Source organism: Callorhinchus milii, unplaced genomic scaffold (genome assembly GCF_018977255.1).
Source record: "Callorhinchus milii isolate IMCB2004 unplaced genomic scaffold, IMCB_Cmil_1.0 Scaffold2, whole genome shotgun sequence".
Lineage (NCBI taxonomy): Eukaryota > Metazoa > Chordata > Chondrichthyes > Chimaeriformes > Callorhinchidae > Callorhinchus > Callorhinchus milii.
The window spans coordinates 112,415,275-112,559,453 of NW_024704743.1; the positions used below are offsets into that span (position 1 = coordinate 112,415,275).

The 144,179-nt window shown below is 41.3% G+C and overlaps 2 protein-coding genes and 1 non-coding gene across 4 annotated transcripts; all 3 read right to left on the reverse strand.

Moving 5' to 3' along the window:
* Nucleotides 1-3,409: 3,409 nt before the first annotated feature.
* Nucleotides 3,410-3,481, reverse strand: trnaa-agc. Its single transcript has one exon. It is a non-coding gene; the product is annotated as a tRNA-Ala (tRNA).
* Nucleotides 3,482-19,632: 16,151 nt separating this feature from the next.
* On the reverse strand, nt 19,633-57,044 carry LOC103174580 (cysteine-rich secretory protein LCCL domain-containing 1). 2 transcript variants are annotated; one of them, XM_007887006.2, is made up of 15 exons: nt 56,921-57,044; nt 55,692-56,109; nt 43,727-43,845; nt 43,503-43,635; nt 42,211-42,326; nt 41,766-41,866; nt 39,759-39,917; nt 39,387-39,447; nt 38,731-38,797; nt 37,543-37,673; nt 36,478-36,521; nt 36,308-36,380; nt 32,515-32,590; nt 23,933-24,066; nt 19,633-21,211 (listed from the first exon to the last, which is right to left on the reverse strand). In XM_007887006.2, the coding sequence occupies exons 2-15, from the start codon at nt 56,043-56,045 to the stop codon at nt 21,160-21,162; spliced, it is 1,620 nt and encodes a 539-aa protein (XP_007885197.1). In that variant the 5' UTR covers nt 56,046-56,109; nt 56,921-57,044; the 3' UTR covers nt 19,633-21,159. The 2 variants fall into 2 exon arrangements, with proteins under 2 accessions (XP_007885197.1, XP_007885198.1); XM_007887007.2 differs by lacking the exon at nt 56,921-57,044 and adding an exon at nt 56,725-56,753.
* A 20,544-nt stretch (nt 57,045-77,588) lies between these two features.
* On the reverse strand, nt 77,589-88,793 carry LOC103174578 (peptidase inhibitor 15). Its single transcript, XM_007887005.2, has 6 exons — nt 88,763-88,793; nt 88,101-88,409; nt 80,039-80,157; nt 78,956-79,088; nt 78,756-78,871; nt 77,589-77,861 (listed from the first exon to the last, which is right to left on the reverse strand). Exons 1-6 carry the CDS (start codon nt 88,769-88,771, stop codon nt 77,726-77,728), a joined length of 822 nt encoding a protein of 273 aa, XP_007885196.1. The 5' UTR covers nt 88,772-88,793; the 3' UTR covers nt 77,589-77,725.
* Between the last annotated feature and the right edge of the window lie 55,386 nt (nt 88,794-144,179).

Here is a 144,179-nt window from a genome sequence, read left to right on the forward strand (position 1 = left end):
GTACCGGCCTTTGGTCTGACCCATCGGGATATTGGGGAATAACGAACGAATAATAATAAAACAGTCTGATATCTGGTTAAAGGAATTAGCGTTATTTCCTTACAGATTTGGCTGATTTTATTTTCTAACAAGTCCACAGCGAAAAGGAACAAGTAGAATAGTAAAAACCCTTATACTTGATACACCTTTTGTGTTACGAGGATGTCTCAAAGTGCTTCACAGGATATACTGTGGAGTGACTGTATATTTTGTAGATGAATGACACACTGCACTGTCCAACCAATCAAAGACTTGCCTCTTTTCTGGAGAATATTCCTCTTATTCAACACAAAGATCTTTTGGAATGTATTTTTGCATGTCATACAATTGGACAAAGTCAGATTTAGACTGTGTGCAAATTGGCTGTTGCGTTTGCCTCCAAAATACAGTCAACTCACTTTACAGTAAATCCTGTGAAGCATTTTGAGACGTTGGCCTAACATGACAGGCGCTGTGTCAAAGGGGAGATTTATTATAGCTTAATTAGTATTCCTACAGGTTCATCAATCCATTTCTGGCATCAGAAACACATGATAGAGACTACTAAGCTTTATCTCCAAATGATAAATATGTCAAACCATGTGAATGAACTTTCTGTCACTCAGAATCTTCCTTTCAGTAACTATCCCCTTTGTATATGAAAAGTATGATGAAGAGTCCTAAAATATAGGATCCATGTGATAGTTGTGATCTCTGGTGATACATATTTCCATCATTGATTTACATGTGGGACCACACCATTGGCCCTCCATTCATGCCTTGCACATTGTGGTTCATCCACAGTTACTATTAGATTTTCCTCCTTGTTTCTCACACTCTCTCAGTAATAATCCCTCCAAAACCAAAACCAATAATAAATTGGTCATTTTCAATCTACGACTGTTTGTGGGACATTGCTGTGCGCAATTGGCTGCCGTGTTCGCCCACAAATATACAGTCAATTCACTTTACAGTGTGTTCTGTGAAGCGCTTTGGGACGTCCTCCCGACGTGAAAAGCGCTACATCAAATGCAAGGATTATTATTATTATTATTAATAATAATGTTGTTTGTTGTTCTGCTTCCCCATCCAAGGTACCTTTTCCTGTAAGCTGGTATTTGAAAATAACTGAAGTGAATCTGTCCATATTGTTCTAAAACCTGGTGACAAAGCACCACCGTAGAACTTTACACTTTCTCAATAAAGAGGGCATTCTGCATAAAATGGCAATTCCCAGGCTGTCTATAACCAGCAGTTTAAAGGCATAAAAACAGGAACAATATCAGGCACTGGAATCTAAAATGTATCATTCATAAACTGGAAATCGTGCGCTAACTAGGGCTTCCAATTGAAATTTCAGGATTCGCTAATGAATTGGCTTAAAACAAACAGCAAAAAAAATTGCGGTCCTCAACTCTGACCTAGACTGTTGTGCAATCAGCATTCGACTTTCTCTGACTTTTCAGGCTTTTACTGGGACAGGAAATGTCTCGAAAGCAAATCCCTGACCGCTATCTCAAAGTCATGGGCATTGTAATAATAATAAATAATAATCCTTGCATTTGATATAGTGCCTCTCACATTGGGAGGTCATCTCAAAACGCTTCACAGGATTTACTGTAAAGTGTAGTGACTGTGTATTTTGCAGGCGAACATTATGGTTTTTAGGATATTTGGTTTCTTCATTGAAATGCAGCAACAAATAGAAGTTAGAGCTGTTCCTGAAATCTTTAGTGCTTTTTTGTCTTTCACGTCCAATGACTTGGAATCATGCTTTGTCCTTAAGTTAAGATAGCTGTGAGGAGCTGAAAAATGCCAAAATAAAGCAATAATCAGGACCAGCTGTGAACTGTGTTTTTTTTATTTCATTAGGGATTTTTAAATGAGAATCTCTAACGTAATTTATTCTGGATAATACACATCAACAAAATGCTAGCAATACTGAGTCAATGCCTGCTCGTACAAGGAATGCTCTTGTGGTAAAGGCATACAGAAATCTCTATGATTGCTTGCACAACTGATATGTTTCCAGGTATCCTGTGTCTGCTATCTCTTCATATTTTTCCTTTATAACCCAACACAGGTCATGGTTGTTAGGCAGAGTAAGACATAATCCAAAGGAAGAGATTCCAGGCTGAATCCAGATGTGCAAATTGATTTGAATCTTTCTGAAGTCTTCCTTCCTCTAATTATCCAATTTTCTTCTAAGTCTTTATCGTTATTCTAGCAGTCAATCTGCTGTTTAATAGCTTGATATGATGGTTTTCATTTGCATGGTAACCACTGTCCACCCTTTGTTGATGCCAAGTCCATCTCCTGATACATTTTTCTTACTTCCTTTTTATAAAGCTCTTTTCAAGTTGCAGATTCCAATTCTGTGCACAATTGGTTGCAGTATTTCCCCCATAAAATATAATCCTTGTAATAATCCTTGCATTTGACATAGCGCCTTAACACATCTTTGAGACGTCTCAAAGTGCTTCATTGTAAAGTGAATTGACTGCATATTTGTGGGCGAAACGCGGCAGCCAATTGTGCACAGCAGTGTCCCACAAACAGTCGTGGATTGAAGTGACCAATTTATTATTGCTTTTTTTCTTGAGGGATTATTAGGAGGCGTGTGGAGTAAGGAAACTTGCCCAAGGTTTCGCCCTGCCTGGAATTGAACCCAGGTGGGAATTGAATCCAGGTCTCTCGCTTGCATGGCGAGTGCTCTAACCACTGAGCTACAGGACTCTTCAGGATTTCTTGCTTTCAAATATATTGTCTGGCTTTTTTTCGTAAATGTGCTTTTGAGTGCAATGTATGAAGCGCTCCGGGATGCTGCCCCTTGTGAAGTGCGCTATATAAATGTTTTACAACATCTATATCATCATGTTAAGTATCAGCCTGGCTCTACCTCACCTCTGAGTCACAAGATTGTGTGTTAAAGCCCATCTCGGGAATTTGTGATCATAGACAACTCTGGACACTCCAATCCTGGGGGAGCGATGCAATGTTATAGGTCCATCCTTAAAAATGAATCGTTAAACTGAGATTCTGCTGCCTGTTCGAGTGGATGTTAAGGATCCCATGGCACTATTCGAAAAGAGTTTGAGACTATTTGATGACCTGATAAGGTACAATGTCGAATGGAAGGATGCAAAATAATAATAGTAAATAATCCTTGCATTTGATGTAGCACTTTTTACGTCTTCAAGACATCTCAAAGCGCTTTGCAGAATATATTGTAAAGCGGATTGATTGTATATTTTGTGGGCGAAACATGGCAGCCAATTGTACTCAGCAGTGTCCCACAAGCAGTCATGGATTGAGTGACCAAATTATTATTGTTTTTTTCTCTTGAGGAATTACTATCAGGCATATGGAGTAAGAAAATTTGCCCAAGGTTTCTCCCTGCTGGGAATCGAACCCAAGTCTCTCGCTTGCTAGGTGAGTGCTCTAACCACTGAGCTACAGGACTCCACTCTTGCAAACTCTTTAAGTGGAAGAGCTTCAAAGAGGCAAACTCTTTGAGTGGAATGTAATAGTGTTACCGCCACTTGATAATAATGATAAATCATGTCCTTTAGCACCTTTCACTTCATATACTGTAAAGTGTGAATCACTGACAGAAAGACATTATTAGCTGACACAAGTTATACTTTTGGAACCATGTGTGACTTTAATGTATGTAATTTTTGAATATTCTCAGTGATTATTTATTTGAAAAGAGCATCACCTTGCCATCTATCAACGTCTTTCATTTTGCTCTGTTGCTCTTTGTGGTTCATTTTTGGCATAAAAGGCTGGACATTTCTAATCTGTGCTACGAGTGATTGAAATGAATCTCAACACAACCTGCCAGAGACAGGAAGGAGCCTGCCAATATAATTAAGGTCAAAACAAGCCTTTCAGTGTATTCTGATCTGTTGCCCTTGACGTTTATCATTTTCTTTCCAAGCTGTTCATTGAAATTGTATAATCGTGTACATCATGTGCCAGAACAAACGATCTCCCCACTGTTATCGATGTGGCTTTCTTTTCTTCTGAAAGCCATGTTATGTTCTCCTTGCCAGAGGAATCAAGTTCATAAGGAGCAGTTTTTGCCATCTCAGCTCCTTACAATTTTAAAATGAGGAATAGGCTTTGTTATATAAATTGTTGACAACATTTGCTGGATAATCAGGATAAAACTCAAGACATATAGAAAGGAGAGCAATAGCCATTCACTGCTTGGTGATCATTTTTACCATAGTCTTATCAGCAATGATCTGTCAATAAACTTCAGTTATTTAACTTGCTGTACAGGGAGTAATGAATCTCGACATGGAAAAACACTGAACTTCACTGCTGCTCACAGATATCACTACTGAACTCGACATGGAAAATCACTGAACTTCACTACTTCCATCTATCTTGCCCTCACTATTTAATCCTTTCCTCCTTTGCCTTCATATTGCCTCATGCCTTATGAGCATCTCGAGAGCTTTGATTAGTCACTGTAATACTGAGGCTACATTGGCTTTCAGCCAGCAAGATTTTCCTCTCTATATTGCTATAATAATCATAATCTTTACATTTGATATAGCGCCCTTCATGTTGTGAGGACATTTTAAAGTGCTTCACAGGATATAGGATATAGTGTAAAGTGGATTGACTATGTTTTGTGGGCGAATCATTGTAAATATGCAAATTATATCATATTTTCCTACAAAACTGTAGGTGAATCCTGTTCCACTACAAAAATACAGTCACTTTAAAGTGAATCCTGTGAAGAACTTTGAGACGTCCTTCCGATGCGAAAAGCACCACATCAAACGCAAGGATTATTACAACTGAGGAGTGAAAATAATGGGACAGTGCTTTAATATATTTGTATTCTCTGCCTGTTATTGCAGTATATATACATTTTATACGCTTTTAAATTGCAATCTTAAACTCAAAGTTTATTTGTTTCACCCCAAACCGCTGAGACCCTCATCCACATACTCATCACATCCAGGCTCGACTACACAATTCCCTCCTTGTCAGCCTCTCCAACTCCTCCCTCCACAGGCTGCAAATCATCCAGAACTCTGTAGCCTGTGTGCTCTCCTGCACCAGGCTCCGCGACCCCATTACCCCCACCCAGCTAAACTGGCTCCCCATCACTCAGAGGATACAGTTCAAGATCCTGGTCCTCACCTTCAAAGCCGTCCACGACTTCACTCCTCCCTACCTCTGTGGCCTCCTATACCCTTACCAACTTGTCCATTCCCTCTGCTCAGCGGACTCTGGCCTGCTTCATGTCCGTTGCCTTGTCCATTCCACCATTGGTGGGTGGGCCTTCAGCTTCTCTGCCCCCATCCTCTGGAACTCCATCCCACAGACCCTCTGCCTCACCCCCTCCCTTGCCTCCTTCAAGATCCGTCTCAAGACCCTCCTCTCCACCATGCCTTCGATCACCCTCCTATCCCTACCCTCCCTGCCCTCCACCCCTCCTGATCCCAACCACCAACTCGGGTGCGAATCCCTGACTGTCCAGCACCTTGGGACATCCTCCTGACATGAAAGGCGCTGTACAAATGTAATCTTATTATCTGATTGAGTTTTACTGGTAAAGTTGTGTATGGCTGGCAGTTGTCCTTAACTGTGACTGCATTCTTGAGTACTGTGGTCTGACATCTGGTAAGATCACTGTGGTGAAACTGTATTGTTGTTGTCAAAGGCAAGGATTATACTGTTCAACAGATCCATCATATGCACACTCCAAAATAAAAAGCTGTTGCTTATTCAATTAGTTCTCATTCTGAAGCATAAACGTATTGTTTGTATTACTGTGACAGTCAGGTTAGATAAGAATCAGTGACTCTGCATAAAGGAAATGGGAGAGCAGCCAGTATAAGGCAATAGCTGCCTTTACTAACAGAATGCTGAGTTTACAGTACTTCACAGATCAGGAAATAAAACCGCCTGTTAACAATTTACCTCCATTTTCTTTGGCCGTATTTTAACTTTTAGCTTTTCGTGATCCATAACTTTCATTGGTTTAATATTTCCGTTTGGCATTGCTTTTCCCGATTGCAGTATCTGGTTTTTTTACCCCGCTTTTGTTTTCTTCTCTCGTAAATTCTGGGCTGTGGACATTCTTCCTCAATAAAACTCCTAGGCTCGAGAGTGTGGATAAATAAAAGCACAGAGTTATTTAAAGAGTTAATAAAGTAAACTGGAAAGTGCACATCATGTTACTACCATGGTACACAAATGTTACAGTGTGCTGAAGGATTACAGCCATTAATTGTAAGTTGCGATACTGCTGCGTTTGCACTTCACTTTGGTTTTTAGTTTCGCAAACTGCGGCTATTAACAGGAAAGTGGGTGAAACGTCTCTTGGGTGGATTGCTATTGGCTGGACAATAAACAAACAGAATATTCCTTTTATTTTTGTGGCTGTGTAACTTGAGAGCAAAGGGAAATTCAGTGCAGTATATCCAGCAATATGAAAGAGCAAGCTGGACCTTTGAGGAATACAGTATCTGCCATATCTCTGAGATGGGCTGAATTACTGTACTTTCAGATCACATGTGGTTGAAGGTACCCTGGCAGGACTATATGGTACAAAATATGCTGAAGTGTTCAACAATGACAGCTTTGATAGTGCTTTCGGTCATCTTTCCCTTCCCACCTTCTTCAGCTCCTAACCCTATCTCGGGTGCACAGCCCGCAGTGTGAAACACTTTGAGACGTTCTCCCGATGTTAAAAAGTTCTGTATTTTATTATAATTGTTGTATTTTTATTTCAAAATGTTGATCTTCTCATATAAGGGCACAGAACTCCAATTTGCTTACATTCAGACATAGATAAGAGCATTTTAGAGCTTACAATATCAGCTGTCAGCCTAGCTCAGTTGTTAGCAAGTTTGCCTCTGTGTCAGAAGACTGCGGGTTCATTCTCTGAATTGGAACTGTGAGCTCACGGTCTAGGCTGAAATTCCAGTGCTAGGAGAGCATTGCTTTATCTGGGGTGCCTTCCTTTCAGATGAAACATTAAACAGAGGTCCCACCAGCCTCTTCAAGCAGATATCAGAGATCCCATGGTACTATTCAAAAAGAGAATGAACAATCGCCCAGGTAAAATTCATCACTGTTTGTGGGGCATTGCTGTGCACAAATAAACTCCTGTGTTTGCCTGAAAAAACTTGAAAATACGTTGATCAACTTCCATAAAGTAAAAGTATCATGTTATATTTAGCTAATTAATTGGAAGTTTCCTCTTCCTCCTGCTCTTACTTCAACACATAATGGAGCTGAAGCACTTTGTATCTATGGCAAAGAACGTTTATCATTATGTCAGTGTTGGAAGGATTTGTTTCTTATGGAAAACANTTTTTTGTCACTGAGATGTTTTCAGCAGTTCTCAACTTCCCTTTCAGCAGTTCAAATTGTGTTCACTTTCTGATCTGTCTTAGTCCTTGTGTTATGACTGAACTTGTTCATTCAGGAAACATGTACAACTCGCCACTGGAATCTGGTTGGATTAATCTGTTAAGAATTTTGCTTTTGTGAAATGTACACTCATTGAGGCGAAGTAAAGGAAGACAAGTTCCCATTTTGCACATCCAATGTCAATGACACCCTAAATACAACAGCAAATTACACTTGTATAGCGCACTTCACATCGGAAAGAGGTCCCAGGGCGCTGGACAGTCAGGGGGATTTTGGACCCGAACTGGGAATTGGGGTCAGGAGGAGTGGAGGGCAGGGAGGTGGGGGCGGGAGGGTGGCCGAAGGCATGGGCAAAGAGGAAGGTCTTTAGACGGGACCTGAAGGTTTAGTATTGCATTGGTTCGATCCAGAGGGACAGTTCTAAAAATGTCTTCAACAGGATTTGGTTGACTTTGGAATTTCGAACAAAAACTATGAGAATAAGATGTATACTTAATAATGTATACAAAAACGTTCAAAGCTGAGTAATGAAGTTATTGTTTTAGTTTGTTGTCTTTACTTGACTATATATGTCAGGTTTTGATTCAAGAAGTTCATTATTTCAGCTTTCACTGCTGAATAGTGCACATTGAAAGCAATTATCAGTGCTATTGGAAAGACTTGCATTTAATAGTATGTTGTCAGGGTGTCTCAAAGCGTTTCGCAGGATTGACTGTAAAGAATAGTGAGTAAATTGGAAAAACAAAAGGGTCAAAATGATATTTGTTTGTTTACTTTGAAGCAGAGCTTTCCAGATCCCTTTTTGACATTAATCACCAGAAGAGGTTGCAGCACTTAGTAATTGTACTTCTCCCATCAGAATTAATGTAGGGAAACATTCAATTCTCATTATTAGGCAGTTTTAAAGTTAAATATTGTTCTATTTATGTAGTGTAACATTACATCCTTTGCAAAGTGGATTACCAGCCAATTAATGTGACTATTTAAAGCAGCCGTAATGTAACCCATCTTACTCAGTTAAAAGGTTAAATTGTCAAGTAGAATTTCCATTGCCGCAACGAATTGAAACCTTACTAAACTCAAAATGAAAAAACAGTAATTCATTGCAATTCAAAGTCATCGGCTGACAGCTTACAGAAATATTTATTTTCAATGACAACCCAAGGGAGGTTTGGGCTGTTTGGCCTTCTGGCCACAATTAGACCTCACAATTTAGGCTGATATTCCAATGCAATCCTGGAGAGTTGCTGCATTTCTCACATGAAACATTAATCTGAAGTCTCATCTGGCTGTTGAGGTAGATGTTGAAGATCCTGTGGCACTATTCAAAAAAAGAAGGGAGTACTTCCTGTTATGCTGACCTATAATTTGCCAGATAAAGTTCGTCATTCACTTCATGACTGTTGATGGGACAATACTATATGCAAATTGGCTGCTGGAATCGCCTAACAAAATCCATAGTCACTACACTTTTCAGTAAATCCTGTGAATGGCTGTAATAAGGTGCCATATCAAATGCAAAAGATATTATTATTTGAACTCATCATTCCAAAATACCATATAACATTTGAGTATTATTTTTTTCCTAATTGAGCCCAATTTTACATGTGCCAACCACTCTTTCACAAGATTAGATTGGATGAAGGCCCTTCAGCCCATCTGATCTCATTATTCCAGAATACTCAATTTACCATCTGCCCATTACAGCACCAAGCTGTGTTTTTTTTAAATGAGTTTAGTGTCCTGGCCTCAACCACCCTTTCTGGCATCCTGTTCCAGTCATTAATTACCCATCTGGGTAAAGAAACAACTTACTCAGCGCCGTGGGACGTCCTCCCGACGTGAAAGGCGCTCTATAAATGGAATCTTGTTGTTGTTGTTGTTGTTGTACTGTCATCTGTCCTAAAATTGCCCTTTGTATCTCTAAACCTGTGTCCTCTGTTCTACTGTCTTGCTGCATCCTCATGTATTGTTCTGGGTTTAGTTTTCAAGCCCATTTAATATGTTATATACCTTTATAAGGTCTCCTCTGTTTCTGATTACATGTTCCAGTTGTTAAATATCCTCTGTGTAAAATATACTTTTCATCAGTTTCAAGCTCCACCACTGTTAGCCACTCCAAGACCTACTCCTGAGGAAGGGCGCTATATAAATGCATATTTTGTAACATTTGGCTTGTATCAAATACTGACACAAGATGCCTTGTTTGGGGAATCATGAATGTATGGTTTAACAAGACATGAGGGCTTTGTGAGGGGTTTGCACCTATTCACGACTGTCTTGGGTTTCAGGTTCTCAATGGTTTAAGGAGAGTTGTGCCTCTCCTCCCCCTCCCACAAGCCTACAATTTAGTGTTAAGCGGCTTATTTTCAAATATTTATTTGTGTTTGTGTCCCAAATAGTGTGTTGCAACCATCTCAAGTGCTTCTACTTAAGGGCCTACAGCACTTTCCCTGCTGAGATCTTTTTGATTGCTCCATAACAGCAGTACTGTTGGAGTTAGCCACCACAGCCAAATAGTTACGTGCTGTTTTGGCTGAAAGGCTAATCAGTGTCGTATCCAACCTGTGCAAGTGCTTAACACATTATTAATTCTTACCTCTTATTGGTCTCAGTGGACTGGTTTAAAAACAGCTTGATGCTTTGATGGGGGAACCATAGGGTGGGGTTTAAAGGATTGAGTTCAGATAGGCCAAAGGGCCTTCTTCAGCCAAACTGATCATGTGAGTCTAGCATTAGGTGTGATCAGCTCCTTATAGACATGAATTTAAGAGTCCATCAAATGTTAGGTCTTTGAGTGTCAAAATATGTTTCCATTCTTCACTGACAGTTGCAGTCAAGCTTCCCCAGTGGACAGTTTCCCAGTCTACAACAGGTTGTCTGGGGAGGAAGGGAAATTTGGCTGGAATGGGAATTCCTTTCAACACTATTTCAATGTTTTTCTTGGCAGATTAACCAAAAGTGAGATTTAAGGCATCCATAAACTTGTCTGCAGGCTTGGTGGCCCACCTTTACTGCATGAGAAGAATCATGTGGATGTGGGAAGGTAATTTGGAAGAAAATAACACTTCCACTTTTTTAACATAATACTAGGGTGCCTTGGGACTCTTGCTAGGGTACAATATCAATGACTTCATTCCAATTTTCCACTGTGTAGTGCCTGAAAACAGAGTGCCCAACATATTCCATCTGTAAAAGAGGCCTTTATAAACTGCAATTATTATTTATAAGTTTTCCTCACTCATGAGGTGAAAATGAAGTATGCAATGTGATAGTGATAAATAATGATCCTTGCATTTGTTATTTAATTTCAGAATGTCTAAAAGCACTTCACAGGTAATTGCTGTCAAGCATAGTGACTGTGTATTTATTGATAAGTATTATATAGCGCATGTTTCACTTCGTAAAAGGAAGTGTAAAGAAAGCTTCCAGTTGATGATCACTACCCTGTCCTGTGATGGCACAAAACTCATCAGAGACACATAAGAAAGAGTTCCACAGATCACAGAGTCAACGTGAGCCTTGTGCCTTTGTCCACTTTCTGGTTTGTTGATCCAGTGAGTAATACCAAGACACAAGTTTACATTCAGCACTGTTCGGACCACTATAGAGTTGATTGACTTTATTCATGAGATACTGTGAAGCCTTGACCTTTAATATACAAGTGAAGAATGTCCAGCATGGTCTTCCCAAGATTGGGTTAGGGTAATGTTGCAAAGCTACCCTTACTACTACAATTAATAATAATCTTGCAATTGATGTAGCGCCTTATTACGTCTTAATGGCATGACACAAGATTTTACTGTGCACAATAGTGCGTGTGTAAGCAAACAAGGCAGCCATGAAGTGAATGATCAATGCTATCTGGTGAATTGTTGGCCAGAAACCAGGAGAAACGCCCTTCTCTTTTCAGGTCGTACCATGGGAATTTTAACATCCTCTTGAACAGGCAAATGGGACCTCAGTTTAATGTCTCACCCTACATCAAGGCAGGAAAGGTATAAGTTTTACACTTATTCTTTTTTAGTGCCAAATATAGAAATATTCAGTCTATGTTAGGGAAAATGGTTGGCTTGGTTTAGTTTACTCTACGATTGTAATGTTTGCTTAGTTTGCCCTTTCACAATTGTCTAGCAATCTGTTTTTGGGTGTGTTTAATTACTTAATTAAAATCAAAGTTTATGATTGTTATGGCTATGTAAAGTCTCCAGTAATCAACCATCCTACTGGAAAAAGTTTCACTTCCAGAAATTTTCGCCTCTTTAGCATAATCATTGTCCCCAAGTTAGTGACTTTGCTGATCGGTTGCTCTGTTCGGGATTGTGAATCTTGCCCACTGTTGTGTGTAAGTGATGGTAGAGCAGAGCCTAACTACAGAGAAATAAAACCTTGTGAATTGACTTCACCCAAGCACCTGCCCCGGGAAGTTATACAAGCATACATCTGTTCAACAGATGTTCACTGAACATATATAACTTTATCAGTGTATTTATTTATGGCTATACTCACTGTAGGCTCTTTGTTGAGAAGCCTCTTTTGATACTTTGTTGGTTCCTAACATATGAGCACAGTTGACATAATGCCACATTTGGTTCAATGTTTCCAATGTTTTAATCTGGATATATTTCAGACTCCAATCTGAATCCTTGAATTATTTATGATCTCACTTTTTCTGTTACTGCTCATATGCTCTGTTACCCCATTATAGAGCCCTTAGGTATAGCATGGCCTCTCTTATAACACGGGTTTACTATTATCCTATGTGGCAGCCAGAAACACAGTACACCCGGCTTCCGGTGCTGACTGGGTGGCTCCCTGGGAGAAAAATTGGTCAACTTCTGAGTCATCAGAATGCCACTGATATCACTTCACAAAGTTTCCTACACATGTTCTCAACACACAGGTAGTAACATCAACTCTGACCTGACAACCTGGAAATTGGCCATTTTTATGCTTCGCTTATAATGCCGTTGGCGAGACATTGGACCAAGCCAGCCGCGCTTTAATTAGATTTCCCTGTAGTTTGTGTTATTCTGTGCATAATGTCCAACAAAAAGAATGTGTTTTATCCCTGATGCCACCCCATAAATATTAGCACATTACACTGACTGGAATATTTACTTCCAACACAGCTTTTCCCATTTTCCACTGTGCCCCATTGCCATTCACTGCATAAAATATTCTTATTGCTTTTTCATAAACCAATGTCAGTGTTTGTTGACACAAGTTAAGTGACAATTTGATCAAATGCTATCAGACATTTTCCAAAAGCAACTATCGAAACATAAAACCGATTCGAAAAATATGACAAAGCTAAGATTACCAAAGCCAGAAAAATACTCTTAATTTTGGTACTAAAAAAAATGGTAAAGTTAGTCATGATTGAGCCAACAGACAACCTGTGCACTCTGCCACTGAAACCCGACACCACATTGTCATTCTTATGCAATAGGCCTTTATACAGGATATTTTCCACTTTGATAGAGCTAAGAGCAAAATGTGCATTTAATGTATTAAGATGGGGATGAAGCAGAATGGAAAATATTAAATTGTCACCAGTAATATAATTGTTTGAAATTCAGTCAGTGGTGACTGACTATTTTCTCTTAACTTTGGCCTTAAGGATATTTTTAGCTTTCTATATAGGTCCAGACTCCATTCTCTTGTTCCATGGGATTCATGACATCCTTATCAGTAAAAATAGCAATCTTTATTTATTTGTTTCTAAAATTGTCACTTTTAGCAATCAGAACATGATTGACAACCACCCTCCCTCAAAATCTCTCTTCCTCATAGCGCTGGTTTTCTACAAAGCATACACTTCATTGCAGCACAAATTTGCATACAGAGGATAAGATACTAATAATCATTGCATTAGATATAGTGCCTTATCATGTCTTCGAGATGTCTCAAAGCACTTCACAGAACATACTGTAAAGTGAGTTGACTGTACATTTTGTGGGCGAAACACAGCAGCCAATTGTGCACAACAGTGTCCCAGAAACAATCGTGGATTGAGTGACCAAATTATTATTATTATTATCTTTTTGAAGGGATTATTACCCTTGGAAAAGCAATCAGCCGGCTTCCTACTTACTGCTCGATGAACAGAGTCATGAGGATTAAAGTAACTTGCCCAACTTTCACCCTGCCCAGGAATCAAACCCAGATCCTTTCACTTGCGAGGCAACTGCTCTGAACTCAAAGCTACAGGACTCCACAAGATGTGATATTCTATCCAAACAGAAACAACACTATTATACATTTTCTGTACATTTCACTACTGCACTTTCAGTTTTCTCAGGGTATTCAGATTAATGAAATTAATTTATTCAAAATTTTATGAAATGTGAAAAGAGTTGAAATTTAGCATTGTTTTAACAAACAAAAACAATCAAACATACACTTTGATTTTTGTTACATTTCAATAAGCATTAAGTAAATTTTCATTATTATTAACCCAGAACTTCCATCAATCCTTTTGTTGAAAAGTTATTCCGTTTCCATACGGTTGTGTTTAGCCTATGTTGATCAACGTTCTTGCAACTTGAAAACGTGGACATTTTGAAAATAAAAACTCTGCTTTTGGCAGTGGTGCTGAAATAGTTCATAATAAATCCTTCTATTTCCAGGTTTTGCTGGTCTATACTCATATACGGGGCTAGGTTTATTGCTTGACATAATTCTTCGCTGTAGCTTTTCCAATGGAATATTTGGCTGCTGCAGCCAATAAATATGATTGCCACCCAGTTTTACCTACAACTAGCTTCAAATAGCTGCATTGTAACACAATTTCAAAATGACCTGCAAAGGACTGAGTTGGATAAATCCCATAGTCTTGTGCATAGGATTTGCTCTATTAGATGCAGATTTAATACTGTATTAACTAAATATCACAAGTGTTGATTTGAATATCAAAAATCTGTTTAGCTGCCTTCCATGGTCTGTTGGGCAGACGAGGTGTTCAATTCCTGATCTGTGCCCAGTTAGCTGATCTCAGTTGGAGCAACAGGTACTACAATTCCAGCTGGAAAGGATCTTGAGAAAAGGATCAGGAATCTGGGGCAATATTTTGGTGGCTGCAGTTGGTCTCAGTGTCTCTTGGTTAAGAAGAAGAAAACGGTTGCAGTTCCTGCTCTCGATCACCATCCAGATCCCAACTGGAAGATGCACATGTATGGAAACCAGTAAGGACAGGATCAGCACTGTGCTGCCCTCTTTGGTAGAATAACCAGCCAACCCCCACCACTGTCAAGGCTCGCACATGAACAAGTGCCACAAGAGAGAGGTGTAGGAGTGCACCTGCGTTAACTTATTCAATAAAAGGAAAATACAAGTTAAAATGTCCTCAGGAGAAAATTGCCAGATGCCTCTCATTTATCTAGGGATTACAACAATTTATATTCATAAGGTGCGTTTCATGTCGGGAAAATGTCTTTTCACACAGCTGACTGCTAGCCCGAACCAGGGAAAGCCGGGGCGGAAGATAGTTGTTGCTGAGGAGAAGTGGGGAGCAAAGGTGGCCAAAAATGAAGTTGGAGAGATGGTCTTGAGCTGGGTCTTTAAGGCAGGAAGGGAAGGGGAAAATGCAACTAAATAAGTTACTAGTGGTGACAAACTACCAATTCAGCATTTTCAAGATCAAGGTGTACCCAGATATCCATCAAGGGTGAGAATTTTGTGTATTGGAATATCAACAGAACTAAATTCTGGCAAAGCTGTGTTGTGGAGCCTAGCAGGAGATGCACTTAATGCACTGACTAAAGTTTCTTATGTGTCAGTTGGTAACACTTGCCTTTGGGTCAGAAGATTGGGTGTCAAAGGGATCAATATTCACAGTCATCTGAAACTCCAGGGCAGTTATATGGAAGTGGTACATTGTCATAGCTGCTGTCATTTGGGCAAGTTGTTAAAATGAGATGTTAAAAATGAGCCCCCATTTGTCTGTTCTTCAAGTAGATGTTAAGGATCTCATGACACTATTCTTGGTCATTGATCCTCCAGGTAAAACTGGACATTAACTACATGGTTGTTTGTGGGACATTGATTTGCGCAAAAATTACTGCTATGTTTGCCGCCAAAAACAGTCATTAGATTCTCCAATAAATACGGTAAAGCACTTGGAGATGTTTCGACAAGATTGTTATAAAATACAAGCTTCTCTTTCTTCTTTCAATGGAATAATATCAAAATATAGCCCGCTGAAATGTAAGGCATTAAACTGTTTTAAATTATAGTCCATAAAGATTCTCACTTAGCATAATAATAATAATGCTTGCATTGATAATGTGCCTTTCACACTGGGAGGGTGTCTCAAAGCACTTTGCAGGAATCGCTGTAATTGTATTTTGTAAGTGAACACGGCAGCCAATTTGTTTATAGCAATGTCCCACGAACAGCAACTCACTGTTTGAAAAAATTTCTCCTCACCTCCCCTCTGGTTCTTTTGGCAACTATTTTAAATCTGTGTCCTCTGGTTACCAATCCACCTGCCAATGGAAACAGTTTCTCCCTGTTCACCCTATCAAATCCCCTCATAATTTTGAACACCTCTATTAAATGTTCCCTTAGCCTTTTCTGCTCCAAGGAGAATAATCCTAGCTTCTCTAGCCTCTCCTGATTACTGAAGTCCCTCATACCTGGTACCATTCTGGGAAAAGCAGAATGGTACCAGGAATGTCCAGGATTATAGTCTCTAGAAGTTTCCCCACTACTGACTTTGGGCTGACTGGTCTGTAGTTCCCAGGTTTATCCTTCTCCCCCTTTTTGTACAGGGGAGTAACATTTGCAACCCTCCAGTCCACTGGCACCACCGTGATATCCAAGGAGTATTGAAAGATCGTGGTCAGAGCCTCCACTAGTTCCATCCTTCCTTCCCTCAGTAACCTAGGATGCATCCCGACCGGACCGGGTGACTTATCTACCTTGGGCACCGTCAACCTTTTTGGTAACTCTTCTCGGTTTATTTTTATCCTATCCAATTTCTCTACCCTCTCCTCCGATACTGTGGTATTGGCTGTACCCTCTTATGTGAAGACAAATGCAAAGTACTCATTCAGTACGTCAGCCATACCCTCTGCCTCCACAAGAAGATTTCCTCTTTGGTCCCTAATCGGCCTCACCCTACCTTTGACTAACCTTTTATTCTTTACAAGCTTATGATACTTTAGGGTTCCCTTTTATGTTACCTGCTAATGTTTTTTCATACAATCTCTTTGCCCCTTTTATTTCCTTTTTCAGTTCTCCTCTGTAGTTTCTATATTCTATTTGATTATCTTCTGTATTTTGGACCTGACATTTATTATAAACCTCCTTGTTCTGTTTTATTTTAATCCCAATTTCCTTAGTCATCCAGGGAGCTTTGGATGCTCTACCCTTCTGCTTCGTGGGAATGTATTTGTTCTGTTCCTGAACTATCTCCTCTTTGAAGGCTTCCCATTGCTCATTACCGATTTACCTCCCAATCTTTCTTTCCAGTCCACCTTGGCTAGATCCCTTTCCAATTCACTGAATGTGGAGTAAGGAAATTTGCCTAACATTTCGCCCTGCCGGGAATCAAACCCAGTTTTCTCACTTGTGAGGCGAGTGCTCTAAATACTGATCTACAGGGCCTAGAACAAAGTAAATGAAGTAGCACAGCTGATCTGACAGTAACATCGGTAACCAAAATGGAAATAAATATATTTAGCAACAAGGTGTGACTAACACATAAATATAGATAGTTAGCCTTTTCTTGTGCAATACATCCTTCTTAAATATGTACGGCTTTGCAGTTCCTTATCCAGTCCAATAGAAACGATTGTAAGAGAGCATAGTTCATGCCCAGAAAACAAAACTTGCACCAAGGGTTTTAACAACAAAAGGCTTATTTTGATAAGGAAGCTATCACTTTTCGCAGGCGTCTTCTCCAGACTCTCCCATCTCTTTCTAGTGCCCAGCTATATATTGGTGCTGATTCATTAAGTGGATGCTATTGCCCAATTCACACTTGTGTGCTGAACTTCAAACAATCCTGATTGGAGTCCTCCCCTTGTTAGCTACCTTGATTGAGGCATCTTTTTCTGAACATCTCAAAAAAACACTCTCTTTTACACCTAAGTGGAGCATCACTATCCTTGAAAGCAGGGAGAAGGTTTATTCCCCTGTCACACTGATATTCCCGGAAAGGGCTGTATAAACAGGTCAGGAGCAGCTGTTGTGGTTGTGGTTGCCTCAAGAGAATGCCCAATACCATAAATTCTTTCTTTAGGCACATCATTGGAGCAAAGGGAAATCCAGAGAGTACAGCAAAGAGGGGGGAGGGGATGTATCATGAGGTGTAAGAGAGGTGTCAGCCTGGTTCAGTTGGTCATACATTCACTTCTGAGTAAGAAGGTTTTGAGTTCAAGCTTTATATCAGCACTTTGAATTCATAATCTAGGTTGAACAGTTCAGTGCAGTGCTATGGGCCAGTTACATTGTTGGTGTCATTTGGATGAGATATTACACTGAAGTCCCGTCTGTCCATTCAGGTTAAAGATCCCATGGCACTACTCAAAAAGACAAGGGAGTTTCTCCTGGTGTCATGGTCAACAATCTTCCAGATAAAATTGATCATTAAACCTATTCATGCCTGTTCGTGGGACATTGATGACACAAATTGGCCTCCATTTGCCAGCAAATACAGTCACTCAACTCTCCTTTAAATCCTATTAAGTGTTCTGAGACATTTCAGTAACATGATAAGGTGCTATATTAAATACAAAGATTATTATTACAAATCAAATACAGTGGTATTCTCAAATAACACCAATGTCTGGATGTTTATTTGTTATGTTGACTGACTAGACATTTCTCGTATATAAGTAGAATTTTCTTGATTTACAGAAATTCAACTCTTCACATAAACAGGTTGAAGTGGAAAGGATTCACGTTGATTCACCGTAAAGTGTAGTTACTGTGCATTTTGTGCACTGCATTGGGCTTTTCACCCATAAAATATACAGTCAATTTACTTTATATTCTGTGAAGGATTTTGAAGTGTATCAAAGGTGTGATAAGGCGCTATATCAAATGCAAGAATTATTATTATTTTGTAGGCAAACAAACAATCTATTATTAAGATTACAGGTTACAGATTGTAAGATAGCTGTCTGGATATTGCTCTTATCCGGCAAGTCTGCCTGTCAACAACTTGGTGTATTTTCTTTTCCACTGCTGTCTTATGCCTACAATCACTGCATTTTACAGTATATCCTGTGAAGCGCTTTGAGGCATCCTCAACATGAAAGGATTTTTATTATCATTATTAAGTATCAGATTCAAGCATTTCAAAGGGTACCATTCCTCTGGTAGCATTTATGTGTTGGAAAAACTAACCATAGTAAGGGAGGATGAGACAACAACCAAGATCCAAGGAATGAAACATGCTTCCTGGAACCGCCCACCGTGAGTGCCATTTGGACACATTCCTCGATTCCTGTCACACATATAAAAAGGGCTACAGCTTTATCTGAGAGACCAGGTGTCTTTAATCACCAAGTGATATAAAAATAGGAGGGATATACTTTGATAATTATGCTGCTGTACAGGTAGGATATAATAACAGTAATAATAATAATAATATTCCTTGATTTGATATAGTGCCTTTCAGGGCAGGAGGACATCTCTAAGTGCTTCACAGGATTTATTGTGAAGTGCAGCGACTCTATGTTGTAGGCATATGCAGCAGCCGATTTGAGCACAGCAATGTCCCACAAAGTGAATTATTTGAACAAGTTTGCTGAATTCAGCTGAGCTCTCTCGGGGAAAAGGGGATCTGTGCCTTTCACTAAGAGTTTTCTGTGATCAGCTAGCTGTGCCAAGCAAAGGATATCTCCTGCTCAGCAGCGAGATTTAAAATCAACTCCTACAATACCATTCTTTGTGGATGGAATTGATTCAGATCCAGTCGTTGAAGCAAAGTCTTTGAGCGATTCAGAAAATTAAGTTTATCTCTTCATTCTTTGCTCCACGTCCAACATGCATTGTTTGGAACATGTCTTCAGTTCCATCAGAAACTCAGTATTAGATGATGCGTGTTTTTTTTAAATTGTAAGAAAAAGAATGGCTGAAACAGAGTCATGAATCTGAGAGGGGAAGAAAGCAAGGCATTTGCTTCCAAAGCACGTAACGAAGATACAAACCTCTTCCCAAGAGTAATATGAATAAAAAAAAACAATTTTGCTTTGACATTAATAGGTTGGTCTTTTTTTATTTGAACTGTACAGATTTAGTAGCATACAATAAATATTTTCAGTAAGCTCAACATACTGCTATAGGACTGTGATAAAAATGTTATCAAATGGGGTACAAGATTCAGGCACAACTGGCTAACGTGTTTTTTTCCAAACCATCTATTTCAAAACTACACAGAAAGAAGCACAGCAGGCACATTTGCACAGAAATTCAAACGAGGAATTTGAACCTAACTTCTAGTTACCATCAGACACTGACACACTCCATCAAATGTAGGTGAGATTGTACAGCTGTTATCTGACTGCTACACACAGACACAGTGAGCAGATACAGTAGATGGAGTTCTTTCAGGCTTCATTAAAAGAAAAACAAAGATGGGAAAGAATTGAAGTAGCAGTGAGAATTCTGTAATATCATTTGTCTTTTCGCTGATTTACAATTGATTTTAATTTCAGACGCCATATCCTTCTGTGGGAAAATAACCCTCGCTACTGTACAGTACTAAATCCTGGATCCATTCACACCAACTCATGACAAGTTGAACGGTAACACATTTTGCTTTTTAAAGGTCTTTGACTAACTACAAGAGAGAGAGAAAAGCACTTTTACATTGTAAATAGAAGTCTGTTTGAGCACATATAGTATAACCGAGTATTTGAGGTAGTGAAGATACATATTGGCAGATAAGCATTCTCTGAGAGGCAGATTTCCTAAAATGTTTAAACATTACGAGTACAAAAGGCACCAAAACCATCAGAATAATATAAATAAATGTAATCAGCTTTGCAGTTTAAAAGCACAGCATTTTTCTTTCCATGGAAACAGGTCAACATTCGATCTTTTGTATACCATAGCACACATGATCTAAATATCACACCATACTTTGCTCACCACAGACATACCAACAAATATCTTTTGTAAAACTCTACTTGTGCACAAGCTGCCTTTTATTGTTCTCCAATGGGTTACTTATTTTTAAATAAACACATAGTACTGGTCTGCAAGCTTGAATGATTTAAAAAGAGAGAAAAGCGACTGAGGCGTGACATATATCCTAGGTTTTAAGGTATTGTCTGTACAAGGGAAGCTGGTTATATCTATCTAGATGAGTATGTTACTATAATATAATGTACTTCCTGGCCTGCCAGGTTGTCAAAGCCTTCAGCTCTTACATCAAATCCCATCCAATCTTGGTTTTCAGCTTTGTTTCTATTTTATTTGTGTCGTGGGGTTAGCAGCATTCTGTTAAGTAACAGTAACTTTGAAAGGCAATTTTTTTAAAAAATGTATACAATTTACAAGGGTACATTTACTGGTAATTTACTAAGGGCCTCTCAGCAGTGTTTGGGTGATCAGCAACACTCTTTTGTAATGCAAGATACAGGGTTTGTAATGAGTTGAACACTTTCTGCCAAAAATCACAACGGAGCAAAAAAGTACAGGAAATAGTTTGCACATTCCCTTTCTTTTCTTTCTTCCAAGTGCTGCCTTTATTAGCATGTGCTTTTCTCACCAGAATCAGATGATTGCAAATATTCTGAATGCTTTGCCTCCGGGTGGATTCCTAAGGCTAGAAGAAAGGAGTTAAAAACAAATAAATATTAAAACTATTTTTTCATGGATTGATTCTGAGTTCACAGCACTGCATTCCCTGCAGATAATTCTCATTATATTGTATTTTTGCTCACAAAATACACAGTTAATACACTTTACAATATATTCTGTGAAGCGCTTTGAGACGTCTTATTGTTATTATCCAAAAATTCACTCTATGCATTTGATAAAACGATAAAGATAGTTATGAATGTATCTTTACATCGAGAGGCACTTTTCTGATACAAAGCACCACTTACACTGCCGTATTTTCCGATAAACACACTATTGCCACTGGAGATATTTCCAAAATTAGCAGGATACACTTATAATGGTATTTCCCCAATAGAAACACATATCTAGTTTAGTAATATCCCTAAAAGCACAGATCAACACGCCCCAAAATCAGTGATTTATTGGGACTTTTCAAACTCTGAGGTTTATTCTAATGATCAGTAAATTTACAGGTAGGGTGGTCCTAGCTGAAGAAGCAACAGAAAGCTTGTCAGACAATACTTTCAACGGCAAGCTGTGCAGCTTTAGCTGGACCTACTCCAGCAATACCCCACTGACACTCTGAGGCCCACAAGCCTTTGGCTTCACAGTATATATTGCAAAGCGTATTAACTGTATTTTGTGGGCTAATATAATGAGAATTATCAGCAGGAAATGCAATCTCTACCCAATACTATTCTTGGTAAAGCAGAAGGTGCGTCTCCAAGGAGAGAGTGTGCATTTTAGACAGAGGGAAATTTCCATGTGCAAATAACATATATATGTGGAACTCTCAGTCTTGTCTGGATAATGTTCAGCATTACGATGGGTTTCTACATGTGTCAGACACCCAGCCAACCAAAATAAAAGTAAATTAACAATACTAGAAATAGACCTGTATTATTTTCTATTCATTAAAAGTCCCATTACTAATTCCCCACCCACCACAGTCAATTTGTCTGACCAATTGGAGAATAATGCAAGCTCACACAAAATCAGTACATTCATTGACAAGCAGAGAATAAGCCCCTTTGTGTGTAAAAACTTAAATATAGCACAAGCCTTGCAAGTGCAATATACTAAAATATAGTGGAACTGTACACTGCTTGTTGATCAGACTGTATTTCTCAAGGATTAAACAACATTAAACATCCAGGTTGATGCCATATTCAAGATTAATAACCCTTTTGTACTGTTGGAATCTCAGCAATATCGCTTCCAGTAATAAAGTTATTATGAGAAAGGAGGGGCATTTATGAACTTCCAACTCCTATTCACATTGACCAGAGCTGAGGAGAGGGCTGTACTTGTGCAAGAAAAGGCACCCATGAACTCCAATACTGTATGTTAGATTTTTAAAGTTATTAAAAAGACATCTGTCTCTATTTCATAAGTTGATAATTCATATCCCTGGTTAGTCTCCTCTTCTGCTTAGTTTACTTACATGAATAGTTTGCTTTATTGAATAATTTCCACTGGCCCTCCTGCTTGGCTCCCATAATCATCTCCTTACCTCAGGGGCTGATGGCATCACCCTTCATGGATGCACTCTACACCTCAAGGTGCCAATACGGAACTTGACATCCTGTTCAACCATCAACTGTCCGTAATACCCCGCATCCGTTCCATGACCCGCTCTGCCTTTCCCCACTTCTGCAACATTGCCCGGCTCCGCCACTGTCACTCACCGCAGGCAGCCGAGACCCTCATCCACACTTTCATTACATCGAGGCTCAACTATACAAATTCCCTACTTGTTGGACTCCCCAAGTGCTCCCTCCACAGGCTGCAGATCATCCAGAACTCTGCAGCCCGTGTCCTCTCCCGCACCAAGCTCTGCAACCCCATCACCCCCAGCCTTGCCCAACTCCACTGGCTTCCCATCACACAGAAAATACAGTTCAATATCCTGCTCCTCACCTTTAAAGCCCTCCATGGCCTTGCTACTCCCTACCTCTATGACCTCCTAACCCCCTACCATCCTGTCCACTCCCTCCGCCAGCGGGCTCCAGCCTGCTTCACGTCCTCCACCTCGCCCACCCACCATTGGCAGGTGGATCTTCAGCCTCTCTGCCCCCATCCTCTGGAACTCTATCCCATAGTCCCTCAACCTCGCCCCCTCTCTTGCCTCCTTCAAGACCCGTCTCAAGACCCTCCTCTCCATCATTCCTACCCCTACCCTACCTGCCCTCTACTCCTCCTGATCCCAACCACCAGCTCGGTTGAGGATCCCTGACTATCCAGCACCTTGAAAGGTCCACTTGTCATGAAGGTGCTATACAAAGGTTGTTGTTGAGTATTAAATTAACAAAATTTCATTGTATAACTGGTGCGTAACACAAGCAATGAATTAATGGTGGAAAATTAAAATGACTCCTACAGTATTTGACCTATAAAGTCCAGAGACTTTGTGAACAACTATATGAAAAAATACCTTGCGAAGCAGCATTAGTAAGCCGCTTTTTGGGGATATGTGTTTATCAGCTTACAGGAGCCAGGCAGTTCTGCATACCAAACCCTTTCCACTGACTTCATTAAATACCTCACAGCACATTTGGATCGGATACATTTTTTCCAGCCTGTTCACGTTGCACTCTACCCAATGAGGTGAGCTGTGATTTACCAGCTCGTTTCAACATTACATTTGTTTTAACCATACGTTTGGTTTCCAACTAAGTCTGCTGATTTAGTTTGTTGTTCTGACCTTTCAGAGAAGATTCCGTTCTGGTATGAACCACTGTAATATTTCTTCTTGTCAATCGGCATGATGTCAATGTACCCGCCTAGATGGTTGCGAATGATCCCAGCATGTACGGCTGTCCTGCAAATACTGGACCTCTGCAGAGAGAGAGAAAAAAATACAAACGCATTTTACACAATGAAACAAATCTGTGCAGCACTGCTTGGCTGAACAGCTAACTGAAAGCTATGTAAGAAACGTAGGAACAGGACTAGGCCATTCATGGAGCCCTGTAGCTCAGTGGTTGAGCACTCGCTTTGCAAGTGAGAGACCTGAGTTCAATTCCAGGTCAGGGCGAAACCTTGGGCAAGTTTCCTTACTCCACACACCTGATAATAATCCCTGCAATAAACAAAACAATAATAAATTGGTCATTTTTAATCCACGACTGTTTGTGGGACATTGCTGTGCGCAATTGGCTGCCGCGTTCGCCCACAAATATACAGTCAATTCACTTTACAGTGTGTTCTGTGAAGCGCTTTGGGATGCCCACCCAACATGAAAAGCGCTATATCAAATGCAAGGATTATTATTATTATTCAGCTCCTCAAGCCTGTTCCGCCATTCTATGAGATCTGTACCTGAGCTCCAATTCAAAAATAATTCCCAAAACAAAAACAAAGTACCCAACAACGCCTCACACTTACCTTGTTTACTCAAATCTAAGGCGACCCCAAAAAGTAAAGAAGGGGTTTGGGAATAATGAGGAACTGCAATTCTTAAGATGTGCCGTGACTTTGCAAGTACTTTTGAAGAAGCAAAAAAAAATTACCCTGGGATGTAGATTTGTGTTTCACACAGATAACATTTCAAAGTGTTTAAGTATTGTAAAGGTTAATGATTCAGCTTACTCGTAGGAAGCACGGTTAAATTATAGCTTGCAGCATTGAGGAAACAAAAGAAGGTAATTTAAATTGGCATTGCCGCTCGCTGTTTCAGGTCCTCCCTTTTAAACTTAGGCATGTAAATTATGAAATAACCAATAATGTTCTTAAGTATAAAATACTTCATCATTGGAGAAATTTCTCCATGAAAGTACTTAAAAACTACAAAATGATAACTCAGGTCTGAGTATGTATGGTTGGGACTTCAGTAAACTTTGGATGAGATGTTAAAGCGAGGTGCCATCTGCCTGTTAGGGTGGACATTAAAGATCTCAACGTATTATTGGAAAAAAGAAAGAAGTTTTCTTCCAGTGTCCTGGCCAACAATACTGCCAGACAAAATTAGTCACTCACATCATTGGTGCAAATTGGCTGCCACGTAAGTCTACTAATACAGTCACAATAAAATCCCATAAAACGCTTTGAGCCATCTCGACAACAAGAGGCACTATATCAAATATGAGCATTATTCATTATTATTATTATTATTATCATTATTAGTGTGGTAAGGATTCAATCTCAGGTATACTCACTCTACAATTAACTTACAGTCCCTCTCTTGACCCGACCTACTCTGAATCCTTCCTCCCAAAGAGGGGAGCTGAGGGCACAGGTCAATCCAAGATGGAACTCACACATATGAATCTCAGGGTAAAAGGGTCTGACTCTATTTATTCAATCCACAACTGTTTAAGGGATGCTGCTGTGCACAATTGGCTGCTGCTGCGTTTTGCCCACAAAATAAACAGTCAATTCACATTGCAGTATATTCTGTGAAGCATTTTGAGACGTCTCAAAGACGTGATAAGATGCTATACCTAATGCAAGGATTATTATTCCCGGAGCAATTGGGCCATATACATTTTGGTAAGAATTCATATAACTGAAGCCCTTGGAAAAAACAGACAGCTGCTGCAGCTATTAAAATATTTTATGTGTAGTGCGTCTTCCGACAAGGATTTAAAATCACTCAGTCAAACCTAATCAGGAATGTTTCCCTTTACCCGTTTATCTGGCGTTAGAACCCAAAAGATTTTAAGAGTACCCAAAAGGTTGAGTCAAGACCATGCACGTGTTTGATTTAACTGCTCAGAGTGAATAGTTAAGTATCATAAGGATCAATCTGAGGCTCTTGCTGTGATTCAAATATAATGGAGTAATTTAAATAATATTGACATCTGGTGAACACATTAACATTCTTTACATCTGGCTCACTCTGCTTAACAAAAGTGGTGGTGCTTAGACAGAGCAAATTCTGTATTCTATCAGTCAAATACAGCTATATGCAGTTATTTCCTTGTCTTCCAGTGTCATTCCTCGCATGCACGTGCTATTTAATGCATTGCATAAGCCAATATAAACACTTCATGATGGATTATATAACCACTCTTTATTGCCGCACTGTGAGCACACTTGGACTGAGTTTTGTAGGTCACTGAACCCCGATTATCACTGTGCTCAATTCATCATTCTCCTTTCTACCGCCATTCAGTAACATTCAGGAGACCAGAGACATCTAATCAGACAACTTTTCATTTTGCACAGCTTTAACATAATCTGCACTGTCAAATGCAATGCTAAGCCTTTCTGTTACTGTATCAGAACTCACTGCAAATTGTGTTAGGGCATATTTCAAAATTATATTAAAAAATTACACAAATATTCAAATGATGACCACTTTCAGCTGAAAGTTGAATCAACAGCATTTGTAAGTTTAGCTTATTCAACAAAGCTGGCTGTTGCAACAGTAAAGAAAAACAAATACTGTAAACAGTAGAAGTAACAAAGTACGTACCAGGGTAATTCACATGACAGTAACTTCAAAACCAGTACAGACTCTTGGTTTATTCATTTGATTGGTGTTTCACAATTAAAGTAATTGCTGAAGTTGAAAAAGCAATAAAGTGTTTAAAAAAAACTAATCCTTGCATTTGATTTAGTATCTTTTCATATCATTGAGGCGTCTGAAAGGGCTTCACAGGATATACTGTTATTTAGTGACTGTGAATTTTGTGGGCGATCAAGGCAGCCAATTTGTGCACAGCAATAGCCCATAAACAGCCATGAATGAATAAGTGATTTTATTTGGGGGAATTGTTGGTCAGGATACGAGGAGAAACTCTCTTCTCTTTTTGTATAGTGCCATGGGAACTTTAATGTCCACCAGAAGAGGTGGATGGGACCTTCGTTTAACGCCTCATGCGCTGACATAAATTTACATCAAGTTAACACTTTGTTTTATTCCTATGTTAAAAGACCTTTATAGGACATTCTCAGATCTGCTTTCAAAGCAGAAAATCAGACGTGGGTGGGCAGTGAATGTGAATAAACTTCGACAACACTCAGGCAAAAAATCACACCCTGATGTAGATTTAAATCACTCTAAGGGTTAATACACTAACAGTATTCCGGAACAGGGTGAAAATCAAACTGAAATTGTCTGAACGATCTCAGATTTTTAAGAAAAAACACGGTTAAAGAACAATTACTCCCAAAGGTGAAAAAAAGTATTACTCGAAGCTATCAAAACAAACTATACTGCTTCAAAAAAAGGTCTTTTGTTTGACCTGGGGAAAAGGAAAGGATTGCCGTGGGCCTGCAGGACAGGTTTTAAACAGTTTTGCAAGTGAAGCAGGTGATACCTTCTTATTTAGAGTTAGCCTTGAAATTATTCCCGGCATGATCAGCTTAATAAAGTCAAGGACAGAAGGAAAACATAAAGGACAAAAGGAAAACGTGTGTAGTTGTGGTGGAGCTTCAGTTCCCTAAACGCTTATCTCTTCCCTAATGGTAGATTGGGTTGCATTTAGGAAGGATGCAGTTCAGACGACATCCTGCATTAAGTGCTTCAGCAGTCAGGGCCTCTCTATGACCTTTTCAGATTTTGTTTTGGTCAAAGATTGCCATTCTCCTGTGAACATGAATTGGGTGGACACAAGTGAATGGATTTATTCCAAGAACCTAATAAATCCAATCTGCAGCAATTAACATCACTTTGGTTCTATACCGTGAGGACCATAAGACAGGGGTTCTGACTATTATTGCTGTTATTTTGCTATGCACTCTCTGAACCTGGTGACGAATAATTCTGTTGATAAAGGCAGATTAGTCTCAAATCTAGTCATACTTGAAAAGAAATCGTCCTAAAATACTGTGGCACAGTCGCCATTCCACATGCAGGGGCAGAAAACCGGCCCAAGTTATTTGTTGTGAAGCTGCTGGTAAAGTAGTGAAGCCATTTGAAAATGACACTCACCATTCCAATTCTAAGATAGGAACTACAACAACAACTTGCATTTATATGGGGTCCCTCACACAGGGTAGTATGTCAGAGCTCTTGACAGTGTTGGAGCATGAGACCGAGCCAGGGGAAATTGGGGAGGTGACTCTACGCACGGTCGAAGAGGAAAGTCTTCAGGCATAACCTGAAGATGGGGAAGGAAGTAGGCTATAGCCCGGACCTTGGAATAGAGAGACATCCCTCAAAACTAACATTGTTCCAATGACCAATTATAAACTTGGTTCAACACCTTGGTTTTACTATGAGAGAACAGCAATGTATTGAACAATGAGTTGTGAATAAAGTGCACTTAAACCAGGGTAGACATTGTTCTTCTGAGCTTCTCGTTGGTGTGGCTCGGCACATTATTGCTGTTTAGTTTTGGAATATCCCCATTGTCAGAGAGATGAGTCCTGGGGTAATAGTATTAGGGTGATTTTCCAGGGGTAATAATCCCTCCAAAAATATATATATTAACAATAATTTAGTCACTCAATCCACGACTGTTTGTGAGACATTGCTGTGTGCAATTGGCTGTCTCGTTCCTCTCACTAAACACACAGTCACTACACTTTACAGTATATCCTGTGAAGCTCTTTGAGACACCTCAATTACATGATAAGGTGCTATATCAAATGCAAGGGTTATTATTATTATTATTATTATTACTGCTGTTTCAAATGATGGCATCTGAACACAATCATGTCTCACTGAAGACTTACTGTCGGACACCACCTTCAAATCATCTAGTAAATGATAACAAGCCTCAGCGTCAAAGTAGGAGAGTTAAAGGAACTCATAAGACCAATGTCATCACTTCCAGGGAAGACAATTTAAGTGGTAATGTAATTTCTGGAATGCCTTTGACAAATGCAGTAATTTTAAGAAAGGCAAGCAAAATACTCCATTCTGACACATCAAGGATGGAGACAAATCATATTCCAGAACTTTGTTTCATAAATTAAACATACCACTGTTCTGATATAGATCCCCAGAAAATCTATAGTCTACTAGATTGAACAATAGGAGGTCAAAATAGCTATTGGTCACAATCAAATGGTGTGGGTTCTGGATGCAGATCATCCAGAACTCTGCAGCCCATTTCCTCTCCCGCACCAGGCTCCATGACCCTATCACACCCATCCTCGCCCAACTCCACTGGCTTCCCATCACACAGAGGATACAGTTCAAGATCCTGGTCTTCACCTTCAAAGCCCTCCATGCTCTTGCTCCCCCCTACCTCTCCAGCCTCCTAACCCCCTACCATTCTGCCCACTCCCTCTGTTCAGCAGGCTCCGGCTTGCTTCACATCTCCCATCTCGCCCACCCCACCATTGGTGGGCAGGCCTTCTGCCACTCTGCCCCCACCTTCTGGAACTCCATCCCACAACCCCTCCACTTCGTCCCTTCCCTTACCTCCTTCAAGACCCATTTCAAGACCCTCCTCTTCGACCGTGCTTTCGATCACCCTGCTTCCCCACCTGCTCTCCATTCTCCCCAATCCCGACGCCCCAGCTCGGCTCCGAAACTCTGACTTTCCAGCATCTTGGGTCATCCTCCCGACGTGAAAGGCACTATACAAATGTAATTTTGTTGTTGTTATCCATTACTGATATTGGATAGATAGACTGGTTCCAGTTTGAAAATCCCATACAGCATATGTCTGGCCGGGAGCTTGAGCTGACTCAGGGAGCCCAGCCAAAGACTGTCTTTAAACAGACAGGTTACTCAATTTGTTTTTAAGAGACTGGCAACCAGGCATTGCAACCATGACAGTTGCCCAGTTAGGGACACAAATATTAGGAACTTGGCAAGAAGGCTGGCAGCTCCACTGTGGACCAAACCCAAACTGTTAGTTTTCTTTTCAGCTGGGATGGAACGTTGACCTAAATAACTATTTTTAGCAGTGTAACTGCTGCAACCCAATTCCCAACATTAGTTTAGGTACAATAGAATGATTCATTCAGTCAAACAATTGCTTGCATGAATCGCTCAATGCACAACATATCATTGGTGTCTGTCCTATGTGTCATCCGCTCTAATCTAACCTCAAGAACATCTTCCTTCCTTTAAGTTCCTCCACGGTCTTGCCCCTATCTACCTCTGCAAACCCTCAAACCATGCTGACCCTGTCACACCCTTCACCAAGCTACTTCATGTCCCTCACCCAACTTTTGTGGGGCAGGCATTCAGCCTATTTGCCCTCACTCTCTGGAACTCCATCCAGAAGTCCCTCCGTTAGCACATTCAAGGTCTGTCTCAAGATTTCCTGTAAAAAATGTTTAATATTCTTTTTGAAAATTTCAACAGCATTCTCTCACTGATTGTGGTTATGGGGCTGCCCATTGAATTTTCTATTTCCAGGAAATGTATCAAGAGGTTGAATGAATCCACTATAAAAACAAAGAAATGAAAACAGTTATCTGCACGAAGAACATACCTTCTAGGAATAATAAAAAGGGTTTTTTCATGCCTTTCCTTAAAAAGAAAAGTTTGCTTACAATAATAATCCTTGCATTTGATACAGCACCTTATGTTGTTGAACCACCTCAAAATGCTTCAGACTATGTATTTTGTAGCCAATTTGCACATAGCACCGTCCCACAAAGGGCCAAGGAGTTATGCCACAGTTGTGCAAGGAACACCAGCACAATATTGTGTTAGTCATTGAGTGAATTGATCTTTATTATAAATGAATAGTATAAGATAAAACACAAGTTGACTTTTAGTCCTTGCATTACGACTCTAATAGCAGCATTTAGCTCACATATATTAATTGAAAGGGAAACTGAATCATTGTGTTAACTGGTAATATTTCAAATTGTTTACTTATAAGTAAGCACTCCCAAGTGTTGAGCCATATGGCTCTGTATTGTGGAGAATACCATCCCTATATCATTGCACATTTTCACCACTTTGACTTTCCTTCATTAACTAGGTTCTGGAAGAATAGCATCTCTGTGCCTGCCTTGTTCTCTCTAAGTACACTCCAAAACTTTCCACAGAACTTTGGCTAATAAAAGCAACAATAAATATTGATGTGGGTTCTGGGTCCAAGTCCTCTGGAAAGTGCTGTAGTGGCAGTACAAAGCACCAGCTATCGTCAGTGATGGATGGCATCCTTCTGAGATAACACTTCATGAACACATAATGGTATTCCCTGGTATTAAAAAATATTTACAAGCTGGATATCTCAAAAAGCTTCATGGCAAATGTCTCACGGCACTCAGCAGACAGATTTTCTTAGTTAGCAAATGGTACAATTCCCTTAACAAACATTAACTCAGTCAGTAAAATACAATCTTCCATAGGATGGATGAGTGACAGCAGCAACAGTTAATTCACAAATGGCACAGTCCTAAGTCTGAGTATTCTTTGCTCACTGTGTATTCCACAGTTTATCTTTTGCTGTCTTCTACTTTTTGATCAGTTTCCCTTTGACACCTATTTTGACATGGACCTTTGACAGATAAATCAAAACTTACAGGTATTGGCTCAGATCAGCAGGCAACTAAATGCCCATTTGTGCACACTGCCAAAGTCTACTTTTGCTCAATGCTTCAATTAGGTTCAAACTAAGATGGAACTAAACTTTTACCCCCATTTGACTTGAAACATTTTGTGTACTCAGTTACTCATAAGCATTATTAAAGGTGAGGGTTAAAGACTGCTCTGCATTTTCTAACACAAGTTGAAATAAGATGTCTCCATATGCTTCTGCAAAGTTCAACAATTTGTGCACGTGTGTATATGGTAGAGATTTAATGAGCTACTTTGCCAAGCCAAAGTCACCATCACTGAAGGTCACAAATAAATGTATTCTTCTGAGCACTGCTTTTGTCAATGGAGCACATTATCCTGCAGTCCCGACACCCAAGAATTTTTAAAAGGAATGTCCTGAATGCATTCCCAATCTCTTGTTCTGATTTAAACTTCAAGTAGAACACAGGCAAATTAGTCTGGAACACCAGGGATTGCAAGATTCATCTGCATGTTCACTGTGATATTGATCTTTACAAGGGAAGTTAGGAATGTGCTTGTCCTTGCAGCTCTGGGATACCATTCCGAATCCCATGCAGTTAAACAGGATGAAAGTTTCTCCAGCCTTTGAAACAGTTCTCAATGAGTATGGATGCCTCAGTCCAGAGGTTAAAAGTCTCAATGTTCAAGTTACCAATTTTAAATTAGTGATAAACAGAAGTAAGTTTCATAAAATTTTGCTCAGAACATATATATATATATAGTTATTGAGCAATTTTGTAACATTTAAATGAAACATTTTGCAAACTATGAAAAGAATGCAAGTTATTCAGGATGGAGAATTTTATAACATCAGAAAAACATACAATATTGAGTTAGAGAGAAATATTCCAGCAACTTACATCAGAGTAGATGTGAGTTCCAATCACCCGAGCAAGGTGAGGGTTTTCCTGCAAACAATTTTTTGGGCAATATATCCTGAAAGCAGAGAGCAACACAGGATCATTGAAGTGAGGAGTGAAAGACATATGGATGTTATGCTATGACATGCATCATCAAAACGACACATTGAGCCTGACATTCTTCAGATCATTAACTTGAGTGGCATGTTCAAGGTCAAGGGTGGAATGGCAGGAAATTGAGCTAAAGAACAATTCGATTCATAGCCATTCCCCACATTCCACAGAAACTGGTACAAATATTTGCACTAATAACGGTGGAAAAGGTCTAGTTAAGACTCTGTGGCCTTGTTAAAGATAATTAAAGAAGAATGCATCCAGCTTTGCAGACTGCAGAAGGAAAATCAAAAAGGAAGTTACTTACACCACCTTGACATTTCTCAGTGTAATGATAACAAGAGTCATAAATCATCAACTGGAGTGACAGAAATGACAGAAATGAAATGAACTTGACTGTCCAGAATGGCTGCAGCAACACTGGAGATATTGTAGATCAAGAAATTGTAAAGAAAAGTTATTTTCAATATATTCCCCCAAAAGTTCCCAGATAAAATTGGTCATTTACTTCATGGCTATTGTAAAAAACTGTTGTACACAAATTGGCTGCCACGTTTACCTGCAAAATACAGTCAGTATACTTTACATAAATTCCTGTGAAGCTCCTTGAGACGTGCACCCGACTCGAAAGGTGCCGTATCAAATGCAAGGATTATCATTATTATTATTACTCTTAATAGGGCAGGGTTTATGAGAATTTAAGTTTCTACAAACATGTCCTGATTCATTGGGTCAGTCTCCTACACAGTTTCTTGAATTCCTGTGAGTTTGTCCCTTTACATTCATCATCTTTCATAGTTCCAGGATTTTCTTGTTAAAATTATATATAATATTCAAGCAAAGTAGCAAAAATAAGTGAAAGGGAAACTTAAAAAGTGACAGCGTCAAATTTAACATCCAAATAAATTCTGCAAAAACAATCATATATCTAAGTTATGCCAATACTAACACTATCATTGCTCAAACATCTCATGTTTGATCAATTAACATCACAACATTTAACACTTTGTGAAAGCACAAGAGTGATGCGAAGCCAGACAGACAGCTGATAAAATGTCTGCAACATTGAGAGGGGCGAGTGGTGACAAGTGGAGCCCTGAGCATTTGGCACAGGAAGGAGTTGGGCTCAGACCATCGATCTGAGGAAGAGCAAGGAGAATAGAGTAGTGAATGGGTCTTCAATTTGAGAGTCTTGAGACTATGCAAGCAGATGGTCTGAAAGTGCAATGTCCCTGGATTTGGAATGGATCTACTGAAAGGTTGCATTGTCACGCCCTTCACATTCTTGTCTTTGGAACATTTAGCATCCAACAGATAGATATTATAATAATCTTTGCATTTATTACAGCACCCTCATTGAAATGTCTCAAAGTGCTTCACAGGATTTGTACTGTGAAGTTCATTGCTCAATTAAAAAGCAATCTGATGCTGTGATGGTTGGGGGTGGGGATGAGGGGGGGGGAGAAAATGGGGTGGGTGTTATGGAAAGATGAGATCAGATGAGTCAAAGGGCTTTCTTAACCCAAATCAACCTTGTGATCTTGTTTGGGAGCCAAGCCAGGATTGTCAAGTTCCTTGGGATGTCCTCCCAATGTGAAAGATGCTTTATAAATATAAATTTGTATTGTATTGTATCTTGCAACTGTATACTTGTAGGTGAACACTGTTATGAGGGGATTGCAATGGAACAGCATCACTCAACTCCCAGCAATCCATTTTGTTAGAATCGCAATTATTAGACATGGAGCTAGGTTTGAGAGGATGAAATGAGTGATGGGCAGTGGTGAACACCGAAGCATTTGAGGTTGGTTTAACATCGGGAAAGGAACATTATTTTACTGCAGTGGTAAAGGGAGAAATTCATCTATTTACAGTTTGTGTTGATTTGTACGTTGCAAGGCTGACTTCCTACACCACAAATGACATTTGTGCCACTTTATTGCTGTTTGCAGAAACACTTGCTGGGCTCACGCCCCCAGAAGCCAAAGTTTCAACTTTATTTGCGATGTCGGCAGCAAGCCATTGAACTCCAAGGATTCCGCACTGCACAGCTGCACTCACAGATTATTCACTTTCTACCATTCAAATGGATTGTGAGTAGACTTGACCATTGTTAAAATCTGACTGTAACAACAACAACTTGCTTTTACATAGCGCTCTTCATGCAGGGTAGAGTCCTGGAGCACTTCACAGTGGTGGTATGTGAAAATGAGCCTAGGGGACAGGGAAGTAACTATAAGCACAATTAAAAAAGGTCTTTAAGCGGGATTTGAAGTTGGGGAGGGACAATTGCAGTTACCTCCTCACCAGGCCTAGCGCTAATAAAATTGTGTTTCTCAAAATCATCATTGATGAATTTACATCCATTTTACGCTCTGGATCATATCAATTCTACTGTGTCCATAAGAAATCTCTAACCAAACAATTTGAAGCAAGAAATTCCTCATGCTGCCAAGTCTGGTGAGTTGCAAAGTATACATTATGAAGAGGCAAAACACTGAGTGCCAGTTTATATTGTCAAAGTTGCCGCACTCAGTGATGCAAGGAATTCCTCATCCCTTAGCACAACAAAACCTTGTTTTTCGCACGGTCACCTGACTCCAATGTCTCTTCAGCCGGAAGGCTTGAAAAGATGTCAGGTCACGGCTGATGTCTCTTCCTGTGGGTTTCACGCTACACGCAACAAGTGCCACTAACGTCATTCCCTTCATTCTGCACATATGGTGATAGGGACTTCCTCTCACTCAGTTCAACAACAGCAACTTGGATTTATATAGCGCCCTCCACGCCGGAAGGTGACCAAAGGCGCGGTCGAAAAGAAAGGTCTTCAGCAGAGACCTGAAAATAGGAAGAGAGGGGATGAGGCGAAGGGAGTGAGGAAGGAAGTTCCAGAGCCTCGGGGCATAGTGGCTGAAGGCACAGCCGCCGAGGATGGAGCAGATTAACCCTATTAACCCTGCAAGCCAAAGCTCTAAAGGATAGTGTGGGAAAGCTTACAAGCCAGCAATATTAATGGCAAGCTATACGGTTACAACTGGATAGACTCCTACCCCAACGCACACTCTGGGTCCTCAAGCCTTGTGCCAATTTGCACCTAATACTTTGCTGAATTAGTAAAACAGGATGCGTCCCTCCAGGGAGAGTGTGCGTATTCCATTCCAATAAACACCTCTGGAATTTCCATGTATAGATGGGATGCCTGAAATTCTGTTTGGTTTGGATACTCTTAAGCATGGTGAAGAGTTTCTACTTGTGTCAGCCACATGGCTGACCAACAAAATAAAAAGGCATTATAATGCGATTCCGCTGTATGTAACATTATCACGTTTAAAACAAATTAGTTGAAACAGATTATAATAGTAATGTAATAGCACAAATAACCTGAAACAGATAAACTCCCAACCTTTCAGCTGCAGAAATTGTGAAAATGAAATAACAGTAATAATTTGATATTGCATCTTATAAAGTCATCAAGATATTTCAAAGCGCTTCACAGAGTATACTTGTAACGTGTAGTCAGTGTGTGTTTGGTGGGTGAATACTAACCGCAGCCAATTCGGACACAGCAATGTTCTATAAACAGCCATGAAATGAATGAGCATTTTTATCAGAAGGATTGTTGGCCAAAACAATAAAACTCTGAGGTAGTGTCTCAATCATTCTTGCGCTTTCTTCTTACCTTGGGCAGTGTGAAACTGGTTTGGTGAATGTACACATCTGGTTCGCTTTTGTCTGGCAGTCAGCAGATCGAACTGGAGAAAACAGATGGAGTTACTAACAATACACAGTCCAATCTGCTACAATCAAGTCGATAAAAGCTGATGAGAACTGTATTTTAAAGCGACTAACCTATTACTTTTGAGATGGTAAATGAATTGGCAGGCTTGTATTTGCTAAAACAAAATAATAATACAAGTTACAATACAAATTTACATTTATACAGACCCTTTAACATTGGAAAGATGTTGTCAAACTCAGACTTGTACTGAGCCACATGTGTGACTCATGAAAAACAGTTTGAGCCAGTTGAAAAATGATACTCCAGAGATGCATGTGTGAGTACGTCAAAAACACTTTTTGACGTACGTCAAAAACACTGGGTGCTTTCAAATACTCCGCACCTAATTCAAACTTGCAGCAATTATGCAATCATTTGTTAATTTTCGAATTCACTTGCAAACAAGCCATTGACATTGTACAGTTGCATGTGCAACTTGCTACTATTCAACTGATGCTCATTTACATACAAAGAGAGTAGAGACATCTTGAAGTGCAAGTTATATTTATTTAAATACATGGAAAACACTTTCTGGGAATTGTGCATTTAATATACAAATCCATGTCATTACTTTGTCACTCAAATAAACATCAATTGAATACTTCTTTTGTTTGATTATTCGGACAAATGTTATTTTAGATGATCCTTTCAATTGAATATTTGAAAAGCTGACTATAGAATAGATGGGAGCATACATATAATGCATTTAAATAGTCATGTACATGTCTCTGTAAGCAATTTTCAGCAGGAATTATCTAAGGCGTATGCTTCTGCTGAAGCTGAGGTGGCTGTGAACCACACGAGACCCTTGATGTGCCACATGTGGCTCTATGATTTATCAATGCAGTCCTAAGGCATAGTTTGTGTGTCTGCAGGCAACATCACCAAGTCTGCCGTTTTCTCACTTCAACTTGTCATTGTGGAATTCAAGCTCTTGTATACAGAAACAATAAGAGATCTGATTCCAAGTAGGATCTTTGGAAATTTGTTGGGAAAACCAGCTATTTTATAGTATGATTTGTCGTCAAACTCTGATTGCAAAATCAAAATAATAATAATAAATAAGAAGAATAAGAATAATGATGATGATAAAATAAGATTTTTGTGCTTTACAATTGGGAGTCACCAATTCTTACCCAATCGACTGGACCCCATTCCTGTTGTTTTTTATGAAGAAAGGTTTCTTTCCTTGTCTGGTAATATCTACCCAGCCACCTTCATTGTCCAACACTCCGTAATGTATTCCAGCTCTACACACACTTGATTGCTGGGGGAAAAAAAGGGTAAAACATTAGAGAAGGATAACATACACACAGTTAATCAGTCTAGATGGAGCGGAGCAGAGGAGGTCACTTGAGGTAACTTATATTCCTTCTTTTGTGTTTTGCCTACAAACACCAGTTACTACACTTTACAATATATCCTGTGAAGCGCTTTGAGACATCCTCCCAACGTGCAAGGCACTATACCAAATGTAAGGAATATTATTATTATTCTCAGTCAGATTTCAGTGTCGGGTGCATCCTTAAGGTGGAGAATATTTCATTGGTCCTCAGTCAAGGTGGTTTTGAAGTATATCATACCTTCCTCCAAGCTGCCTGGAGCATTTCCACCTCCAATTTCCTGCCACCCACTTGAATGGAAGGCTACCCATTTTGAGTGCTATTGTTGGAAGTGGCCATCTGCCCCGGACGTCGGGCAATAGTTAGTTTGAGTACTAGGCAATGCCACAGGAGTAGCTGACAGGAAGGCAAAAGTTACAAGCTCCTTGGGTCTCACACAAACTCGGATTTTACAGGGTCAGCAAAAGTAGTATGTGTTCCTGGAGGAATGTTGACACCCACGGAAGTTTCAATCATCCAATCCAATGTTGGAATACAATAATGTGGTTTCACACATCGAACACCCACTCCAACTGGATATTTTTATGCCAATAACAATGCCCGATGGAATTTTAGGCTTTTTAGGTAAATTGCATTATTTTACCCTCCAAATTCAATTACTAACATTATAAACATTAAGATGGAATTTCAGGCCTTACATGGGTTAGTAATAGTTCCCAATATGTCAGTATCTTCAGTTCTGATACTCCAGTATAATAGCATGAAGGAAAGCAAGGAATAAAAGAATGGTTTATGATTTACGAGATCCAATACATGACTCTGGAACTAACATCAAGAGATATCAAAAATGAGTTGTTAAACAGATTAAGAGATTCAGTAAATGTCCAGTGCTTTTTTAAAATTGTAAACTAGAGCAATTTCCAAGATTAGCAGCTATACAATTTCCAGCAAGAAAGAGTCACCTTTTATTGCATTACTTACCATTTCATAATGCAGAGTTCCAATAACTTTAGCTTTACTCTCTAAACACCCAGCTGGGCATTCATATCTGAAATAGGAATAACAGATGTGTTCTTCGCTATTTTGGTGATATATATAGAGCAGGAAGAACAAACTGATAACTTTATGACTTCTACTCTTAGAAAGTTTTACACATGAGCTTTGGACCTTTATATCAGTATAAACTTGATCACCAACATAAAGATTTTTCTTTTTAAAAATTTAATTTCTCTAGTCAGGTCACAGAAATGAAGATTTTATAATAACAGCCATGGGATTTCCAGGGAATATTTAGGTGTAGGTCGGTAAGAGACTTCGCTTGGGTACTCCAGAGTGTGCCAGCAGTATCCTAAGACACACTGTGGGTTTCCCAAGCCTCAACTCTCACTAACCTTTGCCCAATACCAGATCAGTTCAGAGACACAGTAAAAATTTCCATGTGTAGGTGGCATACATATTTAGAACTTTCGGTTTGGTTTGTGTACTCTTACACATGGTGATGAATTTCTGCAAGAATCAGGCATCTGACGGAGCAAAAATATAAATTAGGACTATTTCTGCTAGGATGGATAATCAGCTTCTACGTGGACTGATATCGTTACACAGAAGAGAAAATGGTTGTTGCCCTGGCTTCTCACCTGTTACAAGTTGTCCCTTTGCATCGGTCACGCAGTTTGGTTTCACACGTCAACAACTGGGCTGGAGAAGAGGTCACAAGGAGAACAAGTTGTTTTTAGAAAAACTTTATTTCTAACTATTTTCACTAGTTGCTGAGAAAAGGAAATTAATGCCCTCAAAATACTTGCGATAACTTCAAGTCATTTACAAACCTCAAATCTTCAGCAAAACATCAGGCATGCACTTATTTTCTAATTTAATTCATATTACAAACATGAAAGAAAAATGTTGCTAAAGCTAGTGAGAAGTGAATGAAAAGCCCGTGTATATGAGAATGAGAATACCTTAGCAATTACAATAGTAAGCAGCTAAAATAGTAAGAGTTTGCTTACACATTTGTTCAGTGTTTATAACCTCATTCATGTCAGTGACATCCGTTCTTGAGGAATCTGTTGGTTGATGTGTTCGTGCTCGAGCTTTTGTCCTCTGTCGCTCAACCTCGTTGGTTTCTTCCTCTGGTTCAGGAGTGAAGTGCTTCTCGGCGCCATCCTCTTCAAGTTGAAACAAAAGTGAGAAATACTGAATCCCACTGTTATTGACGTTTCTCCAAAATTATCAAATCTTGTGCAAACTTGAAATCGCCCATCACACTGTATAGTGTGCAGGACAGGATGAGCACAAAGCTTGTTTAATACTGTTTCTCAGTCTAATATTTAGCCATAAACAATTGCAGTGAACTAATCTCAACAACATTGTTGTGGTTTGGTGCCAACACATAAACAGTCCTCCAGATAAACATTCACTTCATAGCTGTTTGTGAGACTTTGCTGTGCACTGTTAGCTGCTACAAATACACAGCCAGTACACTTCATAGCAATGATTTGAGAAATACCATGAGTCTTTTTAAGCACTATATCAAATACAAGAATGAAAAGGTCACATTTTAACTATTCTTTTATACTATCACCTCCTACAGTGTGGCCTGTAACCCCAAGGTGGTGAGCTGTGCCACTTCTATTGGTTTGGATAAAGAAGGGCCTTCAGCCTATTCAATCTTATTTTCCTGAAAACCTACCCTACTGTCTTCCCATCACACACAGGATGTTATTGTATTGTTTCATTGTAGGCTACTTCATTCTGGCAACAGACAATGGGAGATCTGGGAAACACAGACACTTTAAATTAAAGGTTGCCAGCAGAGATGTGCCTGGTTAGGCCACATCTGCTGTAGCATAACATTTAAATGGGAATTAAATAATCATTTGAAGAGGAAGAATATGAAAGGGAATGGGTAAAGAGAAGAGAATTGAGATTAGAGTAAATAGCACTGATACATGAGCTTCCACAAGTTTAAGATCAATGGGATGAATGGTCTTCTCCTCAGTAATTACTTCCTGTTGTTCAGACTCTAGGGGTCTGATATGACTTTGATTTGAATGTTCTTACTTTTGAACATTCTCTTGGTCCAAATTTATGCCATTGGGTTTAAACTATTTGAGATGCTTACGTTTTTAACGGGAAGATAGCTCTGGTTGATAGAAACTAACGTAAATTTATCTGAAAAATATCTAATAGAATTTACACATCATGGACAGTTAATTTTTTAAATAATAAACAGAACCAAATATGGCAAGTTTTTAATTGCACAACAAATTTACAATTATATAGCACCTTTGGGAGGATGTCCCAACGCTCTCAACAATCCTGGCTTGGCACCCGAGCTGAGGGTGCGAGCTTGAAAGGGGTGGGGAGAGGAAAGATGACCAAAAGCAAAATCAAACAGCTAGGTCTTAAGACAGACATTGAATGAGTTGAGGGAAGGGGGAGCAGGTTGTAAAGATGGAGTTCCAGAGAGCAAGGGATACACGCAAGTTATGAGATATTTACTTAGGACCTTATATAGTCATAAATTGGCAAGGGACAACAAACCTTTCAAAGGCACTGAAAAGGTCTTAGTCTTCTGTGAAACTAGGTTTCAAATTCCCCTTAGTTTGTTAAATGATTTTAATATTTAACTACATTGGTTTATATATGATAGGCTCTTGCAAATTGCCATACTAATGGGAAATGTCACCATTTGTACAAGAATGAAAGCTGGCAAAGCCAATTACAAGTTTAAACCACTATCAATGTATTCCATATAAACCCAATATAGTTGATAATTTTCCAATACACTTGGGATATTTTTACCCTACATTCCCACCCGTATGTCAAACAAACACGAGTGTAAACAGAACAGTTTGATGTGAAATGACTGAGGTTACAGGGTCAATTCAGCACCACAGCACTCCTATCGAGGCCTGGGTTCAGGCTATCCAGGCACACTGGTGCAAAACCATAAAACCAGTCTTGGTCTCACTACTTACAAACAGATTTTTTTCCAAAGAAAGCTAGATTACCTTTGTAACATAGATTTTCCCTACATCCTCCTCCATAGCTGGGTGGACAGGCAGAACATGGACGCCCATATTTATAAGGTGCATGGCCCCACCAATTCCCCCTGGGAATAACAACATACGTTGAGAAAAGGTCACATTACATAAGAAATTTGTGAACATTTTACATTGAAACACACTTGAATTAAGTATTCTACCATCCCTTGCACAAGTTTTTTTTTTCCACACAGTCTGATCATTGACCAGAAACCTAAAATAGGTTTCAAGGATTGAGTATAGTATTTATGGGGCAATGTAACTGATGATACTCTCAAAATAGTTATTTCTGTGCAACTGGTGAGTGTAGTACCACACAAAAAAAAACTTGTTTTATGATTTTCTCCTGAGTTTCTCCTGTGTACCAAGATAATAGATGTTCGTAGGTATGGATACTTTCAAATATACTTACTTGGGAGAATAATTGCAAACCAGGTAAATTGCTCTAGGCCAGACCTGACCCCAGATGTTCATGTTGGTGCATAAGTTGATGGCACAGCCAATTTTGTTACTTGTTGCCCATACTACCTAGAGAAAAGACAATATAAAAGCAAAGTGATGCATTGAATTGTCTCTCAGGACCTCAAATACTTTAGAAATGTACTTTCAATTGATTTCACGGTGACCAGAATATTGGTATCAATTTGGCTCAGTTGCTATCACTTTGAGTCAGAAGGTTGCAGGTTCAAGCCCGAAGTCAGGACTTTAAATGGCATGTAGTCTAGGCTGACATTCCGTTGCAGTGCTAGGAAATGCTGCATTGTCAGAGGTGCCATTCTTTTGATGAAACATTAAACCAAGGTCCCTTCTGCCTGTTTATGTGGACTTTAAAGAACCCATGACACTATTTGAAAAGAGAAGGGAGTTTCTCCCAATGTCCTCCGTTGCTCACTCCAGTCCAGGGTGCCACTAGGAAATATCAGTGCTTGTTCAACCCTCACCTCTTCTTTACCCTGTCCCTGACTAAGCCCGCTTAGCACCATCTCTTTAATGTTGTCCACTTTGGGTATTACTTCACCATTAACACAGCAAAAAACCCTCATCCAACGCCTTAAGTCATCTTCAGGCATGACTTCTCCAATGACCTGCTCACCAGAGTCCAGAAGTTTACTGCTCATATTCTATTCCACACAAGACTCTACAAGCCCATCACCCCCATCTTCACCAGGCTGCACTCACTCTCTATTGTCCAATGGATTAACTTTAAAATCCTTATCCTTATCATCAAATGCCAACATGACTTTGCACCACCCTACCTAAGCAATCTCCTATGATCTTACTCCCTACCCACTCCTATGCTCCATCAAATATGGCTCGTTTCATGCACCCTGGACTCTCTGTCCCACCATCAGTGAATGAGCTTTCAACCATTTTGCCCCACTCTCTTCTGAAATCCAACCATCTCGCTCTCTCCTTCTTCACTTTCAAAACCAGACTAAAAACTTCCCTCTTTGACCTTGCTATCTGCCACCAACTCCCTCATCTCCATCCCAGCTCACCTCAGTAAAACACTTTTGAGAAGTTCTCCCCTTTGAAAGTCACTGAGTATTGTTATATAGTGTTGTTGTTGGTGTTGCTACATTAATGCAAGTTGTTGTCATTAGCCCGCTGTGCTATTCAGCTCCGAGAATTGATCTACAATTAAAATTACTTAAAACAGAAACCAAGAGGCAAATTGAAGGTTTCACCGAACGCAAAGTGTACCTGAGTATAATGCGTACACACGGGTCCAGAGCATCTGAAAGGACACCAAGGATTGCATTCTTGAGAGTACGGATACACGTAGTCTCTGACTTCATCATACCATGCTTGGACATGAAATGTGGGGGGCCGGTACCTGTGGATTTAAAATGAATTGTGATAATCTAATCCTGGAAAAGTCAAACACTATGGTCTCATTTATTGGAGTCAGGTGTTAAACACAATACCTTCCCCAGTGAGCACCAAGGTTCTGTCCTATTGATGGTAGCAGGTAACCAGGTCCGTGTTCCCATCGGCAGGTTGATGCCCAAGCTTCTGACGATCTCTCCAGCTCCACGTCCCAAGTCTACATGGAAAGTACAGATTTCTTTTAATTAATTTCTCAGAAATTCCAGGACAATGCCTTTTTTAAAAAAAAATCAGGATCTATTAGGTGAGTTGTGCAAATCACGTATAATAGCTGTATCACTTACATTAAACATTAATACAACAACAACAACTTACATTTGTATAGCTCTTTCATGTTGGGAGAACATTCCAAGCTGCTGGATAGTCAGGCATTTGGACACTAGCAGTGGAGGGGGTTTGGGATAAGGGAGGATGGAGGGCAGGGAGGGTAGGGGTAGGAAGGTGACCGAAGGCACAGTCGAAGAAGAAGGTCTTGAGATGTGCCTGAAGGAGGCAAGGGAGGGAGCAAGGCGAAGGGACTGTTGGATGCAGTTCCAAAGGATGGGGGTAGAGAGGCTGATGGCCCAACCGCCAATGGTGAGGCGGGCTGGGCAGGCGACTTGGAGGAGGCCGGAACCTACCAAGTGGAGAGAGCGAACAGGTTGATATGGCATTAGCAGGAGTAAGAAGGAGCAAGGCCGTGGAGGGCCTTGAAAGCGATGATGAGGATTTTGAACTCTATCCCCTAGGGATGGGGAACAGAGGGAGCTGGGCGATGGTGTGGTGACAGGGTCATGGAGCCTGGTGTGGGAGAGGACATGAGATGCAGAGTTCTGAATGATATGCAACTTGTGGAGCAAAGAGTTGTGAAGGTCGACAAGCAGAAAGTTAGCATAATCGAGCCTTGATGTAACAAATACAGTAGAGATCAATGAAAACATCATCGCTTGTAGTCAGGCTAGCCTGGAGACACATTTTAGCCATTTAGCTCCTATTCTACCAAAATAAAATGCTAAAATGGTTTCAACAGCATGAAAACAGTGCAATGCATTTCAGTTTTATCACCCAAATAACTACTACTAGTAATAATAATCCTTGCATTTGATATAGCGGGTTATCACTTCATTGAGACATCGCAAAGCACTTTACAGGATATACTGTAAAGTGGAGTGACTATGTATATTGTGGGTGAAACCTGGCAGCCAGTTGCACACAGCAATGTCCCACAAAGAGCCATGGAGTGAGTGATCAATTTTATTTGGGAGATTGTTAGCCTGGACACCAGGAGAAACTCCCTTCTCTTTTCAAATAATGACATGAGATCTTTAATGTCCACCTTGGTTTACATAAGGATATTTCAGTTATATCATTCATCCCATGGCACTATATAACTGAAATATACAAGCTCAGATATATCTCCTGGATTGTTTAAGGTTTATTTGCTATCACATTACTGATCAAGACAGTCAAGTGTTTGGTATCACAATGTCCATTCAACCAGCACAATTACACAAACAATAGAAGGTGGAATTTGGATGGAGTGGTAGGAATAGTGAGTATTTTTAAGAAACTGTGGGAAATTGCAACCTTCAACCTATATTCTGCCACCGAAACTAGTTTAAAATCACTGTAATCGCACACAAGTGTCCGAGAAATATCGTTTCATAGTTTCAGGCTATAAGTTGTGGGGAGACATTAGCCACATCTGGGAGATGCTCCATTTATTTCAAAGTAAGGACAACAAACGAGAAGCTGATGTGCCTGATATTTGTTTAAGTAAAGGGACAGGTATATGAAACAAACTACCTGCAAACGTTGTGAACAAGGAACCAGCACCCAAAGTGTTCCATAAAGCTACAAGACAAGTTGCTGGAAATTAAAAAGATTCAGGGTTATTAGATGGTGAGACAGACATGTTGAAGAAATCATTTGGGAAGAATGATGGATAGGCTAAATGGATCAATGATCAACTCCCAAGTGACACTCTTACTGTTTCTAAGTGGGTAGACATTTTAGATTGACCTGGATACTCACTGGTTCCTGGGATCCTCAGGTTCTTGCTCAGAGGATTTGAAGGTTATCCAAAGCACCTGCCCCATTAATCTAATAGAACACTTCTGGAGTGCAGTCAACTCCTTCCTGTTAGTGACTTTATCCCAGTGTCAAGGACTGGAGAACGCAAGTCCCAGGCAATTGAGAAAAGAAAATTCCTCATTACAGGTAACATATAAACTGATAACAACTTTTGGTCACCTATAGCAAAGGGAGTGATTCGAACAGAAACTTGAGCTCCTAGACTGCACAAGTCCCCGTCCACAATCATGTCTGAGGAAGACGTCAATGAATTAGTAAAATAAGCTCAGCTGCAGTCTATATTTTGAATTTTAGTACATGATTATGAAATCATGTAACTCCATCCCACAGTCCCTCCGCCTCGCCCCTTCCCTCCTTCAAGACCCATCTCAAGACCCTCCTCTTCGACTGTGCCTTCAGTCACTCTCCTATTCGTACCCTCCCTGCCCTCTACCCCTCCTGTTCCCAACCACCAGCTCGGGTGCTGATCCCTGACTATCCAGCGTCTTGGGACGTCCTCCTGATGTGAAAGGGCTATACAACTCTAATTTGTTGTTGTTGGTATGATTAGAGAAGAGCTAGTCAATCCTCAATCACATGTGGCACTGATGGCTCAAGATCTCATGTGGATCTTACTGCACATAAATTAACTGAATGTACTTTATGCACAAGTTTAAAAGTGAAACAGATACTTTTTGTTCCAAGCACAAGTGAAAAGCTTTGCTATTAGAATTAATCCTATTGAGGGTTTCTTTGACTATTTGATTTTTTTTATGAAAAGCCGTTTTATAAACGAGAATCACCTTTGTTAGTTTGTCACTTCTTCACTCTGATGTGAATATATGAAATATTTGAGGAAAATACCAAGCACCCTATCAATTTCAGCAGAAATTCAGCATTGCTTCAAATCTTATACAGGTCAGAAAATTAAAAAAAACACAAACGCGTGCTCCTTGAAGGCTATGTTGTGTCGCCAGCAATTTCTTGCTAACAATGATTCCACTATAAATTTTACAATAAATACAAATAACTGTTTCAACAGTCGGTCAGCAATTGTCAGATTCTTCCAAGTCTACTATGCTTTTTAAATGACAGAAACAAACGCAGATAATCACAGATATTTTAAAAGGCAAACTATTCTTTCAGCCATAACACAGATATCACATTGGGAAACAGGCCTATTTAATTTACCTTCAAAGAGAAGGTAGTGCCACCATATCCTCGCATTGTTCCCACCAACTTAAAGGGGCTGCAAAAATGCTATGAAGAAGCCTGTAGCCTTTTGTATCAATTGTATTTTATTGAGAGAGAGATCTTTTTATTTTTTTAACAATTTTCTTCCCATTCATTTTCCGGAAGCTTGCACTTTTATGGGGTATGGATCAATGGGCAGTAACCAACTCCAGTAACCTTGACTAAGTGACGAATGTTGCTCTGTAATCCTAGACAGCGAGTGTCAACAAACTATTTGATCATGGAACTGAGCCCATTCCTGTTGTCAACCAATACCTGGAAATACACCTCTCAGCACAGGTCAACACATAGTGATCAGAAGTGAGAACCTTGTCTCATTGTCCCTGCCAAACCCACCGAGCAATTATGCCAGTCATACACTCCTAACTGCTGACCTGGCTAAGAGCTAACTCAGCACAGAGTTTGCAGTCTATGCAGTTATAAGAAAAATGTGAATTAGGTGCAAGTCTAGCTCAGTTGGCAGCACTTCACTGCTGGGTCAGAAGATTGTGGGTTTAAGCCCAATGTCAGAACTTTGAACTCAGAGTCCAGGCTAATACTCCAATACAACTACGTGCATTTATACAGCAACCTTCACATGAGGTAGCACTTTGCTGTGTGGAAATTGGCTGCTACATTTGCCTGCACAATCATTAAAATACATGGTCATTAAATGTTACAGTAATTCCTATGAAGTGCTTTGACTAAAAGAAAATAAGTGGAAGAAAATAAAAATGGGTATGAATCTTCCTTTCTCTATTTGTAATAAAGTCCATGCCATGATGACTTTTACTGCTGTGACAATTGTGCCACATCGCTGTCTTGATTTTATTGTTCATTAAAGTGTGGAGGTTTTACAGAACACTTCCTTTTATAAACTGTTGTAAAATACAGGAAAGTACACCAATTGTTGCAATTAATTTCCTGGAAGACATACAGAGGGAATAGAGGGGGATAGGAAAGGAGATTAAGAGTGGCAGAGGCTTGTGTGGAGTATAAACACAGTGTGTATAAACACTGCATGGACTAAGATGGGCCAAAATGCCTGTTTCTATCATTCCATATAATTCTAGGTATCATTCATAGAATCATACAACACAGAGGGAGGCCATTCGGTCCATTGTGTCTGTGCCCGCTCTTTTAAAAGAGCTATCCAAATCAATCCCATTCCCCCGCTCTCTCCCTCTCGCCCTGCAAACTTGTCCTCCCCAAATAATTATCATTCAGTATCATGCTGTTGAATTCTAGATACAGTTGCCTGCTAGCTAGCCACTCGCTGATAAATGTGTGTTCTTATATAGGTTTGTATCAAAAGATAATCAAGTACCCTAGTGCAATAAAAATAGTAATCATTGCATTTGATATAGCAAGAGACCTGGGTTCAATTCCTGGCAGGGTAAAATGTTGGGCAAGTTTCCTTACTCCACACGCCTCTGTTTACCTAGCAGTAAGTAGGAACCCGGTTGTTAGTTGATTGGCGGATCACTTTTCCGAGGATAATAATTCCTTAAAAAAAGAAAAAAGATTGATCACTTCAATCCACAATTGTTTGTGGGACACTACTGTGCGCAATTGGCTGTCGCATTTCGCCCACAATATATACACTCAATTCACTTTACAGTATATTCTGTGAAGCGCTTTGAGATGTCTCGAACCCGTGATAAGGCGCTATATCAAAAGTGAGTATTATTATTATTAGTGCCTTATCATGTCATTGAGACGACTTAAAGCTCTTCCAAAGTTTAAAAATCTTTAGTGTACTCCACAAAGTCTAAAAATCAGCACATACCAAACAAAGTTAGCATTATTGTAATGCAGTCGCACACGGGAAAAAGCTATATAAAGCTGCATCCTAATGACAGAAATAAACCTTCCTTATCAAACTAAGCAAAAACAAGCAAGTTTATGTTTCTAGCAGACAGACTCAACAAATTTGCTGATTATGGAACATAGTCACAGCCTTTTTATGTTCCCAGCCTGTTTCCCATCCAAGTCTGTTCATTCATGATCACATATCATTTGCACTTCAGTCATTCAACAGCTTTTTCCTCCAGGGATCTGGCTGTTTATTTTCCATCCATGAAGGCACTCGGTTCCACTTACTTTTTCCCAGAACGAGTCACCAGCGAGATTTGCAGTTACTGCCTGCAAACATAATCTGTGTGTTTTTGTAGTAACTATAGTGTGAAACCAATGCATTCATTTATAATGATAATAATAATCCTTGCATTTGATATAGCGCCTTATCATATTGTTGAGATGTCTCAAAGTGCTTCACAGAATATGTTATAAAGTGGATTGACTGTGTATTTGTGGGTGAAACACGGCAACATTGCGCACAGCAATGTCCCACAAATGGTCATAGACTGAGGAACCTTTTTTTTTGAGGGATTATTAAGCAATCCGCCAATCGACTAACAACTGGGTTCCTACTTACTACTAGGTAAACAGAGGTGCCTGTTATAAGGAAACATGCCTAAGGTTTTGTCCAGCCTGGGAAGTGAACCCGGGTTCTCTCATTTGCGAGGCGAGCGCTCTCACCGCTACACTACGGGATTCCACAAACAAACAATTCAATTAATATGATACATGGATTTCGCACCAGCCAACAGGCAGATTTGGCAGGCATGACAATTGGCTTTCATACATGTGAATGGGAAAATTATTAAATTAATTTGAAAATTGCTAAGATTCAAGTTTCTCATTTATAAGCATAATTGTTAGTCAGTAACCTCGCAGATTTACTCTATAAACAGAAGTAAATTTCAAATTTTGTTTACACAAAGTTAACAGACCACATAAAGCTTCTGTGATGATTAGATTTACTGGAAATAAGTGGAAGTACTATTCAAGTAGCTTTAAAATTAAATTAACCTTGTGCCACTGCCATAATATTAGACCCCGACTCCAGGAGCTCAGTGTGATGCTTTAACACCCTCTGAGTACCTTTATGTGAAGCTGCTGTTGGAAGTGTGTTAATAAAGTTTGTCCCTGGGCGTTTACAGGACATGTGTAGTTAGAAATTCCATCTGGATCTAGATTTACTCTATTAAATGTAGTAGTTCAGGGGGTACAGAATTTGGCAAATTGCTGAATTAAGTATTAACGTGAAACCCATATTCCGCAGCTCTTAAAAGCAGCTTACAGAAAAACGTTTCAAAATTAGAGTTTGCAATTAAATATCTGCCAAATTCTGTGCATGCTGAAATGCTACATCATAAAGCAAATATAGAAGACCCAAATTTACTTTAAGCTTTCTTCTCACTTATTGCTAATCTTCCTGAATATGAACTAATTTTGACAAGTTTCAAAATATTTTGCATGTACAATTTCCCAGATGTTGAATTCCAGATTTCTGCAGATTATCAGATGGACAAAGGGAGCAATAGGCCAGTCAATTCTCCCATGGGAAAAGTAGGGGGTGGGAAATGCAATCACAGGACGACTCACAGACCACGAGTCATCTGCCCTCGTGTCCAAAGCAAGAAACTGTGTCTGTCTGGAGTAGCTTGGAAAAGAATGTGTGAGATGAGGAAATCTAAAAAAAAAGTGAAAAAAAGTGGTGAGTTAGGCATATGTATAAATAGATAAATAAATGTGGCTGGGATATTGAGCACATGATGACTTAAGTGGTAGTGACAAGTTAAGCTATGGTCAAGTTATCAGTTTACTGTTTATGGAGATGTTAAAGTGATGTGGTGCTTATTTAGCCTTGTCAACCTTTTCACCAAATGGTTAAGGTTGAAATAAAACTTGTAGGATGTCATCTCATCAATAATAAATTGCAATATTGACTTTTGCATCAAGGTGCTGAATGCAAAAGTTATGAAATATCAGTGAAGCATTTATTTAGTGCCTTTCACACAGATTATGTCTAAGAGAGAGTTGATTTGATTCTGAGCTGGAAAGAGAAGGGAAGTGACTGAAGGCATGATTGAAGAGGAAAGTCTTCAGGTGTGATTTGAAGACGGGTAAAAAGTGGGCAAGGTGGAGGGTCTGAGGCAGGGAGTTCCAAAGATTTGGGGCAGAGTGACCGAAAGCTCACTACCAATGGTGGAGCGGAGGGGATGTGCAGAAGATCTAAACCAGCTGGGAAAAGGCATCAGGTAGTGGAATGAGGTGTGAGCAGATCGGAGAGGTAGGGAGGTGCCAGGCATGAAGTCATTTGAAAGTGAGTGCGGATCTTGAAATCAATCTGTTCTGCAACAGGGAGGCAGTGGAGTCTGGCAAGATCTAGAGTGATTGGGTCGGGGAGCATGCTATGGGTGAGGACATGGGCAGCAGAATTTTGTATCAAATATGAAAAGATTTAAATATTTTTCTTCTGCAGTTTGCTTTTTTAATTATTTATCCATGAGGGGGAAACACTCTGAAAAGCAGTTGCCGAATACATGAGATACCAAACTAGGTCAAAGTCCCCAACCTGTGGCTTCAAACCCCAAACTTCTGACTCAGCGATGAGAATGTTACCAACTAAGTCAGGGTGACATGTACATTAAAGAGAGTTTGATGTTGTTATGCAGAAAGTAAAAGGTTATTGCTTAGCTTTGATATCACATGACACTTAAGTGCAGTGTGGTACTCTTCTGAAGTTATTGGTTTGTTATATAATTGAGTTAGAGCAAAGCATTCCACACACACACGTTACATACACATCCCATCAAGAGTATAAACTGGGTGCATTCAATCAACCAGGATATTGTCAGCAATAGAAACATGACATTAACTCTTGTACACTATTCAGTTGAAAACTTGGTTGTGTTGAAAATTGACAGAGTAAATCTGCAAAATGTAAATAGTGCAGCTATTTACACCAATCTTAGCTTTGAGCATAATGACCTCTCTTCATGACACAATTTTAAAGCTGGCTACAAATCAGTGGTTTTCGAAACAGGCTGGCACAAACCGTTTCATTAAAACTCTAGTCACTTTGTCCCGAGGAGGGAAAAAAACTGAAGTGTATGCGTCAGACCAGTCAATTCGTACTCTACAGCACACAAATGTGGATGGCACAGAGGTGAATGTAAACAGTGGAGATGGGATTCACGTCACATCAAATTAACTGCGATTTCACAGTATAAATTGGCTTTTAGTTCAAACAAGGCAGGTCAACTAGAAAGTGCAAATCAGGGACTGCTTCACTGCCTACAAACAACTGCTGTTAAAGTACAGCACCATTTTAGCTCCGGACGTTTTCCTTTGCAGCGTATTACTTTAGGTGGCACAAAAACAAATCTGTAAAAGCTGGTTGCAGTACATGGAAAAGCTGCACCGAAGAGAGTTTTTCACAAGATGCAAAGAGAAGGCAACATGAGAAAGACATAAGTCCACAGGCAGATAGTGCAATGATGGAAGCATTGTCACATCTTTCTGATTAAATCCTATAATTGAATACTTTCTGATTAAATCCTATTGGAAATGAAATCAATACACAATCTATATAATTTAAGCACAACACAGCACAAACCTAAAGACTTTGATTACAGGTGAAATGTGTCAAAAGTGTTACCACACTCACAAAATCTGACACATTCTATTACTCCATCCTCCCTCACCCCACCCTCAGCTCAGGTCCGTAACTCTGTCTGTCCAACGCCTTGGGACGTCCTCCCGACGTGAAAGGCGCTATACAAATGTAATTTTGTTGTTGTTGTTAAATAGAATGAGCCAGCCTTATACACTTCCGATCTGGATAGCACTCCATTACTACACACACTGGAATCTATTGGATTTATTGGATTAACACAAAAAAAAAACTCTGAACAACACTGTGGCGTTATTAAAAATGAACAATCATTCAGGGAAACAATGCAAAAGATGTTTTAACTCCTAGTAATATCAATTTAGTTACAAAAAAAAATTCATCAAAGGCTGAGGCTTGGCACAGCAGATGCTGCTTTATGCCAGCGCCTAATATAATGCACACTTTGTTCCCTGCACTCTTGGTGGTGCTGTCGTCCTGAGCATACTGAGCAGTTTCCAGACAACAGAGAGGCTCCTTTCAGAAATGCCATTTATTTTAATTATAAACCAAAGCCTTTTTTTGTGCGGAGTATTCGATAGTCAGGCGGCTTTTCTTTCTGATATGAAGCGTGCTGCAAAACATTTTGGCTTTCTGACACACAACTAATATTCCTGCAAGAAAAAAATCATATAATTGGAAGTGACTCATACTGCATTCTTTCCTGGTACTGTAATAATAACAATATAATCCATTTTGTATTGCGCATTGTGGGTCAGGAGATGTCTCAAAGCGCTTTACAGGGTATAAATTGTAGTGACTGTGAGTTTTTTGGGCAACGGGGCAACGACAACAACTCACAGTTATCAAGTGTCTATCACACAGGATACTGTCTCAGAACACTTAGCAGTGGGAGCCAATCGATGAAAAGTTAATAAAATACAAACTGGACCAAGTAATGGTCTAAAGTCTCTGTGACTCGCATTTGCATTCTCTGTATTACACAGGAGTTTTTGGTTCCATACTGTATTTACTCTGTCATTCAACTTCAATCATACCCTTAAACTTTCCCACAAAATCCACAAAGTCATCTAACTTTATAGCAGAATTTGTGAAGCGCTTTGAGATGTCTCGACAATATAATAAGGCGCTATATCAAATTCAAGGATTATTTTTATTATTGTTAACCATTGTCTTGCTGAAAGCCCAAATTCAAGCACTTATCTTACACACAACCATATCACCAACACAGCCACACATGCATTTCAACAACTGCTGTTCTGATCATATTGTTGAGAACAGTTAGTTAATACCTGCTGCTGTCAATCCCACTGGGTACCTGATACCATCTCACTTAGCATGAAAACTCTACTAATATTTAAAATCAGTAACAATGACGGGGAAGCACCAAAACAAAACAAAATATTTTGAATTCAAGCACTATTCAAGCATTATTGAAGTAAACTTTCAAGTTGAATTTTGTTATTATTTTAACCTGCAAGTTACCCACTGCTATTGCAGAGACTGTAAACAGAGGGTACGAGCAACTTTGTGGCGAGTCCTTTCACTAAACTCTCTCTTTTAGATAAACAATAATTCGTTACTTGCATTTATATCAAGACCTTCACACAGGTTAGGGACAAATAGATCATCTATGCAGCTACTTCTTTGAAATGAAACATTCAAATCAATATTACTAAATAAGCGGTTTATTTGCTACCACTTCTAAGCAAAGAACAGTCTCTACTGGCTATTTTGTTTGAAAACTGAAATAACAGTCAAATGTCCATTTATAGAACCAATATTTTTTGCCTAGAAATACAGTCCAGCTTTGTTTGAGGGACAACTGAAAGCACAGCTGACAGCAAGGTTTATTTATTTCAATCCATTTATCACCAGATCTGCAGTCCTCCAGTGGGTTCAAATTACCTTCACATAAATAAAATCATGTCATGGTCTACATCTAGGTCATACACATATTGAATATGGAGTAGTACCAAAGTAAAGTACAGCAGTGTGGCTCAGTATTCTGCACTTACTGATATTACAATTCCTTGGAAATTGGACAGTTTGCAAATGTTCAATTGCAAAGATGAGCAGATTTGTGTACGGTACGCTTATCCGTTAAAGCTGCAAGTGCAATCAAATGAGCACTTGTGATCAACTGTAAAAACGATATTGTATCACAGCACACTATTATACACAGCATCATGTTATATTACAGCAAATCATTTGAATATGTATAGGTTTTACACCCATCTTTGATGCACCACCATAATGTCAATATGAGATTGCTGGGGTGACAGTGTTCAGTCATGTTCTCTCCACATGTACACTGAGGAAATAACACAAAGACAGTTTCCTAATTCCGTATTCACTGTTAAGTAATTTGGAAAAGTGCCTGTCCTAAACCATCGACAAATTGATACGGGGGATCCTAGAATGAAAATGAAATGAAATATCTTGCAACAGAATCCAGTCAGATTCCTAAGAAAGCAATATATGTTTTTAAACCAAACACCAACTAAATCCTACCATGAACTTATTTGTCTGGAATGCTGACTTGTATCATCAAGTCTATAGCCAGCTTAAGTGCAAAATTCTATCGAAATGATGTTTTTTGTGTGCCACACAAACCGATAATCAGCATGCACCACTACTGTTCAGGGAGAACAGCGGTTTTGCAAAGTTGCTCTAAAGTATTCTAGCAGATCCAGCGCCTTGCTGAAAACCAAATACCTCAGCCGTTGGTGCAACCAGAAACTTAAGAGCAAGATTTTATTCTTGGAATGTACGTTGGGTCCAAAAATGCCAGCTTTCTTTTATTTGGTGGCACAACATATTATTTAACTTAAAATGCATTCTATTGTATCTTCTCATCGTGACCATTTATGCTTAAACGCCCGAAAGACCTTAAGATCAGACCACGTTATTGTTACCTGGTGTTAAGTGACCATTTCACCAGAATGCGCAACTCTCAAAACAGCTGCCAAGGTTAAACATGTCATCTGAACACCCCACACCCCCTCCTATTGAGCGAAGGAATTTCTATTCCAATTTTATTTCTTTACGTCTAAAGGGAAATATGCAGCAGTATCAGTTATAAAAATACTGCTTTGTTTGTGCAAATCGAGATTTTTTTTAAGTGACGACTGGAAGAACACAAAATGTGTTCCTTCTAATCCGTGTCGCCAAACAGACAATGCTGATATTTAAAAAATAAACCACTTTGATTAAAAAAAGAAGTGTCCACTTACCATATATTCCATATTTGAGGCTCTGGGGGAAACCTGACCTCGCAGTTTATTGTGAAGATCCAAAATGACTTGCCTATCACTATCTGTAATGGACCTTTTTGCTCTTCTGGTGGTCCATTGATGTTCTTCCTTCTCCATGTATTTTGCCAAGATTGAATCCAAACCAGCAGTTATGTTGGAGCTCATGGTTGTTGTGGCTGATTCAGAAGTCAATTGCCTTTCCTCTTCTTCCATATATTTCCCCAGGATTGCATCCAGTTCAGCGGTAGCATTGGGGCTGGTGGTTGCAACAACTGTTTGCGCTATTAATAGCAAAGCAGTCAATCTTGTCCATCCCAACTCAGACCACTTCATATTGTGTGACCTTACAATACACTGGGATTAACTTCGAGGGCACTTGACTCTCCCAGATCTGTGGCTGCAATGGTGAAGAGAGAGAAAAGAGAGGAGAGAGCTGTTTGCACGTTAAAGGACTCGATGCAATAATTTGCCAAATAACAAAAGTAAATATTCCCGTGTTGGGAGGTGAGTGTCCTGCTGGAGTTGTCATGGAGACACATTAAGACGCCAGTCAGTGGAGACGTACCCAATGCAATGGTCCAAAAGGGCTTATGAACAGAAATCCAACCAGAAGAACTTAGAAAGGTCCTTCAGAAAGGCAGTGCGCTCACTCTCCAGTGTCTCTCTCTGACAGTTTTAAATTACTATTAGCAAAACTGTGGTCAAAATGACTTAGGTGATGGTAGATCTCTCCCATCAGTCAGGCTGCAAAGAGACACATGATGGAATAAGACTTAACCCCCCCCATCCCCACCCACCACCCCCACCCCACCAGTTACAACCAGAGAAAAGTTGGGAATTTGTTTTGAAAAATCCTCCTTTTTAAGAAAAAGTTTTTTTCGTCGAAAATAATAAAAAAAAGATTTCGAATAAGGCGTTGCTTCCAACTGGAAAGACCTTCGATAACTTTACACACTAGTTAGTGATTTACAAGTTAAACTCAACACAGCCAAGAACTCTTGAAAGAACTCACAGTGACTTCTCTTCCCCACCCACCCAGTCAGTCAGTCAGTCAGTCAGTCAGTGGTCAGATTGTTTTAGTCCTTAAAAAATATACAGATCTTTTCAACTTCTGTAACACCCACTTATATTTCCACACTTATTTCTGGGGGCGATTTAACCAGTAACTTAAGTCAAAGAGAAAAGAGGAATCTTTCTGCCAATCTTACCTCTGACCCAATGGACCCACTCGTTTCTGCCTTTCGATTCTCTGTGAAACTTTTGTGCTCTTGATCTCTGTAAACTTTACCTCCTGTGTGTGTGTCTCTCTCTCTCCTTATCTCTCTCTCCCTCTGTCTCACTCTTTCCCCCAGTCGCTCGCCTTCTCTCTCTCTCTCTCTCTATCTGTCTCTCTTTCTCTGTCTGACTGTTTCTCCCCCTTCTCCCTCTCCCTTCTCTTCTTTCCCGTCTTTCTGGTTCCCTCTCAGTGTCTCATTCCCTTTCCCTCTTTCTATCCCCCTCTCCCTCCTCGTCTCTCCCTCTCTCTGTCTGTCTGTCTGTGACTCTCTCCCTGTCTCACTCTCTGGTTGTGGGCGCCTCTCTCTATCCCCCTTTCCCTCTTTATCCCTCTTTTAATCTCTCTTTCTCTGTCCCTCTGTGTTTTTCTGTATCTCTCTTTCCCCCAGTCGCTCGCCTTCTCTCTCTCTCTTTCCCTCTATCTGTCTCTCTTTCTCTGTCTGACTGTTTCTCTCCCTCTCCCTCTGTCCCTATGTGTGTGTTTCTCTGTGTCTCCCTCGCTCTCTGTCTGTCCCTGTCCCCCTCTCTCTGTCCCTCCCTCTCTCTGTGTCCCTCTCTCTCTGTCCCTCTCTCTCTGTCCTTCTCTCTCTGTCCCTGTCCCCCCCTCTCTCTCTCTCTGTCCCTCTCTCTCCTGTCCCCTCTCTCTCTGTCCCTGTCCCTCTCTGTCCCTCTCTCTCTGTCCCTCTCTCTCTGTCCCTCTCTCTCTGTCCCCCTCTCTCTGTCCCTGTCCCTCTCTGTCCCTCTCTCTCTGTCCCTGTCCCTCTCTCTCTCTCTCTGTCCCTGTGTGTGTGTTTCTCTGTCCCTGTCCCTCTCTCTCTGTCTCTGTACGTCCCTTCTGTGTGTGTGTGTCCCTCTTCCCTCTGTTACACCCCTTTAATCTCTCTCTCTGTATCCCTCTGTGTGTTTCTCTCTCTCCCCTCTCCGCGACAGAAAGAAAACCGGAGACTCCGAAGTTTCCAACAGGAAGTAGTTTTGTCCACTTTATAAATATAATCTGCAGATGTTACTGGAGGTTTGAGGGGAGAGCGTGTCCTGGGCTGGGGCTGGGCTGCTGGGCTGCTGGGCTGGGCTGGGCTGGGGTTGGGCTGGGATGGGCTGGGGCTGGGCTGGGCTGCTGGGCTGGGCTGCTGGGCTGGGCTGGGGTTGGGCTGGATGGGCTGGGGTTGGGCTGACCTGGGTTGGGCTGGGGTTGGGCTGACCTGGGTTGGGCTGGGGTTGGGCTGGGATGGGCTGGGCTGGGGTTGGGCTGGGATGGGCTGGGGTTGGGCTGGGGTTGGGCTGACCTGGGATGGGCTGGGCTGGGGTTGGGCTGACCTGGGATGGGCTGGGATGGGTTTGGGCTGACCTGGGATGGGCTGGGCTGGGGTTGGGATGGGCTGGGCTGGGGTTGGGCTGACCTGGGATGGGCTGGGCTGGGGTTGGGCTGACCTGGGATGGGCTGGGGTTGGGCTGACCTGGGATGGGCTGGGCTGGGGTTGGGCTGACCTGGGATGGGCTGGGATTGGGCTGACCTGGGATGGGCTGGGCTGAGGTTGGGCTGACCTGGGATGGGCTGGGCTGGGGTTGGGCTGACCTGGGATGTGCTGGGCTGGGGTTGGGCTGACCTGGGATGGGCTGGGCCGGGGTTGGGCTGACCTGGGATGGGCTGGGCTGGGGTTGGGCTGACCTGGGATGGGCTGGGGTTGGGCTGGGGTTGGGCTGACCTGGGATGGGCTGGGCTGGGGTTGGGCTGACCTGGGATGGGCTGGGATGAGGTTGGGCTGACCTGGGATGGGCTGGGCTGGGGTTGGGCTGACCTGGGATGGGCTGGGCTGGGGTTGGGCTGACCTGGGATGGGGCTCCTCTGCGCCTTTTTATTCTCCACCAAACCTGGGAACGTGTCAGATCTGCTCCCCAGCTCTTGCTGTAAGTGCCAGTGAGTGATCTGGAATGAAGAGAGGAGCAATTCTTTGAGAGAGAGAGAGAGAGAGATAGGGGGGCAATCCAGAGAGAGGGGCAATCCAAAGAGAGAGAGGAGCAATCCAGAGAGAGAGGGGGGGGGGGGGGGGGGCGATCCAGAGAGAGAGAAGAGCAATCCAGAGAGAGGTAATCCAGAGAGGGAGGAGCAATCCAGAGAGAGAGAGAGAGAGGGTGGGTGGGGGGATCCAGAGAGTGAGAAGAGCAATCCAGAGAGACGCGCAATCCAGAGATAGAGAGGAGCAATCCAGAGAGAGAGAGAGGAGCAATCCAGAGAGAGGGGGAGAGCAATCCAGAGAGAGAGAGAGGGGGGGGGGCGATCCAGAGAGAGAGAAGAGCAATCTAGAGAGAGTTAAAATCCAGACCGAGGAGCAACCCAGAGAGAGAGAGGAGCAATCCAGAGAGAGAGGAGCAATCAAGAGAGAGAAGCGAAATCCAGAGAGAGGAGCAATCCAGGGGGAGAGAGGAGCAACCGAGAGAGAGAGAGAGAGACGAGCAATCCAGAGAGAGAGAGAGAGAAAAGAGCAGTCCAGAGAGAGAGCGAGAGAGCAGAGCAATCCAGAGAGAGAGAGAAGAGCAATCCAGAGAGAGAGAGAGTAAGTAGCAATCTAGTGAGAGGAGCAATCCAGAGGGAGAGAGGAGCACTCAGGTGTGAGAGAGAGGAGCAATCCAGAGGGAGAGTGGAGCAATCCAGCGAGAGAGAAGAGCAATCCAGAGAGAGGAGCAATCCATGGGGAGAGAGGAGCAATCCAGAGAGAGGAGCAATCCAGATAGAGAGAGAGAAGCAATCCAGAGAGAGAGAGGAGCAATCCAGAGAGAGTGAAGAGCAATTCAGAGAGAGAGAGAGGGGGGGAGCAATCCTTGGAGATAGGAACAATCCAGAGAGAGGAGCAATCCATAGAGAGAGAGAAGCAAATCAGAGATTGGAGCAATCAAGAGAGAAAGAGGAGCAATCCAGAGAGAGGAGCAATACAGAGAGAGACATGAGCAATCAAGTGATAGAGAAGAGCAATCCAGAGAGAGGGGAGAGAGCAATCCAGAGAGAGAGAACAATCCAGAGAGAGAGGAGCAATCCAGAGAGCGAGGAGCAATCAAGTGACAGAGAACAACAATCCAGAGAGAGGGGGGGAGCAATCCAGAGAGAGAGAAGAACAATCCAGAGAGAGAGGAGCAATCCAGAGAGAGAGAGAGGAGCAATCCAGAGAAAGAGAAGAGCAATCCAGAGAAAGAGAGGGAACACCCCAGAGAGATGGAAGCAATCCAGATAGAGAATGAAGCAATCCAGAGACACGAGCAATCCAGAGAGAGAGAGAAGCAATCCAGAGAGAGAGAGAAGCAATCACGTGATAGAGAAGAGCAATCCAGAGAGAGGGGGGAGAGCAATCCAGAAAGAGAGAAGAACAATCCCGAGAGAGAGGAGCAATCCAGAGAGAGAGAGAAGAGCAATCCAGGGAGAGAGAGAATCAATCACGTGATAGAGAAGAGCAATCCAGAGAGAAGGGGGGAGCAATCCTTGGAGAGAGGAACAATCCAGAGAGAGGAGCAATCCAGATAGAGAATGAAGCAATCCAGAGAGAGGAACAATCCAGAGAGAGGAGCAATCCAGAGAGAGAGAGGAGCAATCTCGAGAGTGAGAGGAGCAATCCAGAGAGAGGAGCAATCCAGATAGAGAGAGAGAAGCAATCCAGAGAGAGAGAGGAGCAATCCAGAGAGAGTGAAGAGCAATTCAGAGAGAGAGAGAGAGGGGAGCAATCCTTGGAGAGAGGAACAATCCAGAGAGAGGAGCAATCCATAGAGAGAGAGAAGCAAATCAGAGATAGGAGCAATCCAGAGAGAAGAGGAGCAATCCAGAGAGAGGAGCAATACAGAGAGAGACATGAGCAATCAAGTGATAGAGAAGAACAATCCAGAGTGAGGGGGGAGAGCAATCCAGAGAGAGAGAACAATCCAGAGAGAGAGGAGCAATCCAGAGAGAGAGAGGAGCAATCAAGTGATAGAGAACAGCAATCCAGAGAGAGGGGGGGAGCAATCCAGAGAGAGAGAAGAACGATCCAGAGAGAGAGGAGCAATCCAGAGAGAGAGAGAGGAGCAATCTAGAGAGAGAGAGGAGCAATCCAGAGAAAGAGAGGGGAGCACCCTAGAGAGAGGGAAGCAATCCAGATAGAGAATGAAGCAATCCAGAGAGAGGAGCAATCCAGAGAGAGAGAGAGAAGCAATCCAGAGAGAGAGAAGAGCAATCTCGAGAGTGAGAGGAACAATCCAGAGAGAGGAGCAATCCAGATAGAGAGAGAGAAGCAATCCAGAGAGAGAGAGGAGCAATCCAGAGAGAGTGAAGAGCAATTCAGAGAGAGAGAGAGGAGCAATCTAGAGAGAGAGAGGAGCAATCCAGAGAAAGAGAGGGGAGCACCCCAGAGAGAGAGGAAAATCCAGAGAAAGGAGCAATCCATAGAGAGAGAGAAGCAAATCAGAGAAAGGAGCAATCAAGTGATAGAGAAGAGCAATCCAGAGAAAGGGGGGGAGAACAATCCAGAGAGAGAGGAGCAATCCAGAGAGAGAGAAGAGCAATCCAGAGAGAGAGAGAAGCAATCACGTGATAGAGAAGAGCAATCCAGAGAGAAGGGAGGAGCAATCCAGAGAGAAAGAGAAGCAATCCAGAGAGAGAGTGGAACAATCCAGAGATATGAGCAATCCAGAGAGAGAGAGAGGAGCATTCCAGAGAGAGTTGCAATCCAGAGAGAGGAGCAATCCAGAGAGAGAGGAGCAATCCAGAGAGAGCGAAGCAATCTAGAGAGAGAGGAGAAATCCAGAGAGAGTTACAATCCAGAGAGAGGACCAATCCAGAGAGAGAGGAGCAATCCAGAGATAGAAAGAAATCAGCAATCAGAGAGAAAACAAAATCTGGAGAAAGAGAATAATTTAGAGAAAATATGCAGAGACCAAGCGCAATGCAAAGATAGAGAGCACAGTTCAGAACAAGGCACCAAAGAAAACGTCTGACCTTATTTCTTGTGCTCCTATTCTTCAAGCACCACAACAACTTGTATTTATATAGAGCCCTTCACACAGGACAGTGCCTCAGAGCACTTAACAGTGGCCGAGCCTGATACCCCGCTGAAGGGAGGGAGAAGCTGACCATAAGCAAAGTTGAAGAGGAAGATCTCCAGTCATGATCTAAAAGAAGGGAAGGAGGGAGCAAAGGAGTGAAATTGGGGGAGGGAGTTCCAAAGCTTTGGGGCGCATTGGCAAACAATCAAATTTGTGACTGGATCCTATCTGGATCTTGGGAAAGTAATTAATGACAACTCAATAATAATAATAATAATAATAATAATAATAATAATCCTTGTCTCAAAGCACTTCACAGAATATCCTGTAAAGGGATTTGACTGTATATTTTGTGAACTTGCATTTATATATATATTGTCTTTCATCCATGGTAACATCTCAGTGTGCATTACAGAGATGGTGCTGAGCAGTGAGGGTCAGGAGGGAGTTTACTGTGGGCATGGTCAAAGAAGGCTTTTAGTGACGTAGAGATGGAGCAAGACAGAGGGAAGTATCGTGGGAATCCAAACAAACATTGCTACTTCGGGAAACACATTTTACAAGCAATATACAACCTTCCGGGCTAAAATAAATTACATTTATTTCCTTTGAATGTGAGATCGGGAAGCCACAATCAATAGGCTCAGTTCACATTTGATGTGGATTTTGCTGGCTGAGACACCTGAGATTTCCTTTGTATAAGAAATGACTTGTTCAGCATGTGAGCTTTCTATCAGTGGCTTGAGTCCGAGTGCAATGTTAGAGAGCTTCTCGATAGCTCAAGATCTCCATACAGTTCCAGCCTCGAACTTTACAATACATAGTTCATAATATATTTGAGCTTCAACTTTGCAATATATTCTGTTGAGATGTCTCAACGACATGATGAGGCGCTATATCAAAATGCAAGGATTTAATAATATTATTATTGAATAATTCTTTGATCAGAGGAAAAACATATCAGATTATGCTGAGGCTGAAAGAACGGTTGCATGAAAAGTTACATAGAAAACGTTTAGATGCTATTAGTCTTCTCATCACTGGGAGGCGCTATCTTCCTATGTTGTAGTTATTCGAATATGTCATTGGGTGGCGTTCTCCTTTCTGTGTTTAGTTCCATGTTTTAACACAAGGTGACGCTGTTTATCGGTGACTCATTTCTGCACCTTTGCCACATGGTGGCACTGTTTCTTGGGTGTAACTCCCTTTATTTGTTGTCTGCCAGGTGTCTGACACATCTGGAAACCCATCACCTGCTTAAAGAATATTCAAACCAGACTGAGAGTCATGTATGCCACACACACAGAAATTTTCATGTATTGGAATGGAAAACGCACTCTCCCCAGAGAGACGCACTCCACGTACCTAATTCCACAATTAGGTACAGGTTGGCAAGAGCCAAGACTTGGGGACCCCAGAGTGTGGGTTGGGGTACTGCTGGAGTCTAACCTGCTAAAACTCCATAGATTGCTTGTCCAGCGAGGAACACCCTACCCATTGCCCTAATGGAACTGAGTGGAAACAGGAGCTGAGTGGAAGATTGAATCCCTGCCCCCGGAGACTGGTCTGCCTCTCCAAGTCCTGCCAATGAGCCAGGTTGGCTGTGCTGTCATCAGCAGTGCCCTAGAGTACTGTGGGCGCGCCATCTGAGGAACCAGACTACCGAAACCAACACTGAGGATTGACTCGATTTCAAAATTCCATTGCCAACCATGTAACTGTGGAGTCAGCTTTCTTCCTTTGGGTGGTGTTTAACTCGGTTTCTGTAGCTCTGCTATGCCACAGGCCATCGTAGTTCCAATCTATATTTTAGGACTGTTTCTTGTGCTGTCTCACGATTTCTGAATTGTGATCCTCATTCTGCTACCAGGGGGTATTATGTCGATTGGTGATATTTTCCTGCGATGCCACTGCTATTCATCAACACTGTATGGTAGTTACAATAACATTAAATCCCCAATGTCTGGAACCTGTCTGGAAAAATTTTACCTACAATGATACAGCTGGAAACATATCATCCGCTCAACTTGTAGGTGCTGATGTTTATACTCTACAGAGCCCCCACCTTCCTATTTTCCTTACCTAAGTGCTTTGAGATGTCTAGAAGACATGGAAAACGCTATATCAAATGCAAGGATTATTATTATTATTACCTATACCATGGTATTTTCTTGGGTGTATTTCATTCATCATCAGGTGGCGCTGTCTTCTTACATGGTAATTGCTCGTTTTTGCCATTGAGCAATTCTCCCTATTCAGGGTGTAACAACAACAACTTGCATTTATACAGCGACCCTCACGCACGGCAATGTCCCAGAATACTTGACAGTGGCGGAGCGAACCGGGGAGAGGTGATCGTAGGCATGGTCGAAGGGAAGGTCTTCAGGCACGACCTGAAGATGGTAAAGGAGGGGGAAAGCGGAGGGATAGAGTAAGAGTTTCAGGGCATAGCGGCTGAAAGCTCGGCCACTGATGGTGGAACAGATGGCACAAGGGACAAGAACAACAACAACAAAATTACATTTGTACAGCTGTGTATAGCGCCTTTCACGTCGGAAGGACAAGCAGGAGGCCGGAGCCAGTCAAGTGGAGGCAGTGGGTTGTGGGGTAAGCAGGTTAGAGAAGTAGAGAGGTGCCAAGGCATGAAGGGATTTGAAAACGAGTGTGAAAATCTTGAAATCAATCCATTTGGTGATGGTGAGCCAGTGGAGCCTGGCCAGAGCTGGTGTGATGGGGGTACGGAGTTTAATGCGGGTGAGTAGCGGCCAGTGGAATTTTGGATCAGCTGGATTTTGTGGATAGTGGAGCTGGGGCAACCAGTGAGCAGGACATTTGAACAGCGGAGGCGGGAGGTGACGAACACACGGACGAGTGTTTTGGCTGCGTGTGGGGTAAGGTATGGTTGGAGGGAAGCAATGTGGAATTCCTTATGTAGTTCCTTGTTTCCCAGGAGGTGGCAATGTGTCTCTTTTCCCCAACCCACTACTCTGTTTCTAGGTTTGTTGACTTTAACAGCTGCCACAGGATGGCGCTGTGTTTCTTTTTTGGGGCCGTCTGGGTACCTGACACTTGCAGAAACCCATCAGCATGTGTAAAAGTGTCTAAATCAGACAGATGCCACCTGGAAATTTCCCCATGTCCGCAATGGAATGTGCACTCTCTCTCTCCCTTGAAGGACGGACCCAAAACCTTAATTCTAGAGTGCAGGTTGGTAAGAGCTGCTGGAGTTTAACCGGCTAAAAACACATCATTTGTCATTGGTACTCATCCAACAAGGACCACCCTACCTATTAGGGCTTTAGTGTGCAGGGTTAACAGGATCTGAGTCTGAAGAATACCTGCTCCCAGTGATTGGTCTGCTCCTTCAGGTCCTGACAAGACCTTCACAGAGGAGTGATTTAAATCCAACTTTCTGTTGCCAAGCATGGAACCAGCTCAGCTCCAAGGAGACCCATTTACTTCCCCAAAAGAAAGATAGTCACGAGTTACTTATTTGACATCCAACAAACCCAGGTTTGAGCCCTCACTAAGCCCTGGATATATGAACTTGTGTTCATGAACCTAGTCTCCACGTAACACCTTCCACCAGCTATCACCCCAAACTTCCGAGTTTCTGATCAGTTATTTGACAAAAGTAACAACAACCATTTATTTCATGTCCTTCATGTAAGGTAACGTCTTGTAGTACTTTAAGCTCTTGCCAACCTCGGGCTAATGCTCTTCAGAATTAGGTAAACAGGATGGTCCCTCCAGGGAGAGAGTGCGCATTCCATTCCAATAAACATCTCTGTAATTTCTGTGTGTAGGTGGGATGCATGAAATTCTCAGTTTGGTTTGGATACTCTAAATCATGGTGATGGGCTTTCACATGTGTCAGGCACCTGGTTGATTACCCCACAAAAAAATAATTTGTGACTTCCAATCACCCCACTGAGAAAATGTGGGATTAGTGTGGAGAAACTGCATATTTCTACCAAGACAGCTTACATATAATAATGTTTGCATTTGATATAGTATTTTATCACGTCGTTCAATGTAGAACCATAAAAGTTTATGGCACAAAAAAGCCATTTGTCCCATGACTGTGCCGGCTCCTTAAAGAGCAATCCTTGCAGTCACATTTACCTACCCTTTCCCTGTATACCTCTCCTTTTTAAAGTATGTGTGGCGATCCCTTTTGAAAACTGGCATAATATGGATTGTGTCTGAACCATCACTCCCAGGAGGGTATTCAATTATTCGAACTGCTCTGTGTGTGAAAACATTTTTCCTAACCTCCCTATTTGCTCGTTTAATAAGTATCTTAAATTGATGCCCTCCAGTCACTGACTCATTGAAGTGAAACCAAAGTGTCCAAATGGGCCACAATCCGATGTTCAGTAATTAACCCTAAATGGTTCAATTGCATCTGACATTGTCTCATCTCTCAGTGAAAATGAGATTTCCTTTTACTATTTTGTGTTTCGCCCACCAAAATATACAATCAATTCACTTTACAGAATATTCTGTGAAGCGCTTTGAGATGTCTCAAATACGTGATAAGGCGCTATATCAAATGCAAGGATTATTATTATTTTATTCTTTCTTAGTTGTAAAACTAGAAAGAAATTAAGCCAGTCAGGAACCTAAGAGTCTTGTTCGACCCTCAACTGTTTTCTCCCCCCCCATATCCGTGCCATGACCGCTCTGCCTTCCCCATCTCCACAAGGTTGCACGACTCCACCACTGCCTCACCCCTCAGGCCGCTGAAACCCTCATTCATGCTTTCATTACATCCAGGCTCCACTATGCCAACGCCCTGCTTGTCAGCCTCCCCAACTCCTCCCTCCTTAAGTTGCAGATATCCAGAACTCTGCAGCTTGTGTCTTCTCCCGCACTAGGCTCCACGACCCTTTCACCCCCATCCTTGCCCAACCCCACTGGCTTCCCATCACACAGAGGATACAGTTCAAGATCCTGGACCACACTTTCAAAGCACTCCATGGCCTTGTTCCCCCCTACCTCTGTGACCTCCTAACCCCCTACCAAACTTCCCACTCCCTCTACTCAGTGGGCTCCAGCCTGCTCCACGTCCTCGCCTCATCTGCCACCCTCAGCCACTTCACCTCACCCCCTCCCTTGCCTTTTTCAAGACTCATCTCAAGACCCTCCTCTTCGACTGTACCTTTGCCACCCTCCTTCTGCCCTGTTCCCACCCCCACCCTCCCCAAACCCAACCCCCAGCTCAGGTCCAAAACACTGATTCTCCAGCACCTTGGGACATCCTCCCAACATGAAAGGCGCTATACAAATTTTATTTTGTTGTTGTTGTAAAGGACACACAAGTGTTTATTTCATTCCTTGCTGGTTTCAAGAAAATAATCTGCTGCTTCATTCTTCATTACTTCTCAGAAACACTAGACAATGTTGTGAGGGAATCAGTGAAATACAAGCATTGCATTGCCAAGCAAATTTCACAGATGGTGCATTATTCCACATTTTGGTTCAGTCGAATCCTTGGAATCAGTAACATGGTTAATAATTGATTCATGTTTCCTTTCCCATCCTCTGACTACCAGCTGCTATCAGAGCAATGCCCACATACACACCTTACCTGAAGTTTACTGTCCCCAATATATTAATTATGATTTGTGCTATAGCCTCTGAAGTGAAACATCTGTTTTTGTCTCTTTCCCACAGCCTGCATTAAGAGGTACCTCCCAAAGACCTGCTTATATTCATATTCCATTTGGTGGGTGCTATTTGGCAAGAAACCGGAAACTCAAACATAGTTTTCAAGTGAGACGGTGATTTACGTGTACTACCACCAAAGTAGTTTGCTGCATTCAATGCTCACAACGTGGTCTGCTTTACATTGGGGAGGCAAAACGCAGATTGGGTGACCAATTTGCCTAACACCTCCGTTCTGTCCACAATCACAACCCTGAGCTTCCAGTTTCTTGCCATTTCAACTCTCCCGCCCACTCACACTCTGACCTCTCCATCCACGGTCTGTTCCAATGAGCTACAGCCCAAGCTTGAGGAATAGCACCTCATTTATCTGCTAGGGACCTTACAGCCCTCTGGCCTCAATATTGATTTTAACAATTTAAGACCATAACAGCTCACATTCCCCCTCCCCCTCTTCTGTGACCATTACCACATCATCTTGGTCCCAGACATACCTTTTCTCTCTCTGGTCTGCCTATTTTGTTGCAATCTTTCCCTCCCCCCCACCCCCTTCATTCTGCAGTATTAACACCTCAATTCCCCTGTTTTGTTGCAATAAACCCCCTTTGTTTTGGATCATTAACACCTCTTTAACCTATCATCCCCTGTCCTCTTCCCCATTTTCTCCTTTATCTTCCTTGCCCTGCCTCCCCCCGTCTGTTAGCCCTTAAAAGCCTCTCCCTCCCAACATGCCCCATGCACCGAAACGTTGACTCACTTTCCTTTCTCCATAGATGCTACCTGACCTGCTGAGTGTTCCCAGCGACTTCTGTTTTTGTTTCAGATTTCCAGCATCTGCAGTATTTTGCATTTTGTTTACTCTGTAAAGTGAATTGACTGTATATTTGTGGACAAAACGTGGCAGCTAATTGCATACAGCAATATGTCTGTTAGTAAATATGGCAGCCAATTTTCCACACGGCAATATGTCACAAACAGCCATGAAACGAACGACCAATTTTATTGGGGGAATAGAGAGAGCTGGGAAGCTCAGCAGGTCAAGCAGCATCCATGGAGAAAGGAAAGTGAGTCAACGTTTCAGGTCAACGACCCGTTGTCAGTTCAGATTCTAGCATCTGCAGTATTTTGTGTTTTATTGGGGGAATTGTTGGCCAAGACACCAGGCGAAATTCCCTTTTTTTTTGAATAGTGCCAAGGGATCTTTTACATTTCATCTGACGATTTAATATCTCACCTGAAGCACGACACCTCCAGCGATGCAGCACATCCTGAGCACTGCATTGGAGTGTCCGTCTGGACTATATGACTTCCAAATCTCAACGTGCGGATTGAACCCACAACCTTCTGATTCAGAAGCGAGAATGCTACCAACTGAGCCTGGCTGATTTTGACTAGCTTGAATTCTGAATAAAAAGGCACATGTCCAAAAGCTCTTTAAAAAGCTGTTTCCCGGGTGGGGTGGATTACTCTTTGCTCCAATCTTGGGAAACTCTTTTCCCCTTCTCTGGTTGCCAGGTCTAACCCCTCTGTCAGTGGACCTCTTGCACGCCAGGCTGTGACAGAATGTTTCGCTTTCCACCTGCTGAATGACTGTGCTGAGCATATGTATCTCCTCTGGACTATCTGAATGCAACTGAACTGGTGTAAAACTCCCCGCTAACTATTTTTCACTAATAACTCTTTCACTTTTGTCAACTGGAATTTTGATCTTATTCTTGTTTATGGGAATGTCAGGACGACATGTGCTGGCTGATGCTGGTATTTGATGCTGACTGTTGTTAAATCTTCCTGCTGGAAAAATGAAGAAGTACTTCTGGTGACTATTTAGTTCAGAGCTCAAGTAAAGACTATCACCTGTTGTTGTGAGATTTTTATCTGTGGTGTAAAATGCTTTTAAAAGTGTATTTTTATGTAGATGAACGAAAGGATGAACATTTTAATTTATTCCAATTATTTACTGACTGCAGCCGTATGCTCATTTTGGTTATATTACTATTTCTAGCAAAGCATATAAGACTTTTCCAGCTGGGATAACTGTTACTTCTTGCTTGAGTGTGAAGGGAAGCCAAATATGCACATAAATCTCTCAGAGGGTTATTCTGCTCCATTTACTGTGTGTACTTATTCTTTTGATGTCTGCTTATAATGGGAAATAAGCACACATCGAAAGAACTGTTGTATCATATTTTGAAACAGAGCAGCATAACCTCCTAAGTAAGACATGTCTTATCATGTTTGTCTAGAAATTATCTTTTGTTACCCTAATTCTCGTTCTCTGCTATTTTTGGCATATTTGAGATCAACCCACATGTGGGCCTTCTGAGCAAGCCGTTATACTAAGTGGACTAAGTGTAATTAATACAAATTTCCAGATAAGTCTGTTAATTTTAGCTCATTGTCAGCCTGCCTCAGTTAGTAACACTCTTGTCTCCGAGTCAGAGGATTGTGGACTCAAATCCCTTATTGGGATTTGGACCTCACACTCCTAGCTTTGGCTGATGATCCAGTGCAGTGCTGGGGAGTGCTGTTAAAGATCATGTGCCACTACTTAAAATAGAAGGGATTTTCTCCCTGTGTTGTGACATAGATTAAAAAAAGGTTACCCAAAACGTTGACTCACTTTCCTATCTCCATAGATGCTGCCTGACCTGCTGAGTGTTCCCAGCAACTTCTGTTTTTGTTTCAGATTTCCAGCATCTGCAGTATTTTGCGTTTTGTTTATACTGTAATGTGAATTAACTGTATATTTGTGGGCAAAACGTGGCAGCCAATTGCGCACAGCAGTGTCCCACAAATAGTTGTGGATTGAGTGACCAATTTACTATTGTTTTTTTTCTTGAGGGATTATTATCAGGCGAGTGGAATAAGGAAACTTGCCCAAGGTTTTGCAAGTTTTGCAACCTCGGAATTCTGTTCCGACACTGAGCTGTCTTTCTTCCTCATATCCGTGCCACACCGCCTTCCATCACCGCCAAAACATCGCCAGACTACAGCACTACCTCACCCCTCACGCTGCTGAAACTCTGGTCCACCCCTTTATCACCTCAAGGCTGGACTATGGGAACTCTCTCCTCGTCGGCCTTCCCGGCACCTCCCTCCACAAGCTGCAGGTCATTCAGAACTCTGCAGCTCGTGTACTGTCCCGCACCAGGCTTCGGGACCACATCACTCCCACCCTCGCTCGCCTCCACTGGCTCCCCATCCCCCAGAGGATCGATTTCAAGATCCTCATCCTCACCTACAAGGCCATTCATGGCTTTGCTCCCTCCTACCTCGCCAACCTACTACCCCCCTACCTACCTGCCCGTACCCTCCGTTCCTCTGGCTCCGGTCTGCTCCACATCCCCCGCCCCAACCGCCCTACCATCGGTGGCGGGGCCTTCAGCTTCTCAGCCCCTAGGCTCTGGAACTCCATCCTCCAGTGCCTTCGCCTTGCTTCCTCCCTTTCCTCCTTCAAGGCCAGTCTCAAGACCTTTCTCTTCGACCGTGCCTTCAGCTCCCCTCTCGACTCTCTACCCCCTCCTCGCTCCCTCCCTTCCCTTCCCTCCTCGCTCCCTCCCTTCCCTCCCCTCACCCTGACCATTTCCCCCTGCTCGGGTCCTGACCCAACTGTCCAGCGCCTTGGGACGTCCTCCCGACATGAAAGGCGCTCTATAAATGGAATCTTGTTATTGTTGTTGTTGTTTTGCCCTGCCGGGAATCAAACCTAGGTTTCTCGCTTGCAAGGCGAGTGCTCTAACCACTGAGCTACAAGACTCCACGCTACAGGACTTTCTGCTTTCAAATATATTGTCTGGCTTTCTTTCGTAAATGTGCCGTGTCTACAGAGATGGAATGTGTCAGCATAGCTGTTGCAGCTGTTTTATGCTCAGTTTATTCTGTTTTTTGTGGAATCACTGCAATAAACCTAATATAATTGAGTTTGAGCTGCACACAATCTAAAAGCAAATGGTGTTGGAATGTGGTAACCAAGACCATCTTGGCAACACATCAATTTGGTCCTCTGCAAATTTCAACCTCAATTTGACAAACTTCTTCTTGGCAGGACTGGCAGTCAGGTCTTGCATTGATGGTCACAAATGTATTATAATGTTACTGAACATCTGACCCCACTGTTGCAAGCCAGAGTAACCAACAGATAAGTTCAGGATTAACACATGATGCTGAAATTGCCAATTTACCTGGAATCAACAGATTCATACCTGAACAGGGTGCTCGTATCCAATGTAAGATACACTGGTGCAGTCTCTTGGACACTGTAGAAAGGAACAGATTGATTTTGTCTGCAGTCTAATTCTTAAGCAGAAGCTGCAAAGAGGTCCATTTTGTACCAGGTCTCTTGAAGAGCATTTTATCATTGAATAAATAAATGATAAGGCAACTTTTTACAGAAGTGCCAAAATTTTGGCTGCACAATTCTACGTGCAAGCCAGGGAACATGTAGCAATGTATGAGTGTCCTCCTCACCCCAGCCCCATGTAACTTTTAGTCTTACCATCAAATAAGATCGTCAGCGCCTTGGGACGTCCTCCTGACGTGAAAGGCGCTTTATAAATGGAATCTTGTTGTTGTTGTTGTTGATTAATAGACATGAATAGCCTGACAGATCCCAACGGTAAGGTAATGAAAAACCATTTGTTCCATCCTGGAGTAACTGCCTTAACCAACGCAATTTTCATCTTAACGAATATATTTATCAGCCTTACACCATGTATTCTGAAAATAATGGTACATTTAATCAACTAATTAAGAATACACAGTTCAGAGATTTCTCCCACTGTGTGCTTTCAACTGATCTGGCTCTGAACATGTACAGACATTCTGTTACAATCTATAAATCACTCAGTGTTAGCATCGTTAGACTGGATTGGGAAAAACACAAAGCCAGAATATAAAAAAAACACCCTTCAGAAGGGGAAACTCCATGTCATTTCATGGACAAAGCCATGTTCCTTCTTTACCTGTATGGCTATTGAGAGGGTGAAGAGAGGGACACACTGAAGGCTTCTTGGATTAGGACCTTTCATTCTTACCCTAAAGTAAACCTTTTTAAAGGGACAGTCCAATGATATAAAGGCAACAGACCGAGAAAGTTGGAGTTGACTGAACACAGAGCAAAGAGCCAGAAGATGGGAGAAAGACAGAGGTAGGAGATTGTAGAACTCGTGTCATGAGATGAAGAAAGGCAGAGATGAGGAACATAAAGATAGAGCCAGGAGATGGAGACAGACAGAGTTGGGGAACATAGAGATAGATAACAAACTTGATAGAGTTTTTGATGAAGTAACAGAGAGGATGGATGAAGACAGTGCAGTTGATGTAGTTTATATGGTTTTTGAAAAGGCGTTTGATAAAGTGCCACTTAAGAGAGACTTGTAAGCAAAATACAAGCCCACGGTACTAAAGGGACAGTGGCAGCATGGATACTGGCTGGGAGACAGAAAGAAGAGAGTGGTGGTGAACAGTTGTTTTTTTCTGATTGGAGGGAAGTGTGCCATGGTGTTCCCCAGGGGTCAGTATTGGGACCACTGCCGTTTTTCATCTGTATAAATGACCTGGACTTGGGTATAGAGTGTACAATTTCCAAGTTTGAAGATGATACTAAGCTAGGAAAGGTAGCAAACAGTGAGGAGAATAGTAGCATACTGCAAATGGACATAGACAGACGAGTAACATGGGCAGGCATGTGGCAGATGAAGTTTAATGTGGAAAAATGAGACAGAGCCAGGAGATGGAACACAAAGATTGAACCAAAAGGTGAAGACCCACACAGATGTGGAACACAGAGATGAATTTATAGATTGAGTTGAAAAGTCCCTGTCTGGAAAATGGTAACAACAGTGGAAACATTGTACCAGGGAGAGTTCCTCGGGATGTGAAATATATCTCCATGCAAGAAGACCCATAACGTTACAACAACAACAACAACAACTTGCATTTATATAGCACTTTCCACTCCAGGCAGTGTCCCAGAGCACTTAACAATGGTGGAGCTCGATGCGAGTTGGGCAGGGGGAAGGCGACCATAGGCACGGTCAAAGATGAAGGTCTTCAGGTGCGACCTGAAAATGGAGAAAGAGGGGGCAGGCAAAGGGATTGAAGGAGGGAGTTCCATAGCTTTGGAGCATAGCGGCTGAAGGCATGGCTGCCGATGGTGGAGCGGAGGATTCGAGGGACAAGGAGGAGGCTGGACCAGTAGAGCGGAGACAGCAGGTAGTTTACTTTAGTTATAACAACAGAGATGGCTCTGAGATGACAAGAGCCATCTGCTCCACCCTGGTCTTATTCTGTGCTAGGCAAACCTCTTGTGAAACAAAGAGAGATAATGAACAGGTACCAGTTCATGTGAAGAACATTGATAAACTTCATATTCACTTTACATCCAGCTCTCTGTCCCTGTCATACTACTGTCAGTTATAACAGTCCATAGTCAACAACAACATCAACAACAAAATTACATTTGTAAAGTGCCTTTCAAATTGGGAGGATGTCCTAAGACACTGGACAATGTTTTGGACCCGAGCTGGGGGTCGGGAGCGTGGGAGGCAGGGGAGGAAGGAGGGTGACCAAAGGCACGGTCAAAGAGGAGGGGCTTGAGATGGGTTTTAAAGAAGGCAAGGGAGGGTCAAGGCGGAGTTCCAGAGAATGGGGGCAGAGTGGCAGAATGCCTGCCCACCAATGGTGGGGCGGGCGAGGCAGGAGACGTGAAGCAGGCCGGAGCCCGCTGAGTGGAGGGAGTGGGCAGGTTGGTAGGGGTTAGGAGGTCACAGAGGTAGGGGGGGAGAAAGGCCACGGTGGCTTTGAAGGTGAGTACCAGGATCTTGAACAGTGTCTTCTGTGTGAAAGGAAGCCAGTGGAGTCGGGCGAGGATGGAGGTGAGAGGATTGTGGAGCCTAGTGTGGGAGAGGACACAGGCTGCAGAGTTCTGAATGATCTGCAGCCTATGGAGGGAGGAGTTCGGGAGGCCATAAGCAGGGAGTTTGCATGGTCAAGCCTGGTTGTTATGAATGTGTGTATGAGGGTCTCGGTGGCCTGTGGTGTGAGACAGTGGCGGAGCCGGGTGATGTTGCGGAGGTGGGGGAAGGCAGAGTGGGACATGGCGCAGATGTGGGTAAAAAGGAAAGTGGAGGGTAAAACAAGACCCCAAGGTTCCGGACTGGCTTAGTAAGGTGGAGTGTGCAACCATGGATGGTGATGCTGTCAGCGCCTGAGGTGCGGAGGCGCTGACGAGAGCCAATCAGGAGAGCCTCAGTCTTGTTGACATTCAACTGTCAGTGAGAAAGCTTAATTGAATCATAACTAATCTTTTACAGATATCAAATAGACTTGGATGTATTAAAGGAAAGGAATTACAGTGATTTTCTACAAACTTTATTTCTCATTCATGAAAAGCAGAAGAAATGCAACTACATTAATATTAATATTTAAACAATCAGCTTTCCATCGATAAGGTAGATGACATACATAGTGCTACAGTTTAAGTACACTGGGGTAGAAATTTCACCTGGCTCAGTTTACTGTGTTAACATTATTATTATTATTGCTATTATAGCATTTCAAAGAGCCCAAAATATGGCAAATTGTTATCTTTAATGCCCTTTTTCTGCAATTTTTGAAAAAAAATCAAAGAAAAGTGGCTTCAAAATTAATGACTGGATAGTATTTAAGAATCTAACAAGTTCTGGATGCTCTGAGATGCTGCACCAATACAGTAAATCTAGACTTGGGTGGAATTTTAACCAAGCAGGTTTCAAAAATATTTTAAATATAAACACAATCAGTAATATTAGTATATTTGGTAACATACAGAATAGAGCAATACAAAAATCAATCCAAATATGTTCCAATTGCTCAGGAAGATTTACCAAGTTCCCAGACAATTTCTTCAGCCTTTGTCCATGTTTAGACATGTTAGTAAACCAAGGGTCCTAGATCGTTGCACAAACCTATATTGTACATGTTGCAGTTGTATTGCTCAGCTTCTGAAGACTAATTCCAAACCGCTGAGTATTTTTGTGCATGCTTTTAAACACATGCAACTGCAGATATATAATTCTTTACTATTGTGCCTGTCTATTCAGTGACCTTCATTAGCTGACAATAATAATACATTGTGCACAGGGGACGGAAAAATAACTCTGGTTCAAAAGGAAATTAAATTGCTAACTTCAAACCAGAGTGACTGGAAACATCACTGTTGATAAAGTAAAGCGGAACTGAGTGGCAATGCGCCCAGACTTATATTGCTAACTCTTACCCTTGAGTCGTGTCTGCTTGTCAAAACTACCGAAAACCGACTTACAAGTTATGTCTAACTTTCCAAAATTCTGCACAATCTTAAATTTTAACACAATGCTTTAAAGGTTAAGACAATGAGAAATATTGAGCTACAAACAACAATTTAATCGGCATCTGAAAGAGGTAACGTTTCAGTTCTGTTAAATGTTCACATCCCAAACGCTAACCTATTGTTCTTTCTAACCTTTAACCATTAGTACTGTGAGACTTCACTCCCATTCACAAGGAAGTACCTGCTGGTAAAATGAAACTAAATGCAGCAATAAACTATGGGATTGCATTGTGGGGGTGGGATGGGAGGTTTGCTAACTGTTCCCTTTTACAGCAATCTATGCACATATTTGTACTTGGTTAATGTAAAATTGAAATTGCTCTAAAGTGTAAATGTGCATAAATATTTAACGGGAAAATAATAGTAAGTGGGATTTGACGAAATGAAAAAACATTCTGAGATAGAAACAGAAAGAAATGGAGGAACTATAGATAAATGTAACAAAATAACTTTATAGTGCTCTATCACTTTGAAATGTCTCAAAGCGCTTCACAAGTAATTACTGTTACGTACGTACGTGTATGTGTCGGATGCTTTTTAGGCAGCAAAACACCAGCAAAGCCCCCAAAACAGCAATGAGGTGACGATGTCTACAACACCATTGGAATAGAGTGACAATGAGCTCAAGGCTCAGGACTTGAACCCATATTGCTCTAACTCAGAGTGTAACAAACTGAGCCAAGCTGTCATTTAAAAACTGCTTGATGCTGTGATGGGGTGTGAAGACAGTGCGATGGGTGCTGTGGAAGAATGAGATCAGATGGGCCTTAGTTGATTCGAACTAATCCTGTGATCTTGTTATGCACAATTTTTACATTTTTGTGAGAGAGAAAAAACAAGACATGAGCAGTGAACATGTAAAATGAGAATAAGTGGAATCCTCTATAAACGGTGCAGGAATGAAAATAATCCATACATAGCACAAGAACCTGCTTGTGTGCTACCTGAAACTACCACTGTGTTTGTAACATTGAGCTGCCTGAAGCTACATCAGTAAATTCCCTTTGTTATTTTATGACCTTATGATGATTTACAGCAAAAAAAAGACAAGTGATCAAAATGAGGATCACGTCAATCTTTAGCACCTGTTGTTTTTAATATTCATTGTAAGTACCTAACCATTGTGCATGCCCGACACAACAAAAATGTGCCTGTTGAATAGCAGTTTTGTTAAATAATGTTTTTTTTAGCACCATAAGAGGTTGTAATGGTTGAGTTGCCACTGTTACTCAGGGATTATTTTTGTAATTTGTTACTGTATGACATTAGCATTCTACAAGCCAGTATCTCACCAAGGTGCAAACATATACATACCCGTTATATTTAAATACTGTTCTGACTCAGTAATACAATATTGATTCATGCGCAAAACATATTGTAAACTGCTTTCTATTCTCATCTTCTCATTATATTAAATAAAATGTGGCAAAAATGTACCGTGCTGTTTTTCTTCCATAAATACTGTGCTTTGTGTTGATAAAATAAATTCTGCATTTTATACATGAGCTGTTTTGGTGAAATAAAAAAGCAAGGAAAGTGATATTATTTACGCATCTGTAAAGTGATACCTTTAAAGAGAAATGTCAGTGATAATAATGGTACATTAACGCAAGCTTGTTCTGCTAAGAACAGGTAGATAAGTATCCCTTATGCTGAATAGCAATTATTTTGAGGAACCTTAATGCTGCATGGTGTGAATCTTCCATACACCAATGGATCACTTGAACCAGTACAAATAGTTAGATGTCATTCTTGGGAAACATAGATTGTTATTGCAGAAGCCTCCATAACTTGGTGGACAGGCTGAACATGGTACTCCAACTTTATAGGGTGCTTCTCCAATCCAATTTCCCCTGAAAGAAAAACATTACAATGAGCCATGAATTCACAATGACATTTTGTCTGTGAAGTTGCATCAAATAATAATCCTTGCATTTAATATAATGCTTTTCACGTCTTCTAGACATCTCAAAGAACTTCACAGAATAGACTGTAAAGTGAATCAACTGTATATTTTGAGGCAAAACCTGGCAGCCAATTGCACACAGCAGTGTCCCACAAACAGTCGTGAATTGAAGTGACCAATTGATTATTGTTTTTTTTTCTTGAAGGATTATTATCAGGCGTGTGGAGTAAGTAAACCTGCCCAAGGTTTTGCCCTGCCGGGAATCGAACCCAGGTCTCTAGTTTGCAAGGCAAGTGCCCTAACCAGTGAGTGACAGGACTACAGAAATGGATCATAAGTGAAAACCATCTGGCCCATCAGATCCCATTCTTCCAGAATATCCAACCTACTGTTGCCCGAACGCTCTAAGATGGCAGTCTGCATGAAGGGCACTATATAAATGCAAGTTGTTGTTGTTGTCCTAGCATTACAGCATCAAACTGTCTTTTAAATTAGTCCAATAGCCTATCCTCAACTACCCATTCTAGTAACCTGTTCCAGTCATCAATTGCACACTGGATAAAGAAACATTTTCCAGTGTCTGTCTTGAAATTTTAATTTTCAACCTTAAACCTGTACCCTCTTGTCCTTCGTATGAAACTGATCATTCATTTCATAGCTGTTTGTGGGACAATGCCATGTGAAATTAGCTGCTGTATTTCCCTACAAATACATAGTAAATCCTGTGAAACACTTTGAGACGTTTCAATGACATGCTAAGGTATTACATCAAAGGCAAGGATTAATATAAAATCCAGGAAAAAAAATACTGTAGCACGAGAACTGGAAATTGATGACTTACTTTGGAGAGTAGTTGCACACCAGGTAAACAGCCCGACGCCATGTAGACCCCCAAACATTCATATTGTGGCATGTATGGATTGCACAGCCCACTCGATTCGATGTTGCCCAAACCATCTGTAGCAAAACAATTGTCATTAACAATTTTACTTTTTAAGTAAAACATTTATGTAAAAACTAGAAGTTATTGCATGCTCTTACCTGTGTGTAATGTGTGCATACTGGTCCACTGCATTTTAGAGGGCACCTGGGGTTACAGTCACGAGGATATGGAAAGCCATAGTCCTTCACTTCATCGTACCAGGGTTTTATCAGCTGCAAAATATTCCTGTAACTATATAGAACATCATGGAAACATTAGATGTAATGCCTCAAGGCAACACTAAAGTAACAATTAGAAAAATCCCCCCAGATAAAAAACAGTAATTCAATTCATGGCTGTTTGTGTGATGTTGCTATGAGCAAACTGACTGCTGCTTTTGTCTACAAATACCCATCACTACACTTTACACTAAATCCCGTGAGGTCCTTTGAGGTGTCCTCCCGGCATGAAAGGCATAGGTATCAAATGCAAGAATTAGGGTTGTTCGTTAATAATAAAAGATATTAAGAGATAAAATCATTAAAATATCAAATGCCTTTTTAAAAACAGCTCTCCCTTTTTTATGTTCCATACATACAAATTAATTGTAATGTAAATGAAAGTGTTTCTTTCTCCTATTGCAAATACAATCTCAAGTGAAATGCTGACGATTTGGTGTCCCCTGTTTTGAGCAGATCAACGTGTTACAGCAGAAATAGCACACCAAACCCAAAGCCAATGGCAATGGCTAGAGTGCTATCAACTGAGCCAAGTTAACACAGTGATGTGATAATAAGCACATTGCGGGACATTCTGCTCCTGTCAAAGACCCAGTTGATCACTCAACATCCCCCACTTTTAAACTAGCCTTTAAACAGAGATCCCCAGCATATTAGTGTATTCTGTGAGACATCTCAAAGACGTGATAAGGCGCTATATCAAATGCAAGGATTATTATATCAGAGCCGGTTCACAGAATACCAGCTAAACTGAATTTTAAAAATTATCGTTTGAACAAAGTCGTGTGTGTGTGTGCAGTGCGGGGTGGCGGTCAGTCATTGGAAATCACTGTGAGTGGAATGTCCAAGAATTGACAATTAGCACTGGCAATAATTATCACATCCAACATTTTTCACCCCACTGTGTTTGATACACACTTCCATTTGCATTTCACCAAAAAAATTCAAACACCAAATATTCACCGTCCAGAACGAACTGATAGATTTTGTCCGAGGAATCTCAGTAGGTAAGGTGGTCCATGGTCCCAGATACATGTAGCAGCCCACGATTCAGCAGACTTGGCTAGATTCTCATCCCAGACCTGTAATGTTAACAGAACAAAAAGAGTAATTTTTCTTAACCATTATAGTCACAGTGCTTTAAACCAGCACGTTCTAGTCAGTTCCTTAATTTTGTGCAGATATCACCTACCATGTGTAATACAGACTCCCCTCCCCTTCCCCACCCCCGTTACTAATTTTGCATCTGGTATGGGCTCACACACTTGGCCCAACTCCAAAGCAAAATAATAGTCATGGTACACAAGAGAACTTTGAGGCTCGCGTTCTGAAAATTATTCAATGTAAAAAAGATTAGATTAGATTCTATTTCACTTTGTAACTTTAAAACATCTTGAAACACTTCACAGGTAATCACTGAAGAGTGTAGTGACTGTATTTTTAGGTGAATGCAGCAGCCAATTTGTACACAGCAATATCTCACGAATAGCCATGAATGACCAATTTTATCTGGAAGATTATTGACCAGGCACTGTGCCCTCCATTCAATCTGGTTCATACCTTCAACCCAACTCACCCCACTATCAGTGGTCGAGCTTTCATCCATTCCACCCCCATTTTTAATGCCAACCTTAAGACCCATCTTTTCAACTGTGCTTTCAGTCACCTCCCCCAGGCCCCACACCCCACCATTCCCCACTCCCTCCAAGTTCAGACTCCCCATCAGCAGTGTGAAGCACTTTGACTTTGAGACATTCTCCCAGTGTGAAATGCTCTATAAATGTAAATTGCGGTTATATGTTCCTCAATCCTGCCTAAAAATGCAGAAGTATAAACATGGCTATCAATGGATGGCAAGTTTAGTTGTACAGAACAAAGCGAACGTTCACAACTATGATGCTAAGGAATTTTGCAGCCAACAAGACTTGCCACTCTATAAATACAAGGTGTTGTTGTAGGTTGGACGTTTTGAGAGATACAGAGGATGGATGATCTATTCTAGGCAATAGATATACAAGGTGCAGTTGAACACAATGATCTCTGATACCTCACCCATTCTTCGTCCATGACCCAAACAGTGATTGTTGGCAGGCTATTCAACCATAAGTGGCATTCCAGCCAAGTTTGATTCAATGCTTAACCAGGGCCAAACATTTTTTGAGGCAGGATCATTCTGAGTTGTGGAAGAGACGTCAATCCAAAGTAAAAGCTCAGATTGATCCAAATGCTCATCCCTAACATTGTTCAGCAGCTGTGGAGAAATCTGACATGTTCCACTCTCATGTGGTTTGACTTCCACAGTGCCAAAAGTGAGTGGCTAAAAAAAGACGATGGGTGGAATCCAAAAGAGGGTGTGTTAAATCTTCTGCCAATTCAGATTTGGCCAGATTTTACAGATATGATTCATTAGAAAACCCTGGAAAGTTAGAAATCACACTAACTATGTTTTTACTCGGTATCACAATGTCTTGCAGGGTCATGGAATGAAAATGACTCCTTTTTCTGAAGATCTCATTGTATGGTGGTAGATGATCTGTGTCTGTGGGTGTTCTGACAACCAAATCATAATAATAAAAATAATCCGTGCATTTGATATAGCAAAGCACTTCACAGAATGTATTGCAAAGTGATTGGAGTGAATGACCAAGTTATTGTTATTTTTGGGGGGCNGGGGGATTTATTACCCTTGGCATGAAATCCGCCAATCGACTAATGACCAGGTTTCTACCTATTGCTAGGTAAACACAGTAAGGAAGCTTGCCTGAAGGTTTCGCCCTGCCCGGGAATCGAACCCGGAACCTCTTATTTCCTTATTATGTAATCGAATAACCAGTTAAATGAATTTATTAATTATGTAATTAACAACTGATTTTTTGTTGGTTATTTCCAGTTAAAGGGCACCTGCAACTCCTGTTGTTCATGTCTTTATCTGTGAGTAAATGTTTCTACTCAAAAATATTATCTATTGACAAGTCCTAGGTGAACCTTAACTTTCTGCGGTTGAATATTAAGATTAACATCTACAACTAACATTAAACCAATCTGCTCGATTGTTCCAGTGAATTAACTTTTTGATTTTTGTCCCAATCTTCAAATCCCTCCATGGACTCACTCCAGCCTATTTATCCAATCTTCCCCAGTCCTATATTTCAGCCTATATTTCCAGCCAGCATCAACACCTCTCTGGCTGATTTTACCAACCACAAGCTACTTAAACTTAGGTTCTGCTTAACCCTGAGTTTCAAAATCCCACATGTAGAACATTGCTTAGACTGTCATCTTCCACCTTCAGAACGTTGCTCACTTATGAACTTGTCTCATCTCCAGTGCTTCTAAAACATTTATCAATATCTTTATCGCCTCGAGAATACATTTCTACAAAATTCTCCTCACTGACCTCCCCAACTTCACTCTCCAGAAATGCCAGCTGCTTCAGAACTCTACAGTCTCTACAGTTTGTATCCTTCAGAGGATCCAGTTCAAGATCTTGGTCCTCACCTACAAAACCCTCCATGGCCTCGCCCCACCCTACCTCTGCGACCTCCTAACCCCCTACCAACCTACCCGCTCCCACCGCTCAGCCGGCTCTGGCCTGCTCCATGTCCCCCGCCCCACCTGCCCCACCTGCCCCACCATTGGCGGGAGCCACTCTGCCCCCAACCTCTGGAATTCCATCCCCCAATTACTCTGCCTCGCCCCCTCCTCAGCCTTCTTCAAATCCCACCTCAAAACCCTCCTCTTCGACCATGCCATCGGTCACCCCCCTTCCCCTCCCCTCCCTTCTCCCTCCCTGACCCCAGCTCGGGTCTGAAATGCTGTACACTGTCCAGCGCTTTGGGACCTCCTCCCGACGGGAAAGGCGCTCTACAAATGTAATCTTGTTGTTGTTGTTGTTGTTGTTGTCTCCATTGTGCCGCAGTGGGCCAGACTAACACCTGCAGCATAACTGAAGTAAACCATTTGACATTGAATTGAAACTCAACTTCACAAATACCAAATCTAGGGCCTCAAAACTGAAGCAACCCAAAATAACAAAACGCATAAACTTTCTCACTGTCCTGCAGCACGGTAACTAATGCATGCAGGCAGTTAATAATAATAATAATAACAATAATAATAATAATTGTTCTTGTATTTGATACAGCCATCTCAAATGCTTTATAGGATATACTGTAAAGTGGTGTGACTGTGTGTGTTTTGTGGGTGAGTGTGAGGAATTTGCTGTGCTATGGCCATAAAAAAATAAAATAAACCTTTTTGGTTCCCCTGTCACAGTACACAATCAATCTACTTTACTGTATATCTTGTGACGTGCTTTAAGACCTCTCAATGATGTAATAAGGTGCTATATCAAAAAAAGGTAAGGATTACAAAAAAAAGCAAGCCTGTTAAGATAGGTAATTCTGTTATTTAGCTTTCGTACAGAGGAACAAGCTGACATCATTATTACCCTTTGTACACAGGCCAATGTTTATTGAATTTGGAACAGGAGCTACTTGTTTCTCTAATATTTTGTTAGGTGTTGCCTCCCCTTCTTTCTGATGTTTTGCCCTCTCTGTTTCCTACTTATTTCTGTGACCTGTTCTACTTGGTCACCTCTGAAGTCTGTTTTTGTTTCCCTGTGTAAATCTTCTAACCCATCCCAGCTGCTGGTGAAACATTGATATCCTGTCACTGTCTGTGTGTTGGTGGTCTGCGAGGTTCTAAAGCTGCAAGCCAGCTGTTGACTGGTCATCACTGGCGATGTCACGGTGCTTAGAAACGTCTAACCAATCCTAGCACCATCTCTCTTACCACTCTTCATTCATGTAAGACCCAAATTTCCCCAAATGTAAACAAGCGTGGGACATCAGGAGATAACCCCAACAAATTGTTCACCACTACTCTTGAAATTCATACAAGACCATTGCAACAACGGTTCAGCACCAAAGAAGATCAATTGAGCTTTTTTGCTTTGCCAATTTTTCTACCAATTTTCATTCTCCTGAAGGTGTTTCTCTCCCTTTTCTTTCTACTGGGTGGGTGGCTCCAGTTCAAGACACTACTTGCCTTGCCCAAACAGCCATAATTCATTGGTGAGCCTTGATAGTGTGAGTGCTGGCAGGCTATTTGACTACAGTAGAATTTCAGCCAAAACTGATCTCATCGTTAGTCACTGACGTGGCATGTTCACCTTCCAGCAGGGAATACTCAATACCAATTATCAGTGGAATTCACAGCAAATGTTGCCATCCCAAACCCAGATACTGAGGTCATTTTTAGCTCCTCTGACCGAGATCTGCTAATTCAGCATTGACCCAGTACTGCACCTGGGGGTGATTCATGGTCTGAATGGCTCAGCTACTAAATACATTCATTGGGCCACTGTTATAGGGCAAAATTTCACAGATATTGGCTGTCCACTAGTATTTTGCCCATCTTGCAATTTAGCTCCGGAGCCATTGCAATGGATTTCTATCCTTTCCATATGCAGAATTCCAAACAGGAGACACAAGCTAGGAATAATTGAGCTTCTTTAGACCATTAAGGAGGAATTTGTGTTCATTTCTACAGCTGAGAGTATTTAATCCCAGATCCGATTTGAGTTTGGTGATCTGAGCAAGAGTTCAATGTAATCTCATCATTGCGATAGAAATGTATAGAGTTGAGGAATTCTCCCTCAAGCCTCTTTCAGAATTGAATTGGCAACATGTTTTAATATAGGAGGATAATCTTTGTTTGATTTCTGGTTAATTGAACTCATTTTTAATTCACTTTATTTTTTTAAAACTTTCAAAATGATGTTTAGACAAGGAAGAAGCATGAACAAATGATTAAAATAAGGTCACCTGACCCATCAAACCTGCTCCCAGTCTGTTTTTATTTCTATTGAATTCTACTTGCCTCCTTGGGACTGAGCTGTTCCAAGGTGATATGCTTGGCAATGGAAAATTGGAATCAAGTCAAAGTAGTCTGATTCCTGAGCCAGGTGGGTTATTAATAGACTAGCTAACCTGGCTCATCGGCAGGACTTTGCAGAGCAGACCAGTCAATGAGAGCAGATACGCTGCTAACTTGGCTCCTGTTAATACTGTATGGCAAAATTTTAATGGGGAGGGTTGTCCTAGCTGGGACAGCTAGTGTTCTCATTGGTAAGGTTTGCAATTTTACTAATCTGCACCTAACACTCTCTGGAATTAGGTAAGCAGAGTGCATCCCTCCAGGGAGAGATTGCTCATTCCATTTCTGACACAGGGAAATAGTCATATGTAGGTGACAACATATATGGAACTCTCAGTCTGGTTTGGACGATCTTAAACATGGTGATGGGTCTCCATATGTGTCAGACACCCTCAGACTCCCCAAAATATTCTACTGAATTTTGAAATACTGTTTAACCATTCAGGCCGGGGAGTCTGGATGGATGTAATCAGGAACCGAGTACATACAATATTGTACCTTCTCATCTAAGGCCAATATTTCAACAATGTTCAGGCTGATCAAATCTATGGTATCTTAAATCCTACCTGAAAGAGGTTGGACAGTCTTAGTTTGCATTCTAGGAGGTTGGGATCCAATGCAGAAAACTTTCCACAAATGAATGCAAAATAATTTGGATGGTTGGTATGTAAATTGAATAATCCATACCAGTGCAGTAAGGGTGCTCTTCTTTTGTTGAAGTTAGGGGCATTATTAAAGAGAATATGGGAAGCTCTTGACACAGTATTGGCATCTCCATCAGAGCAGCCATCAGCACAAAGTTTATGTTGTCTTTTGTGTGCAGTCCTCAGGAAAGTGGTAATAGTGTCTCACCACCAGATGAAAGCACTTCTGTAAGACTTCAATGGACATCAAGCCAACTTGTAAGACTTTAACTCTGAGGTGACCTTGTGTCGGAGTTCAAGTCTGATAAATCAATGTGACATGAAGGGATTTCCCCATAGAAAAAGTAGCTTGTGTCATAAAACTCCCTCCCCACCCAGTGGCAAGGCACTACCATTACACCACCTACCTGAGGAGCCAGTGTCGGCAGTAAAGATGTCCATGACAAATGTAGAGTTTCCCACACTCTGAATACTCCACTAATGGGCCTTAACCACAACCTTAGAAAAAACAAGGTTTTTCTATGAAGAAAAACTTTCCCTGGTGAAGCAAAGGACATGTTTCTAATTCTAACCTGAACAATCATTACCATCTCTAAGACTGAGACTGAAATGTCAATGTGATGCTAATTTTGTGCCAAAGCAGTTTTGCTCTCTAGGAACTAGGTTAAGAACACTAAAACATCACTCAGAACCTGGCAGAGAGAGGAGACTTTCATCACGTCAATGTGGATTGGATCTGATCCCAAGTTCCTAAAGCGACAGGACTGTGTACTGAAACGTTAATATTCATTCCCAGGTTAGTTGCAATTTAAATTGACACTGTCGTGTCTTTCCTGCTCTTCCCCTGCACTATTGGCCTTTCACATGGATTTCTCAATTTGGAAAAAAGATAAAACTGCTGGATAATTGTTTTTTTGTTTGGACAGGAGACTATCCTAATGGTATCACACACAAGAGACATGAAGCATTTCAATGTAAGTTACCTCAAATATTATGAATTTTTTTAAATGAAGACGGCTCCCTTTTAAAAGATATGACAGAACTATTTGATTTAAGTATTTTTGCGACATAAATAAGAATAGACTTCCATTGGAAGGAATTTCTTCTAATACTGAAATGGTGAGAAATCTGCTGGTTTTATTTAACAATAAAATCTCAATTAGTGTGAACCAGGGAATAAAGCCTTGATCCAGCATTTGGGCTGGTTGGTTTGATTTTCTTCAGCCATTTAAATTGCTTTGAATGACTCAGCTGCCATTATACAAGGTAACATTAAGGCTGCTTCAGTTCGTGGCTGCTGCCGATTTTACATCCCTGTGCAACAACAAATTACATTTCAAGTCGGGAGGAATTCCCAAGACGCTGGAGAATTTGTTGATCATTGCCAAATACAACAACTGTACACTTTTAATAATAATAATCCTTGCATTTGATATAGCACCTTGTCAAAGTGCTTCACAGAATATACTGTAAAGTGAATTGACTGTATATTTTGTGGGCGAAACATGGCAGCCAATTGTGTACAGCAGGGTCCCACAAACAGTAGTGGATTGAATAACCAACTTGTTATTATTTTTTTTTGAAGGACAAAGCGTGCAGATTTGCCCTCAAACATTTTTAAAAAAATCTTGTTAGGAAATATATTTTCCTTAATTTTATACCTTACAATGATGCTTTATTATGAATTTACTATGCACAGGCTTGTACACACTATTGTACAGATATTCAGTAGGATGAAGCACTAACATGTATTGTTTGTTATTATTCACACCTGTATCCTGTTTTACTTATTTAATTAAAGATGTATTAATTAAGTGCTTTCCTGCATAACAACTTGACTGATACTCACTGATGGAAAACTATATTGATTGTCTGCAACATACTGTGCAGTATACACTGCACTTTACAGTAAAATCCTGTGAAGCACTTTGAATTGTCCTCCTGACATCAGATGCAAGGATTATTATTTATCTTGTAAGATCTGATTTTTATGAATTAATAATAAGAATAAGAATCCTTGTATTTGGTATAGCGGCTTATCTCGTCGTTGAGACTTCTGAAAGCTCTTCACAGAATATATTGCAAAATGGATTGACAGTGTATTTTTGTGGTCAAAATGAATGTGAACTGACCTCGAGTGTGATGGCGAATCGTTACCTTTTGGCATAGTTCCTCTCACTTATTGCTTGCAATTTGAGCAATAAAGTTAACAATAAAAAGGTTTAATTTGTAGAGCATTCAATACTTCCTACAACCTAAGGCTTTAAATGGTAATTTCTCCAGTAGGGGGTGTGAACTGCATCAACTTGCCCAAGAGAGGAAACATGCTTATCGTCTCCAGCCACATAGCCTGCCTGTGATTTAGTGATGTGTGTGTATATATATATATACAGTAAATTCCAGCATCAGAAATATTGCAATGATATAGATAATGAACTCACCATGTACTCCATATTAGCAGCAGGTGGGAAGACTTGACCCCGGACCTTGTTGTGGTAATCTAGGATAACAGACATATCATTCTGGGAGATATATCGCCTCCTTCTGCTTTGAGGGACTTCCCCAGGTTGCAGATACCTTCTCCAGTTCGGTTCCTCGTCGCTGGAGTTTGCTGAGAGCAGGGTGTCCGTGACATTTGCTACCACAGATGCCCTGGTGGCATGCAGCACACACAGCAATCTGATCAGGCTCAGTGTGGCAGAGAGCTTCATCATCAAGATCTGGTCAAAATCTGAAGGTCGTTGTGTGTGCTGCAAACAGGGATTGCACATCGATTTAAGAACAACAACAAAAAAAGAAGCCAGCACGTAGCTGGTTAACAGTTATTGGTTCAAACATGCAAATCAATAATTCAAACGAAAGAGAATTGCCTCCTTTATTACCAGCGCATTGAATAGAACTGACCCCCAATGTTAATAATATTCATTAAAAAAAAGTAGAAGTGTTTCGACTTTTTTTTTGTAATAAAAAAAATCTGACCAAATCGTACGAAGTGCATTTTGTTTTGTATTAAAAGAAGTATTATTCGCTGATAACACCCCAAATGTTATCTGCTGACACCTTCTTGCCACAGACAGAATTGTGCAGTAAAACTCTATCTCACCTCTTTCATTCACTCACTCACTGGCAAAGATGTAAGTCGTGTTCTTCCAAATCTCAAACTCCGTCTGGGAAGAGTCTTGAGAAGTTTTTTTTTATTCTTGCGATGGGAGTGAAGTAAGGACTTACAGTGATGTGGGGTGTGGCATGTGAGGAACCCTATAGGAGAGGGAGATCTGCTGGTCTGAAATTCGTGCTCCTTGGGCTTTTATATGCTGTAAAAGGTCTCAGGATGGAAAAAAGATTTCTCTTTGATGGTTGCATGTGTGTGTGTGTGTCGTTAACCCTCTATAGCCCCTGGATCGGTATTTTATCATCTTGAAATCTTGCCAGTGCCTTTTTTTTTGTTGCTGTTTCACTGTTGCCAGAATTCACCATCATCAAACCACATGTGTGTCTAATGTGGATTGCTGGCTGGCAATGGAGCAAGCAGCTCAACTCAGTGACAACTCAAGGTGTGAACCGTGTATATAATTGACCGAATTGTCGCCTTTTTTCAGGTTTCAAGCACACTGGGCTGATATTTTGATGAAGGGCACGTCATCTATAATTCATTTAATAGGTGTCTCTCACCTGATTTACCGAGACATGGCTAAGATACAGGCATTGGGTTGAATCACTCAACCTCAGACAGACTCAGAGAAAACAAGTCAATTGCACCATTTCCAATCAAATGCCCGCAAAGCAAGCAGGAACATTCACATTCATTCAGTGGAGTTCCTGACCCCTACAACTCTCACTTGTGCTGAACATGAAGGACTTTTCCCCCTCTAAATGTCATTAAAAAAAATTGAAAATGAAGCAGGGGTTGTACTTTTGATATTCATGGTTGGAAATGCGTTTTCAAACTTTCTGTTTTTTAGAAAGATAGATGTTAAAGGCGTAAAATAAAGCTTTCTTGAAGGCAAACTTCACAACCTTTAACATCTTTAATATTACGAGTCATGTGTTGTGTAAGGTTAAACCATGCCAACATACTAAATAAAAACCAGGGCAAAAAAAAAGTGCCTTGTGCTGTCTTAATGTCAGTGTATGAAGACATTCAGAGCAAAACATTCCTGCACTGTGCAGGAACATTCAACCCATTCTGCTGGGGATGTTTAACATGGCAATTGTTAACTGTAAGGCACATTGGATTGTGCAACTGTAAAACGACATCCCTGCAAAAATAGAAATTATTTACAGGAACAACCACCACTCCAAAAAAAAACACGCACACATATAAAGCAAAAACATAAACGTTGCACTTTTTGAACTTTTTTTAAAAAAAAAACTTTGGGGGGGGGTTAAAAATAGCAAGGCTTGTCATTTGCACCGAAGGAAACTCAAAATCTGACCTGTTTCATGGAAAGGTCTAATATAGAGTGAACATCATAGCAACTCTAGAACAGAGAGAGCGCCTATGGCTTGCAGGACAGTGTGTAAGAAGTGCGCTTGTTTCCAGTCAGGGTCGGTGCAATGTTAAGAGTACGGTTTGCGAGGTTTTTGATCTAAGCCAAAAACAACAGCTCCAGAGAATCATATTTCATGCTGCAACTTAGACAAACTAACAGCAAACTGACGCACGAACAGCCTCTGAGAAACGTACTTCTTTTCGAGGGGGAAATGATTAATACTTCAATATTCACAAACGCTGTGGGTAAAGTCTGCCCTGGAACAGAACAGGTTTACCGAGGTTTTATGTTGTCTAACTTCAAAGCACATATTTTACGTGCAAACATTAATTGCCGTGAACAGCGTCCAGATAAATCCACCGATTATTTAAGCTGTGTTATCATTTCAACACTGGGATCCTGTCTACTTAATACACTTGCAAAAGTGTAATTGCTTTTTCACCATCTAAGTTAAAATAATCAAAGTGTGGAAAACCTTGGGCAGACATAGAAAATACACTTCCACATTGTTTTCCTGCTTATATTAAAACAGTTCAGTCATTTTTGAGCTCAGTACTTAAACTTTTAGTTGAAAATTGGTTGGATCACAGGACAAATGGAGTGCCAGCCTGGCTCAGCTGGTAGTACTCTGGTCTCTGAATCAAAAAGATGTGGGTTCACTCCCCATCTGGTAATCAGAGTCTAGGCTGACACTCAAGTGCAATGCTGGGGGAAGCCTTCCAATGTTAGAGGTGCCATCCTTCGGATGAGAAGTTAAATCGAGGTCCCTTCTGCCTGTTTAGGTGGACATTAAAAATCACATGGCACGATTCAAAAAGAGAAGAGAGTTTCTCCCACTGTCCTGGTCAACAATCCACAGATCAAATTGATCATTTGCTTGATGGCTGTCTGTGAGACATTGCTGTGCACAAATTGGCAGCTGCATTCACCTTCAAAATACACAGTCATTGCACTTTATAGTGAATCCAGTGCAGCATTTTGAGATGGTGATTGGGCTGTACATTTCTATGGTTTGATTGCTGTGTTGGCTAGCGTAAAGAGTCACAATATTTCACAGGAAAGCTCTTTGAGATGTTTTGATGTTATGTTAAGGCACTATACAAATGTAAGTTCTTTCATTCTATACAAGTATAGAATGAGAAAAGACCGTCTAACCCACTCCTTCCAAAAATTAAGGAAGAGAGCACACATCATGGACCTTACCATATGAACTCCATCTCTTGGAGAATGCTTTTCCTACAACAACAACAAAATTACATTTATGGAGCACCTTTCACATCGGGAGGATGTCCCAAGGCGTTGGTCAGTCAGGGGTCAGGACCCGAGCATGGGGGAGGGGTGGGATAGGGGTGAGGGAAGGAAGAGAGGTGGGAGGGTGACCAAAGGCACTAGCGAAGAGGAGGGTCTTGAGACCAGCCTTGAAGGAGGCAAGGGAGACAGCGAGGCAAAGGGACTGTGGGAATGGAGTTCCAGAGTGTGGGGGCAGAGAGGCTGAAAGCCCGGCCACCGATGATAGGGCTGGTCGGGCTGGAGACATGGAGCAGGCCCAAAAGATAATTAAGTACATTGTTAATACCTCACAATGATTCCATCTCAAATCTTTTAGATGAATGACAATTAAGATTGGTCCGAACAAATGGTCATTTTAAAGGTTACCATGTGAAGTGTGATTATATATTGCATTAGAGTAGTGCACTATGAAAGGTCTGAGCTGCTTTTAACACTGGCTGCAGTGGTGTTTCTGCACAAATCAAATCCATAAATAGTTCATTCCAAATATATTGGAAAGTAAGTAATGATCTGGCTTAATATTGTCATACCATTAAGCATTAACCAGTATATTGTAGAGTAGGGATGAAGGATGTTGTAAAAATGTTATGTGACAAAGAAACTTTGGTGGGAACTGGAGGGGCAGCAGACTGACCTTTCCCCTCCGAGATCTGGATTGGAATCCAGCCCATCATTCAGATGAAAGATTATTCTCTCAGGCTGCTTTAAGGCTCACAAGTCAAATAAGTTTGAGCAGTTTTGACTGTTTACAATGGGCATGAATTGACAACACAAGACCTTCCAAACTCGGCAGTAACTTGGCAACCTGACTCACAGGGTATAAAAACGATTGGTGTGGGAAATAGGAAAGTCAGATTACTGCAATAGGGGACTCTTGAAACTGAGGTTAAAGCATATTGTTGGGACATTGCTGAAGCAAGATTGGACTATACAGGTTGAAGAAGATTATGCAGGTGGATTGGGGAAAGTCATGGGGAGATTTGAACAAATCACATTCCCTTGTAATTGAATATATCTTCGACCTTCAAATAAGTTACTGAACATTGATATTGTAACTTTTCCTTTCCATGTGTAAGTGGGATGCATGGAATTCTCAGTTTGGTTTGGATACTTTTAAGCATGGTGATGCATTTCTACATGTGTCAGACACCTGGCTGAGCAAAGAAAACCCCCAAAAGTTTGCTTTACTACGCACCTCTCCCGAAGTTACTGACTCATCACAAAATCACAAGATTGGTCTTGATAAAGAAGGTCATTCTGCCCAACCAATCTCATTTCACCACAACACCGACCTTACTGTCATCGTCATCCCCCCACCCCTAGTCCATTGTCGTTCCCCCCACCCACCCCCAATTGCTGCATCAAACTGCTTTTTCCATGAGGCCAGTCCTTGCCTCAACCACCTTTCTTGGCAACCTGTTCCAGTTGTTGATTACCCTCGGTGTAAAGTAAAACTTCTTGGTAGCAGTTTTGAAATTGCCCTTTACGACTCTAACCTATATTCTCGAAACTCTGTCTGTCCAGCGCCTTGGGATGTCCTCCCAACGTGAAAGGTGCTATACAAATGTAATTTTGTTGTTGTTGTTCTCTTGCTCTACTGCCTTGATACATCGTAGAGCATTAAACCCATGTAGGGATGTGGATCAACAGGTGCCAGCCACCTCACCTTAAATAACCATTCTTCATGTGTATCAGCAGGATATTTATGTGTTCAGTTTCATAGTGAAGCCCAATCCTTTTCTGACCCAATGTCCACAAACTCATACTTTTCAGCAATTCTCTTTAGATAGGTCAGAAAAATGTGATATTCTAGCTGTAATTACTTAATTCAATATAAATAAGAGATGCACTTGGGGATAATTGTGGTCTACACAACTTAATATCATAACAACAACAAAAACAAATTACATTTGTATAGCGCTTTTCATGTCGGGAGGACGTCCCAAGATGAAGTCAATCAAGGATTTGAATCCAAGCAGGGGTTTGGGATTGAGGGGAGGAGTGTGGAGGGTAGGTGGGATAGGGGTAGGAGGATGGTCAAAGCCGAAGCCGAAGAGGAGATTCTTGAGACATGCCTTGAAGGAAGCAAGGGAAAGAGTAAGGCGAAGGGACTGTAGGATAGAGTTCCAAAGGTTGGGGGCAGAAAGGCTGAAGGCCCAACAGCTGATGGTGGGATGGGACAGGCCAGGCAGGGGATGTGAAGCAGGCCAGCTCCTCCTGAGCGAAGGGAGCAAACAAGTTGATATGGGGTTTGCAGATCACAGAGGTAAGAAGGAAAAGGCCTTGGTGGGCCTTGAAGGCAAGGACAAGGATTTATTCTCTGGGGGATGGGGAGCCAGTGGAATCAGGAGAGGGTGGGGATAATAGAGATAAAGTAGAGAACATGTGCTGCCAAATTCTGGATGATCTGCAGCTTGTGGAGGGAAGAGTTGGGAAGGACGACAAACAGGGAGTTGGTGTAGTCGAGCTTAGATGTGATAAATGAGGGTTTCGGCAGCCTGAGGGGAGAGGCAGTGTCGGAGCTGGGTGATGTTGTGGAGGTGGGGGAAGGCATAGCGGCTCAGGGCATAGATGTGGGGTAGAAAGCACAGTTGAGGGTCAAACAAGACGCTAAGGTGCTGGACTGGCTCCAGAATGGTTCAATAAGGTGAAGTATGCATCCTTGGATGGTGATGATGCCAGTGCCTGAGGCGTGGAGGTGCTGATGGGAACCAATCAGAAGAACCTTGGTCTTGCTGATTTCAACTGAAGAAAGTTAGCTCTCATCCAGGACTTGATGTCTGACAGACATTCTGTCAGGACAGCAGTGGTCCTGGAGTCGAAAATGGAGGCAGAGAGATAGAGTTGGGTGTCATCCGCATACATGTGGAAGTTGACCCCATGTCTGCAGATGATGTCACCAAGAGGGAGCGTGTACAAGTTGAACATGAGAGGACCAAAGACAGAGCCCTGAGGAACACCGTACAAGACAGTGGAGGAGAAGCCGTTTGTAGAGATAAAGTGGAGATGGTGTGAAAGGTAGGATCTGAACCAGTCAAGGACAGAACCATGAAGGTTGAGGTTAGAGGAGCAGGATAGAGTGGTCAATGGTGTCAAAGGCAACAGAAGGTCAAGGAGGACGAGGAGACAGAGAAAGCCAAGTGCCTGCACCAGTCACAGGATAGAGTGGAAAGCCTCTGCGATGCAAGACACCGTCTTAATAGGATAAGTTATCTGAAGTACCTACAAGAATTTCTAGAATGTGACTAGTTATGCGTTAAGTTGAGTGAAAGTAAAGAGGAGTCCCTTATTAACATTTTGAATGAGGAAGTGGCCAGGGTATTAATAACATGATGACTTAAGTGGTATGGACGAGTTAATCCAGGGTTGAGATATCACTATATTTATTCACTGAGCCAAGGTGGGGTGGGGGTGGTGGCGGGGTGTGGGGAGCTGAATATCGAAGGTGAAAAACTTATTTGTGGTTAAGATGCATGATATAAACTCTGGAAACATTTAACACCAAGTGTTATTTAAATACTATTAACAACAATAACCATCTCCTACTTAGTAATATTCCAATGGGACTTTTTTGGTTCAAATCTTGGAAGTGTGGTGAACTGTGACAAAACTGTTACAAGAAGAGAATTGACAGATTAGGGGAGTGGACAGAAGTATTGCAGATGCGGCTCAATGTCGCCAATTGTGAGCTAATGCATTTTGGCTGTAAACAGAGGGGCTAGAAATATAAGATAAACAGAGACTTTCCAGGGGAAGTTTGTGAACAGAGGAACTTAGGTGCTTTAGTAAATAAATCATTAAAACTAATTCACAGGTGCAGATATAGTAATCCTTGCGTTTGATATAGCACCTTATCACATCTTTGATATGTCTCAAAGCACTTCACAGAATATACTGTAAATTAAATTGACTGTATATTTTGTGGGCAAAACGCAGGAAGCCAATTGTGCACAGCAGTGTTCCACAAACACTCATGGATTGAATGGCCAATTTATTTATTATAANTTTTTTTGGAGAAATTATTACGCCCGGAAAAGTGATCCGTCAATCGACTAATGACAAAGGTTCTTATTTATTGCTTGGTAAAAAGAGATGTGTGGAGTAAGGAAACTTGCCCAAAGTTTCACCCTGCTGGGAATCGAACCCAGGTCTCTTGCTTGCGAGGCAAAATATTACAGTATAATAAGGTAAATGGGATTCTGCAATCTGTAGCAAAAGGTATGAAATATAAAAGCAAGGAACAACAACTAGCTCTTATATAGTACCCTCATGCAAGGTAGCGTCTCAGAGGGCTTAACAGTGGCAGAGCCTGACTCCGAACTGGGAGGGAGAGGTGGCCTTAAGCATGTTTGAAAAGCAAAGTTTTCAGGTGGGACTTGAAAAAGGGGAGAGAAGAAGACAAGGCAGAGGGATTGAGGGAGAGTGTTCCAGATTTTCGGTGAGTAGTGTCTGAATTCACAACCTCCAATGGTGGAGCGGAGGGTGCGATGGAGAAGCAGGAGTCCAGTTCCAGTCGAGTGGAGGCACCAAATGGTGGATTGGGGAGTGAGGAGGTCGGAGAGGTAGCGAAGTCCCAGACTGAAGGAATTTGAACACGAGTGTGAGGATCTTGAATTCAATCCATGTGGTGATGGGGAGCCAGTGGAGCCTGGCCAGAACTGATAAGATGTGGGTACGGAGTTTGGTCCGGGTCAGTATGCCAGTGGCAGAGTTCTGTATGAGCTGGATTTTTGGAATAATGGAGCTGAGGAGACCGGCGAAGAGTTTGTTTGAGCAATCCAGGCAGGAGGTGACAAACGCACGCATGAGGGTTTCAGCTACATTTGGTAAGGTATGGTCAGAAGTGGGCAATGTGGCACCCACCTCTGAAGTATTGTTATATGCAACCACATCACTCCCACCCTCGCTCAACTCCACTGGCTCCCCATCCCCCAGAGGATCGAATTCAAGATCCTCACCCTCACCTACAAGGCCATTCACGGCCTTGCTCCTTCCTACCTCTCCAACCTACTATCCCCCTACCTACCTGCCCGTACCCTCCGTTCCTCTGGCTCCATCTGCTCCACATCCCCCGCCCCAACCGCCCTACCATCGGTGCCGGGCCTTCAGCCTCTCAGCCCCTAAGCTCTGTAACTCCATCTCCCAGTGCCTCCGCCTTGCTTCCTCCCTTTCCTCCTTCAAGGCCGGTCTCAAGACCTTTCTCTTTGACCGTGCCTTCAGCTCCCCTCTCGACTCTCGAACCGCTCCTCGCTCCCTCCCTTCTCTCCCCTCACCCTGACCATTTTCCCCCTGCTCGGGTCCTGACCCAACTATACAGCGCCTTGGGACGTCCTCCCGACATGAAAGGCGCTCTATAAATGAAATCTTGTTGTTGGTGTTGTATATAACTGGACATGGGTACGACCATACTCAAAGTATTACACTCAGTTTTGGGCGCCTCAACAAAGATGTGTCATACTATCTATGGAGAGAGTGTGATGTGGATTCACAAGGAAATGCCGAGGGCATACAATAAGATTAAGTAGGCGGGGGGGTGGGGGTTGTATTTTCTGGAGTTGAGGAGATTGAGGAGTAATTTTATTCAGGAGTTTAAGACTAAGAAGGGAACAAAGTGGCTTTTTTATCCAATGGATAATTTGGTTTGTCTCTCAAATAATTTAAGTATATTTAGATACTTTGGGATGATCCTTTGGGCAATTTATTGTATCTGTTGATTCTGTGGGGAACTGCGCGATGACTATTTTAGTTGTGATATTGATAAACAGAATTATATTGCCCACTTTGTAACAAATTTTAAAACTGGCACGTAGAAGCAGTAATATTTACATTTGAAATGATTTATTTATTGTTATCTGGCACAAGTAAAAATATGATCACCAGTCAAATAATCCAAGCAGTATGATATATAATAGAAGTGCGCTTCACCTAGTGTCTAACCAGATACCAATTGGTAATTTAGTGCCTGATTGTTTGGGGATGCTGAACGAATCAGGTAAACCTAGACCTGAGTTGAATTTCATCCCAACGTCTCTATTGCCAGTACTGATTTATTGTTTTCCAAACAGAATTCACCCGAAAAGTAGCAAGTTATTTCTTCTGTCCATCTGTATCCATAACATGTATCCACTCATAAAATAGTCACACCTTCAAATAAATCCTGTAACGTGGGAAATTTCCTCCTGACATGAAAGGTACTACACAAATGCAAGGATTATTATTATTATCTTCTAATTTAGTCAGGATTATGTTAATACATGATGAACAGGTTCCCCTACTGAATATCTTCAGTTAATCCAGGACACTGTTCTGGCAATGTCTGTCCACAGAGTGAGTCAGGGTTCCCTGAAACAGAATTGATTCAATCTAATAGAAAAAATGGAATTATTTCTTCCAAAAGACTTGGACCAGTCCTGTTCATTTGATCAAAAACATCTGGAAGGGGAAAGTGCTCTTTAATCTGATTAATGTCATAATTTATTTTTCTTTTCAACTGGATAAACTAGAGCAAGAATTGTATGTTTCCAAGATCTTTATCACCCCTTTCCAATTACTGAAAGCATTACCAGTGTCCTCATTGTAACACTGGGGGAGAGTTGAATGTCCCCTCAACACTGTCCTTATCTCACTAACGGAGATGTAACCTTCATCTTCGACCTTGCTTAGGGTTATCTCCTCCCTCCCCCGGGCTCGGTGTCAGACTCTGCCACTGTTAAGCACTCCAAGACGCTGCCCTGTGTGAAGCCTGCTATATAAATGCAGGTTGTTGTTGTTACAGTCCCAATAACTGCTCTTATCTTCTAAATTTCAGTTCTGAAATTGTCTGAAGAAAAAGGGATAATTCTCAGGATTTTCTCAGGATCCAGAGAACAGTTCTCACTATTTTATTGATTAGCCTGCCTGCACCAGTACGTCTCTCCATTGCATTGAAACCCTTAAGGACAGATGTTTCTAATTACCCTTGGGATGTATGTTTCCAATTCTTCTCACCACCTGCAATCAGATATACACTCCAACAGCTTTGAGTGATCCAGAATTCTGCAGCCCGAATTCCCTCCTTTTCATAAGGCTCCATGTGCCCATTGGCCCTTTGCCAAGCACCATCGGTTTCCAGTAGCTCAAAAGATTGATCTTAAGATCTTCATCTTTGTCTTCAAATCTGCCCAGTCTTGCCCCACCCCACTTATTCAATCCTCTGAGGTCCAGATTCCATCTTATACCCTCCACTGTTCTGAGTTCACTCTGAGTCACCTGCCCCTTTGCTCTTTCCTGGTTCTCTCCTCCGAAAATATCTTCTAAAACTACTTTGCCTTTGCTACTTCTCACCATGTCTTCATAAATCTTCAAAAGCATATCTTCAGCCATGTCTTTGGTCAACTTTTGATCTCTTATTTTCTTGCTTGATGTCCACTTAAACGTTTGTCGAGGACTTTGAGACCTTCATTTCTATATTGATTACAATATGTTTGACCTCAGAATTGTAAATATTTTAACAATTAGCTGGAATTGGAAGATAATAACAAATTTAATTTATAATAATAATAATAATCCTTGCATTTGATATAGTGGCTTATCAGGTCTTTGAGATGTCTCAAAGCACTTTATAGGATATACTGTAAAGTGGCTTTGAATTCAAACAATCAACATGCTTGTGCTGGCTGCTTCGTTTCAGATTGACCTAACATAGTAATATACATCCCCGTCTTAACACCGCATTAGTTTAGGGTGTCCATGAATTTTCACTATGAACAGCATGGTTGCTGTTTCAGTTTTTACATACATTTTCTCCTCTCTGTCCTTTCCCCTGAACCCTTGAAAAGTCCCCATGTTTTGTTGTGCTGAAGTCCAGACCATGTTTTCTTTCATTAATTCCTACCCTAGCTTCCTTCACTAGCCATCTGGCTCTTGAAATGCATTGTTTGATGATTATATCTTGGTTTCTATACAGTCTGTACCTTGACACCTCACAAGATCATAAGATTGGTTTGGATAAGGAAACCCCTTGACCCATCTGATCTCATCCTTCCAAAACACCAAACCCATGGTCTCCCATCACAGCATAAAGCTTTTTTTTAAATAGTGGTTATATTGTCTTGGCCATCCTTCCTGCCAACCTGCCACAATCACTAATTACCCTCTGGGTAAAGAAAAACTTCTGGGGTCTGTCCTGAGATTGCCCTCTCACCTCGAGTCAGAAGGTTGTGGGTTCAAGCCCCACTTTGGGGGAGTACTATATTGTTGAAAGTAGCTATATTGTTCTGTCCTGCGGCTCGGACCTCCTCAACCTCCCCAGCCAATCCCTCAGACTGACCGAACCAGTGCGCAGCCTAGGTGCCAGGTTCGACCCACAGCTGGCCTTCCTTCCCAAATTGCAGTCCCTGACCAGGAACGCCTTCCTCCACCTCTGCCACATTGCCCGCCTTCGACCGTACCTTAACGTAGACACAACTGAGAAACTCGTCCATGTGTTCGTCACCTCCCAGCCCGACTTTTCAAATGTCAAATTTAAAATTCCTCTTTGATCGTGCCTACGGTCACCTCCCCCGGCTCAGAGTTGTGCTCTGCCACTGTCAAGCACTCTGGGACGCTACCCTGCATGAGGAGTGCTCTATAAATGCAAATTGTTGTTCTTGTCTACAAAATACCCAGTCGCTACACTTCATAGTAAAATCTTCTGAAGTGCTTTGAGATATCTAAATGGTGTGACATAATACGATTTATTCTCAGAAAATTTATTTCTTATTCAATCAATGCATTTATCTAATTTAATTGCATAAACAAAATGAGCAAACTGGTCTGTCTGTAAAGCTTCAAAGCACAGTGCAACATTTAAAATGTGCCACGTTTTCATATTTAGTGGAGGGATCCATTACATGACATCATAATAATAATAATCCTTGCATTTGACATAGCGCTTTTCACATGTTGTAGATGTCTCAAAGCGTTTCACAGAATATACTGTAAAATATATTTGTGGGCAAAACGCAGCAGCCAATTGCGCACAGCAGTGTCCCACAAACAGTGACCAAATTATTATTATTTATCTTTTTTCTTGAGGAATTATTATCAGGCATGTGGAGTAAGGAAACTTGCCCAAGGTTTACGCCCTGCCGGGAATCAAACCCAGGTTTCTTGTTTGCTAGACGAGTGCTCTAACCATTGAGTTACAGGACTCCATCTTAGTCTTAAGATCAGAACCAAGATAGTGAAACTGAGGTCAGGAAGCATCTTTCATGCAGTCAGTTGTGAAGATGTGGAATATTCAGCCTTAGAAACCTGTAGAGGTGGAATCAATGGGGACATTTAAGAGATAGACAGATACTTGGGTATTAGAGCTATAAAAGGGATATAATAGATATTGCAAAAAGGGTAGGGCATTGGAATGAAAGGATCTGACAAGAACTGAGAAACTGGTGGAACAGGTTCGATGCGCAGAATGGCCTCCTCCTGTTCCAGCTTTCCTCTGTTTCAAAGTCTCCAGTTATGGCTCATGGAGTTTATCTAGTAAGGAACCAAGTCATTACACCAGAAAGCTCCAGTCAGTACTGAGTTAGTTGACCTGAGCCAGGACCAGTAGGTACAATGCAGTTGTCTTCAATGCCTTGGTTAGTGAAGGAAAAATCATTTCATCATTCCACACTTACTAAAAGGTGGATCTGTGACGGTCAAGTGAGGTTAGACAAAAGTTGGTGTTTTGGCACCAGTTTTTGGATCCTCATTATAAAAAACGGGCATCACAGCCTTGGATCAGAAGCAACAGAGTTTCACAAGGATAATAATCTGTTGATAACCTTCAATTTATCACTATTATGTTTCTGATTCACTAATATACCATTGTAGCTGTTTCAACTACATCAGTGCACATTCTGGGGTCCTCAAACCTTGGTTCTTGCCAACGTGCACCTAAATACTCTCTGGAATTAGGCAAATAGACTGTCTCTTGGAGGCACACAGTCTGTTCACATAATTCCAGGAAGAATTAGACCCAGGTTAGCAATGGCCAAGGCTTGGCTACCCCAGTAACATAAGAGGATAAACTGAAGATTAATCATGGGGGAAAAAAGGAGAAAATGAGAGGATTGTTTTTACAAACACAGAGGATTAATGGAATATGAAAGAATGCTTTATCACAAATGCCTTTAAAGTTAAATCTATTGTACAATTTAAAGGGAATCAGATAAAATAATCCTTGCATTTGATATAGGATCTTATCACATCTTTGAGATGTCTCAAAACGCTTCACAGCATTTACTGTAAAATGTAGTAACTGTATATTTGTAGGCAAATGCACAGCCAATTTTGAGCACCATAATGGTGCACAAACAGCCATGATGTGAGTGACCAATTTTATTTGGGGGATTGTTGGTCAGGGCACTTGGAGAAACTCCCTTCTCTTTGCAAATAATGCACTGGGATATTTAAAATTGGGAACAGGCAGACTAGACCTTGGTTTAACATCACATTCGAAGGATGACACCTGCAACAATGCAGACTACCCTCAGCACTGCATTGGAGGATCAATGAACCTGTGAGGTCAAAGTCCCAATTTGGGGTTTGAATCACCAACCTTCTGATTTGGAGGAAAAGTGCTACCAACTGAGCCAGACTGGCACCAAATCATAGAACCAGTGTTTCATAGACGGTGGGCTTCCAACTGTGTTCAATATGACTGCAGCTCTACTCTACAAGTTTACAATGCACTTATGCTTTGACCAATTTAACTAGATTAAAACCACGATCAATGCTTGAGTAAAATATAATAGAAAATTTGGGGGGAGTGGGAAAACTGGATTAGAGTGGAGAGAGCCATTGGGGGGCGAGCCCAAGCACAGATGTGATGGGCTAAATTGCTTCCTTCTGTTCTGTAAATATTCTATGAGTGAAAAGCACGCCAGCATTCAATGTTGGGGCTTGCACTTGAATAACAGCCACTTGGACAAGGTAACAGATGGCAGTCGGCATCCAAGAAATCAGACGCCTAGGAAAGGAGAAAAAGCATTAAGCACTTTCAGGAGATGAGTGGAGAACGTTAGAAAGCAAAATAAAATGGTAATAAGAAAGTTTGCTTCAGAGTGCAGATAAGACATTAAGGTTTATTAGCCTTTGCATTGCTATCTGCTTCAACAAAGAACCACTAAACGCTGACTTGAGTCCAGCAATGCGTGACTTGCCCATTTTGGCATTAAAGAAATAAAAAATACAATCTTTCTTTTCAGTAAGAAAGCATACAGAGGTTTTATGAAACCTTTTATAGATTTTTTTTCCTAGGGTGCACATTCTTAATGTGATATGCCATACTCCAGCTTTCACACACTGATTCTGTTGCTTTGAATATTAATAAGAAGCCGTTTTGTATGCAAAAGGCCTGTGAAATCTTTGTTTTATTGGGGACAAATTTTGACCAGAACATTTGAATTGAAACAGAATGCTACTGAAACCTGCCAAGGAGAAAAGTTTGAAATGTAAGAGAAGCGTTTTTTACAGTGTCTGTGATCATAAAGACATTTTTTGTATACGTATAAAAATTGAATGGAGTAAAACAACTTTGCATTTTGCTCTTCCATAGTACATGGATTGTGAACATTACAATGTGGGCAACAGTGCATCAGTCTTCTGAGCTGAAACCACAGTTTAGTAATTAACAGGCTTCTCTTTGTGGGAGACAAATACCGTTCAATGATTGGGACAGAGGCTGCCAACAGATACACAGGCAAAGTGTGAAGGACTGTAATGTAACAATGTTTCTTGTACTACTCTCACTCAAAGAATGAAAAATGTTGATGCAGGACAAACTTGTGGTTGCTCAAATTTTAATTGAAATGAACAACGATGCATTTTTATTTCAATTCGAAATTTGCATTTCAAACTTTTTTTAGTCAGCCAGGCATCTGATACAAGTGGAAACACATTGCCATGCAAACCAAAATACAGAGAGTTCTGCATGTGTATGGAAATATGGAATTGTCATATGGAGTGCACACTTATTTCCCAGAGGATGTGTCCTGCTTACCTAATCCCAGAGAATCGGGGTGAGGGTTGGCAACAGCCAAAGCTTGGAGACCTCAGCCCCTGCATTGCAATCACTGGGAAGCTTCCTGTTGCTTATCTAAACTTGTAAATCTTCTTCCTTTCCTCCTTAATTCAGGATGCTCAATGTCATTGGAAAGTGCTTTGGGACACTCATCCTATGTGAAAGATACAAGATAAGTACAAGTTATTTTGAATGACACTGGTGAGATTTCGGAATCTCTCCTGATTGTCTGTAACAATTCTATGAGACTTGAAGTCAACCAGGAATGCATCTTGCAACTTTGACCTCAAAAGACCATTAATTATTAATAATAATCCTTATTTTGATATAATGCTTTTTCACGGCATCAAAACATCTCAAAGCGTTTCACAGAATAAGCATTGGTGGCAAACCAGTGGCTCACATGGGCTATCATCTTACCAGGTTAGATAAGTCCATGTTCGATCAATAGTGTTCTTTTCAGTTTTTTCTTGATTGAACATTTGAATATCTTGATTTATGGCCTGATACAAGAAACATTCATTCAAGAAAATGTATTTTGCTGGCCAACCATAAAGGTTGACCACCACTGTTCTAAAGTCTAGTCACCATATTTGTACTTGGATATGGCAGCCAATTTGCAAACATCAATGCCCCACAAATAGCCATGAATATTACCAGGGGGATTGTTTGACAGGACAGCTGAGAGAAACATCCTTCTCTTCTCCATTACTGGATCTTTAACATCTTTAAACAGGCATAGATGGAAACTCTCTTTAATATCACATCTGAAGGTCAACACCTCTAACAACAACAACAACAAGATTACATTTGTATAGCACCTTTCACGTTGGGAGGACGTCCCAAGGCTCTGTACAGAGTACAGCATTTCAGACCCGAGCTGGGGTTGCGGGGGTAAGGGAGGGGAGGGGAAGGGGGGTGGCCGATGGCATGGTTGAAGAGGAGGGTCTTGAGGCGGGACTTGAAGGAGGCTAAGGAGGTCTTATATTCAATTTAATCTTATAATTCAAGTCTTATATCGCAGAAATTTGCAAAAATGATGCGGAGTGACTGGGTGATGGAATTCCAGAGGTTGGGGGTGACTGAAGTCTCAACCACCAATGGTTAGGCGGGTGGGTCGGGTGATGTGGAGTAGGCCAGAGCCTCCTGAGCGGAGAGAACAGGCAGGTTGGTATGCGGTTAGGAGGTCGCAGAGGTAGGGTGGGGCGAGGCCATTGAGGGCTTTGTATGTGAGGACCAGGATCTTGAACTGGATCCTCTGAAGAATAGGGAGCCAGTGGAATCAGGCGAGAGTCGGGGAGATGGGGTCACGGAGTTTGGTGCAGGAGAGGACACAGGCTGCAGAGTTCTGTGGAGCCTGTGGAGGGAGGAGTTGGGAAGGCCGACAAGCAGGGCGTTTGTATAGTCGAGCCTGGAGGTGATGAAGGCATGAACAAGAGTTTCAGTGGCCTGAAGGGTGAGATAGTGGCAGAGTCGGGCAATGTTACGGAGGTGAGAGGGAAGGCAGAGCGGATCATGGCTTGAATGTGTCGGGGGAAAAGACAGTTCAGGGTCGAACAAGACACCTAGGTTCCTGACTGGCTTGGTGAGTTTTAGTATACAACCATGGAGGTTGATGTTGCCAGAGCCTGAGGTGCTGAGGCGATGGCGTGAGCCAATCAAGAGGGCCTCAGCCTTGTTCACATTCAACTGTAGGAAATTTGCCCTCATCCAGGACTTGATGTCCGACAGGCAGTCTGTCAGGACAGCAGTGGTCCTGGAGTTGAGGGTGGAGGCAGAAAGATAGAGTTGGGTGTCATCCGCATATATGTGGAAGCCCCATGTCTGTGGATGATGTCACCAAGGGGGAGCATGTAGATATTATAGAGGAAAGGGCCAAGGACAGAGCCCTGGGGGACACCAGATGTGACAGTGTGGGGGCTGGAGAAGAAACCGTTGGAGGCAACGAAGTGGAGACGGTGAGAGAGATAGGAATCGAACCAGGCAAGTGTAGATCCATGAAGATTGAGTGAAGAGGAGAGGTAGTGTATGAGGATGGAGTGGTCAACAGTGTCAAAGGCAGCAGAGAGGTTGAGGAGGACAAGGAGGCAGAGAGAGCCCTGATCACAGATGTTCAGAATGTCATAAGTGACTTTGACCAGGGCTGTTTCTGTGCTGTGGGCAGCGCGGAAGCCGGATTAGAAGGGTTCAAAGAGGGAATGGCGAGAAAGAAAGGAGCGGAGCTGGGACATGACGACTCATTCCAGGACCTTGGAGAAGATTGGGAGATTAGAGATGGGGTGGTAGCTGGAGAGGAGGGATGGGTCCAGGGAAGATTTTTTCAGGATGGAGGTGATGACGGCCATTTTTAGGGGGGTGCGAACTGAACCGGTGGACAGGGAGAGGTTGATGACATTGGATAGGAGGGGGGCCAGAGGTGGAGATGGGAGATGAGGAGAGAGGTGGGGATGGGATCGAGGGAGCAGGTGGTAGATTTGAGTTTGCGGACAGTTGTGGTGAGGGAGGAGGGAGAGATAGGGTCGAAGGAGTATAGTGGGGGGGATGGGTGGGGGGTGGGTCATGAGGGAGAGGTGATGTGGGGATGGCTGTGGACAGGGCTGAACGTATCCCCTCGATTTTAGATTTGAGGATGTCCAGCATCTCCTCACAGTTGGAGTTTGAGGGTAATGCAGTGCTCCTCCAGTTCTGAACTCGACTGTGAGAGCTTGAACTCCACCAAATTACTGAGCTCCACTGAATTATGATCTTTGACTGCCTCACCAGTGCTCAGTGCCTCATTGTGTGTTTCCTCATATCTCCTGCAGAGCGTGTATTTTTGGTGATGCTTGACGGTTTGTGAACCTGGATCCAAAACATTTTATAGTATTAGGTTCTTAGTATGCAAGATATGGTTGAAGTATGCTGTGCAGACAGCATTCAATGTACTGCGCAACCAAAACACAAATAATCGGATATCATTTGATGCTTGGAGCTGTATTACATTCAACAATAGGAATTTTCTAAAGTTGGAATAAAAAAGTAAAACGATTTGATGCAATTATGATTCCGTGTTTGGTTCTGATCAGAATTGTGTTTGGATCAAGGATCCATTTATCTGCATTCGACTGTGGTAATACAAACAGTGAGATTATTAATTCCCAGTGCTTTCAGAATGATTCTCAAAAATGTTATTTTCCACAATTAGTAATGGAAAACATATTTGGCGTTAGCAAAATTATTATTTTGTTCAGGACAATTTTTCTGTGCATGAGACCTTAAAATGTGGGCTAATCTTGTTCAAATCCATAACTAACTGTCAATAAAACAAACAGTTGAATAGTATTTTCTCAAATTCAGGTCATCCAATGTCTGTAATAATAATAATAATCCTTGCATTTGATATAGCGCTCATCACGTCTTCGAGACATCTCAAAGTGCTTCACAGAATATACTATAAAGTGAATTGACTGTATATCTTGTGGGCAAAACGTAAGTATGTATACTTGTACGTACAATATCTTCATCTTCATGGTTACCATTGGCGCAGGCTATCTCTAATCTCTAATCAGTTATTGTTAAGCATGTCTTGCTTTGTGCACTTGCCCTGCAACCTGACTCTCTCTGCTGGGTCTCTGACTTCCTCTCAGCCTGTTTGTCATCAGCTCCGCGCACAACTGAATGTCTCCTTCACCAGCTGGGAATCAACAGTTCAGCTCAGCAACTGCCAATCAGCTCGTGAACAACTGTTTATTTTCCCTGGAATTCGTGTTAGTTTTATGATTTGTTTCTCTTGTTATATTTAAGACTCAGACAATCTTATCAAAACCTGAAGCAAACCTTTCATATTTTCCTTGCTTTCCACAATGTCCCTACTGTCAACCCCAACTTTAATTATCTGCTGTCTCAACAACCTGTTCTCACTACACTACACATTAAATTTTCTCCCAGGCCACTTTGGACTTTGTTCATCTCTCAAAATTAGAGATTGAGAGATCTCATTGTATTACTTGAGGTAGCAATTTGCATGTTGAATTCACCATAGAAATTAACCAGTAATGATAGTTCATTGAAGCTTATTACTTCTCTCTTTTTGCCTTCTAAAAACATAGCTTCAACCATGCCTTCAGTTGATGTGCTTAATTTTATTAACAGGATAACATACAGCACTTTATCATGTGGTTGAAATTTTGTAAAATCCTTCATAGGATTTACTGTAAAGTGTACCCACTGTGTATTTGTAGACACAAGCAGCAGCCAGTTTGTGCACAGCAATGTCCCACAAAGACATCAACTTTATCTGGAAAATTGTTGGTGAGGACTCTAGGTGAAGCTCCCTTCTGTTTTCAAGTGGTACCATGGAATCTTTATCATCCACCTGAACAGATAGACAGGACCTTGGTTCAATGCTTCATTCAAAGAATGGCACCTCCAACTATGCAGCACTCCTCCAGTACCATTGGAGTGACAGCCTAGACTGTGAGCTCAAAGTCCCAACAAAAAGCTTGAGAGTGCAGCCTTCTGACTCTGAGGTTAGAGTTCTACCAGCTGAGTGAAGCTGCTACTAGTACAGCTTGGTAAAATAATAATAATAATAAAATCTTACTAATAAGTTATTCTTGGTGACCTACATTAGATGATAATAGTAAAGCCTGTGTGAATATCTGTAACATATGTTTTGCTCCATCTTTGGAGTGGTCAATAAACCACAGCAGGAAGTTCACATTCATTCTGCTGGAAACAGAAAGGCAGCTGCATTTGATTACTATCAACGTTTATTGCACATGGCCAGAACTGTTCATTGAGTCATTAATATCTCCGACTAAACCTAAAGATGTGTTGAAGGCTCGATTTGGTTCATAAGGCTTGCTTAAAGAGACTCCTGACTCAATTCACATGCAAGAAATTCATGATATTATGAACATTGCATTAAAATTGTTCCGTATTGGTGTTTCAAATCCACAGGTGAACAATTTGCTCAGTGTAAAGCAATTCTTTCACATAGACTTACATAGAATTTGAGGATGTCTCAAATGATTGTACTGCACAGGTCATTTGACACAATGAGTCTTCATCTGTGTTTATATACCACTTGAGCCTCCACTTGGAAAAGAGATGGTTGAGGGGCGATATGATTACGGTCTTTAAGATACTGAAGGGAATAGATGATGTAGATCATGATAAGCTGTTTTATCTTGTACTGAACAGTAGAACCAGAGGACAAAGCCTACAACTGAGGTGGAGAAAATTCAGAACAAATCTTCGGAAATACTACTTCAGTGAGCCAGTAGTAAACTTGTGGAACAGGCTCCCCAGGGAGACAGTGGAAGAAGAAAATGTCATTTGTTTCAAAAACAAATTAGATAGATTTCTGCAAGAAAATAATATCTCGGGATACGGTGCATAGTTTGGGACACGACATGTCAAGTGACTGATAGGATGCTGGAAGGTGAATTAGATGGACCTTGGTCTTCTTTCACTTAGCAAATTCTTATGTTCTTATGTTCTGCTTCTAAGACCCCATCCACAGTATAGTTTCTGACATGACAGGTCAGAACCAAGTTCATATTGCTAAGACTCCTTTCAAACAGTGAGTGTGCTAAATTAAAGCACAAGGGCCTATGTTGAGGAATCACCTGCCTTCTCACACACAATATTTGAAGACCCTCTGGTAATATGGAGGAGTCCAGCACCCAGTTATCCTGGGCAGGTTCCCACTTGATTAATGTAATAGAGCACCGCTTCCTCATTGCCTCTTCCTCTGTCATGCTATTGAAATGCCTCTGGATTCATAGACCTCCCTCTCCTTTGCTTAGAATAAGCACCTGTAAATAATTTGTACTATCCCCAGTAGTCAATGGGGTCCCTTCTCATCAATCGGAACTTTTATTATCCTCTTTCATTCCAGGTTTGATCTGAAATTAAATTTTCACATTTTCATGTGGCTTCTCATCTGTGGAAAAGACCTAACAAATCCTATTACTAGTAAAACCGTTTTTCGCATCTAAAGAGCAGACAGGTGGAACTCGGTTTAAACATTTCATCCATTTGCATTGTTCCCCCATTACAGAACCAAAGTGTCATCCTATAAGAATAAGAATAATAACAACATAATAACAATAATCCTTGCATTTGATATGGCACCTTTTGCATCAGGAGGAAATCTCAAAGTGCTTCACAGGGTTTTAATGTAAAGTGTACTGACACAGCAGGCTATTCACAGCAATATCCTACAAACACCCATGAAGTGAATGACTCATTTTATTTGGTGAATTGTTGGCCAGGACATCAGGAAAAACTCCTTCTCTTTTCAAATAATGCCATGGGACCACTCTCAGCACTGCACTGAAGTGTCAACTTTGACTATATTCAAAATCCCAATGTGGGACTTGAACCCACAGCGTTCTGATTCAGAGCTGAGAGTGCTATCAACTGAGCCAGACTATCATCCTAGACTAAATGAGCTTAATTCCCAATGTGGGTCTTGAACCCCCAACATTTGATCCAGAGGTGAGAGTGAGTTGAGCCAACAGTTATTCTACTATGTTACATCTGGTCTGGGAGCATTTGATACTGACACTGATTTACGCGACTATACTTTGGCAGCTATATTGTTAGCTAAGCATAACATCCCAAATCATTTGTTCCACAAGAATAATTTGCACATCAGATAGACATAATACTTAATAAAATGTCACATGTGCTGCACATTTGATATATCGTAGCATGTAACAATTCCATTGCGGTTGTACAGAGTTCATTGCCAAACGTAAACATGAAGCTAATAGAGCTGTTAATCTGTACATATGACATTCATGAAGTTTAAAATTACGTTCAATCAGTTTCAAAAGTGCTGATTGTATGTTTTTGACCCAGTGTATGAGAACTATTCAAGTATTTAGTCTTGAAAATTTAATGTGGTTGTAAATTAAATTGTGTGTGACAAGCATTCAAATGTTTTCACGCTGAATTTTTGTGATTCGCTTGAGTCAGGAGTCAGTAACAGCAGGCTTTCTTTATTGTCAATACTTCAGGTACATAGATGCCGAATTGAGAATATAAATTTGCCAAAACAAATGGTACCAACTGTTTGTCCAGCTGCTTCAGATTATGTTAATCACTCATTCTCTCAAATCATATTCTTAAAGTAACCTGTACCTACTCCAATATGAATCAAAGTCCAAACAATTATTCTTGGAATAACATCTATTCCAGGTTATTAAAGCAAAACTCATCATTTACCAGCATCGCAAGATCTCAGGATCACAAGATTGGTCTGTATAAAGAATGCCCTTTGGCTCTTCCAATATCACCTCTTCAGAACACCCATCCTAACATCCCCTCATCACTGCATCAAGCTGATTTTTAAATGAGTCGAGTGTCCTGCTCTTCACTGTTTCTGCTCCTCTTTCCTGGGAATGTTCACGTTTCCTAGCAATAAGCATTCTCACACTTCAGTGATTTCCCTCCCCTCACGGCAGCTCACCACAGAGATGAACAGTCGCTGTATATTAGCTGACTTCAGAATCATAGGAACAGAACTCATGAATGCTGCACACAAGGCCCAAACCACAAAATGAAATGTGTGTAAATGCACACTGTGAGTCTCCTTGCAATTCTATACTTCCAAATGTACAACTCAGAGTAGAGAGGGCCAGATCATGTGGTTAAAATATTTCAACATGGTCCCATTTTTTATGTAACATATTAAATATAGATGCCAGCCTACTGCCTACATTGGCTGCTCGATGTTCAGACTTGATCTACTCAGTTCAAATCAGTTTTAAAGGTACACTTCCTATTTTTAAAAGAGTATTCTTTTAATCCAGGTATTGCTGTTAAATCTACTGACAGTCGAGACAAGGTACAGTAAATCCTGAGAAATTCTTTGAGACATCTACCTGACAAGATCGTTGCTATATTAAATGCAAGGACTTTTATTATTATAAATAATGTATGACACTGTAACAGATAGAGCAGAAGAAAGTTAAACATCCACCAAAGCGATGGAGACAACATGGTGCTGTTGCTTTGAGAAGTTTCTTCTTCATCGGGATGTGGAGTCAATTCTCATTCAGTAAATGATAAACAATCACCTTCTCTAAAAAAATGCAATGAAACTAAGAATTGCCTTGTTGACTTGTTAAATATCCCATGGTATTATCCGAAAAGAAAAGGGCATTTCTCATGGTGTCTCGGCCAACAATCCCCCCAAATAAAAATTGGTCATTCACTTCATAGCTACTTTTGGGACATTGTTGTGTACAAATTGTCTGCTGTGTTCACCCACAAAACGTGCACAGTCACTGCACTTTACAGTATTTCCTGTAAACGGCTTTGAGATGTCTCTTGACGTAAAAGGTGCAATACCAAATGTAAGAATTATTATAAATCGTTCTTAATACTTCTAATAACAGGTTACCATGACTGACCACTGATATATAGCTGAGTGCTTCTCTACTGTATAGTTGCAGATGGCATGATTTTTCTGACTGTTTTATTTCACTTGGCAGATGTATGAATTTCTTTGACTTTGCTGATCAAAAAACAGAGCACAAGACATCGGACTTTTCCGTCGCTCTCCTCTTTTATTTATTAACACTGAATAAAATCAAAACAATGCTGCTTGAAAAGGAACATTTACTTGCTCTGACTCACTCACTCAGCACCTAACAAGAATAAACGCAGAACAGCCATTACTGCCATCTGTTGCGAGGGCAGATATCCAGACTCCGTGCCAGAGAACAGGGACATTTGGTGTTAGATGCTTTCAGTCACAGCCCAATGCTATAACAAACAACCTCCACCTCCACGGTGGCCACATGAAAAGTTCCTTTTTGATGATGTTGATGTTAGTTCGGTGTTCGAAAAGAAATTACACTTCTTTAGAGAGATATCATCCATTTGGTTCCAGGCACCTTCTGTGCAATTAACCTGGCCATTCGCCTGCGGTAAACAAATAGTCCTTTGACTTTTTTCCCCCACTAACTGGTTGCTGGGCAGCAGATGGAGAAACCATCCATGTGGGCTGTCAGTGAAACCTACAGCAACACACACTGCTGGTGCCGATGCTGTGAGGTAAGGTGACACCTCCTGCTGTGCTTCTCTGGAGGAATAGCTTATGCCTGCGTAAGTGATTCCTTTCATCCTCAGGTGCTAGATCTCGGAGAAAAACACCTACCTACGTCAGAAGCTGACCCGGTGCTTTTCAACACAAACCCTGCAGCAGTACAGATTTCACAGATGTTGTGCCCCTGTGCAATCCTTGAGATTTATTTCCCTGTAAACTCGAGACTATGGGAAAAGTTATCATCACTTCAGCAGTTATTTTTTCTATCATTAACAGTCCTCCCGACATGAAAGGCATTATATAAATATAAATTTGTATTGTATTGTATTGTAAATGAAATGAATTTAGAACTTTTCTTGCCAATTTCTTTTTTCCCTTTCCTCCTCTCCTGAAGATGCTGAATAAAGTGAACAGTTTTATGGCCCCCAACAACTTTGTCCGACCATTCTTCCTGTGTCAGCCCTAGACAGTAACAACAGATAATGCAATCACCACACAAGGGCATCATAGTCAAGCCAGAACATTGGTCTTCATCCAACATGCACACCTGCAAACTTTCAAGGAAGGATCACCAGAGAACCCTGAATAATATTCTCTGCCTCCAACCTGGGAAGCATGGAGACAATTATCACACAATAGTCTGGGATTTGAACCTTGCTACATTCTTGGTGTAATTGGTTTGGTACCATATCATGTGTTGCAAATTTAGAATAGATAAACAATGCACCTATAGTGGAGTTCTGTAGCTCAGTGGTTAGAGTACTCGCCTCGCAAATGAGAGACCTGGGTTCAATTCCCAGATGGGCGAAATGTTGGGCAAGTTTCCTTACTCCACACGCCTCTGTTTACCTAGCAGTAAGTAGGAACCCAGTTGTTAGTGGATTGGGGGATTGCTTTTCCGAAGGTAATAATTCCTTTAAAAAAATCATAATAATAAATTGGTTTACTCAATCCACGACTGTTTGTGGGATACTGCTGTACACAATTGGCTGCCCCGTTTCATCCACAAAATATACAGTCAATTCACTTTACAGTATATTCTGTGAAACGTTTTGAGACATCTCAAAGACATGATAAGGTGCTATATCAAATGCAAGGATTATTATTATTATTTTGTCATATTGGATTATAATTCTGATGCGTCTACTGTGGAACTATGCAGAAAATCACCGGAGCAGGGATTGAAGCAGATTATTAAAGATGAAAGGATTCCACCTGAATAGGCTCAAGAATTGGGAGATAAAATAAATTGTTCCTTTCAATATGAAGGTTTGTTTTATCCTTTTTTCCTCCTTTACAAGATATTCAACTCGCACTCAATGCTGACAGACACTCACTGAGCAGGAAATAGCACTGAATAGCACTGACATTGTTCCTGCTCAATCCCCCCCACTCGCCCACATTAGCATTAACCAGTTCCATAGGTAAAACATAATAAATCTAACCCAACTGAGATGAGTTTAAATGTCCAGCACCTCTGGCTGGGAGATATTTGAGCTTCCAAGATACCAAATCATTCACATCATACATCTTGATTTCTAACAGCTGCATGTCTGGAGCATATCCAGACCTACAGCTGTAATGTACATGGTGTGTAAGACACTCAAATTGCCGAGCCCATCATAGCCAAGGTGTTGAAAGTCAATGCATTTTGTACAAAAGGAAAAGGCATACCGTAGAGTGATATTGGCTTTACAAATAGCAGCGACCAACTTAGTATTTTCCCTTTCCAATCTTATTCTGGCATTGATAATATTGTAGGTACACCTGTATTTTAATCTGTTTTACAATTCAAATCATCCCCCTTGAGAGACATAGAAGGGTCTCTCTGGTGTCAAGCTGGTTCTAAGGTGACACGGCTGTTATACGGAGAATGGATTCTGGTCAACTTTGTGTGGTGGTCGCAGTGATCCAGTACCTGTCAGACACAAAGAAAATAATGCTTCCTGGCAAAATAACTATTTTCACTAGTTTCTTTTAACAGATCAGTTTTTCCCACGTTCAATTTGATTGATTGACTGAAACATTTTTTCTCTTTGTAATAACGTGCTGGTCTGTATCTTCTTGGCAAAGAGAAAGTCATTTTGTTGCCTTGAATTTATTCAGCACTTAACATTTAAATTAGTGCACAGCTAAACTGCTGAGCTACAATTATTACATTCTGTACAGAGTGGAACAGAATAAACAACCCAATTGCATGATGACGGCAGTCCAGTCACATTGGTGCTAGGTTAGGACAGATGCCAGATTAACATTGTATTTGAAGATTCAGAAATGTTATGATATCTACTTTTGTGACAACTATGATATTGAATATTCACTAATTTGACTTAAATAAGTGAAATCTATCTTAAATAGATTTTCATAGAGCAAAAATATTTGCCTATAATAATACAGTTTATCGCCTTTCATGTTGAGAGGATGTCTCAAAGCTCTTCACAGGATATATTGTAAAATGTAGTGACTTGTGTTTTGGGCACTTTATTACGTTCTTCTACAAAATACACAGTCACTACACCATATAGTAAATCCTGTGAAATGCCCATTGAACATGAAAAGCATTATATTAAATTAAAATATTATTATTCTTAATGCAAGTACAGGAATATTAATCCACATTGTCGCTTTCTTTCACATTCAATAGTTTTACTTGGTAAAATAAGTGTTTCAAAGCACATCTCAGGACATTCATATATATATTAACTTGTACTGAAATTTATTGACAAATCCCTTTAATTTAGAATTTCTACGAGTGTTTAATGTTATTAAGAATGCTTTGTGATCACCTTCATTGTTTTCTTTTAAAGAGGTAACAGTTAGAGGCTTTGTCAGTTTTCAGACAGCTTCTTCCCATGGGCTCACTCACAAAGTACAGGATGTAAATCAAGTGACCCTTTTCAACAAGCTGCAGTATGTGAAACACATTCCCTTTAATGGTACATATGTTAAGGAAACTAGTGGGTGGCAAGAGCTTTCTGCAGGGCACAAATCTTTGTTATTTGCTGTGTTTCAACAAAACGAAGTGAGTTTCACATTAGAAGTGCCTGCATCTGATTTAGTTTGAAAATGGTTAAGGCAATGTGAAACTTTCAGCAAGCAAATGAAGGGTTATCTGAACAAGACTGAAAAAATATTAAGCAGGAGCTGAGTTAAATGATATCGAAAGCAGCTAATGGAGCAGAAGCTAATGAGAAACACATGACTTACCAAAGTTCAGTATAATGCTTTTATGAGAAGCAATGGCCTCTGATATAAGACCCTTTGTTTGTGATTACTAGATTAATAAAGTATATAAAACGTCTTCTTTATACAGTAACAATAGAATGAATAACAAACTGAAAAATCACCTTTAGCCATTTTGGCATGACTCTCATGAGAAGCATTATAGAGAGAACCCACAACATATAATGGTGTCATGTCAATATTTTGAGCCCTTTTTTCTAATTAATGTGTGGTAAAGTTACTGTTCAATGAAGTTTAATGTTGAGAAATGTCAAGAGGTACACTTTAGGAATGAGAACAATTACAATATAATTCACATTTATATAGCATCTTTCACATCAGAAAGACATGCCAGGGTGCTTAAAAGAAAGTAAATGTACAAGAAGACTGTCAGAAAGACTTGATTTTTTACTGAGTATATCACTGTGTAGCTCCTCTGCTAACTCCCCTTCATTCGTTTCCCAAAGATCTACTGTTCATAATAGTTTCCCTTGGCTCAATGCCCAATCCCAAGAGAGGTTTGGATGAAGAAGGCCCCTTTTGATCTCATCTGCATCCAATATACTCACCCTACCACTCTCCTAAAGACACTGCATTGGGAAGTAATGTCTGGAATAGGGTGTCCACTCATTATCCAGAACAAAGGAACAGGAGTAGGCCATTCAGCCCATCAACCCTGTTTCACCATTCTATTAGAACATGGCTGATCTGTCCCTCAACTCCATTTACCCACCTTTTCTCCATATCCATTGATACCTAACAAATACCTATCAATCTCAGTCTTGAACATTCCAATTGACCCAGCATCCACATCTTTTGGGGCGAGAGAATTCCAGATTTCCACAATCCTTTGTATTGAAAAAAATGCTTCCTGGTTTCATTCCTAACTGGTCGAGCTCTAATTTTAATATTATGCCCCTTTGTTCTGGATTCACTCACCAGAGGAAATGGTTTCTCTGTATCGATCTATGCACAGGCTAACAAGAGCCAATGCTTTGGGACTCCAAATTGTGCATTAGGGTTCTATTAGAATTCAACCAGCTAAAAGTTGCCATTATGAACACTTTTTTGTGAACAATGCTGTTCAACCAACTAGTACTAGGACCAGTCATGATTCTGGTCTGGCCCTCCAAGGCCCGCTGATGAGCCAGGCTGACTTGCCTGTCATCAGTGGTGCCCTAGAGTACTGTGGGCCTGCCTGTTTCAGCTCCCAAGACTGCCAGAAAGGATCGATTCAATTCTGGCATTCCGTTGCCAGACAGGTCACCTTGGAGCCAGCTCAGACCAGCAGCCCCACTTACCTCGCTCCCAGAAAAATATTATTTTAATTATTCAAGGTTAATAGTAGCAATACTAATAAAGTTGTGGTGATATGTGAGTAGATTTATTGCTATGACACAGTATATCCATCTTAGACATAAGACTCTAAAGAGATTTGAATGACAGCACCCCTGAGGTGCAAAGGGAGCCGATGAGGGAACTGGTTGCAGAATAGTGCAATACGTCAATTCTTTATGGAGCCAATACTGCTCAGCTAGCTGTTTCCAGGCTACTTTTGCACTCTTATGTATAAATGTTATAACTGTGCACAGTTTCCAGCAATACTGTTTTCTCTGCTGGAGTCCACAGAACACTATCGATTTACTCCTGTCTTAAGGTGTGGTCTGAAAGAATGTCTGGCTGATGTTTCTTATGAATTTAAGACAGGATTAAGACACTTCTTACCTAATTCCAGAAAGTATTAGACACAGGTTGGCAAAAGCCAAGGCTTGGGGAGCCCAGAAAACTGTATTGAAAACTTTTGAGAGCACTATTTGAGATCTTCCTGCTGCTTGTCCAGTTAGGACCACTGTTCAGGGTTTGGTTTGTAGTGTTAACAGGAGTTGAGTCAGAAGAATCCCTGTTCCCAGGTCTTCTACTCCAAGTTCTAGCGATAAGCCAAGTTAGTTGGTCTGTCATCAGCAGTGTCCTGGAGCACTGCAGACTGACCTGAAACAGGTGCAGGACTGTTGAGACCATCACGGAGTCCTGTAGCTCATTGGTTAGAGCACTCGCTTTGCAAGCGAGAGACCTGAGTTCAATTCCAGGCAGGGCGAAACCTTGGGCAAGTTTCCTTACTCCACACGCCTAATAATAATCCCTCCAAAACCAAAAACAATAATAAAATTGGTCATTTTCAATCTACAACTGTTTGTGGGACATTGCTGTGCGCAATTGGCTGCCGCGTTCGCCCACAAATATACAGTCAATTCACTTTACAGTGTGTTCTGTGAAGCGCTTTGGGATGTCCTCCCGACGTCAAAAGCGCTATATCAAATGCAAGGATTATTATTATTATTATTATCACAGAAGATAGACTTGAATGTGACATTCTGTTGCCAAACACGCTAGCTCAGCTTCACTGAGACCCCACTTATACCCACCCTCTTTCGCCCCCAATTAGAATAGTCCCTTATTTGCAGAAGAAATATAGGTGCATCATTTTTGCAAATTTCTGCGATATAAGACTTGAATTATAAGATTAATTTGAATATAAGACCTCCTTAGCCTCCTTCAAGTCCCACCTCAAGACCCTCCTCTTCGACCATGCCATCGGCCATCCACCTTCCCCTCCCTTCCCCTCCCGACTCCAGCTCGGATCTGAAGTGCTATACTCTGTACAGCGCCTTGGGACGACCTCCCAACGTGAAAGGCGCTATACAAATGTAATTTTGTTGTTGTTGTTGAATGCAATTCACTTTAAAGCCAAGGAATGCAGATACAAACACTTTAGCAGTGATCCATTATAAGTGTACACCACCAAATGTCAATTAATTTATTGACAAGCAGACAGTCTTCATTGTAGGTATAACTGTAATCTATATTGGAATCTACAACAATTTCTGTACATCACAGGTGTTGCTTACTTAGAATTTGACAAGGCACTGTATATTTAAGTTAAATTGTATTGTCACTCCTTGTTCAGTCAAGTCATTTTCTGCTGCACCGTAATCTTCTGTTATGACTTTGACACAGATTTCCTTTAAACATCCTGTGCTTCTAATAATAATCCTTGCATTTGATATAGCAGGTTATCAGTTATCAAAACATCTCAAAGCCCTTCACACAATATTATTATAAAATATAGTTAGTGACTGTTTTTGCAGGAGAAAGTGCCAGCCTAGCTGCACACAGCAATTTTCTATGTTCATGAGGTGAATTATCGATTTTATTAATGGGATTGTTGACCAATACATCAAGAGAAACTTTCAAATAGTGCCTTGAGATCTTTAACATCCTCCCGAACAGACAAATGGAACCTTTGTTTAATGTCTCATCCAACAACAGCAGCATCACAGAGAGTTTGATAATGGCGGAGCATAGAAACATAGAAACAGGAGTTTTCTCCTGTTAGAAACATAGAAACATAGAATTCAGCCGCTCAAGCCTGTTAATACCTTGACCTAACAAATATCTATCCACCTTAGTCTTGCAGATGTGAATGAGTCCAGCATCAGCAGCCTTTTGGGGAGAGAGATCTAGATTTCCACTACCTTTTGGGTGAAAAACTGCCTCCTAATTTCACGCCTAGCTCTAATTTTAAGATTATGCTCGCTTGTTCTGGATTCGCCTACCAGCGGAAATAGTTTCTCTGTATCTACCCTATCAAATCCCTTTATAATTTTAAAAACCTCAATCAGATCACCCCCCAACCTTCTAATATTCAAGGGAATAGAGACCAGGTTTATGCAACCTGTCCTCATAATTTAACCCTTTAAGCCTGGTATCATTCTATGTTGAACCCCTTCCAGGGCCAATATATCCTTCCTGAGGTGCAGTGCCCAAACCTGAATGCAGTACTCCAGATGGGGTTTGACCAAAGCTCTATCCAGTTGAAGCATGACTCCAAAGGACAACACCTCTGACAATGCAGCACCTTAAGCACTGCACTGCAGTGTCAACCTAGACTATGAGCTCAAAGTCTCGATGTGGACCTGGCTCAGAGGCAAGATTGCAATCAACTGAACCAGATTGACATTTGATAAAGGACAAAATACTGCAGATACTGGAAATCTGAAATAAAAACAGAAGTCTCTGGGAACACTCAGCAGGTCAGGCAGCATCTATGGAGAGAGGAAAGTGAGTTAACATTTCAGGTTGATGACCTTTCATCCAACATTTGATACCAGCTGCCTTTTACATTCTATAATGTCCTTGGGAATATGGTTATATTAGTTTGTTATTTATGCTAGTTTAGCTTCTTCCAATACAAAAGTTGCAAGAGTATGTGGAGAAACCTAATACTGTCCTCACTTTTTTTATAAAATGGACCAACATTCATAATGTTCTCTAAGAAATGCAGCCTTTTACTTTTAGTCAAGTGTTTTGGCAGTTTAGTGCTCATGAACCTTGTTAAACCTCAAATGACTCATTAAGGTGGGAATTTTCATAATATCAACTATTAGCTTACCATTGGGCTGTATGATTTCTTGTCCAGTGGCCAAATTCTTTGCAGAACAACTCTCCTTTGAGGACACATAGTGAGGTGATTTGGGAGCTCTTCCATTCAAGAGTGTCCTTGTCTTGGGTGTATTGAAATTAGATCCAAGCACAATGTCCCTGGAAATGTTCCTGGTTCAGCAGTTTGATTGCGTGTGTACAACAGCATGGCTAATAACATGGAGCCAAATGTCTCAAATAACTCAGATGCTAAAGAATTTGATCCCTTGAACTTTATTCATCTCATAGCATCTTCTTGCTCAGTGGTTAGAGCACTCGCCTCGCAAGCGAGAGACCTAGGTTTGATTCCTGGGAGGGCCAAATGTTGGGCAAGTTTCCTTACTCCGTATGCCTCTGCTTACCAAACAGTAAGTAGGAACTCGGTTGGTGGATTGCTTTTCTGGGGGTAATAATTCGTTCAAAAATAATAATAATAATAATAATAAATTGGTGACTCAATCTACAACTGTTTGTGGGACACTAGTGTGTGCAATTGGTTGCCAAGTTTTGCCCATAAAATATACAGTCAATTCACTTTACAGCATATTCTGTGAAGGGCTTTGAAACATCTTGAAGATATGATAAAGTGCTATATCAAATGCAAGGATTGTTATATTATTATTCTGCTTAGCTCTATTGGTGTTACAATCTTGTCTCCCTCAGATGCATTTGGACCAACTTACACACTTTTCGAGTTTGCTTGTTTTCCATATCCCTCGCACCTGCTTCACTTCTCCTTACAAAGATCATCAGTTGTCTGAATAATCCTTGTATTTGGTTTAGTACCAAATTGTGTTGTTGAATCATCTCAAAGCACTCTACAGGATTTCCTGTAAAGTGTATTGAGTGTATTCATAAGTCAACTCAGCAGCCAATATCCCAATATGTCCCACAAACAGCCATAACCAAATATATCTGGGCAATTCTTGGCCAGGACACTTGGAGAAACTGACTTGTCATTTCATGTTGTGGTATCACATCCGCTTGAACAAGCAGATAGGACCATGTTTTAATTAATGTCTCATCCAAAGAATAGTACCTCTAACAATGCAGCACTCCTTAACAACGCACTGGTGTGTCAGCTGTTAGCTCAAAGACCCGATATGGGGCTTGAAACCACAAATATCTGACTCAGAGACGAGAGTGCTGCCAAATGAGCCAGGCAGACATTTTTTTTTGCAGAGTAGAATATACCTTATGAAGTTCAGCAATACAGAAGTCAGCAAATGTATTACAACTTTTAGCAAAGCTCCATATTAATGATACAAATGTAAAATTGAAGAACAGTACATACAATAAGAATAATATTGAAGAGCTATCTTTACTTCAGCAAGTAATTCTCAGTTGGCTACTATGGTTCCCCCTTGGATGCATAAAAGGGATTTTTTTTTCGCAAGTTGCAGCTCCAATACTGGCTTCAATGGACCAAGTTCAATTCAAACTGGTTCTGCTGAAAGGTTTGCAGTTATTATAGTCAGAGAAGCTAATTTTACATTACAGTGTTATTTCTCATACTCAGGGGCTATTTGATTTGACATTTCCTCTGATTGCACCAAACAACCTTATGAATCACACATTGTCTAAAACAACAATTAAGATACCGTATTAATAGAAATATTCAAAACTTCTTTCTTAGACAAGACAATTGCACTGAGAAACGAGGCTCCAACCAGTCCTAGCTTATAAGACATTTTGATTAAAAAATGTTCAAATTGGCATAGATTAGTGGAAACTTCTTAAATGGAGCTTTAATTTGGAATTTATTTTTTCAACATTCTTAAAAAGTACCTGCTTCTGGATTGAATTAAAGTTTTTCTACGTTGAATTAAAAACTCAATTAAAGAATTTTCTACAAATCTGTATGATCTTAAATCTAAAGACAAAATAACCTTTGGTTAGGTGGTATTTTGAGCTTGTGATATGATAGAAGTTGCTAAATGGAACAGAATGGATTTAATACTATAATAAGGGACAAACAATATGCCTAGAAGTACTTTCCTGAGATTACATATGCTCCCCAGGCAAAGCACATACATTCCACACAGTCTGGATGACGTGTGTGAACAATAGCACCTGTGTCTATGGGTTAGAAGGCTGTAGCCTCAAGCCCCACATCAGGACTTGAACTCACAAGACATACACTCCAGTAAAGGGATGCCTTTTTGCCGGTGGGACATTAAATCACTTTTCAGGTGGATGTTATTTAAAAAGAGAAGGGAATCTCTCCCGATGTCCTGGCCTGTATACACATCTTGATGCATTGGTTATTTATCTTAAGGTTGTGGGATCTTGCTGTGTGCAAAATTATTGCCTCATCTGCCTACAAAACAGTCACTATGTTTGACAGTAATTACACATTCCAACGTAATAGCACTATGAAAATGCGATTTCTTTCTTTGATTTTAGAGATATCCATCACCTGCTTAGGTGCAGGAAAAAAAAATCTCTAAGCCTAGGAAGTATTTAAACTGAGGCCCCATCTGTCTGTCGCGTTTCGCCCACAAAACACACAGTGAACACACTTTACAGTATACCTTGTAAAGCACTTTAAGACATCTCAGCGACATGGTAAGGTGCTATATCAAATGTAAGGATTATTATCATTATCCTCACATTCATTAAGAATTGAAGGGTTAAATGCACACATTCAAGAAGCATGGGTTATAATAATAATAACAATAATAATAATAATAATAATAATCCTTGCATTTGATATAGCGCTTTTCATGTTGGGTGGACATCCCAAAGCGCTTCACAGAACACACTGTAAAGTGAATTGACTGTATATTTGTGGGCGAACACAGCAGCCAATTGCACACAGCAATGTCCCACAAACAGTCGTAGATTGAAAATGACCAATTTATTATTGTTTTTGGAGGGATTATTATTAGGTGAGTGGAGTAAGAAAACTTGCCCAAGGTTTCGCCCTGTCTGGAATTGAACTCAGGTCTCTCACTTGCAAAGTGAGTGCTCTAACCACTGAGCTACAGGACAAGACGTAATTCTCCCCTAAAAGCTTAATGTTGTCCCTTGGGGTGCAGTTATTTAAGGCACTCCTACTGCATTGAATAGCTTTGTAATGTACACTCAACAAGCTCAGAGATGACTTGGGAAAGGGATGCCAGTGATTTCACAGCATTGAACTTGATGTTTTGCAACACCAAACTCAGCTCTGTCAAGAATTTTCTACCCTCTGCAGATGGCTGTAAAAGGGAAAGAAACTCATAGGAAATGCTTCCATAGAGTTCTAAGAAGGTTCATCAGATGTATTCAAGATGTGACTGAACCATAAAGAAGGTCCAACCCTCAATCCCTCATCAAAGTAATAATAATAATTTGGTGACTCAATCCACAACTGTTTGTGAGACACTGCTGTGCGTAATTGGCTGCCGCGTTTCGCCCACAAAATATACAGTCAATTCACTTTATAGTACATTCTGTGAACTGCTTTGTGATGTCTCGAAGATGTGATAAGGCGCTGTATCAAATGCAAGGATTATTATTAAAGTTCAGTTAGCTGATCTCAGTCAGAGCATCAGTGTGTGTGTCGGGTGGGGGTGGGGGCGGGGTGAGTGGGTGGGTGTTACAGTTAGCATCAGTACTCCTGGTTAGGCAGGGGGAATCAAGCACGGGTTCTCATTCCTGATCTGCAACTGTTCGAGTTTAGCTGAAGATGGAAAAATATCTCCAAGTATAATAATCGATGTTTGCTTTTGTAATTTTTTTCACTCGTTTGTTTTAGAAATGTGTGGTGGTTGTAATGATATGTCTTTTAAGCGCTCTGAGACGCTACCCTGCGTGGAAGGCGCTATGTAAGTGCAAGTTGTTGTTGTTTTTATTATCTTGCTTGAAATGAGCTTTTCAACACCTACATAAACTTCTAGCTTGTAAATCCTGTTCAGTGTTTCAAATAACCGAAAGTATCCACTAATTTTGTGCCTCTTCTCATTCTCCTCTTCCCTCTCCCAGATCACATAACAGCACATCTTTAACAATCTGGTATTTATTCCAGACCCTTTATTATCTGTTGCTAACTGGAATCTGGAGAATGGAATCTTAATGTGTTAGCCATCTGATTTAACGTGGGATCGATCCTCAGACGTATTATTGACTATTAAGGTCCTGTAATATTCATTTTCATATCCATTTCAAACTGTGGAATTCTAGCTATCTTAGCATTTGGCATTATGAAACATTAACAAGGGCAACTAGCAAACAGCAAGAACAGAACACTACTTCTGGGTAGAACTGTTAAGTTGACTGCTATAGGGTTGAGGTGACCATTTGTCTGGGTTAAAAAATCCTAGATTAGAAAATGACAGTCAAAATTCATGTTAATATAAGATTACTGACGAACTGAGTGAACTACTAACCTGAATCTATATTTGGTAAAACAAAAAAGGAGAAAGCATCTTTAACTACTTGTTAAAAACTGGTTAGTTACATTTGATACCTTTTAAAAGAATTTGAAATGAAAGAAACATATTTCATAATAATAATCCTTGCATTTGATATAGCGCCTTATCACGTTGTTGAGATGTCTTAAAGCACTTCACAAAATAGACTGTGAAGTGAATTGACTGTGTACTCTGTGGCTGAAACGCGGCAGCCAATTGCGCACAGTTTTTGCTTTCAAATCTTTTCTGCGTCACTTTACTGAGTGCCTGTGGCTCTCGTGATGCCTCTCGTGACACAGGTTATAGATGCGACTGGCTGTTGAGCAGTGTCTTCCTGAAAGCAACAGAGTCAAGAGATGTTCGGCGAGTGAACTGGCCTCATCCAGGCAACTACAGTATTACAATCTGTATGGTATTAACTAACTTTAATGGTGCTTAGGAACTTTTGTTATATTCAAATGGCTGCTTACCAGCTAGTAATTGCTCATGGAAAACCGTTCCCTTGGCAAATACAATTACTGTATAAACAAGTTAGTGTCCAGTGCCAGCTTTAGATATTTCATCAAGTCTTGCCTGAGGCTATAAATTTTGATTTCTGTAATAAGGCAAGTAATGGCAGTCCAGCCTTATACTTGGCACTTGACATTCTCTTGATGGATGACAGTGGAAAGGAGTACATACATAAGATGAAAAACAGAGCCATAACATGACATCAGCCATATGTGACCTCATTTCTCCCCCCAAAAAACAGCCTAACAAATATCCTTTCCAAATCTGTCTTCAAAGGAAATTTACTTTCTCTTGTTCAGTGTATCGTTTGTATTCATGAAAGCAAAATACTGTTTTAAGATAAAAGAAAATGTTTCACCACAGCTTGTATGATTCAGTCCTATGTGTGTTTAAACTACTGCACTGCAGATATAATAATAATACACATTACAAGTGCAAAGTCGGTTTATCAAAACGTCAGTAGCAGCTGATAACAAGGTAGATCTGGATTTCCAGAGACTTTTAAAACTGTTTTAGGAGGGAACTGGTTCTTATAGTGGGTTAGCACATTATCCTATCACTGGGACTTGGATTCAAGTCCCACACAACCCACAATCTCCCCTGTGCCAGTGCAAAAATAACTTGCAAATTGCTTTGGTTAGTCTCAACCCACCTTTTTGTATGCATGTACAGACAGCTTGAAATGGCCCATTATTCATCACAGTCTGGCAATCTTACTGAGATAGACAATAAGGATAATTGGTGTGGGAAGTGGAAATCTGTACCTTGTTGCCATTCAGATTGATTTTTAGAGGTGCAAGCGCATTGTTAGCGGAAGCTCTTCTGTAAATCGGACTTGCATTATGCCTGACCTGGGATCTGCAGCCATTGGGATCTTGTCTGGGCAGACTGAGTCAATGAGTTATAAGCAAAGATGGAAATTCAATAATAATATGTGAAGCGCCAGTCAGTAAGGGTGTTGAGTGTGCTGTGGTTGAATGGGTTGTGATATCTAACGCATGGTCAGCAATCGAAGGAAGACAAGGTTTTACAGTAGTTCTGAGTAAACAAGAATAATTTTCAATTAATATAAACCTTTCACAAAGCACTTCACACAGGCGACTGGGAGACTGGGTGGGGGAAGAGGGGAGAAGCTGAGGGTGGGGGGGATCAAAAGCAGAATCAAAAAGACAGGTCTTAAGGTAGGTTGTGAAGGTGGGGAGGCAAGGGTCAAGGCAGAGGGACGCAGAGCTGAAAAGTTGATTTTTTTTTGGTCAGCCACGAGTCGGATACACTGGAAACCCAACACCAAGCTTAAAAGTATCCAAACCAGACTGAGTTCCACATGTGTATACACCGCTTGTGTATGGAATGGTATGTGCGCTCTCTTGCTTGAGGGATCCACACTGATAAGTTGGTGCTGCACACAGGATTGGACTTCAGTTTCAGAGAGCAGAGAGAGTAGAATAATAATAATAATAATAATAAGAAGAAGAAGAAGAAGAAGAAGAAGAAGAAGAATCCTTGCATTTGATATAGCGCTTTTCACATCTTCTCAATGTCTCAAAGCGCTTCACAGAATACGCTGTAAAGTGAATTGACTGTATATTTATGGGCGAAAAGCAGCAGCCAATTGCGCATAGCAGTGTCCCACAAACAGTCGTGGATTGAAAATGACCAATTTATTATTGCTTTGTTTTGGAGGGATTATTATTAGGCATGTGGAGTAAGGAAACTTGCCCAAGGTTTCGCCCTGCCTGGAATTGAACCCAGGTGTCTCGCTTGCAAGACGAGTGCTCTAACCACTGAGTAATAGGACTCCATGTATGAATGTATGAAAGTTTATCCACCAATGGTGAGTTGGATTGGACGGGGAACACAAATCCCAATCTTAAAGTGTAATTTAAATAATACAAACAGGCTAATACAATTGTGGAGAGTGCTTCAAAATATCATAAACAAAAGTCATTCACATTTGGGTTTAGTTTGTGCGATTGGCAAAAGGATTTATGTGTAGCAGATGCTGCAGGATCAGATGGGCCTCCTTCATCCAAACCAATCTTTTGATCTTGTGAATAAGAATACCTCTGAAAGATTCATCGATTTGTCTCTGCCACTAGAATACTGAAAAATTCACCTTCTTGTTAGAATTGAATTGCATCAACAAACTGAAAGATGCAATGGCCTTGCTGATGATCTTGAGCTTCTCCAATCATTCCTCATATCTCTTCCCTCCAATGCTGGGTATGGGTGGAGCCCCGTAGCTTAGTGGTTAGAGCACTTGCCTCGCAAGCGAGAGGACTTGGTCTCACTTCCCAGGTAGGGCAAAACCTTAGGCAAGTTTCCTTACTCCACATTCTTCTGTTTACCTCGCAGTGAGTAGTATTATCCCTGGATCACTTTCCGGGGATAATAATCCCTCAAACAAAAATTGGGTCACTCAATCCACTACTGTTTTAGGAACACTGCTGCGCGCAATTGGCTGCCGTGTTTCACCCACAGTCAATTTACTTTACAGTATATTCTGTGAAGAGCTTTGAGATGTCTCAAAGATGTGATAAGGCACTATATCAAATGCAAGGATTATTATTATCAATTTGTTGGTAATAATTAGGGCCTATGTGTTCCTTAATCCTTTGTTGGTGCTAGATCCAGTTCTCCATCTAAAATAATAATATAATAATCCTTGCAATTTGGTATAGTGCCTTATCACGTTGTCAAGACATCTCAAAAAACTTCATTGTTTATTTATATTGTAAAGCGGTGTTACTGTTGTATTTTGTGTGCAAAAATTCTCCCACAATGGAATAATTTAATTCCCAGATTAATTATAACAAACTGATTTTTCCATTGGTCATGTCAGCTAATAAACTATTAGTTAACACTAATCAATAGGTATGCTGCTATTTTAATTTAGAAACAGACCATTTGGGGAAATTGATTGCCAGGCACAGAATATCTTCTTTCAGATGAATAACATATTGCAGTTGTAACAATGGCATATTTTCTGGATTCCACCCCAAATGATTAAACAGTGAGCCAAAATGTAAACAATACTTTTTCAAGCCAATTCAAATACTCTGTGCCAGATATCCAGTTCATACTGCACTTTTTACAACAAAAAAGAACTCTCTTTTTTGAAGGGCTTATAATGTCAAAACATCTCAAAGCACTTCAGAGTCTTTTCTTTCATGTGTTGTAACTGTTTTTGTAGGTGAATGTAGCAGCAATCTTGTCACAAATTATGAACCATCAATTTATCCGGAGGATTGCGGCGAGGATAACAGTCAAGCTTCTCACTCCATATCACTTTACAATACAATACAATTTACCTTGTGCCTTTCATGTTGGGAGCACATCACTAATTTACTTCATCTCAATTTCTTACTATTCCTCAGAAATGTCGCAATTACTTTCTCTAGTTGAACAAAATTGGAGCCCGAAGAAGCTACATGCCTTATAGCAGGAGACCATATAACAGTATAGGAGGAAAGTTCATTAAAATTGTGCTCTCCATGATGAAGATAATAAACGGTTTGTCTGTATCCTAAATCTAACTCCCTAAGATATACTGAGTATAGAAATATATTCTGCTAATCAGTTTGAGGAATACTGTGCAGGAGAACAAAACTTTGTTTTTGACTTTATTATAAATTTAGTGCGCCCACCTTTTTATCCCATTTTCTCCATACTGGCATTTGTCTCTCTGTTCCTGGTCTGACCACCTCTTGCCAGAGTACCATCCCATAGGAACCTACTGTCCTCCAGTACACCACCCAAGTGGTCATTATTCATTTGTGAGTTAATGCACCTCTGAACCTCTGGAGCTCCCTTCCTCTATCCCTCCCATTCTATTTCTGTCTTTAAAGACCAGCTTAAATTCTACTTCTTCACCGCCACTGTGAAGCACTCCAAGATGTTATCCTACCTCAGGCAAGGTACATAAATCCAGGTTGTTGTTGTCATTGTTGCTGTTATTCACTTCATTGCGGTTTGAGGGACATTGCTGTGATCAAGTGACTGCCGAGTTCGCTTACAAAAGATTTGCTATACTTTACGAAAACTTTGTGAAACACTTAGAGATGTTGGTGACATTATACAACAACAAGATTACATTTGTGTAGCGCCTTTCACGTCGGGAGGACATCCCAAGGCATTATAGGCGCTACATCAAATGCAAGGATTATTAGTATTATATTCTCAATTAGGAAATGGGTTGAGCTTGCAAATCTAATTTTACAAAGAGTCTTTGTGGGCAACAGAATGAAAATTCTTTTAGTTCATCAGTCTGGGTGACGTTAGAACATAAGAACATAAGGATTAGGAGCAGGAGTAGGCCATTCGGCCCCTCTAGCCTGCCCCGCCATTCAATAAGATCATGGCTGATCTATTCTAACTTCACCTACCCGCCTTATCCCCATATCCCTTAATCCCTTTATCCACAAGAAATCTATCAATCTCAGTCTTGAATATGTTCAAGGACTGAGCATCTACAGCCCTTTGGGGTAGAGAATTCCATAAATTCACTACCCTCTGAGTGAAGAAGTTTTTCCTCAACTCATTGCGAAAGGGATTACCCCGAATTTTAAGACTGTGACCCCTGGTTATAGTTTCTCCAACCAGGGGAAAAAGTCTCCCACTATCTATTCTGTCGTGCCCCTTAATAATCTTATAGGTTTCTATAAGATCACCTCTCTTTCTTCTATATTCTAGAGAATATAGGCCTAAATTGCTCACTAGTCACATCCCGCCAATCTGAGAAGGACCCGTTTATCCCTACTTTGTTTTCTTCCCGTTAGCCATTCTTCAATCCATGCTAATATATTCCCCTTAATTCCATGGGTCCTAATCTTGTGGATCAACCTTTTATGTGGCACCTTATCGAATGCCTTTTGGAAATCTAAATACACTACATCCACTGATTCCCCCCTATCTAATCTACTTGATATGTCCTCACAAAAATCTCAAAGATTTGTTAAGCATGACTTCACTTTTGTAAAGCCGTGTTGACTCTGTCTAATCATATTGTGATCCTCTAAGTATCCCACTACGACATCCTTAATTAAGGAATCTAGAATTTTCCCTACCACCGATGTCAGACTAACTGGTCTATAGTTCCCCATTTTTTCTCTCCCACCCTTCTTAAATAGTGGTGTGACCTTTGCAATCTTCCAATCAAAGTTGAATCTAAGTTGCAGGATTATATATTTACCCATTCCTCTGAAATACATTGTGAATTTCAATTCATTTCAATTAACTGTTCCCATTTAATACAACAACTTTTCTTTCATTCCTCTAAGGAATAGAATACCGATAATACATTTCTCTAGTTACTGGCTTTATTCTGTAACCTGAAATTAACTCTGGTGATAAGTATGGAACATTTTTGAAACAGACTGTATAAATGTCCAGGAATGGTCAAAATATCAAGACCTCCAATGGCTCTGAGATAAATAGAGTGAAAGTGAAAACAAAGTACAATGCTGTTTAATATCTCTGTTCAAGCAATATACTGGAAAAGTCATGCCAGAGACAAGGCTGCTTTTTAACTGAGTCCAGTATCCTCAGCTCAACCACCCTTTCTGGCAATAGGGTCATGGGTGTGGTTTCTACATCTGAGGCCATCTGGAAAAAAAATTCCACAACTCAAACTTTCATAAATTAATTTCTAAGCAAGACTGTCAATTTAATGCCTAATTACACTGTGTACCACTAGCTTCAGGATTTAGACAAATCGATTTAACTTAGGATCCTGGCAGCTAGCATAGAAAACTTTTATTTCCAGAGGATCTGTTTTGAAGATTCATTGAAGAGATAAAAGAACAGAATAAAAATCTACTGCACCAGCACTGCCCAATTTCATATGTAATGAAATGAGCAACAGCTAGACAAGTCAGCTCTACAGTCTTGAGGGAAAATATCTCAGAATTTATAGAGGTCCACAGAATTTTAAATGAGATTGAAACAGTAAACCCGACACAACACTTTAGGATGCACCAAGACAGTAGAACAAGAGGAAATAGGTTTAGAGCTACAAAGGATATTGAAGTTTTTCTGCCTGAAAGGATGGTTCAAGCCAGGACACGGGACCCATTTAAGAAGCAGCTTGATGTTGTGATTGGGTCTCAAAGCCAGTCAGGAACCTTGGTGTTCTGTTCAACCCTGAGCTGTCCTTTCTTCCCCGCATCCACGCCACAGCTGGCACTGCCTTCCACCACCTCCGGAAGATCGCCAGACTACGGCACTACCTCACCCCTCACGCTGCTGAAACACTGGTCCACGCCCTTATCACTACGGGAACTCTCTCCTCGTTGGCCTTCCCGGCACTCCCTCCACAAGCTGCAGGTCATTCAGAACTCTTGTGCATCTCGTGTACTGTCCCGCACCAGGCTACACGACCACATCACTCCCACCCTCGCTAACCTCCACTGGCTCCCCATCCCCCAGAGGATCGAATTCAAGATCCTCATCCTCACCTACAAGGCCATTCACGGCCTTGCACCCTCCTACCTCTCCGACCTACTATCCCCCACGTACCTGCCCGTACCCTCCGTTCCTCTGGCTCCGGTCTGCTCCACATCCCCCGCCCTAACCGCCTACCATCGGTGACCGGGCTTTCAGCCTCTCAGCCCCTAGGCTCTGGAACTCCATCCCCCAGTGCCTTCCCCTTGCCTCCTCCCTTTCCTCCTTGAAGGCCGGTCTCAAGACCTTTCTCTTTGACCATGCCTTCAGCTCCCCTCTCGACTCTCTACCCCTCCTCGCTCCCTCCCTTCCCTCCCCTCCTCGCTCCCTCCCTTCCCTCCCCTCACCCTGACCATTTCCCCCCTGCTCGGGTCCCGACCCAACTGTCCAGCGCCTTGGGACGTCCTCCCGACGCGAAAGGCGCTCTATAAATGCAATCTTGTTGTTGTTGTTGTTGTTGGGGCGTGGTAGGGCGGGTGTTTTGGAAGGATTAGATCAGAGAAGTCAAAGAGCCTTCTTCACATGAATCAATCTTATGATCTTGTGAAATTCACTATATTATTTTATTATTCAGTTAGAATACTAGGTACATTTTTAGAAGACCGTGGACTAAATTCAAGGTGTAAAAGTGCAGTACTGCAGCTGTCGCAAATTCCTGAAGAAGTAAAATAGGGCAGTAGCATTTGAGCGCAAATTAAATAAAGACTCTGATTAAGTTATAGGGATTTATACATCCAATAATTTAATCCAAATATTTGACCAAATATGAATAAATAAATCTTGACAGTAGAACAAGAGGAAATAGGTAGCCTTCTCACATCAAAATGTTTTTGCGTAAAGTATGCTCGTTGGAAAACATGGCTGGTAATGTGCGCACAGCAATGTATCACAAACAGCCATGAAGTGAGTAACCTTTTTTTAATCTGTGTTACAACACAGGGAGAAATTCCCTACTATTTCCAAAAGTGGTACGTGATCTTTAATGTTCAACTGAACAGGCAGACAGGACTTCGGTTCTAATAGTTCATCCAAAGGCCTTGACCTCTGGCAATGCTGCACTCCCCACCACTGCACTGGATCATCAACCAAAACTAGGAGTTGAGGTCAAAATCCCAACGAGGGACTTGAGTCCACAATCCTCTGACTCGGAGACAAGAGTGTTACTAACTGAGGCAGGCTGGCAATGAGCTGAAATTAACAGACTTATCGGGAAATTTGTATTAATTACACTTAGTCCACTGAGCATAACGCCTTGCTCAGAAGGCCCACATGTGGGTTGAGCTCAAATATGCCAAAAATAACAGAGAACGAGAATCAGGGTAACAATAGATAATTTCACGACAGACGCTAGGAGATATTTCTTTACTCAGAGGGTAAGGAACAACTAGAACAGATTGCCAGGAGGGTGGTTGGTTGAGACCATGATGCTGGACTCAATTGAAAACAGCCTGATCCTGTGGGGAAAGACAGTAAAGTGTTTTTTTCTGGAAGGATGAGATCAAATGGGCTGAAGGGCCTTCTTCATCTTGCAACTTTGTAGTGGAATTCAAGCAAATCATGTTTAGCATCAACAAATATGATAAGACATGTCTTACTTTGGGGGTTATGCTGCTCTGTTTCAAAATACGATACAACAGTTCTTTTGATGTGTGCTTATTTCCCATTATTTCACATTATAGGACTGCAGTGGAGTCCTGTAGCTCAGTCATTAGAGCACTCGCTTTGCAAACGAGAGACCTGGGTTCTATTCCCGGCAGGGTGAAACCTTCGGCAAGTTTCCTTATTCCACACACTTGATAATATTCCCTAAAAAAAACGATAATAAATTGGTTATTTCAATCCACGACTGTTTGTGGGACACTGCTGTGTGCAATTGGCTGCCACATTTTGCCCACAAATATACAGTCAATTCACTTTACAGTGTATTCTGTGAAGCGCTTTGAGACGTCTAGAAGACGTGAAAAGCGCTATATCAAATGCAAGGATTATTGTTATTATTATTATTATAAGGCTTTACAAATGTAATTTTGTTGTTGTTGCAGAAGCAGACATCAAAAGAATAAGTACATACAGTAAATGGAGCAGAATAACCCTCAGAGAGATTTATGTGCATATTTGGCTTCCCTTCACACTCAAGCAAGAAATAACAGTTATCCCAGCTGGAAAAGTCTTATATGCTTTGCTCGAAATAGTAATATAACCAAAATGAGCATACGGCTGCAGTCAATAAATAATCGGAATGAATCAAAATGTTCAACCTTTCCTTCAAATACATAAAAATACATTTTTAGAAGCACTTTACACCACAGATAAGAATCTCGCAACAACAGGTGATAGTCTTTACTTGAGCTTTGAACTAAATAGTCACCAGATGTACTTCTTCATTTTTCCAGCAGGAAGATTTAACAACAGTCAGCATCAAATACCAGCATCAGCCAGCACATGTCATGCTGACATTCCCATAAACAAGAATAGATCAAAATTCCAGTTGATAAATGTTGAAAGAGTTAATAGTGAATAATAGTTAGCGGGGAGTTTTACACCAGTTCAGCTGCATTCAGATAGTCCAGAGGAGATACATATGCTCAGCACAGTCATTCAGCAGGTGGAAAGCGAAACAGTCTGTCACAGCCTGGCGTGCAAGAGGTCCACTGACAGAGGAGTTAGACCTGGCAACCAAAGAAGGGGAAAAGTGTTTCCCAAGATTGGAGCAAAGAGTAATCCACCCCACCCGGGAAACAGCTTTTTAAAGAGCTTTTGGACATGTGCCTTTTTATTCAGAATTCCTGCTCTTCTCTATGTTTACTTTATACTGCGTCTTGCCTCACCAAAGAGGAAGAGGGTCTTGAGAGACCAGCCTTCAAGGAGGGAGGAAGGAAGGCAAGGGAGGAAGCAAGGTGAAGGGACTGTGGGATGGAGTTCCAGAGTGCGGGGGCAGAGAGGCTGAAAGCTCGGCCACCGATGGTGGGGCGGGTTGGGCGGGAGACATGGAGCAGGCCGGAACCTGCTGAACGGAGGGAGCGAGCAGGTTGGTAGGGACTCAGCAGGTCAGAGAGGTAGAAGGGGGCCAGGCCATGGATGGCCTTGAAAATGAGGACGAGGACCTTGATTTCGATCCTCTGAGGGATGGGTAGCCAGTGGAATCAGGTGTGGGTGGTAGTGATGGGGTCACAGAACCTGGTGCAGGAGAGTACACAAGCTGTAGAGTTCACTAACACTAACAAAACACACAGTCACTCCACTATACGGTATATCTGTGAAGCGCTTTGAGATGAATGATGCAATATCAATTGTAAGGAATATTAAGTATTATTATTAATAATAATAAAGCCCAACATGGGGCTTGAGCCCACAATCTTCTGACTCAGAGTTGAGCTGCTACAATTGAGCCAGACTTAATAATGAGAAATGCGGTGTGAAGTGGGAACAGACCAAGGAACGTGACAGAAGCAGAAGGTGAGAGTGAAATTTACTAACATAACCATTCCTGCTTTTATGTGAAATCTCTGAAGAGAATTCAGCAGTACAAGCATTTGTATTACATTATGATGGGAGAAAATGTGAGATAAACAACATATAAACCTGAAATGAAGGAGGATCTCAACCATGCACCTTCTATCTCAGATTGAGGTAAGGATATGAACTTTTGAGATGACCTCAAACCCTTTTCTTCTTTTTGTGGCCTCCTCTAATAACATTAGTCACAACCTATGAGGCAACTTGCTCTGCTATAGATAGAGTAATGCCAAGTTGGCTAATTCACTGAACATGAAAATGTATGTTGATTTGGTAACATATCCAACAGTAAACTGGACCCGTTCAAAATCCAGTAATTACTTGCTCAAAGGAAATTAAATTCACAGGGGACTTTAAAACAGCCATTTGGCATGTATTTCATAAGTGATAAGACTGCAACCTGAAAAGATAATTTTGCCTTCAGAATTATATTAAACAAGAATTGATACCTAAATAGAGTCAACTGCAATAACTTTACCTTATTTCGCCCATAAAATATACAGTCAATTCACTTGACAGTATACTCTGTGAAGAGCTTTGAGATGTCTCAAAGACTTGATAAGGCGCTATATCAAATCCAAGGATTATTATTGTTATTTACTGTGTCCACAGAAGAACGAAAAATAACTTATCAATACGGAATGTTCTTTGAAGAGATGTAGGATTCGAACATGGATCACAATCAATTTTATCAGACTTCAGAAGCATCCGTGCATCCTCTTTGGTGGAATTGTGACCAGCCAGCTATCATACACATCTAGGTTCATTGAATGAAAAATAAAAGCAAGAAGATTTAGACCTACCTGTGTACCATGCTTCACTATCTCCACTATCTCCCTATTTATAAGCAATCATGACAGCCATTTTGTGTGCAGCAACATCCCACAATTTTATCTGCAGGATTATTAGTCAAGACACTGGGAGAAACTCCCCTCTCTTTTCAAATAGTGCCATAGTTCACCTGCAAAGGCAGACAGTGTATGGTAAAATTATTTTTAAAATGAAGTCCTGGCCAAGGATCCGATGTGGGTTGAAACTGACCTTAAATTGCACACAGGTTTGGTGAGTCTTAGGGAGAGATCGGGTAGAGTTAGGAGGTCTGAACTGCAGGAGAGAAGACGTTGACAGGAGCCAAAACGTATGGCTTCCATCTTGTCAATCTTCAGCTGCAGGAAGGTTGCTCTCATCCAGGCCTTGATGTCTGTCAGACAAGCTGACAGATCATCAGCGGACTGGGAGTCGCAGCAGGAAGAAGAGAACTAGATTTGTGTGTCATCTGCATACATGTGGAAGTTGACCCCATGTCTGCAGATGATATCACCGAGAGAGAGCATGTAGACGAGGAAAAGAAGAGGGCCAAGGATGGAGCCTTGGGGTACCCTGCAGGTGACTGGGCGAGGCCGAAAGGAAAAACCATTGGCCGAGATGAAGTGCTAGCGGTTGGTTAAATAGGACTCGAACCGTGTGAGTGGGGTCCCACTAAGGTGGATGAGGGAGGAGAGGCTGTGGAGGAGGATGGTGTGGTCGACTGTGTCCAGGAGGATGAGGAGGCAGAGGGAGCTTTGGTCACAGATAGAGAGGAAATTGTTTGTTACTTTGATGAGTGCTATCTCAGAAACAAGAGTCTACCTCCCCAACCAGGCTGACACCTAAAATGTTTCTTGAAACAGTACAAAATTAGTTTAGATCATTCCATAATAACTCATGTGAAAAGACAACTGAAAATTCCCTTACAATAGTACAATGACCATAGCCTTAAAATCTGCATGACCAGTACTTCTGAAATATATTGACAAAATTCACGGTTGAACACCTGCTAAACACCCTAAATTTATCAGCAGTTCATTAAGTTATTCCCATCCCCATTTTAGACTCCCATGCATTTCAAGGCTTCAGGTCAAGCTCCAAGATCTGTAAAAGCTGTAAAACCAGGAACCAGCTGAGGTCCTGTAGCGTCCTGTTGCTCAATGGTTAGAGCATTCGCAAGCGAGAGACCTGGATTCGATTCCAGCAGGGCGAAATGTTGGGCAAGTTTCCTTACTCCACACGCCTGTTTACCTAGCAGTAAGTAGGAACCTGGTTGTTAGTCGATTGACGGATTGCTTTTCAGGGATAATAATCCTTCAGAAAAAATAATAATAATTTGGTCACTCAATCCACGACTGTTTGCGAAATTGGCTGCCACGATTCTCCCACAAATATAATCAATTCACTTTCTACTGTATTCTGTGAAACGCTTTGAGATGTCTAGAAGACATGAAAAGCGCTATATGTCAAATGCAAGGATTATTACTATACGTCCTAGGCAGCATTTGCATTCAATGTACGTGGAATTTTATGAACCACTGCAGTAGATGCAAACAGCATGAGCATGAAATGATACCTATACATTTACTACAACCACAATAACAACTCGCATTTATATAGCGCCCTTCACACTGGGCAGCGTTTCGGAGTGTTTAATAGTGGCGAATCCTGACGCCGAGCTGGGGGAAGGGAGGACGTGACCGTAAGCATGGTCGAAGAGGAAGGTCTTCAGTCGTGCTGAAGACCTTTCTTTTCTTTTCGACCGCACCTTTGGCTACCTTCCTCCCCCTCCCCCGGCTCAGTCCCGGGATCCAATACTGTGAAGCGCTCTGAGACGCCGTCCGGCGTGGAGAGCATTATATAAATAAGTTGTTGTTGTTGTGCTCTAAATAAGCAGAAGATAGAGGCCCAGCGAAGGGATTGGGGGAGAGAGTTCCAAAGCTTTGGGGAGTAGTGGCTGAAAGCAATTCATTTACAGAATGAATTGGAATTCTTCAAACTTTTACAGTTGAAAAAGGTGAAACTCATGCGATACTTTTACTTAAATAACATAAATCCTCATTTTTTTAGGCAAGGTTATTTTCTACACCAATGAAAAGAGCCAAAAGCGTGCGGTTCAGTTTGGCTTTTTGAGAAAAATAAATGTTTATCCGTACCACCTACACCCACTGCTGTGTGTTATCAATTGCATATAGAATGGAGAGTGAGAATTACCCCTACCTTTCAAGAGAAGAAAAAGACACACTGTCAGGCAGAAAGAAAAATAATTTTACTATACATACACTGTTGGTGATCCACCAGAATATGAAATATTGGGATACTTGAGAGAAAGGGGAATATGGGAGAAGGGCATAAAGCGGATAAGGAGCTGCCCGCATTGCGTATAAACACCCACTTGGACTAGTTGGACTGAATGACCTGTTTCTCTGCTGCAATATTGTAGCAATTCCATATGGGTTCTATGGTCAGGCTCTGCAGTTGAAATAATAAATGCCCTGGTTTTCTATTCCACATAGATTGAAGACTTTTAACCTGGATCGTCTTTGATGGACAAGGTTTCTTTCCACTCTTTGTCTCCTAGTTCAACAGTTATATTATATTATAACTTAAGCCATACTGCGAAATAACTACAATATGAGGTGTGCTGCAGTCTGTGTGCCAATGAGCTAACATTTTGACACAAGGATTACATCAACATGTAATTTCATCAGCTGCAACTGCCAGTGGGTAAGGTGTGCATTTGGACAGCTTATGAAATACTGTATTAACATCTGGCAACATTGCACAATCGTTATTGAACCCTGAGAGTCACAACAACAGATTTTCAATCACATTCGTGTTGAAAGGGTTAAGCCTGCACACATTTATGACTAACTCACTCACAGATGAAAATCATGCCAATAATTGATCTGTTGTCTCTGAGCTACTAAGAACTGATTGTTTATTTGGTGATTTACTAGAAAATGCTGAAAATGTATATAGTGTGAATAGGTTACAGGTGGATCAAATCCAACAAGTCTCAAGAGTTTCCTGGTGAACTGCCAGTTGTTCCTCACATCTTGCCAAACCTGTTACAATATCATGGTTGAGAGAGAGACGTACTGCCAATACAGAAGCATATGTTCAGCAAGACTGTGGTGATTCTTTGCGGTCTACCATGTATCTCTTATTCTAAAATAAGTGCAAGTCTAAGTGGATTATTCCTGCACCAATATAGTTAAAGCAGGAACCCAGTTGTTAGTCGATTGCTGTATCGCTTTCTGCAGGGTAATAATCCCTTCAACAAAAAAAAGGATAATAATTTGGTCACTCAATCCATACCTGTTTGTGGGACTCTGCTGTGCGCAATTGGCTGCTGCGTTTTGTCCACAAAGTATACAGTGAATTCACTGAATAGTATATTCTGTGAAGCACTTTGAGATGTCTCAACAAAGTGATAAGGCACTATATCAAATGCAAGGACTATTATTATTATTATTTAGCTTTTGCAAACAATAACAAGGTTATCCTCCTTGTTGAGTGGGGTGGGGGGGAGGGAGATTGTGAGGGGAGGCTACTGGGTTCTTCATGTAGCTGAGCTGGATCTGCACTTGGTGACCTACTTGGCAACGGAATGTCCCAGAGTCAAGTCAATCTGCTCTGGTGGTCTCTGTGATTCCTGAATCAGGTGGGTCTGCAATACTCCAGGCCAGTACTACTGGACCAGTCAGCCTGGCTCAGCAGTTGGACTTGAAGGGACAAATCAGTCACTGAGAGCAGGGGTGTTTCCCACACAGCTCCTCTTAACCATGCAAACCAAAGCGCTAATGGGCAGGGTGGTTCATGCTAAATGGCAAACTGTGCAATTTATTTGGCTGAACTCCAGCAGTCACTTTCTCTTCTCACCCCTGTCAAACACCCAGCTGATCAAAAAGTAAACAAAGGTACTGTATTAACAGAGCTGTGATGGAAGATACCTCAGGATCCAGTCCTCACTCTTCTTAAATCAGTTACAGTACATATAAAAATGATCTTTATGGTTATAAAAGATTTCAATCAATTAAAAGTGTGTATTATATTCCAAGGCTCCACCTATATCAATCTAAAAGGCTTCGAGCCTACATGAAGCTGGGACTGTATAATACTCTATAGTTCTCCTCGCCAGATGTCTTACCCTCTTCACTTTCTGATTTGTGGGACACTGTTGTGAGCAAATTGACCACTACATTTGCTTATAAAGTACACAGTCACTAGACTTTACAGTAAGTTCTGTAAAGGGCTTTGACATGTCCTCCACCATGAAAGGCGCTATATCAAATGTAAGAATTATTATTATTTATTGAACGGGTTGTACGTGCGTTAGAGTTCTCGCTGAAGGTTGTGCTTGCTGAGCCAGAAACATATGTCATGACGTGTAAGCATTCAGTGAGCATTTCTGAGAACCCCTCTGGGGAGCATGTACTCGTATATATTCTAAACTAAATAAACATAGGAGAGTCAGATGGTCAAAGTGTACTTCACTCACATTAAACTGAAAGCATTCCTTTTAGTTGTTGCATGTACACCTCTCAGTAGTTGACAAAATAAACAGCTAACACATTGTACAGTGTAAACAATTGTATAAGACCCAGCAAGTTGCCTAGCCCTCCCACTCACTACTGAAAAATAAAAGTAAATATCAGGGAAAGCAGATAAATACTGGAAATTGGTGCCACATATTGGTGCTACATCATTTGTCGTTCAACAACACATAATAATTCTGTTTTTTTTTTCGTTGGGATAAGATAATGCAGTTATTTTTGGAATTAGAAACAATTTTATCTCTGGAGTTTGCAATAAATTTGGTTGACGCATACTGTGTGTTCCAGGTTCCTGCAAGAATACCGTATGGGTGATTTGCTAGTGATAATCAAGATGATTAGCAAAATACAAGCTTTCAATCATTCAAAAAGCAAATGTTTTTTGAATGATTTAAAAGGAAGTGCTCAAAGGAATTGTGTAACGTATAATGACGCAAAATCTAACAACAATAATGCTTACATTTAATATAGCGCTTTCACATCAGGAGGACATCCCAAACTATACGAGTTATACTGTAAAGTGACTGCGTTTTGTTTTGTGGGCAAACATGGCAGCCAATTCCACATAGCAGTGTCCCACAAACTGCCAATTGGCTGCCATGTTTCGCCCACAAAATATACAGTCAATTCACTTTACAGTATATTCTATGAAGCACTTTGAGACGTCTAGAAGACATAATAAGACGCTATATCAAATGCAAGGATTATTATTATTACTATCATTACTTGGGGGATTCTTGGCCAGGACACTTGAAGAAATTCCCTTCTCTTTTCAAATACTGACGTGGGATCTTCAATACAAGCCCTCAGTTTAGCATCTCATCCAAAGGACTGCACCTCCAACAATGCAGCTCTGCCTTGCAGTGTCAGTTGAGTTCTAAATGAGTTCCAAGTCCTGACACAGGGCTTGAACCCACAACCTTCTGACTCAGAAGCAAGAGTGCTGCCAATCGTGCCAGGCTGATAATAAAAATAACAATAATCCATTATAATAAGTAACTCAAGATCAGATTTAGTTGGGACTTCTCATCATTACTTATGTTCTGCTTTAGCTGCTGTCATTTGCTCTCAGTTGTGATTCTCCACGTTATTGAATTATAAACCAGTTAATCTACATACAGCACGTGTTCAAACATAAAACCTTCCAGCTTCGTTATAAGCAATCAATAAAGCTAGGCACTGAATCCTCACAGGTATCTTAGTTACTGCATTGCCCAGGTTGTATGCTGAAACTAGCTAAGTTAAAGCCACAGTCGTGGGTGGGATGCTTACTGTACAGTCAATGGATAGGTTGCATTCACTCATCTAAATTTCCTTCTCTTCATGACACCCACCACCAACCCCTCTCTGTTCCCCTCACCCTCCCCATCATCAGCTCCTACCATGACCTCCATCCTACATTCCTTCCTCCCCATCTCTCCCTCATCCCTCTCACCCACCATCACCTCAATGAAACCCACCACCTGCTACCTCGACCCCCTCCCCACCAACATGCTGGTCACCCAGCTCCCCCTCCTCTGCCCATCACTGGCTGATGTCATCAACCAGTCCCTCTCCTCTGGATCAGTCCCTGCCCCCGTCAAAACTGCTGCCCATCAGCCCCCTCCTCAAAAAACTTTTCCAAGTTCCCTCAAACCCCAGCCACTACCGCCCTATTTCAAACCTGCCCTTCCTCGCAAAAGTCCTAGAACGCATTGTTGCAAATCAACTCCGCCCACACCTCTCCTCCCATTCCCTCTTCGAACCCCTCCAGTCCGGTTTCCGCCCTGCCCACAGTACAGAGACTGCACTTGTGAAAGTCTCAATTGACATCCTCTCTATCTATGACAAGGGCTCCCTCTGCCTCCTTGTCCTCCTGGACTTCTCCGCCGCTTTCGATCACATCATCCTCCTCCACCGCCTTTCCTCCATCATCCACCTCAATGGGACTGCACTCACCTGGTTCGAGTCCTACCTCACAAACCGCCAGCAGTACATCTGCATAAATGTTTTTTCCTGCCGCTTTCACCCACTCACCTGCGGGGTACTCCAAGGATTCATCCTCGGCCCCCTCCTCTTTCTGATTTACATGCTCCCTCTTGGGGATGTCATCCACAGACATGGGATACACTTCCACATGTATGTGGACGACACCCAACTCTATTTTTCCACCTCACATTACGACCCCCAGGCCCCTGATGTTTTGTCAGCCTGCCTTCTGACATCAGGAGCTGGATAAGCGCAAATTTCCCTCAGCTGAATGTTGACAAGATGGAACCCACACTCTTTGGCTCTCATCAATGTCTAAAATCACATGGTTCTCACCTCCTCCACCTACCCGACCCCCACCTAAAACTCTCCAAACCTGTACTCAACCTTGGCGTCAGGTTCAACACCCAAATATCCTTCCTCTCCCACGTCCAGTCCCTCACCAGCACCACTTTCTTACATCTCCGACGCATCGCCCGTCTCCGCCAATACCTCACTCCAAAAGCCGCTGAAACCCTGGTCCATGCCTCTGTTACCTCTCGGCTGGATTATTCAAATGCCCTTCTCGCCGGTCTCCCCTCCACTACCATCCAAAACTCTGCCGCCCATATTCTTATCCGCACCAAACTCTGCTCCCCAATAACCCCAGTCCTTGCCAGACTGCATTGGCTGCCTGTCCCAAAGAGGATCGACTTCAAGATTCTCACCCTTATCTTCAAATCCCTCCACTCCTCTGCACCCCCCTACCTCTCTGACCTCCTCTTTCCTCACAATAGTGCCCGATGCCTTTGCTCCACCGGGTCTGGCCTCCTCCTCGTCCCCCGAATCCTCCACTCACCATCGGCACCCGTGCCTTCAGCCACTATGCTGAGGCTCTGGAACTCCCTTCTTCACTGCCTTCACCTCATCCCCTTTCTTCCTATTTTCAGGTCTCGGCTGAAGACCTTTCTTTTCGACCGCGCCTTTGGTCACCTTCCTCCCCCTCCCCGGCTCGGCCCCGGGATCCGTTACTGTGAAGCCCTCTGAGACGCCGTCCGGCATGGAGGGTGCTATATAAATCCAAGTTGTTGTTGACAAAATATTGTAAAGGGGGAAAATTTTGCACAGCCTGAAGCTGCCAGGACTTTCATGTAAAATTAATTTCACTAAATTGGTCCCAGCCTGGCTCAGTTGGTAGTAGTCTTGCCTCTAAGTAAGAGGTCATGGGTTCAAGCCCTGCTTCAGGACCCTGAGCTCAAAGTCTAGACTGACACTCCAGTGGGGCTGCACTGAATTGTCAAAGGTGCCATCCTTCTGATGAGATATTAAACCACAGTATCGTCTGCCTGTTCAAGTGGACATTAAAGATCCCATGGCAAGATTTGAAAAGAGAAAGGAGTTTCGCTTAGTGTCTTCATGCTGTTCTGGTCAACAAACCCTCCCACCCATAAGTCTTGACATTGACTTGAACCCACAATGTCCTCACACAGCAGCCAGAGTATTATCAACTAAGCCAACCTGGTATCTACTCCCATGGAGGGGGAGGAATCATTGAGTTATGCATGGCACTAATTCAGATAATGCTTGTACCTTGGATTATCACAGCGGCTATGTTAAGGAACAAAAATAATCTAGCTGGTTTTCTATTGGTAAAAGGAATGCATATTGTAGGACTCTGAAAGAGAGCTTTGCTGACTTGTACAATTAGAGCGCCAGAAATTATAAAATTCAATTGAATCACATAACCACTATTTCTGATGAGAAAACAATGTGTCCATGTCTTGC

Coding starts and splice junctions, on each gene's coding strand:
- LOC103174580 (XM_007887006.2), bottom strand. CDS start 56,045: ATGAAGTGGTCTGAGTTGGGATGGACAAGATTGACTGCTTTGCTATTA. Junction 37,674..38,730: donor GAACTCTGCATTATGAAATG/GTAAGTAATGCA, acceptor TTTTTCCCCCAG/CAATCAAGTGTGTGTAGAGC. Junction 36,381..36,477: donor TACCATCTCAAAAGTAATAG/GTTAGTCGCTTT, acceptor TGTTTTCTCCAG/TTCGATCTGCTGACTGCCAG.
- LOC103174578 (XM_007887005.2), bottom strand. Junction 80,158..88,100: donor CTGCTAATATGGAGTACATG/GTGAGTTCATTA, acceptor TTAACATTACAG/GTCTGGGATGAGAATCTAGC. Junction 78,872..78,955: donor TATGCACACATTACACACAG/GTAAGAGCATGC, acceptor GTTTTGCTACAG/ATGGTTTGGGCAACATCGAA.